Here is a 144,179-nt window from a genome sequence, read left to right as displayed (position 1 = left end):
TTCGTTAATTCCCAGACAAACGCCTGGGGGTCTTTTTTGACAATGGTCTTTACTATCTTGCCATCCAAGTTGGCTACGTAAATGGACAGAAATGTGCGTGAAATAAGGGCGACTGAGTGGACACCCAGCAGTCCGAATTCTCTGCAGAAGATCCGCGGGAAAAGGATGCGCAGCAGCCGAGTTAGGCGCTCCAGGAACTCACGGTTCACAGCGGGAGAGCGTCGTTTCTTTCCCTGTCTCTCCGTCACTTCCAGCGGCCCTCCGTTCGCGCAAGGCTGGGCAGTCCTCCCTTTAAGTCTTTCAGAAATATACGGATAAAGTTTCTTTACCCCATAAGCGGCGACGGTGAGGAAAACCGCTTTCCTCACTGCGGAAGGCCTCTTGAGTTGAGAATGTAGTTGAGAATAGACCACAGACATTTTTTGTCGCGTCCCCGGTGGCGCCGAGTTAAGAGACGAAAGTCTCCGGTGTGTTGCAGTGCATACTAATTAAAACCCTGTCACTTAGATCAACTCTAAAGCATCTAATCAAGTTACACGCTACCCAAGATAGATTAGATGCGATTTTATGTTCACTTTGTCGCAAATCGAGGCGTATACCAAGTGCAAGACAGGATAGATAGCTATCTAGCAAGTTAATGGTCTAACTTTTACGCAGCTCAGTAATTTCAAGAAAATGTAACGCAAGCTAGTTTTACGAGCACGTAGCTAAGTTAGCTAGCAAGGCTAAAGATGAGAGCTAAACATTTAACGCTACAGCGCCAACTAGCTAGCGAGTTAGCTGTGCGTGTACAAGATATTCATCGAAAGATTTAAGTATCATTCGCCACTACAGATATACGGAGACGTCCATACGTGTTCACTCGTACTTACAGCCGAATCAACTAACGTTAGGTGAAGTTACCACAAACGCCAGTGAATGTAGCTACTCCGGCTACCTAGCCAGCTAGGCTAATGAACGGAAACAACTTCCTCAGGATAAGAGTTGTGTATTAGGTTAACTACCTCTCATCGTTTCCTGACATGTTGCTCTAAGCCGACAGCTGCGCTTTCGACAGAGAGCGTTGAAGTATGATTGGCTATAATAACTGTGTGCGGCACCAGTCTTCCTTCTGGGTCCCATGGCTGAGATACCAGTATCTTCGACTGAATCCAGTTAGTGCCCAGTAGAATAAGGAGGACGCACTGCCCACCGGACACGAAGTTTCTCATTAGTCCGTAAATCCACTGACCAGTGGGCTAGTTGGTCACGCTGTGCTGAAGCACACGTCTGCATTGGACAAAACTTTATTAAATAATAAAAACAAATCGTGTACAGTCTTGTTCCAGACACTTACGAATATTGCAAACTGAAGTATACAGTCAAAATTTATATTTTTAGAAGATTTAGTCTTCAAAAAGTGAATGAAATTGCTTAGGGTTGTTTCCCTTCGTTAACCAAGACATGATTCTACAATGAAAATGTAAAATAATCCAAAGCATGGTAACAACAGTAAATCATTTGTACCACAAATCATTTGTGGCGATAAAGTTTACAAAACATTTATTTTACCTTGAGCTTTCTGAATATTTAACCTTGATGATTTCAGTTCAAAATAAAATACATGTGCTATACCTACCTTTGAGCAACATTAAGCATTTCATCTCAAGGCCAACAAATGTAGGCATGAATGATGCAGGAGTAACAATACAACAGTTGTCTTTCCTTTTTTATATATAAAATTGTTGCCTAAAGTTCACTAAGCAAAGTAAACATTCAGTGACCTTCTCAGAGGCCACTTGTGCTGCATTTTACTTAGAAAAATGGTTCGTCTTCCGTCTGTGTTGCTACCCATGCAGCTGTGCTGTTGATTTTGTGGTGGATAAAAGTATCCTCCACATCAGAGCAGTTTTCAGTCTGGTCCTGAGACAAGCATGGCAGCCTTTGGTGACGAGGTTTGAGCTGGGCACCCATCCAACCAAGGGGAAGCTCCTGATTGCTTAAGTAGTAACACTCTTTAGCATCGTCTTTGACAAATGCAGGCTTGATAAGGATTTATACTGAGTAGGCCCATCACATGGCAAGACACTACTGAATCAGCTGAAATGATGAGATTCGTAAGGAGAGATCCATAGGCTATTGTCAGAAATAGACAGTTGGCAAGTACCCGCATGCATTTGAATAAGAGAGTTAAAATTATAAAACAGCAATAACGGTATATAAAAAAAATAAGAATAGAACATAATACACTAATTTGGATTAGCCAGCAATCCTGACTTTTTTTTTCTTTTCTTTTTTTTTTGCAGTGTTCCAGTCTTAACCTTTAAAGAAAATGCAATCCAGGTGTGAGAAAACAGACACGTGGCACTACACTCAATGTGATTTTAACATTACAGCTAAAGCTAAATAAGGTATTTTCCACTTCCTATTACTGCTAGGCACGATGGTTAACTGTTGGCATCCTGATTTAATTATACCATAGTGTCAAAGTGTCACATAGTATTTAATAAATAACATTATAATGGTTCTCCTTTGATTGATAAATTATTTCAAACTAATTATGAACCCAAAGGCAAATAATGGCATTTGGTGTTCAATAACCTTGGTAAATGACGATTTTCAGCAGTGACTATTGAAAACGTAGACGGAAATTAGCAACAAAACTCCCGCCATATAGTGACCTTGGCAGCATGCTTTTGAATCTGACTGTGATGTGGTGTTGCTTTGTTACAGGGCATCTTCGCTGAACGATGGAGCTCCTCCTAGTGGTCACTGTCATGCCTAACACATGGAATTGTTGGCTCTTTGAGTAATTATATGATTATAACGAACAACAGTCATTTGACAGCACCTGTGGTGGTTTCCACTAGCAAAGTTATGCCAAAGAAGTACCTTGCGTGTAACTGCATCGATATTCAGAAAATAATTGTTGCTCATTGCAAACGTTTCGTGATGTTCCCAAAAACAGTTTCTAGCTGTTGGATTTTTTTTTTTCAAGCTATATGTAATACTATTTAGCACTACTCATGCCGTCAACAAGGGAAGTAGCAGTGCATGGCGCCGCTGTTTTGGGGTACGCAGGGCTGAGCGTCGAGCCTTTAAGTGCGACACTGAATGCACACCGTCTGCACTGCCCTGCGATGCTACAGCAGCTGTCTGAGAAAAGCTTTGGCTTTTTTTCTTCAGAAAAGAAAAAAAGTTTAGCGTTTATAGCCACTTTTGTTCATTTTTAGAGACAATTTCTTACCAATTTCTTATTACTCTAATCTGTATCACAAAATATTAAGAACTTAATTCATACATCAGAGACTATCTATTCTGTCTAAACATAGTCATCTTGATTGTAATTTGCATAGAAATCTCCCTTTTATGTACAAAGTGTTATTGAAAAGATCCTGACTGATTAAAAGAGTATCCAAGTTGTGACTTTATGCTGGATTTTGAGACTGTAGCAGAAACCCTGAAGCTTAATACTGACTTAGCAAGAATACCAAGAATCAACAAATGAAACATGTCAAATCAAAGTGATGTGAGTACAGTCACTGAAATCAGGTGTACAGTACACATTTTAAACAGAAGCGTTCTACCTTTTTCATGAACAAACAAAATTGCAGCGCATCCAACAAAATTATTTGTAGATTCTTAAAAACGAAACATGGACCTCTTGGACGATACCAAACAGCGAAGCTAAGAGTGTGTTCATTATCTGTTGTCTGTCTCAAATTTTTGAGAATGCTATGTTTACATCAGAGCTGCTGGGCTTGGCGACAGCTGTTCATGTAGTCTACACATGTAGTCGTGTCTGTGTGTGTGTGTGTGTTAGACCAGTGTGCCTGGGCTCGGTCTGTCATTATTTGTATCTTTAAGTGTCAAGTCCTGCATTTTGGGAGGAAATGCCTCTTGATATTGACAGAGATCCGTGGACCTATAGAAAAAAAATTGAAGAAGTAAAAATTACACTGCTGTTTTCTGAGAAAGAAATAATTTTTAGTGAAAAGTAACTTTCGATCTTTAGTCCACTTTGGACTGAACTGTAAGTGTATGAAATATGTCGGGGTTGAAGGAGCTTCTCCTCTACTCACCGCCCGTGTGGGGGATGTCCGTGGAAGGTAGCGGACTGTGGCAGGTGGGGGTATGCTGCGTCGCTCTGGAACGACTGTGACTGGTGCTTAAGTGGCGGGTGGGCGTGCGAGACATGCAGCAAGGCTGTGGTGCGTCTGCGCTGTGACGGCGCCCCCTCCTGGCCTTTTCCTGCGCCTCCAGCCTGCCCCAGGGCGTTGCGGAGGTACCAGTCCCGCAGGCCTTCCAGCGCCAGGGCCTTGTGCAGGCTGCGTGTGGGATCATCCGGCGTGCAGTCGGCGCTGCGTGGGTGCGTGGGCCTGTTGGCGGGCTGGAACTGCCCTGGAGGCTGGTCCGGGTGCCCCACTGCCACAGGCGAGAACAGGGCAGAGTCCTGCTGGTGTGGCTGGAGGGGAACAAACGGTCCGCAGGATTTGGTACGGCTGACTTTGACCCGCCGGGGCTCGCCTGGTTTCCCGCGCAGCATCAGCGGGCTGTAGGCCGGGGCGCCTGAGCCCAGGAGCAGCGTCTGCGGCTGGTGGAAGCCATTCACGTAGGGCGGCGGGGCGGCAGGGGGCCCCTCGGGCCAGGGCCGGGCCTTCAGGCCAGCCTGAGACTGCAGTCTGTGCTGCTGCTGCTGCTGGGCTTGCATCTTCTGCTGCTTCCCCCACACATAGTCCAGCAAGATCTCATTGTAGCCCCCGCCCGTTACCCCGCCTCCGCCAGGGCCGCGGCCGCCCGACACGGAGCGCATGCGTGCCACCTCCACGTGCCCGTTCGCCTGCTGCTCGGGGCTGCCTCGCTGGGGCGGCCTCACGCGCCCGTCTGGCAGCGCCTCGGAGCTCTTGCTCGGCCCGTTCCGGACGACTGGGCCTGACCTTTGACCTCCTTCGTCCACGCCGGTGTCCGCGCTGCGGTCCAGCAAGGCCTCGGAGCTGTTGCTGCGGCGTGCCTGGACGCTGTAGGGGCAGCTGCCCTGCTTGTACGAGCCTGGCGCAGAACCCTCCTGAGACGGGACGGGCGCCTGCTGGGACGCCTCTGGATTGTCTGACCACTGCTTCACTGCTGCAGCACCGCTGGAGGATTCTGACCTGGTGAATGTCAACATTACATCATCAGCTAAGGTCAAATGGCTATCTCCAGGCAAAACCTGGTTTATATTGGCATTATTAAATTTCTACATGTCATTTTTACATGTCACTTTGACATGCAGTCAACAAATTACTTTTGTAAGTCGCTAAATGTAAATATGTAAACCACTGTCGTGGTTTTGTCAACATAGCTGGTGCTAACCTGCAAGCCGTGCTGCGTGGCCATGTGCTAAAGACCTGTTTTATCAATGAAATCTAGTGCAGTTAAGACAAGTGAAACATGCAGCTTTATCTAATGGCAGGTAATGATCTTTTCATCTGTGTAACAGCAGCGATTCCGACTACGCGTCAGTGATGTCCTGTAGTGGGAGTAATAAAGGCTCGATATGCACTGGGATTTCATGCCCATTTAAGACTCCACTTTGTCTAAAAGGCCCAGTGGAGTCTCTGCTGAGGCCTGTGGGACACAATACACTGTTCTGTGTGTGTAATTGAATTGAGTAGCAAATAAAGAGCTGTAAGGATGACGACTAAATGTAAGCATCACATCCATTAGTGCCTCACATGTTCAGTTTAGATGAGCCGCTCAATGAAAACATTTTCGCCTTTATCATTTCTAGTCTTTGTTCATTGTCCAACTCATCATCCAAAGCCACTCAACTCTACAAGGCGCAGGGGAGACAAAGAAACCACAACCATTTGGGTTATTAGCCTAAACTGTAGAAAACTGACAGTCTCCTCTATTTACTTTATTCAAAGCCTTTTTCATTAGCTCAGTATCATCTTTTTGGTGTGATTTTAAGCGATTCAACTTTACTAAACTTATTTTTAAAATGTTAGAAATGCTGCTGCTAGTCCGTAAGTCGGTGTGAGCTCTGAGCCTGCGAGGTGTGAGGAGTGATGTGTACCTAACGTGTACCACAGCTCGCCCGTTCCGGGTCATCATGGGTGTGGCAGGGACGCTTCTGCCCTCAGGATTGGACGTGCTCCGTGGGAGAGAGCGATTTGGACTGGAAAAGGAATGTGGGGTTTGCGTCATGAGTAACGCTGTGCAAGTGTCAGAAAGAGAGAGAGAGAGAGAGAGAGAGAGAGAGAGTACATACCTGGCTGAGCTAGCCACCGAGTTACGTCGCGCTCTCATCTCATAATAGATTTCGACGGGAGAGAGCTTACGACAGAACCTGCTGTCTGGGCTCCCCAGGACCAGCTGGGAACGAGAGGGGGACACATCTTCAGAGGCTTCTTCTAAAAGAGAGGAAGACAAAGAGAGGAGAAAGAGCCGGAGAGAGTGACGGTCAGTGTTGGGAATACTAGTACTAACACGCTACAGCTCTCTCGGACCTCTTCACCTGTACAGTCGCTGGCAGGTGTGTTGCAGTGAAGGAGAGTGAGGGCTCTTAAGGCCTGGAGTTGGCCATCCCTGCAGTAGCTTATCTCCAACCTACAATTTGCCTCCATAAATCATCTGCATTTATCAACCATTTCCCTCACCATCACCATAACTTACCGTCTACACAAATCTCTACTACACTCCCATAGCTTACCATTCTCTTGACTGGTGGAGTCTGACATGGAGCTGCTCTCGGACTTCACTGTGTTGTCTGTAAACACAGCAACAGCAAAGCTTAAAATACATTTCAAGCCCGTAGATCAATAAAAGTAAAGCCCATAGATCAGTACCTTTTCTGCTATTAATGAAGACAGCGTTGCTTTCATGTAGTGGTGTGTATGTGTCTCTCTCTCTCTGTGTGTGTGTTTGTGTGTGGACGCAGGAAGCTGCTAACAGCATCACAGCAGCAATAATGAAAGGAAGCAGTCTGGTTACTCAGCACATCCTCCGCTTGTCTAAGGTGGACCCTTTTTCTTTCTAAATTCATTTCACACACACACAAACACACGCTCACACAAGCACACACACACACACTCCCCCTACCTGTCCAAGGTATAAGTGTCCATTTTACAGTTAATTTTGACCTTCCTCCCTCTAGCTGTCTCTCACTCACTTTCCTTCTTCATTCCCTTCCTTCATTTCTCTGGCTCGCACACACGCACACACATTCCAGAAATAGATATCGTAGCTTTCTGACCTAGTTGGCCAAGTTTATCCGGTTTGTGTAAAGTGTTGGGTATCTCCAATTACCAGTTGTTCCAATTGTTGTTTAGTATTTACAAGCTAAGCAAAGGTAGTAAAAGAAAGACGGTTTGGTTACGAAGGCATGATGTTTTGGTTATGCGACCTTGGGAATGAGAAAGGTGCTAAATAAACTGAACTTATGACTATTATTATTACTACTATAATTATTGGTTAATCAATGTGATGAACTGAATCAACTCTTAAGGCTATGCTGTTGCCTTTAGTCTGTGGCATTAGCCTGTGCGAGTTGCAAATTACTGTGAGTTGGTCACTGCTGGATAACTGTTTGTTTTTTGTTTTTTTTTACTTTGCCATGTTAACATTGTTTAGTTCATTTTATGCTGTAAACCTCACCAGTGTGACATCCTCTGTGGACTGTCCTTTTGCCATGAGACGGAAGTTGCTCTGCATCTGTGTGCCTGCGGAGGGCGCCACTGAACAGAGTCTTCTTCAGTTTGCGCTGAGATGCTTCGTCCTCCTGCATCACAAAGAACATAAGTGATCAGTACTTGGAAGAAAATAAATGTTGACAAGGAAGATGTGCAAACATCTCATTAGAGCCGCACTACCCACCAGGATGGTTAGAAATCCACTTGCCTCGGTTTTGTAATTGTGCTTGGAACCGCTGCGGACCAACCCGACTTTACGCCGCACGTGGGGGGGGTTTTCACCTGCCTCCAGAGGAAACTCACTTGGTATCTTTCCTGTGAGTTCCTGTAGTATTAAAAAACAAACAAACAAATGCATACAATGTAACATTTCCTATAACATGCGGGATGAATAATGCAGCCAGGTTTTGGCTTTAAGAATCCATGTGGATTTTGAGGTAACACCAAACAGGCAGGTGAGGAGTGTTGCATAGGAAAGGTGAGTATTAGTATGGACATGGCGATCGCAGCACTTGTGTGAAGCCATCCGGCCCCATACAGCGCAGGCGTTAGTCAGAAACAGCGGGCCACAGCACAAGAGAGCATATGAGTGGCCAATCACTCCAGGGTTCACCAGTGTGGTAATGAGGTGTGTGTGTGTGTGTGTGTGTGTGTGTGTGTGTGGTGTATGCGTATGTGCTTGGGTGAGTATGAGAATATATTTACCAAATGTTCCCATAATGATGAGAGGACATTCGGTGTGTGTGTGTGTGTGTGTGTGTGTGTGTGTGTGTGTGTGTGTGTGTGTGTGTGCGTGCATGCATGTGACTCACAGCTTCCTGCAGACACACATGTTTTAGCTCAGCCAGACGGGTGCTGAGTAGAGCCTGAAGGCTCCTACGTCTCTCCTGCAGCTCCACCATCCGTTCAGCTGCATGTTTACTGTCCATGGAACTCTGCAGCTCTACAAACACACACACACACACACACACACACACACACACACACACACTTATCAGATGAGCACATACACAATTACATCAAAAACATGTTACAAAGACAATGAATAAACACTCACCAGGCCTAAAGATCAGGTGACCTTTGACTTCCATGTCATGTGTCTCCTGTCTGATCGTGGGTTCACCTGTACAGAGAGGGAAAGTTTTCTCCAAATCACGCACATGCCAATTAGCAAACCTGAAAACATCTACAAGCTTTTGTTAGTTACACAGTTATACAAAACTGCATGCATTTCTGAAACGATTTAGACTCCATCCCTTCCATCTCCACCCACACCCACCACCTCACCTTCCAGCTGCGGTCATATGAGCTGCAGTGTGTGGGCCTGCACAACCGCTATCACTGGGCTGCAGTACTCCAGTCCACCTGAGGGAGGAGCCACTGTGCTGCTGGTGCTTGATGCTCTGCAAACTTGACACGCTGCAAGAAGCACACAACGAAACCCAGTGTCCAGTGAGCAGCGGACTCACAGCCAGCACACACTCATAGGGGCCTTGATTGAAAGACTGCTTCTGAAGTGAGACTGGCAGGTGAATAAGCAGCCCTACAAAGTTAACCCGATTCATCAGTGATAGCCCTTAAAAGACCACAACTAGGCTAACGGCTCACCCATAGCATCAAAATAAGGTCTTCGAGCCTGGCCAGGTGCAGTGGTGAGGCTGAGCTCGAAGCAGCATTTCAGGAGAGTAGAAATGCAGCCCGTAGGGTTTAACCAGATAAAGTCATGATACTAAAAGGCTGAAAACACTGGTATTTCATGTATTCACCAATGTGGAGGACTTTCTCTCTCTCTCGCTCTCTCTCTCTCATATATATATATATATATATATATATATATATATATATATATATATATGAGAGAGAGAGAGAGATTCCACAGATAAGGGTAGTCTTAATAGCAGATATAGAATGTTGCAACTACAATACATTTGCATGTTTTACTTTCAACGACTGGATTATTCACAAGTTTGCCATCAGTAATTAATGGGAATTTTTTTTCAGCCAAAACTTGCAGAGGATGCGCATAGACTAGAAAATGTAAACAAAACCAAAAAGGTTTAGTAAGTATTGTTAATATATTTTATATATTTAATATATTTTATTATTATTATGAAAAGTTATATTTTGTACAATGCTTTAGTGCACCGAAGAACTGCACTCTAGACACACTGGGGATGTCATGCTCTTTTTCTGCATATTAAATATGATCAACAGTGTTAAGAGTTAAGCTTAGAGGGGCCTAGAGATATCTGTGGTTGTCCCACTTTTGCGGGGTCCTGCACTCCTAACCCATGCGAGTGTGGAGGGCTGTCTGTCTGTATGTGTGCATGTCTGTATGTATGCATGCATGTGTACACGCATAGATTTACTGCAGCAAAAGATGAAGAGATTGAGAAATGAAGAGATGCAGTTGCGGTGACGTATACAAGGACAGGACACGGAGCGCTTACGCCGAGAGCCTCCTCTGCCCCCCTGCCCCACCGCTCTGTGGGAACTGCAGACAGGAACTGGAGCTCCAGGAAAAAGCTCATAAAGGAGGAAATGCCCGAAGGAAGCAGAACTGGGAGGCTCCGAATGACCGACACAAACAAAAAAGAAAGACCCTACAAGCAGTCCTTTCACTGGGCAGAAATCCATCCATCTCTCCAAAATGCAAAGCCATGTGCAACAGTGAGAGTATCTGAAAACACAAAGCTGTGGTTTTGAGTCTTCATCTAAAAAAAAAACCCCATATAACCGCCTCCCATAAACAACGTCTCCTGCAGACGCCACAGGCACCACAGTTCCCTTCTGTTTCCCACTGCAGTGGCCGACGACTAGCTCACAACGCTGCCCAACACTGTGGTTTGCCCTATACAGTTATTATGTCTGGAGTATGTGGATGCAGGAACCTTGGGAGAGTGTACAGCAGCCTCCGTTGGTCTGAAGGCATCAGGATTAAGCGTCTTCAAAAAATGTTGCTTTACTGTCAACATACAGTGGCATGGTGGGTAAGGTTGGCTGATAAACCAAAGAGGAATATTGGTGATCAGAAATGTAAAAATGTGGGTTGTGCAAAAAAGCAAATTCACCTAACAGGAACAACATGCATGTACTCCCCCCCCCACACACACACAGACAACCATCATATATACAGAAGAGTCACATAAATGTGGGTCAGAAGTGGTCCACCTGAAGTGCTAAACACAGATAAATACAGGATTCATGTCCATCTTAGTTTTCTTAGTGTAGAATTTCAAGGAACGGAGTCCCACTGTGGCATGCTGGCATGGGTCCATCACTATGAAAACATTATACACTGGAGCCACAAACAAAGAGATTACAGAATCACTGACAATGTATATGTGCATGGGGGAAGGTATTTTGTGGGGACCGAATGTCCGAATTCTTTTTACAAAAATGTGGATTTTATTTAAAATATATAAATAAAAGCAATAATTTGATTTCTGATTGGCTTACTGAGTTTATGGTTTAGATGTAGGCCTTGTTTAGCACTGTAGTAGCATTATTTAGCCATAGTGAGAAGTTAATGGATATGTTTGAGACTGTGTGTGTGTGTGTGTGTGTGTGTGTGCGCGTGCTCAAAATGAAGCAAATGTCGAGACAAATGGTCTGTTGTCCTGAGTAGGCATACCAGCATTCCGGCACCTTCTCCAAGTCATGTCGGAGCCTGCGTTATTGTTTCTGTACAGATGTTCAGCCTGTCGATCATTCATTCTCTCTCTCTGTTTCTCCTTCTCCTCTTTCTCTCTCCCTTTGCATTTTTGCCTGTATCTCTCTCTCCCATACGTTCTCTTTTTATGTCTCTCATTCTCTTGCTCTCTCCGTCTCTCTCTTCTTAAGCTCAGCAGGATTTTAGGTTCTTGCTACCTCAGCCTCAGTTTTTCACCCAACATCAACGTCGGAGCCTGAAACACAACTGCGACGTTCTTGCTGCACGCCTCCAGACTGAAGGCCTCCCTTGGCCAGTGTGGACTCCTGGGAGAGGATTTCACTTTGAAATCGCTCCTTCTTGCACAAAACACCAACGCTAGAACTCAGCAAATTTCTGCTCCCAGAACCCCCAGCAACTTCTCTGATCAGAACAAGGGCTGACAGATCCCACCATATACACACACGCGCACACACACACACACACACACACACACACCACTGTTCTCAGCCTCCGGTAATTAATCCAGCAATAACGAGAAAGTGTGGACACAGCTGTGTTTCCACACGGCTGCCCTGGGCAGACCCATGGGTCTCAGGCATAACCACAGAACAGACCCACTCTGACACTAACCCGATATACGACTAGCACAGGTCACGCTTGAACATACTTGGCCACGTTAATGCCGTCTTGCCTTATGTGACAACAGCACAGGAGGAAGAAGGGTTAAGTTCCAGTCCTAGGGATGAGGGTACAAATATGCGGAGCAGCGTGGAACTACACCCATATCTAGTGTAAACGATAAAGAAATTACATGCCAGATTATTACATTTAAACGATCATCGTTAAGAGACTCTCGTGAAATGAGACTGACTAACAAGAAACGACAAACATGAAATGAGATTGAGTAAACTGCCTTTTGTTTCAGCAGTGAAGGTTTCTAACAAGCGTGAGTGTCGTCATGGGTTGTGGCGTGGAAACACTCTCCAGATGCACCGCCTCTTCCTGACAAGGCGCACAGCGTGCACCATTTCTCCCACATTCAGTTACACAAACATCTCATGAATGAACCTAAAAGGATTAAGTCCAATAAATATATTCGGCCTGAAACACTGAGACTTTGGTGCGCACGCTGGTAATTGGCCTACACAGGACTACAAACAAAGGCAGACCACTTAAAGTTTGACGCGTTCAGCATGATAACCAAATGCCATTATGGTGCAACAATCCATGTACACTTATATATGAAGGTCAGTGATTGTGTGTGTGTGTGTGTGTGTGTGTTCTCCTTCAAGTTTTTCATATCTCTTCAAGTTTAGTGGTCTTCCTTTTGTCCTTTTTGAAAAAAAGATTTCTATAAAATATTAGAACACTGACCCAGGATCAGAGCCTGCTTTCCAGACAGCTATATTATTTTAGCTGAAACCCAAGTTGATTTGGTCCAAGACACTGAAAAGACACCACGAAACATGTAGTTACCTGTTTGCCTGCTGCCCAAAAATAGTACAGTCATTATATTATAAATGGGAAAATATAGGCCTGACCCTGTCCTATTCACTCTGAGCATGGAGATTCTCTGTTGTATGTACAAAATCAAAATCACCAGTGCTGATCCAGTATCTATAGATCTAAACTGGTCTTCAGTGTACAAGTTTTTTGTTCTAAATAGACTATGTAATTACCACACACTCACACATACATATCTATGCAAACTGTCTTGTCTCTTAGTGTGTAACTGAGTAAAAGCAGAGGGTAGGTCTTGCCTAAAGGGTGAGACCACCCAAAACTGGTAACACTAACAATACAGAGCAGTGAAAGTGTATCATTAGCATTTGTGGTTACCTTCATTATTAGCCACTGTAGTATGTATGGGCAAAGCTCTCCATTAATGGTAAGTGAAGTATTTCTGATGTTCACACTTTCATTGCTTTCAAATGTTCCTGGGGGGACTAGGAGTGGTTTTCAAAACCAAAAAAATAATGAGAAAATGGCAAAAAGGAGGCACTACACCATAACCGCGTGAGGGGGGAGGTCAAGTCCCGGTGTTTGTTCATCCCTCACGTAATGCCATGTTGCTGAAAGGTGATCCTCCCCTTTGAAAAGCTCTCAGCTTTTGATCCAATCAGATCAGACAGCCGCGTTCTGAGTGACAAATGGAGCGTGGGCCTAACAGCCAGCAACACTCTCAGCACATGCAGCCTGGCTACAGCTGACTGGTTTTTGGTGGAGAGCAAATGGGTTCTGAACGCATCTCTCCAGGCACGCTTGACCCCTCCCCTCCTGGCTCCAGCAAAGCTGCAGGAGGCCTGACAGGCATCCCACAGGACTTGGGGGGGGGGGGGGGGGGGGTACGCAAGCTCACGCATTCACGCTCTCTGCCACACCACTCACTCTTTCTGCTCTCCTGCTCCACCCCTGTGGCAGGACCCCAGGACAACCACGGCCCGGCCCTCAATAGGAGCCTCTCACAGCCCTGTGCCCCCCCCGCAGGGCAGGTGGAGGGCCCATTTCCTTTGACTGGCAGGAACAACGGCTCCAGCAGAGAGAGGGGCAAGTGGCAGCAGACAGCAGATGGCTGCAACATATGCATCTGCTCCGGACCAACTATCCACACGCAACGCTGAAGATTTTCACTTTTAAAGCACATTTAATTATTACTGTTATAAGCTCTTTATAATTCAGCTTCTAATGCGAAGCGGATGATCGACCAAAACATCGCCACGAGCCACAAATCATAAATATATTCAAAATGTTTTCTGTTCTGCACAGTTATGCACACCAAGCAACTCAATCCATTTGAAGCTTGTGTAGGACACGTAAACTAACAGTCCACCCAAAAATGCCATCTGTGCTAATGAATAAAATTGATATCAGTTGAAAATCATATCAGATCTGAAATCAGATCATGCTAACTATTAAGTCACAAGTTCTCAGTACCTGACAGTCACATTTGCAGTTCACATTAGCAGTGACCACTATGAGGGCCAGCCCTGACTTGTCACCTCTCACAAACACAGACATCAGCACATCACCCAATGGATTTCACAACAATGGACATAACAACTAAGGCTTTGTAAATGCAGATGCTGGTAAAAGCTGGGACAGACGTTCACAAACAAGGGCACTTAAAGGAAACCCAGGCTGGATGGCAGCCCTGCCCAGAGCACAATAAGCTCTACTGGGTCACTTTGGCTTCGGTGAGAGGCTACAGCCCGATAGTCCCAAAGGGACGGCGTTCGTAATGCAGCTCGAACACCTCACGCAGAAACACAAAGTGGACGGTGTGCTGTATATCACAGCTTCTGTTACAAGACTGTAAACAACTCTAAATACAATCAGGGCAAACTGAAGTGGGCCGCATCTACAATAATGTATCAGACGCCATGATAAGGAGGATGACAGGTCTAACGCTAAGGACGCTCGGCACCAAAATAAACACAGGAAGACAGCAGGAGAGCACAGTGAATGCTTGTGGTTGACCACAGTGAACATAGCGCAGGTGAGGGCCCAAATTTCCTGTGACAGCTGTGTTTTGTTTGGGACAAACGCAAGGACATGGAGAAACATGTCTGGTCATGGTTCTACTATTAAATACTCATCATAACGGCTAAGGACATGTTTATATAGCCTCTAAATGATCTGTAAATTTTAAACGTTTCACAGCTTTTAAGCAAATTCATATTGTGTTCTCATCAAATATGCAAATACTCTGATGGGGAGGAAAATAAAAACACCAACAGCTGAACAAAAATGTTGCTGAGTTGACAGAAGGCATCATATCATGATTTATTAAAAAACAATATTATGAAATATTTAAAGATTTCTACTGATTTCCATTCAGGTTTTCTTGGCAACAAATTTAAAGCTGGCATAAATTGGATAGAAAGACCAAGTATGTTACTAAGGGCAGTCAGTTACTAAGATATCTGAGAATATGCAAAACTTCGGTTTCTAATCATTTCTACCTTCGGAACGTTTCATGTTACAAAGATTAATCTTAAACAAAACTTTATGTTCACTGAAATAAACACTTTTGGCCTTGTTCAGAGTCCTGGGATGTACAACACATTTGTTTCATCAGATGAGCTCTCCGTTTAGATCATAGACATCCCACTGGAAATGGAGCATGACGCAGAGTAAGGTTCAGAATGAGGTACATTCAGCTGCCCCTTGTGGTGTGAGCATAAAAAAGAACCTTAACTGATATTAGATCACCATTCCTACAATGACACAGACATAGACATTGGACACCCCAGGTTAACCTCTGAATATAATCAGACTCCTCTTGTTGAGTGGACGGACTGAAGGATCAACATGCTTTGGTCATTTATCTCTCACTATTCGCCGCTTCTCTTTATGTGCCTAGTCAGCTGGTGGTTAGGAAGTGGAGCCATGCGCGGGGTAAACATAAGTAATCACCTGCACATCTGGTGGGCACATGCCGCATATGCTCCACCACCGCCCCTTTCTGGAGAAAAAGAACGTCACGGCCTTCCTCAGCGCAGCGTGTTTCAGCTAACCGCAAAACAGACACTGCACAACTCCCGCTCCTGTGTTCCGGTCAAAACAGCAACACTGCCAAGCAACATCAAATACATGTTCCAAGATGATGGTGGGCAGGGTTATATATTAAGGAGATGTTCTACAAGAAAGAGAAGAACTGCCCACTAAAGATGATTTTTAGATGGCTATTTTAAATATGTGCCTTACGTGTGCGCTTTCAGCTGTGGCCCATTGTACTTCTAGAAGGGCGCTGGTGTGGTTTATTGTTCATGCTACTGCAAAGTTCATGTTTTAAACCATTTCCTGAGAGACTCAGCATTGTGTTTAGATATATGCACCAACAGGGGCCTTGTGACGGCTCCTATGTGTCCCAAATAAATAACTTAAATAAAAGACTGCTGGGGGGTTTGGAAATCTATATCATTGAAAGGTGTGTGCAAAGACCTTGTGGAGAGAGCAGGAGCTGCTTTAAATCATCGCCTATCCCGAGCAGTGTGCAAGGCTCTTTTACAGCCGGCTGATGGGGATTTACAGCTCTTCTGCAGAGGCTTTGAAGTCTCTGCAGCACTCTGAGCATTACGGCAATGACCCGGGCAGGTAGAGCGCGAAGACGCCAGTGAGAGTGAACCCGGTGAGCAGAGCAGCGGGTTGCATGGAAACTGCATGGCAAAAGAAAAGAGAACTGGTGGGAGTGGCCCAGAGATCATAACACAGTTATGGATGGGACAATGTAAACAATGAAGTCATGTGTATTAAAAATGTAAATGTCTATCGAAAAAAGGAAAAAAAAAAAAAAAAAAAAAAAAAGTTATGGCCCTTTGAAGAAAAACAAAAAAACAGAAAAAAGAGGAAAGATTGGAAGAGTGTGTGGAGCGAGGTAAAGGCGGGTTGAGCTGCTTGATTCTAAAGAGAGAGGTGCCGAAGCTTTAGAACAAAGGGAACGGGCTCAAAGGGGAAAAAAAAAAAAAAACACCACTCAGTACAGAGCAGCTGGATTCATACATATTCAAATGTGAACCCCATTTGAATATTTAAAGCCATTGGGACAAATTCTGTGCGTGTGTGCATGTGTATAATGGGGGCTGGGGGAGGTGGGTGCGTTAAGGAGGCTCTCTGATCACTGCTCCACCACAACAGCCCGATTCCCCCAAAACAACTGGATCACTTCGGAAATAGACGATCTCTACAGTAGCTATACAACAGTGTAGGTGGTTTAGGTGGCGCAGCTGTTGAATGTGCCAGCAGCGGTGCCTCCGGCCTGGGCGGAAGTGCAGCCATCAGCTATATATAGCAGCTTACACCCAGTTCAGGGCTTCAGCCTGCCCGACCAAATAAAACACACCTGCAAATTATTTTTTTGAATTGCAGTTTATGATGAAAAACATTCTATATTTTCAAAAACACCCTCAGTATTGAAGAGCAGACATTGCTAGGATCAATATACTATCGGTTCTGTCTTAGTCACAAGAACACATATGCAGACATTTCATAACTTGTTATCTGAAACCCTTTATACGGTTGTTAAATACCACCTAGTCACCATCTTTGTTATATGTTGTTGCTCTAGGATTCATCATCCCTCCACTGCACAGCTTTTGTGTTTTCACTGCTTTAACGCATCTGATTCAGCTAAAGGAGGATTTGATTATTAGTTAATGATGTCTCAAGAGTGAGAGGGTGCAAAGAAAATCCTAAATCAGTGCGGTGAACCCTTCAAGACTGGAACTCAGGAAACACGACAAATCAGCACTGCTTGCTCTTTCAGCTTTATTATCCATCTTTACTTCAGTGTTATGTTCTCTGTATTTTTTTGTGTCTACCCCCCCCCCCCCCCACACTCTGACATACTTGATCCATCTTATGGGACTGACGTTTAGCCGATGAGTTTGATCACATGCACAGTATAGCGGGGTTGTCAGACGCTACCATCCTCACCATTGCCGCCCTATTGACCAACACCCGCTTGGCACCTACTCGTACCCTGCAGCTCTCCACTAGGACTGTCATACACCAGTTTGTATATCCCTCTGATTGCTACTGGACTTTCTGTGAATACTCCTGCTTCCTATGCCACCGTTGTAGTTTGCCGTGTTGTATCATGGCTGTACCGTCGTGAAACATGATATGGACTCACTCTGGCAAAAATGTATCTGTAAGAAACAAAATACTTTCATTTCACTGCTGGTGTACTGAATATCCAGGAATGAGGGAACAAACACAAAACTTCCTAATCATAGGAAAATCAATAGGGCACAGACAGCCGCAAACTGATACAACCACACCTGATTACAAACGTGCGTACCACAATCCTCAAGTTGTCAGCGGTGACAGTCAGGACACCACATCTGAGAAAGCCTGCTCAAGTGTGTCCTATTGGCTGAACGAAGGCTGAACAGCTATTACACCACATGGGTGGAATTTCATTAAACCATTCAGTTGTCTTAGTGGAGAACACATGCTTGCTTAATCCCAAACCATCAGGAATGCTAGCTATGTTTGTCATGTATAATGGCCACACCACAGTAGAGCAGCTGATTACAAGTAGAACGGCTTCAATGCCCACTTCTGTTTTGTAACGCTCGTTAGGAAGTGGTGTTCTTGGTGTGGTTCACAACACTCAGAGCACCACACCACTGGACAAGTTAGGATGTCCACAAATAGGGAGGGGCACCCCTGGGGTCGAAGGTTATTGGTTAATACATGTAGAAAGCAAGTGCTTGGATTTAAGGAAACACCCCTGTGTTCTCAGACTATATTGTGACTCTAGACAGTGTCAAAGAAGCTGATTCCAGACGTTTGTTAAAGAAAAGGCACCCATCTAGGGTCACCATGCTGCTAATGCGTTCATTAACTTGATAACATGATAAACCCTCATTAAGCTTCTCTTTACACTCTTTGCGAGTGAGCTGGACTTGGCTGCATGCCCCAGGAGAGAGGCCCGTCTCTAGGTAGCTCCCTAAATACTCCAATAATCTCCTTCTCACTAGGCAACAATGCACTCCACTAACAACTGGACAGTCCAAGCACACACACCATGGAGCCAACACATAATTTTTGTTAACTACGAGCCATTGTTGTCTTTTCAAAGCGGGAAATGAAAGCCGTAAGACAGACTCCACTACTGAAATAAAAAGGCTGTGTGTTTGAGTTAAGATGTAATAAAAGATGTAATAAGAGGGAAAAACAAAGATAGCTACATGAACTGGCCAAATAAACCATGCAGCCCCAGAACAGGAGATTATTGAGAATGTGCTAAATCAGTAAGTAAATCCAGTTTTTCCTGCAAAAGTCAGAGATTAAAGACTCTAAATCTCTCCAGACCAAAGGTAATCAGCTGCTCAATTATCATACGAAGTGGACAATCTCTGAGTCATGCACTTCATGTATTCATGCTGTAGAATTCTTCAAAGTTTCCCTCCAACAAAGTGAGCCAAGCAGAGCTTTGGTGTGAAAATCCTCACCCCAATACTCCGAGCAAATACCACTATAAGACAGGTAAGAGGGCCAATGTGGTGTTCACTGAACTCCATGCATTTTCAGTGTGCAAAATACTTTTTAAAGATAAAATATTTTGCTACACAAAACTAAGCTAACACCTTCAACAGTGGTTACAGATATTGCACCTTATATTAGAGTGACTTAAATGGGTTATGATCAGGTTTTAAAAGCAATAGTAAGCATTGCTGATTGATCTGTTGCATGCAAAAGAAAAAAGGATCATGTAATTCTCTCAGTGGTAAAGTTTCACATTTTCTCTGCCCTGATTTACCAAACGCCTGCAACCTGCGTGAGAATTTGACATTATATCGGTTTCACTGGTTGTTGCTGACCCATCCGCCCAACGACGTGGGTTGCATACAAGAGCACAGAAATTTTTTAAAAAAAAGGAAAGCACGGTCGTGTTTTCAGCCAATCCGGGCGTGGAAAGAGGCAGTCTGGCATCCTGAAGGAGGAGGACTTTGTACAGATGCATCCGCAGCTTGTGGCTAGACAAACAGAACTGCGGGTCATAAAAGCTCCTACGCCGAGACACCACGAGCGAGAGTACATCTTCTGGCATCATTCTATGTAAACAACAAATGGCTTTTAATAAGCCAGTTCGTGTTTCAAAAATATGCCAGGTTCTTAAGTTGTCCGGAACGACAGACTGAGTTAGGTTTAAACGAAAAGCCTGAGTCAGAGCTGAAAACTCAGGTACAGATCAGTTTGTTGAAATGAACAGGTCACAGAAAAATTTAAGCAACTGATCACGAGGCTGACCATTTTTTCTGTATAACGTTGAAATGAACTGCTTGTACAATTCCGAAGGCGAGGAACCCACTTAGTCAATGGCTAGTTTACATAAACCTAGTGATCTTTCCGTGTATGCAAGTTAATTCAAACAATTGCCCCACATTTGTCTTGTGAGAGGTATGGCATTGCATGTAGCCTACACACGATGCTGATTTTAGAAGAAAAAAATAGATTCAAACTTAGTTTCAATATCTTACAGTCTATGGAAATTCCAAACCAATGATAACTGCAAAATCATGAGTGCTTTAACTACAAGTCTGGTTATTTTGGGGATTGTATTTCACTCTTACCTTGTCACTACATTAAAGCCCCGTGGTCTGTCATGGTCTCTTGTTTATAAGAGTTTATTCAAGCTGCGATGCAGGAAGGCTATTCCTGCTGCATGCATCAATTCCTTTGAAATTCCGTAGCTCAGGTAACGTATAAAATGCATCGCCCGGGTCTGCGTTACTGAAATAAACTCCGGTGCAAAGCAAAACTAAAATGATTCTAATATACTGAGTAGCCCTCTCTAAGCACCCCTCGGAAACGCTCAACCTCACTTCTGAACCCAGGTCGAGAGAAGCCAACGAACGCACTTTTCTGGACGAAACCAACTGATGCGCGCACAGAGGGGTGGGCCATGTACCGCTACAGGTCACGATAACGCAAAACATGCGTTTCTTTGTTTTTATACCCATCTAAATACCCATCTAAAAGATTTATGACGTAGCACGATTACCATGGTTTGTGTGCCATTTAATATTCGCAGCGTTACGCAAACCGTGTGAGCCAAAGGGATTTGGTCGCGTTTGTTTATGTGCAGAACGCGTGTTCCTTCCCCACTGCTAAAACGTCTGGAGCCAAGTTTCCTGAAAGTGTTCCTGTGTTACTGCAAAGCTGGGATTGGAAACCATGTCTATTACTCGCTCCAACTTTCATTATCTTAAAGCTGCCACCCTTCTCGGCCTACTATTTACAAAACAAGTTTTAAAAAACCAAACAAAACAAGCCTAGCTGGGGGGGTTCAATTAAGGAACGACGGTGACTTGTATAGCGTTTTCACAAAATATTAAGATCCTGTCCTCTTCATATGCTTAGAAACCTAACATTAATCTTTCTGTGTTGGTGAAAACTAAGAACTTGTTTCGTTGCCTTGCGCTACCTGAGAGGCTGAAGGACTGCAGGCTGATTTGCAAACCAAAGCGCGCGAGCACAGCCTGTAACTGCGCGTGCCTATTCACATGTTAAGACCGTCATTGAAGTGGACACCAGAGCGGTAGTCCCGCGTGCTCCAGGTATTGAGTACATTTAAACGCAGAATGGTTGGATTCTGCGCTCTCCGTGTTACCACGCCCACCTGGCTTTGTTCAGAGGACGTTCTCAAATATCTTGACCACAAACATATTTTAAACGTGAGCCCTACTGTAGAATACGTGAAATCCAACCATATCATCACTGAAAGACTCAATCCTGAAGACTCATCAATTAGTCATATCTTGTCAAAGGAAAAATCACAGACCTAATTTGTTATCTTTTCTATGAAATTAATGTGCACTGACCATTTTCAGTGTAAGTTATTAGGTCTTTCTGGTAAGTAACCAGAAGTCGAGAGTTCGGGCTTAACCATGTGGGAGTTTTAAAAATGTGGGAGGAAAAGCCTGCTTTGCAGTCTCTAATGAATCACTTGGACATGTTTTTTTTTATCCATTTATACCACAGTACAGCTATATGATTAAATAGGAAATAATGTCCAATTGCCTGTGACTTGTGTCCTCTTGGTCAGCAAGGCTGGTGTTTAGACTGCTACAGAGTCACTGAAGGGTTTGTCATCTGGGATTTGCATCAGAGAGGAGAGCTGCAGTTTAATTTGAGCATGTGGATTTGAATGGAGGGAAGTTCAGCTGGAGAACAGAAGAGGGTGCATCTCCTGCTCTTCCTGGAATTCTCCACAATCCTGGAAGAACATGCGAGAGAGAGAGAGAGAGAGAGAGAGAGAGAGAGAGAGAGAGAAAGAAAGAATGAGAGAGAGAGAGAGAGATGAAAGAATGGGGGAGAAGGTTAGAAAGGGAGAGGGGGGAGTGTTCCCTGCTGTGTCTGGGCTCCACTATTCACCCATCAATCACAATACACATCACAGTGCAATGCTGGTCTCCCTTACCTAAACAATCCTGCACCTCTCACAACAAAGCTCATATATCCGACTTTGCAGTTGTTCAATTCAAGCAACCTCAGTGACACAATAAAAGCAGCATAATGTCAATTACTTAACAAAGCACAACAAATGTTTTCAGAGAATATGGGGATTCTCTGAATGCTCTGTGGCACATCTTTTAGGCAAGAGATATAGTATATCTCTTAGAGATGCATGTAAGATCTATAAGATATCAGGTTCATAGTGCCACAAAATGCTTATTTTGCAGTAACGTTTGTCCCTAAGAACTTAACCTTGTGACTGGTCATTCAACTGACAGAACAAAACCTTGCTGTTAATTTTCCCAAAAACTTGACTCGTCTTCTTGCGCAGAATAATTTCCTTAGGTGTTAAGGAAAATGAATTTTAGATGCTGAAAATGGCAGCACTCTTAACTTTAAGGCACTCAGCTAATTGGTAAGGTATTGTTTTGCATTTTAAATTACATCAGCATGTTTGTATGGATCTTCATAAGAAAGGGATGCATTTTGAAGCAATTGTATGAAAAGTTGGGCATAAATGTATGAAAATGTTATTTTGCTGTAATGCTTGCTAGCTAAATTATTATTGAAGTTACATTTACCTGATGCTTTTATCAAAAGTGACTTATAATTATGACTGAGTACAACTTGAGCAATTGAGAGTTAAGGGCCTTGGTCAGGGGCCCAACAGTGGCAACTTGGCAGTGGTGGGGCTTGAACCAGCAACCTTCCAATTACAAGTACCTTAGCCACTGAGCATTAGGCATCATAGTACCTAATGAAATGTCAGTTCTAAAAATGTTTTGGGTGATTGATTACAGTTGGAATGTTTGGAAAATTGTTTACATTTATTAATGATTTTTTTGCCAAACTTGCCCTTTGTTAGACAGTAGGATAAAGGAAGGGTTAGAAATAGGATGAACCAAGGTGACTGGGAGAGACAAGTGGACTGGTTTGGGTGATTTTCCCATCTGCTTAACAAATTGTCACATAAACCACAATCTACTCCCTCTCCTTTCTCACAGGTGTTTAGAATTAGCCAAGGCCACAAATGTTACTCGGAAGGAGTGACCCTACCCCTAACCCCTCATTTGCCCCTGAAAACCACAAACTAAGAGAAGACTGATCATTCTCTCTGTCTCAGCCTGTTCTTTGTGGGTGCTTGAGGTCAGCTCCACATGTGAGCATTGAAAGCCGGCTACATACATCCCATCACCAAATAACTGCGACCTAAGTGAGATTTTAGCAGTTTGGGAATATTCTTCAGTACTGGCAGAAGATGAAACAAAAGTAGTTTCTAAGACAAATCTGTGCTGTAGGCCCAAACTGTGCAGTATAAATGTAATACCTAGAACCATAATTATGTATAATGGACTTTAATTATTCATATAGTATTACAGTCGTTTTTTGGGGGCAAGAATTGCATACCTGGAACAGCACTTATGGTATTCTTACTGTCTGTTTCTTGAACTGAAACAAAGTCACACTACAATGTGTACATTTTGTAATGGTGTCCAACATTTTTAGGACTTAAGACAATAGCTTGGTAACTGCCAACAGCACAAAGAAAGGAAGAACAAATCTCCTAAACATGGTGGGAGGGAGTTCACAGGCTAACAGCTGATTCTGACACACTTAAGGCTGTGCCTTTCATATACTGCCAGTTGGCTGGAAGTCTGACTGTAATCCACTGAAGAACGCTCACCATGCCAGAGCCGCCCCCCTCTCTTCTGATAATCCATGGCTTGTTCAGGCTCGCAGGGAGGGGAGCAGAGGACTCATGTGGTCACACCATGCTGACAGGCACTTGCATCTCCTAATGCCGTTTCGCTTACTGACCTGGACATTTTTGTCAGTGTGTTAGCATCTGGTCCTGCAGAGACAGGGTACAGTTGTCTTAAATGGGGTGGATCCAGAGCCTTCCAACAAGCAACCAGTCTTCAAATTTTAATGCATGTGCATTAGAGGATTTCATTAACGCACATTTCATTAAGCCTTTAAAATAACGGTTAATGGCTGGAATCCAACAGCTGAGACATTTAAGCTTTCCACCAGCCTTGCACCATCTGATGTCATCCTTGTTTTAACATAGATAGTTCCAATCATGAAGGGCTTGGTAATTGGTTGACAAGTTGAATCAGGTGTGTCTGGACTGGAAAAAACAGTGAAGCCCGGGCGTTGATCACACAATTGGAAGTATCCTAAATGAATACAGTTATAGGATCAGAAGTAACTGATTCTTGGTCCTAGCTATTCTCAAAGCCAGTTGTTATCATTATGGCTTGTACCAAGTACTAAATTTGGTCAATGAGAGTGAGTGGACTGATGAGTAGACCAGGACACAAGGTGCCAGAATGTCAAGTGTCGGAGTTGTATTTCCTCCCAGCAGGACTCTGTTCTCCACACAGGATAACAGGCAAGCCCATAGTCATCCGAACAGCTTTCACCAAAGCTTCCTCCACTTCCTTCTAAGTCCCAAGCTGGTGGGTGTTGTTCGTTTATTCATACATACTCAGAGTGCACCTGAACAGCATTCGATCAATGGAACAAAGTACACTTGGAGTGCACACGTACAGAAGATTGGAGAACAAACAATGACTAATGACTGCCCTTTCTGCTACAGCATGCTCCAGCTAGAGTTGACGCTGTGGAAATGCAGTTCAACCAAAAATCTGGAACTAACAGCATGTGAAACCTGGCATTGGAAGCTAGTGTGATGTCATGCTAACTGCCAATATTAGCTTTCATTCATAGTGCATTCATAGGCAGATCAGTGAAGAGTATCAGAGGACTGTTTTAAAGTGTAGGGTGGAGTGTTATATGGATCCTAATTTCTATGATATACGTTAGTCAGTAAAGCACATAGTAAAATACAGTAAAATTAAATTAGCACATAAGGACTGCTTATGAGAGTAGGTGATTACACAATCCACTGGACTCCACCAAGAAAAACACAAACGTATTATTTCAATACTTCATTCCTTAAACCAAGTTTTAAAAGGAAAAGCGAAGTTAAGGCAGCTGTCTCCTAACAGTGGACATGCAATGAGCTGGGCTCGCGGATGCCCAGTCTGAGCAATCCTACGCAGGCACTGTTATTAAATGAGTTTGTGCGTGTTTTTACTTAGCATAAATTGACATAAGGATTACTGCATGATTTAGTGGGGGAGTGTCTCTATTCTCACACTCTGGATTGAAGGAAAAAAGCAAGATTTGACAATTCAAACCTGCTTGTCTGATTTGACCATGGCTGTTTTGTTTTTTTTACAGGACGCGAACAAGCACTCAAAAATAATTTAGATGCGTTTTCTCTTTATCTGCCTCTGTATGTGTTCCCTGTGATTAAGACACAGAAATAAATGATTAAAGAATGGTTTGACCTTGCTCAAAAGGGTTATCCCGCCCTTAAACTATGTCTAAAAATATATTTTCTTCTTCTTGTTAGGATTCTTCTCTCTTATTACATTTTGGTTTTAAACACTTTTTGTTTAAGGAATCACAGATGTTGGTATATCTTTCTGTGTTCTCTTAGTGAACTCAACACGTGTTTTTACTGTTGAATAGCCAGTTCGTTAAATGGGGGGAGCTGTCAGGGGTGCAGTGAATGCTTAAATGATGTTTCATGTAATAGAGATGGGCTTTTTATTGTCCCATAGGGAAATGTGCCTTTTCCACAGACAGTCCCATTGCCATAAACAGGCAATCATACTAATACAACTATCAACTATTTCAATACAGACATCTCATCCAGTTCACACTTACATTGCTCAGTAAGTACAATTCCCCCACATTTGCACTCTGTAGTGTCCCCCTGCCTTGATGCTATGGGCGTCTGCTGGTTTAAGCGTGAAGTATTCCCATCAGGAGTCTGGTCAGGACTTGGCGTAGACTCGCTAGCCACACTTCAAACAGACTGCACTCTCGCCTGGGCGTCTGATTTCTCTGAGCTTAAGCAGTGCTCACTTACCCGTTCTTCATCTCCAGACTAAAAACACGAAAAGATCTACAGCAGTCTCATCGACAGTCACATAACAAGAAAACAGTTTGATGTTTGGATCAAACTAACAAATAACTAAAATGGAATTTCACTGTCATGCGAACTTTTGCTGGTAAGACATTAAAGAGCATGATTATGATATAAATATCTTTAGAACACTACTTTGATGAAGAGTGGTAAAACCAGCCCTTTAATCAAAGGCTGTGTGTATGTGTGTTTTTGAGGGGCTACACAGCTGCAGCAGATGAAGGGAGTGGATCTGAGAGATAGCCTACAAAAAAATAACCCAAACACTCTTCAGCTTGTCAGGACCTGTATGTCTCTACCATCAGACCTGTGTAAGAGCAGGGTCCAGGGCCCAGCGGATAGTGGGAGTGGAGACGTTTCACATTCACGGTAGCAATTACGTAGGATTTAGCCAAGCAAACGCAGACGTTTCCATAGGATATAAACTGCTTTCTAAAATTGAAGTTTCAAAGTAATTACAGTCTTAAGTCTTTAATCTGAGCATCCATGACCAATTAATGTAATGCTTGTGTCAAACCTTTTTCTTGATTTATTTAACAAAATGCTCAGAAACTTCTCTGGAGTCTATGACTCTGCTAAGGCAGTGACAGAAGCATATTGTATACATCTGAACTTCAGCTGAGGTGAGGGAGGACCTGGTTGTTTAAGACCATGCCAAAAATGAAATGAACACGTATACTGCTTAACTCACTGTTGGGGGGGGGGGGGGGGGGGTTCACCCCAGCAGTATCTCACCTGATCCTACTTGTTTAATCAGATCGTCTTGGTCCACAAAAAATATTGATTAGCAGTATTTGCTGGACTGCTGCTTAGTTTGCCTTCAAAAACATGCTGCCACACCATATTTATGTAGAGAAGATTGACTTCACCTGCCTTAACTGGTCTCCAGTGTATTGTGTGCAGATTTCCAGTGTACACTGGGAATGCTAATTTGTGGTGATTTTGCTATGCAGTCTGGGCTAAGTGACCTGAAATAACTCTGGAGCAGCCTATTTAAATCAGGGGTGCCCACAACCAGTCCTGAGATCTAGAGCTCTCCTCTGTTTTGTTCCAAACCCTGAACTAACGCGCCTACCACCAATATTGCAATGATAAGTCTTTATTAAATGCATCAGATGTGTTAAATTAGGTTGGTAGAGTGGCCCTGGCACACCAGATTTAAATAATGTTGTAGGTTCTACTGCAAATCAGTGACATTCATTGGCTTGTTAGTGCACCTATATATAAGTTTAATATACTGTGTGTGTGTGTGTGTGCATGTATATTTTATATATATATATATATATATATATATATATATATATATATATATATATATATGTGTGTGTGTGTGTGTATGAGAGAGAAAGAGAGCCTGTCTGTCCTTGTTCACTGTGTCTTTTCTTGTATAAGTTCGATCCAGTTTTGACAAGTTTGCCTGTCTTTTTTTAAAATTTGGATTTCTTCTAAAAGTAAAAAACCTGCCATGATTTTGCACCTCCCAGATGATTTCTTAAATTAATTCTACCTGCTGGCTTGAGCTAATTATCCAGGTGGCTGCAAAAAAATCCTTCTGGGATTTGCCTAAAATGTACCTCTCTGTTTGGCTCTGTTCGAAATAATCTATTACATACTATACACTCAGTATGTACTGGATACTGGTCCCTATAGTAGTAAGCAGCATAGTATCCAGTATGTGACAACCACAAACTATGCAACGAGGTCACGTGAACGTATGAAGGGTCCTCCCACTTGGGAAAGATTTTCTGCCACAGTTGCATGACTGGATGCACTACACCATGAAGACAGCTCTGGTTGCGTACCGGAATATTTGTCAGAAGTATTACGTCATCCTGGTATCTTTTGCATACTGGAAACAATTTTTTGGTCGCATACTGCATACTGATTTGGGGCCCGATCAGTATGTGAGTACTATGTAGTAGGATATTTCGAACACAGCCCCTGCCTCCAACCCATGGCATGGCAAAACAATGCAGAGTGCTGGATTTGTTCTCTGCATTTGCAAGCTACCGTCGCTAATTTGTTACAATCAGTGCAGTTTAAATTCCCATTATACAGTGAGGCATTTATTAGAAGCCCCAGGATCAGTCTGATAAATCACTCTGTTGATTAAAACCATTATGAACTGTGCACCAAAGCTGACCCCAGAATAGTCCATGAGGTCAGACAGAAGCACTCCTCCATCTCATGCTGGCATGTTTTAAAGTGCAGGGAGGTTCTGAAGCTCACCTGGTATCAGCAGCTGAATGTGTCTATTGCATTATCACAGTACTCCTCAAATAGTCATCAGGCCCTTCACTAATAAAACCAGGAGTTTAGACAGAGAGCCCATAAGTGAAGCCACTCCTGCTTCTACTGACTTGGGGCCCATTGTGTTGCAAGTCAAGCTATTCTTGATTCCATGCTAATAGCAGACAATGATATGAAATAACAGTCATGCTATCTGTGATTCCATCAGTGGTCCATACTAGAGAGATTAGAATTTGTAAAGTTGTGATGCAGGACCCATACTTGCAATGAATGAAAATGAAATGGTTCTTCTTACAGTTTGCTGCAGTCCAATAAGTGGAGGGGTGTGTGGTTTGGCAAGAAACAGAAAAGGTGCAGGGCACTAATGCAGTAGAGACAAAAAGTGGAGTGGAGTGGAGTGGAGGCGAGGACAATGCAGGGTGATGGAGGGTGAAGGGAAGAGGAGGGGTTGCTAGTGGACAGAGAGGAAACGGGGCACAGGGAACACCACCTGCCTGACACCAGTTTGCAACGTCACTCCTGTCCAATGTGTGCGGTAGGCGTGATTATTTCAACATGGGGGACATTACTGCAATGAAGAGACAGATGGAACAATGGCCTGCCTCTCATCTGAAACAGCTAATGACTACTTAATGACCATGTCTGTTTCCCATAAGAGGGATAAAACATCGATCTCTCTCATTAATTAAAGTTTAAAAATCTTGAGCAGCATGGGAACGGTTGGGTGTTGTGCCTAATGGAGCTTCTTCCTCTCTAAACCTTTGTGGAGGAGGACATTAACCTGGATCCACTAAGAGCAAAACCATACTAATGCATCTAAGATTTGGCAACCAAAGGAAATACTGCTTGCTCTGTAGAGCACGTTTCAAAAGCCAGAACACACATTATTCTACTCTTCAGGCAATTGTCAAGGCCTTGTTGTGTTGAGTCAGGTGTGGTAGGGCAGGAAACTGAAAAGTACCATGTGGTCATGTGAGACAGCAGTTTGACATGTGATATGTAATGTGTAAGCTATGTGATGATGAATAGCTATGGTTTACATAAGTATTTGCTTTTTCTGAAACCAAACTGAAGCTTGGGCCAGTCTTAGGGCAGGATCAGACTTGCATTGTTAATATGGCTTGGTGCATCCGATCATCACTGGCTGCATTACATGTCGTCTCTGTATGCCCTCAGGACAGCTCTTGGCCACATAGAAATCCATTTTAAAAAGCCAGACATCAAAGTGGTCTGGTTTGCAGTGCTATCAGATATCATAAAACTGGCGAAAATTCAGATGTTTCAAGCAACATCTTTCATTTACCCCAACCCTGCTGACATGTTTCCTAATGGTCTCCCAGCAGCAGTGGTAAATAATGCAATATCAGCATAAACCAGACCCCTATACTGTGCTCTCCTTAACAGTGCCATGTCTTTTCAAGGTCTACTTGAAAAAAAAATAGAACAAAAAAATTGTATAAAATAAATGTGATTTCATAAAGAGTTCACATACAAAGGTTATGGGTGGACACATCAAATCTATCTGGCCTGAAATCCAGTAGCACTTCTGATTACTGAAGAAGCATTGAAAAAGTGTAACCCTGGCTATGGGCCCATAGATGAATTAAACTGCACTGTGGATCCTCCACTTCAACAATCCTTTTCATTCTGTAGTGACTAAGAAAATAGAAAATCCACAGAAAACCCTCCTAACTAAAAAACAGGTTTAGGCAGCTCAGTGAGTGTCAGCTAAACTTGAAGTGCAACAGCGCCCTCTTTGGCAGAGAAGAGGCAGTACAACCTTGAACTTCAGCACTTTTTTCAGAGAGGTGCAATGAAACACAGAGCAGTTTCATATTTAAAAATAGTCCACCACCTGCTTTTTTTTTCTCTCACCAGAATGTAAAGTATTATGAACACAAACTGTCTTTGGTCATTGCAAAATACATAATTTGTCCATGACATGTGAAAAATAGAAAATAGATGAGCATAGTGTATGCTCTAATTTGGCTGAAATCATAAAAACAGCATAAAACACTGAATAAGGACAGACATCTCAGTGATTGTGTTGTTCCCACCGGAGGAATAATAACACAGCCATTTACACACAGTGTCTGCTATCAGCCTGTTTTCCCACTTGCACAGATAAAAAGAAACATCACCTTTTACAAGTTCAAGGCCTAGGCCAAATGGCACTTCAGCATTAAGTTTGCGTTAGCACACTTCACTACAAACTGGACCCCAGGGAGGAACAAGGGCAAACCCTGTGACTTAACACTACTGGCGAAGCTACTTTGAAAACCTAGTTAGCTAAGCTACCGGTTCATCTTCAGTGGAGCAGCCATTAAGCTATAGCAAAGCTAGCATAAGAATAAAAGCAGTTAATTACAAAAAACCTACTTAAATGTGTTTTGGAGCCATGTAATTAAAATTGTTCATTATTGCCTTTTGGCTGCTGTTGAGTATTGCTTAAATATGATAGCTTATCTCAGACTGTTCACTTAAACTGATGACAGCCCTCTGAAACATAACAGCTTCCCAGCAATATTAACATCAATAATAGACAGTCAGCTAATTTAAAATGGGATGGATGTATAATGGCATCTAGCTCAGTGGTTAATGAAAAAAAAACCCCTCTACAACCTGCTGAAATGTAACAGTTTAGTTATTATGTACTTCAGCTACTCCATGTCAGTGATGCTACACAGGCTTGGCTTATCTCTGTGGATGCGCAGGGGCCGGCTGCCAGCCTTCTCGTTGCACTTGACTCACTTTCCGTCATGCGGAGTGTTTTCCTGCCTGTACCAGGCTGCCTGCTCTCTATGCCACTGCACTGCTTTCTGTAGGGCTTTTCTTACCCTGCTACAGGCAACCCACCCCCCACCCCACCACCCAACACCAATCGCATTCTCCGGTTATGCTGCGAACACTACTGCCTGGGGAAAAGCGACGGCGAATGAACAAACCTCTTTGCCATGCATATGCTGGAATGTTCTGTCCTCTGATCTTCACCCCCACCTACCTGACTCTGTCTGATTGGCTCTCTTTCTCCCCAGTCTCCCTTATATTTTGGCTCTGACTCTTTCAGTCTCTCCCCGTCTTCCCGCCTTTCTCCTCTAATCTCTCTCCTCCATCACTCCCTCTTGCTTCCTCGCAGTCTCGCTATATGTGTGCTTGCAGTGTGACCTACATTTTTCTGCCTGAGTGAAGCCCAGAGATCTGTCACAGTTCAGCTTCTCCTCAGCGACAACAGTGAGTGAGCGCAAACACCACACACACCAAGTGGGGAAGAGAGAGAGGCAGTAGAGGGAGTGAAAACGAGGGAAGAGTGACAGAGAGAGAGAAAAGGATAGAGAAAGAGGGATGGGAAAGAGAGAGGGAGCAAGAGGAGAAGGGCGTAGAAAAAAGAAGACAGTCGACTGGCGAAAGCCAACCGCTGCATGGCAACAACGCTGAAAATCCCCTACTAAAAATACTGGCATATCGCAGGCTGGCAGTTCTGACTGCGCAGCCAATAACCTTTCACCCCTAGGGCGCTGGCAGTGGGGGGGGGGGGGGGTCTAGTTGTCGTGGTGGTGCTGGGGTGACTGACTCAGACCCAGATGTCTGATCTGAAGCCCCGAGGTCACACCATTGTTCCCCAAGACGACAACCGACCGCGCTCAGCAACTGCGCCGTAACCACGCAGTGGTCCACAAACTTACGAGCCATGCGGGCGAACAACAGGAAGCTCTTCAGAGTGGCTCTTTTATAGCGTCCCCTAGAGAGGAGACACGTTGCCTTTGATGCCCACAGGCCTCGGCTTGGCAGACATACTTCAGCCATTGGTCACACCTCATGCCTGCGCCTGTCCGAGCAGCCTCCTCCATTCACTTCACTCCGCTAATCTCTTTGAAGATCACAGGTCGTTCCAGCCCTCAGTTTCAAGCTTTGTACTGAGACTAACCTGAATCAGTCAAAGCCCTGTGTGCCCTTCAGTCGGGACATCACTCTACAGGGGATGGTTTATGAGCAACTGAAATGGCAGAAGCAATATGATTGTACTCACACAGCACAGTCTCCACGGCAGCCAATTAGCTTTGATTGTCATTTAAACCAGTATTAAGAGTGTAGCATAAATTGCATAATCATTCAAGATTATATACAGTGTGCATACTGAGCACTAACCTTATTAGAAATGCTTTGTAATTGTACAGCTGTGTTTGTTGTCCATCCGTATGGACTATTCACTGCTGTTGCCCGAACACCCCCAGTGCACCAGTGACATTCATGCAGGTTACATCTTCTGCACTATCGGTGCCTGTTACACCCATATTAGCACACCTGCTACCATGACAATGGCACTGCTGTGTTAAAAATGATCTCCCACCCACATAACGTGTGGTCAGCAGTGATCCTGTGGACTGAATCTTACCAGTGATGCATGGGCTAGGCCAGGGTGACTCACGAACAGCGCATGCCAACAGATTGGCTACAGTCTGTAACTGCACACCTACGAAATGCTCCCAACAGAAGTAAGCAAGTCTAGGTAAAGGTAAGTGCTTCTAATTAAGGGAGCTGTGAGACAGCTTCTCCAGAGATTATATACACAGTGCTTAGCTCTCTTAGTGCTGTACACTGTTCCAGGTAGAAAACATTTTGGCCATGGGGAAAGCCCCTAGAAGCCTGTAATTTGGCAGCAATCCCTGCAAAACTATATTTAAGATAGTTCTCACATCAAAAGATGCATGCTATTTTATACATCTTAATTTATCCTTATGCCAAAAGATGTTTGAATGCTCTGTTCCTCCTGGCACACGTCCCTGTCTCTGCACCCGATGGCTTGCACGGCACCGTGATGTGATGCGGAAGAAGGACGGCGTTTAAGAACCGATCTGCTGCTGTGGACTACAACGACATGGACACAAAGCTGGACACAGTGTGGATAGGAGTCGAGTCCAATGTTGAGTGTGGAAAAATATATGCAGTACCAAAGCGAGACGAGTGATGTGATAGGAACGCAAAGGGGTATGTATTGGCTTTTGTAAGGTAGTGAAAATATTTGGTTAACCACATTCATAATCTTGAGTGATTTATGGTGTTCCTTCCTCGCCAGATCACCCCAGAGGCTCTGTTTCAATAACAGACAGACACTCTGACTTTTACTGCTGTTGGATCCCATGCACCAGACAAAGCATGGCCTATGGACGCTTTTTCTTCAGGTTTTTCAGGACTTGGAGATACAGACTTTGGAATACAGACTTCTCCACAGGACTTAGTAAATACAGCAGGGTCTCCTCTGGCTCCCCCCCCCCCCTTCCCCCAAGTGCAAAACATTCATTCTCTTATCCAGGCGACACAAACAGTATGCAGCCTCTGTTACAGAGCTTCAGTCAACAACAGGAAAAGATATATGGGCTTATCAAAAAACATAAAGCTACTATAGAATTACTGTATATATCACAGAACCTCATGGTTCACCACATCTCCATAAAAACGTTTTGGAATTTGTCTTTACTGGGCCCTGCATCTTATTTATCAAGAGGATAAATAAACAACACTGGTGCTTTATCACCCCATAAATATTCACATTAAACGATATACTTCATCTAAGAGACAAAACTATTATTTCTAGGTACATTCCGCCAAACGGATGTAGATAACTTCTTTTGTGCCTCACTGCAATCCTTCCATAAGCACCATCACTATAATGTTGGCATTTGGCTTCAGAATGTTCCAGAAAAAGTCAAATGAACCTTCTGGATGAGAAAGAACATTTTAAAGACTTGACATATACGAGATACACAGATATGGTGCAGTCCAGTGTTTAGGTTTGTCAGTGTGTGGTGGGAAACAGCTTGCCACATTGTTGCCTGTCTCTTTGGCTGATTTTATTCCTTAAAGGCCCTGGCAACCCTGGAGACCTTACAGTTATTAGAGAGGCATTAGCGGAGGGCCCCTGAGGCAGAGAGTGTTGACCCAACTATGTCATTGACACACATGCCAACACGCAGGCGTCCTGCGGCACTGACAGCACGCACACACACACCGAGGCCACAACACACACACACTCTTATCTTTGTGACACCTACTGTGTCAGTTCATGTTGGCGACATCTTGCCCGCCTCCTATATGGCATGTGTTCCAGCACTGCAGATGGTTAAAGATGGGGTGGTGGCTGGGATTTACACATTTAAAAAGCAGCAAGAGATGATGATAAATCAGTGACATGAATCACCAGTATTCATCTCCAAAGCTGTTCTTGCTTAGCTGTTCCGAAAGCATTTTTTCCCCAGAAGTTCACCCAGGGCCTGGCAGTCGTTACGTTCTGAAAAATGGGACAGGCAAACGCAAAGTCCAAGTGTAATCACAATAACGCCTGTATGTTCTCAGGTGATAAACTTTAAGTCCTTGCGCACGGTCTTGACGCTGAGGCTCCTGGGAGATTCGCAGAGCCAGGAATGCCGTGGCTTCACACTCCGCTACGTTGCTTTGCTCTCAGGGAAAGGAGCAGAGTGTGCATCATGCTCATAGCAACCCAGATTCCCCCCCCGTGAACATCCTGCCCATTCAACGGCGGACAGAAAGAGCAGGCTAGAGAGCGAGGGCATAGAGAAGACTTTGATTTAGACTCGGCGTAAAATATTCACTCAGCCTTCCGTTGCACACGGCGAGCTGCCTTGAATGTTTAATTGGAAATCAGAGGCAAAAGGCTGCCCTAATTATACCCAGCCATACACACACTCACTCTTTCACACTCCTCTTTCCCTCACACCCCTCCTTTCTTCACTCCCTCCAGCCTTCCTTTTCTCTCCATCCCTCTCCATCTCTGTCCCGCTGCTTCCGCTCCCCTCTCCGTCCATTCCCATGTGGGCTAATAAAAAATGGGACCATCTCTGTCTGCAGTCAGCCTGCGCTCCCAATGAGCCCGTATCTGAACTAAGGCCGCATGACACGGACGATGGCCAACATGCGAAAAGTCGCCCCGTGCATTGCACAGTCAGCAGGAACAGGCGTGATTAGCTACTGCACAACACCTGAGGAAAAGATCTGTTTTATCATTCAGTTTATCTGCATATCACGTTTTGTGATGCCACAGAAGCCAAAACAGCAAGTTACAGTGAACAAGTGATGTTCGATAGAGCCTCAGTTAACCAAAAACAAGGGACTTTCAGCAAAAGCGGCTATATTATTAGCGGCCTACTACCACTTACACACACACACACACACACACACACACTATATATATATATATATATATATATATATATATATATATATATATATATATATATATATATATCTCCACCCAACCACTTTATATTGTCCTATGACACAGGAACAGCACAGCTAAAAAAGGAACACTTGAAGGCCTTCAAATAGCCGTTACCTATCTATTAGATCGCAATAAGGGTAGCGCTCCCTCTCCCTAAAATCACGAGCGGTTCCACATGTGCTTTGCGCTAAATGTTGGAAAGGCTGGGTTAGTAGTGACAGCTCTTCTTTAAGAATTATAGTTGGGCCCCTTTTTACCTTAGAAACAGTCCGACCCAGTTCTTAGAGAACTGCTGAAGAACTCACCTTCTCTCTCTCTCTCTCTCTCTCTCTCTCTCTCTCTCTCTCTCTCTCTCTCTCTCTCTCAGTAATCCCATGATTGCACTCTAAATTATGATGTGTAAAGAGTATAATAAGCACCTCTTTCAGTTATAACAGTACATTTCCCTTAGACAGAGATTAGGAGAGAGAGAGAGAGAGAGAGAGAGAGAGAGAGAGAGAGAGAGAGAGAGAGAACTAAGCTACGTTCAAATCTCAAGATAAGAAAAAGTGTTTACAAAAATTAAAGCTTTGCAGGACACAAACACAAGAAAGCAAGAACTGTGGGAAACAACTGACAACAAACTGCTGATGCATCCTACAATTGTTAATCTGACAGTGAAGATAAAAATAACACAATGTAAAACACCACTGATGCAAAACGCCATTGAAAACTCATTCATTGAATTTGGGAAAGATCAATATAAAACGGCTTTGTGATAGCCGAATCGTTAGGTGGGTCTGACAACCAGAAGGCCGCTCCCGATTATACACAAACAATTTGGCGTGTCTGACAACTAACGATCAATTTTCTTTCGCGAGCAACAGCGTCCTTAAGTTCTTTACGAAACTGGGTGATAAATGCGTGCGTGTGTTTCCACACCACGCAGTAGTTCTTGTGTGGGAAAAAACAAAAATACAAAACACAAAACACTGTAATATGGACATTTGTTGACTGATCTGAAACAGCATTAATGGTGAACTTCATTTTGCGGTGCAGTGTTGACAGGGCAGGAACACGCCCAGAAAAGCGGAAAATGCATCCCGGAGAATCGCTTTTAACAAACATACATTTCCTTTACGAAACATTTAAAGGTCTAATCACCAATCAGATATTAGCGACTGGAAGACAACCGTAAAAGTGCACGCAAACAAGAGAGCGAGACCGGGCTTTTGCGCTTTTACTGTACCTGTATTCTGCGTTTATTACTGAGGCGAAGATACCGCACACAGAATCTCGATGTCTCCACGCTCCTGGCGCCAAGATGAATATAGCTACTGTCTTTGGTCGTTTCTTATTGCTTGCTCATACAAAAGAACGGGCTCCTGAGATAATGACAACAAAGCTTCAAATGTTCACTTTAAATCCATTGCTGAACTGAGGAATCAGGCATAAAATACAGTCCTTCTTGATAGTTTCTTATGCAATTCTATTTTTTATCCATGAGACAGGTAAACGAATTCATGTAGATATTTTCTCTCTTTATACTCACAAAACAATAAAAACCTTCCGACACGTGGGTTCTACTGCACATGACAAGCACAAATAAAAATGCTGGGTCGTTAAATCAATATGAAATGCGTTGCTGGTCCCCGCGAGCGCAGCCTATGCAGACCATGTGCAGGACAAACCAGAGCGAGGGCGTGCGCCCCAGCGTTTCCAAAACACAGGCGACTGACGGCAACTGAACAGTTTAGCTCCCCAACAAAAATGCATGTTATCGTTCTTTTTTCCCCTCGGCGGATGTTGGACTCGACGCTCTAATTCACGTGTTCTTTCAGCATCTCAAACCATTGTCTACCAGTTCAGCCCAATGTTCTGTGATGCAGACTTTCGCTGGCACCAGTGCTACTAACTGTACTAACCTACCGTCGTCGGTTCATTCATCATGCCCTGTCCGTGTTTACACAATAAGCGCCACGGATTTAATCAGGACAGCCCCCGACAACCCCTTCAAACAACACACACAAAGATATGTTGAAGTCGTTGACTGCATAACCAAAGCAGTCCAATCTCTTCGGGAGACTGTAGTCTATTCTCGCACCTTCGGTTATAAACCCGTACACTGCCGTGCTGTACGAATACCTGGCAGTAGGACAGGTGCGACCTTATCATGTTCCCATACTACAATCAAGAGCAAGTGGCTTGAGCTCCGTTTCATTTATGTTCATGGGAAAATCGCGGCCACAACACAGAAACATATGCGTCATCTTACAAACTTGCCCTGTAAATAATTACAGTAAAATCGGGCAAGTGTGAAGTCAGTTAAAAATAAATAAAAATGAGAAAAAAACAACGCAATATTACCCCCCCCCCGCCCCCCAAAAAGCAATACAATATTTATTTGCCCACAACTCCTTCAGAGTCCGAAGATGATTTCCTTACATGCAGAATATGACGTGTATGTACAACCCCACTGACTATCCCTTAACTGAAGGCTGATGCAATGATGCCTCATCTCCAGCATCAAGTCGGTAAAAACAGCAGCCGTAATCCGTGTGGATTATCGCAAAGAAGAAATGGCAGTGTGCGCCCTATTGTGGACGTGGGGGTTGACGATGGTAAAGGTAATTTTGTTTTTTTATTGACGCCCCTTGTGATATCTTTTTGTGGGGCCCAAAATCCCTTACAGCACCATTGCTAGCATGTTTGCCTAATCACTTGCCAAAACACTTACTGGGGTAAAGAGTAGTTACGTGGAGACAAAGCAAATGCAGGTTTCCTTTCTGCCTCAGAACATGTGAAACCATGTGGTGTAAGGTCCTAGGCACCCAAGGAATACATCATGGCCTTTTAATTTATTAGATGTAAATAAAGTAACTAATTAATTTGAGCAACATTTCTCTGATGTGTTCATGGCAATCTTGTAGAAAACTGAGAAACTAGTCATTTTGTATAAAAATACAGCTCTGCTTTCTTTTAGTAAGAAAGTTAGATTTCTGCTCACTGGCCCCTTTAAAATTCATTTTAGTAGCCCAGCAATTGTTAAAGGAGCAAATGTACTGGCCATTCGAGGACATCTTCCACACATAAGATCATATTAATGCCCTTAAATAATATTTTAAAGGAACAAATTATAGCTACAATTAAACAAACATGTTTCTATATTCATGAGGTTCAGTTTAGGCTGCTTACCACTCACAAGATGCACAAGTCACAGCCTCTCGTGACCGCTAATACCACGGCTATAATGTACAGCACATGTTGCGAAGAGAAACCGCCTTCCAGTGGACTACATTGGGACTGGAAAGCTTTGGGATACTGTAATGTTTTAGAAACTCGAGAATTAAGTAAGCCTGCCACAAACGAGTCACAAAAAACGGAAACTTAAACAAAATGATTTAATGCATTTTGCAACCCTTCATAGAAATTAATTTATACCATGTTCCTAAAACTTTGGCAGCGGCAGTAGAGTGACAAGTAACACACACCAAGCCACGGGACATTCACAAAGAGGTGTTTCCAAATGACAACATTTATGCCTCAACACCTTTCTACATACTTTTAAATTAATTTCTGAATATATAATTTCAGAAATTAATTTCACGTTTTGTGATACACATCTTATTCGTACTTGTTTTGAAACAAGTTATTATTTATTATCTAAATAAAAATGGACAACACACTCAACCCAGACAACAGCCACCCCACCCCATTCATAAATGCCCAACTGAAGCCCATAAAACCAGGGCAGCAGTTTAAAAGATGGGCATCACCAGGACCAACCAAGGCCATCTAAGGCCCGGCATACCCAACATATCCCTCAGACAAGCCTTCAACAGCAGCAGTGAGACACTTACACCTACAGTCTTGTAGCATGAATGAATGAAAGCCATTTCAGACCTTCCGAAAGCAAGATGCTTCAGCTGTGACTTGTGTCATGTGACAGGAATATTTATAAACTATGCAGATTTCATCAGGGGAGGCCTCTGACTGCCATGCTGGACCCTGACATTAGACCTTAGCCCTTAGACAGTCACCTCTCACAGCACACTGGCACAGCTCAGTGCTTCCCCTGCTCTCATTGATTTAACTGTATTCACGAATGACTTAGCCACAAGTTTATCATTTGAATTTGGTTGTGTATTGATAAAGCATGAAATCTACAAGTCGGGGTGACTGTCCAGTTACTGCGCCTTACTCTGAGATCGCATGTTCAGAATCAGATTTTCAGGAACCCCCACAAAACAGGCCTAATATTTCCTCTGGTCCACCTTACAACACGCCAACACACACCAACACACCTTGGCAAGACAAGAGCTTTGCTGGCCTCAGTATACTTCATGTGTATTAGGTGGAGGACAGAACAGACAGCTGGGGGCTGAGAACTCCATTTCTAGATAATGCAATGACCTGGATTAAACCATAAAAGCACATTCAAACTGCACGTGTGCAGTAGCAGGGATTAGACATAATTGCACAGTAGTGTGACTCTCCTGCACAGCGGCTCCCCATCCCTGAACTACACAGTTAGAGTAACAGCAAATTGAGTTAGAATAACAGTAAATCAGGTGCTTGTTAGTGAAACACTGTAGTTGTATAGTTCTGGTTAATAAAGCAAAAATCCTTTCCAGATTTTTGCACCAACCAGCTGCCTTTTTTTGATAGTTGTAGTAGTAACAGTAAGCTACAGGTGATTGCCCTTGTGTTATGAATTAAGAAGCTAAACATTTACATTACATTGCAATATGAGCCAAAGTAAATGATTTTAAAGATACCATATAGAACCTCAGTCTTCCGAGGGAAAAATATGCCCTAGTGAGCAGCACAGTAGTCCCTGAAAACTGTGTAGTTGTGTGTAAAATCATCACCAAGCACTGATAAATCTAGTTTGACAATTTTCAACCTTCAGCAGGGCTTTTTGAACATGTAAGGCTCAGACTAATAGCACTCCCTGCTGGACAGAGGCTGTGCTGGACTGTTCTAACTAGCACTGACAAAACCAAAGAGGTTATGGTAGCATAACATTAAAAAGAGAACAGATGGTAAGGTATGCATGCTTAGTCAATTCCTACAGATAACAGTAGGCCATTTGTTTCATGTATACTGGCTGGAAAGAATGTAATGGTAATGGGAACCTATTCGCAATGGTGAGAGCAATGTAATACAAACCTGGATTCTGTATTATAGCAATTTGCTTTCAAATACCTTTACTAATAAAGCTCACATGAATGGAAAAGCAGTATTCCAAATATCCCACAGCAAATCTGGAAAATGTAGATCATTAAATTGATAAGATCAATGCACCGATCCAAGACACACGACCTGCTATTTTTAAAAAGCCCCTTGTAAAAACAAGCTTATGTGCAGCAAAGAGATCGGGAGAGTAGGAATGACGACAGATGTCATCAACGGTTGAAAGGGAAGGAGGGTCCAACAGAGCTGCCAAGAGGTAGTTGGGTTCTATCCCAGTGCTCTCTCTGCACATCCGAGAGCACACGAGAAAGAACAAAAGAAGAGGCAGCCGTTGGGGCGTAGACGAGAAATGTACGACAAGGCTGGGGGATCAGTCCTTGCTGGAGATCCGTGGGCCCGGCGAAGGTGCGTGTTGCTGCAGAGTTCCGTACACAGGGGAACGCACCATCAGAGACACAGGAGCAGGTCCAGGCTTTTCTGAAGAGACAGGTACATCAAACCAAATCTGGACAGCACCACTACACAGTTCACTGTACTGAAGAGGGGATGCACTCCTTTTCTCCCACTGTTAAAAGAAAATAAGTTAAAAAAAACCCCTAAATCTGATGACTGCTCAGGAAGCTCCTGGGGAAGCCGCTGGACTCAAGGCTTATGAGCTCGACTATTGAGAAATGAACATTTATCCCCCTGGAGCTCTTACTGGTAGGAGAGATAAGTTTCAGAAGGGGACAAAACTTCATAAAATCTTTGCGACCTGGAGTTTTGGCTCAGTTTACACTTAACCGCCAGCCACTGTGTTGTGAGTCTGTGACGTTTGGCTCTGCGCTGGCTCACATGTTCTCATTGTGAGCTATTAAGCAGTGGTCTACTATTAAAGTACGCTGCTGGCAGGTTGGATCTGCCTATATCCTGATCTAACCTGTACTCGGATGCAACCCGTAGCCGGCCAGCACGGGGCTGCCAGCAACAGCTGCGCTGGATGGGCTCAGTCCTCTGTGGGTGGCTGGCATTTCGCACAGTGTTCGTCGTCCTGCGGGATGAGCAGTGCACAGAGGGCAGCGCGTGTGCAGAGCACGGGCCCACGTGCCGGGCACGACTCGAAGCTCTGGCAGCCCTGACACACGGCCATCCTTTCCAAGTCGAGCAGCAGCGCTACCACCTGCTCAACAGTGGTGAGGCGCGGCGGGTGGCCCTCGTAGACGACGTGCGTGGGAAGCAGCGGCTGGCTCTGTACGCTGATCTGGTAGAAGAAGCCCGCCTCGATCTGGAGCACCGTGTCGGCCATGGGTGAGATTTTGGAGCACTGGAAGAGCTGCAGGAGGGGGCCCTTGGCCATCACGCCCACCCAGTGGGCAGGCAGCACAGTGGAGCGCAGGGCACGGAGCAGGTCCAGCAGACCCTGGTCCTGCGCAGACTCGCTCTCTGCACTGTCCGCCAGGCTATAAGTCTGCGCAATCTGTAGGAAGGACGACAGCCAAAAGGGCAGTTAGGACGTACAAAAATAAAACTGAAACAGCCATTTAATCTCCCTTTTCACAACATTCACATCAGACCCGACACAAGCAGGTTCAGAGAGAAGGAGCTCACCACAGGCATGGTTTCCGGAGGCTCTGGGTCAGGCCGGGGCTCCGGGGCCGGCCCTGGATCCTGCTCCCGGGCCGGGAGAAGCTGTGGTACAGACGTCTCCATGCTGATCAGCTCCAGCCCGCTCCTGCTCAGCACCTCGCTGAGCTGCAGGGGGCCGCTGGCGCTCAGGACGTCAGAGGTCGGCCGGGGGCCCGCCCTACCTGGCACGTCACTGAGCTGCAGTGAGCCGCTGCTGGTTAGCCTTATAGTGCCCAGCACCTGAGAACCCTCAGACAGGCCCGCCATAGTGTAAAACAGTTCCTGTATCACACAGACACACACGTTTGAAGTTTAAAGCCTGTGTCATTCAAAAACTGCAGAGTGGCTGACAAACGGTTGGTGCTGTGATGTGAGGTGAAGGAACTGACCTGGGGTCTTGGCTGAGAGAGCACCATGCCGTTCTGGTCTCCGATGGTCTCCAACACAGTCACAGCACCATTCTACATCAGATAACACATAGCAACACAGTTTACAGACAAATATCACAGCTTACAGAATAAACACTTTACGGTTCTCCAGCTTCAATCAGCACTGCAAACAAACATAGCACAGCTGTAAATTGTACATACCTATCACTTGTGTTAAATGAATGAGTTGTTATTGTTAAATTCTATCACCTTATAGTAACTGCATTACAAGTTGAAGGGCAGAGTATTTGTTCCTATCAAAAACAGTTGGGAATTGAAATATTAAAAATATAGGGGAAAAAAAAAAAGTAATTCAATGCAAAAAACAGTCAGTCCACCTTTCATTAATGAGACTCAAACCTTTTATTTTTCCAACACTTTGCATGTCCACCCTTATTTTTGATGACAGGCTCGGTCCTTCTCAGCATGGAGGACAGCAGTGTTGCACACATTTCTGGAGAGATGCTCTTCCATTCTTCAGAGTCCAAGCTCTTTGCTGGACAGCTTGTATTAGTCTACCTATCTGTTTAAAACAGCCCCAAAATGTTCCTATTGGACTCCAGCTGAGCAACATGCTCGGTCATCTCAACACGTTTCGCACTCGCGCGGTCCCATAATCACACTCCGATCTCTGCGCTTCACTTTGGGGACTACGCATTCATTGAGGAAGTCCGTGCCAAATCCGCGCCGAGCATGCCAGACCCCACCGGAGACGAACCAATTTAGCTCGGTCTCATGTGACCAGAGAACGCGCTCCAGAGCTTCATCCGGATTCTTTAGTGCTCTTTAGCAGCGAACAGCAAACAAAGTTTTCTTTCCCCTCGGACACAGCCCATCAGATGCGCGGAAAGGTGTGTTGAATGGGGGATATATGAAATTTGACGTGTTTATTTAAATTTTGTTCAACGTGATAATATGTTGCATGGTTCCAGGATGCGCTTAGCTTACGCAAAGGTGTCGAATCTTTGGAAGGAGCACGTTCGCCGCTATTTGTATTTTAGCGAAAGTAGTAATGAAAACTACCACAGTGTTGTATACCTTATTTCTTAAACTTCAAATGACGAGTTTTGGTTCTTACAAATACTGTTTCGAGAAGGCTTCTCTCCGTAGATGACCATAAATGCGCGATCATGGAACAGACTGAAGTTCTGCTGTAAGTTAATATAAAGTGCGTGAAGTCGTCGTTTACTTTTTAAAACCACTCCGTCGAGGCCACTCACTATACTCACAATATTAATACCATTCATTTTTGGAGTTTTGGTGGAAACAAAAAAAAGTGTTTTCCTCACTTTCGCTCGGCATTGCTGCTTGACTGGGCTTCCGGGTGGAGGGAAAGTGTCATTTAACAATGTTTTCCACAGATTCCTACAGCCCTGTTTAAACCAGTTCTACACGCAATTTGTTTTAAAAAATGTACATTTTTAAAATGTACAGTTACTGCAGCGTGTAAGACACTGCAGCCCCGCCCATTTCCTGCACTAACGCCATCCACAGGTTATAATTGTAATTCAATGCAAAAAAGTCAGTCCAACGTCCATGGAATTAGGCTAATTGTTAATTACAGGTGAACTAAATTTTGTGCGTCAATGATCATAGGTGTGTTCACCCATGATGAGTTGATCATTTTGTTGCCTGTGTTTTTGGTGCCTGTATTTTGAATATAGTCTTATTAAAGTATTTGACTGTTCATAAGAGAAAATGCCTTAAAAGTCAACTTAGAAGTAATGCAATTATTGTGAGATGATACAATTTTGAATCTTTTGACATTTAAGTGATATCGTACATAGTGGTTTGTTTTTTTTTGTTTTTTTTTGTATGGAGCTTGCAGGAGTCCAACCTGAGCACTGAGAGAGTAGCTGTTAGAGTAGAGTCCCTCTGACTCAAAAAATCCCTTGCTCCCATCCTCACACACCATAAAGGCCTGTGGGAAGAGGAATGGGGTAGTCAGCATAACCTACAACAGCCTAAACCATCTAAACTTGCATACAGAAAGAGAGAGAGAGAAAAAGAACGAGAGGGTGAAGAAGAGCGAGAGGGTGAGAACGAGAGAATCTTTTTGGAAATCCAATAATCAAATACAAATCACAAGGACAAAAATGCACTCCTAATTCCCTTTTTTTAATATCACTCCTCTTTTGACATTTCATTTCACAAACAGAAGGGCTCATCACCTGCTCTAGGTCACCTGGTCCTTCATCCTCAATCTCAGGCTCCACCATCTCTTCATTGTCCTCGTGGCCGAAGCTGTACCTCCACTTCCTGACTGAACTCTGCGGTTCACCTGTCCTCTGGTGCATGTCTTCATCCTCATCGTCATCTTCATCGTCCGTGAAGTCACCGTCCCATGAACGCCACTTGATTGCACGCTTTCCAGGGGGCCTCCCACGTTTCCGGAATATCCGAGGTGAGTCCTTAACCGTGTCCGCGAGTGTAACCTGCCGGCCGTGTCTGTTCTAACGCGTGAGGGAGAAGGATACCCTAGGTGAGGACTCAAACAAGCACTCTTTTGCACTGTGTGGATGTCAGTGTGTATGGGGGTCAGTTTATTACATATGCACTCTGTGTAAAATATATGCTGAGCACTGCAGTTGAATTTCTCCTCATGACTCAATAAAATGCATTTAGTGCCTTATTATACATTTTAGTCTCTTATTAATTACATTTTTATATGCCTGAATTACACACTGAATATTTGAGTCAGTGCATTTTATCCTTCCTTTAACTGAATTATCAGTATTTTTCCTTTGTCTAAGCTCTTTTTGTCCTGGTCTGTATAACGAACCAAATAACGAACAGATAACCCCTGTCTTCCCCATTTATTCCACACAACCTCTCATGGGACCCTTAAGTCGTGGCTTGCTATACTGAGATATCACTAGCATTTTATGAACACAACTTTATCACACTTGAAGGCAGTGACAATTCTCAGATTACTTCATACACGTCAAGTCTCTACAAGTCCAGCCATCAGGAGTTTGAATCCTGACAAGGATCTGAAATAATTTCACCCAATGATTCCTTAAGCCAGAAGATGAGGACCAGGTTGCATTCTGGAGACGTGCTCGAACTTGCGCAGCCGGGCACGAGACGAGGTGTACCTGATGCCGAGACTGGAACTGGCATTGGCGCATACGACACTTCTGACGCTTCTTGTTGCGGCCGCCAAATTTGGGCTTGTCCATGCAGAAGTCGCACTCGCCACAGTCGTTATCCTGCAGACAGGCCTTGCACTGACCACACATCCGCCTGTTTCGCCTCTTTGGTCCCGACTAGCCGCAGGGAGGTAGAAAGAGAAAAGGTGTGAGGGGGGGGGGGGAACGTTTCTCCACGGTGTGTGGTGTGGGTCTTTTTTTTAAATAGTAAATTATAATAGTAAACAGTGTTGTAATACACTTTGCAAAATTTTGACATTTTCATGGTATGGGCCAAAGATTAAAAGCCAGGAATCATTTCCTGTTATCAAAACCAAACATACTGGTAATTGACACAGCCATGAAAACCAATAGAAAAAGACAAGAGATCTGGTGAAAGTCTACTGCAATATTTGATTCACCTCGTCATCATCGCCGGCGTCTGGCGCATAGTCATCGTGGTCGCTGTCCTGCGGCACTGCCTGCTTTACCAAAACAGAGCAAACATAATGTTTATTACCTTAATTTGAATTGCACACATCACACATTAAAATACTGCCAATATGACATCATGACCGCTGCTGTAGATTGTTTGTGGTCCGCTCACACTGACATGCCAATTAACTTGGCTTAGGAAGCCACCTATTTCATGTCAACTATACTTAAAGTGTTTAAGTGGGCCTAGAGCAGTATTTCACATCCCAGTCTCACTTTCTTAAATGCCTTAAATGTGAACTGCTTGGACATCATTCTGAGAGACTTCTAGAGGACATGCATAACAATAAAACAGGCACAATAATGAGCAGTCTTTCCATCCTATATCCTTTCATAAAGGTTTCTTTGGGATAATAAACACACAGTTTCTGGCTATGACACACAAATGTATAGTGATGATGATGATGACATAAAAGACAGTATTGAGCATATATTTTAATAATATTTCATAATAATTTGTTTTAGCATTTACTTATACTACAAGTACATGAGTCTGTAACTAAATTAATTCTTTTCTTTTATACTCACGGAAGAATGGTGTTTTTTCCCTAGGGGAGATATCTTCTTTTTCTGAAAAACAGAGTTCTGTCAACCATTTGTTTATCAATGTGTCTTTAAAAAAAAAAAAAAAAAAAAAAGAGTCAGAATGACATTTCAGAAAATACATTACCAGGGGGTCCTCCATTCTTGTTTTCCCAAGAACCCATTTATCTTGCCCCACCTAAAAAGACATACACATATTTTTTTTTTAATCAAATCATAGTCACTAGTTTCCCCTTCCCCATACCACTTCTTTTCCTTACACACAACCAAACGCCCTCCTGTACCATCCAGGTACGCCATCCCTATACACACACACAGCCCATTTTTGCGTTTACACACTTTGCAATCACCGTTTGCGATTCCCTTGCTAACCTAACCCTCTATGCAGATGCCTGCTCCTCTTGGCTCTTGACCATGACACCAGTGAGCGGGGCTCACTGACCCTGCTGCCTCGCCTAGCCTCATGCAAGCCCTTACTGGACAAGCTGCAATACTGCCAAACTAATGTGAAATACCTGGGTTTCCGTCCTCACAGAAGTGCATGCATAGCGACTGTGCGGATATTATTACAATTTTTAAATGTCCCTCATCAAAAAAAAGCTCTTTGGGTGTCTACCTGCTCATAAGTCCCTATGCTCTGTTTAAGGATCAGTTTTCCTATTTTCCTTAACTCTGTCCCTCTGGTCCCACCGTCTGTCCGCTCTTTCTCGGGGCCCTGGGGCATGTTTCTCAGAATGAGGCACACAGAGTCAGAGATGCCGAGAAGCACGCACACTTTATTCAGAGATACATGAAAATATATAGATGGCAAAGCAGATCAATAAGCAGAAATGTGTTAATAACATAACAGGTGCAACATGTTCAAACATGATGTTCAGACATGATATGATATGCGGTGTCTAGAATGAGATGGCCATCTATCACCAACGCCAGACCATTTGATATAGCCTTGCACCTATCTAAAAGGTAAACAACATAGGACAGCATGGCATGAGATCGAATAAAGTTATAGCACTACTGTTTCAAGGATAGACTGTTTAAAGAAAAGGGAGTTGCATTGTAGAGAATTCTAATGCTCAGTATGCAGAAATGACCTCCTGAGCAGACTGAAGTGACATCCGAGCTGATGTCAGCTTTCTCTGCCCTGAAATCTCCTTTCTGTTCTGCTCCTGCATTAGGCTTGCCCAATTACAGCCTGCCCGTTCACGTCTACGCATGCGGGCATGACAGGGCCGTGGTGGCGGTTTTGGCGGAGGAGCAAGGTGGAGGTTACAGACCTGTGGCGCTCCTATCGAAAACTTTAGATAATGCGGCACAAGGCCTTCCTGTGTGTTTATACGCAGCGACTGATGCTGCTGTTTTGGTACAGAACACTGAGAAAACAGTGCTTTTGCATCATTTCACACGGCATACTAGTCATTAGGTCACCACAATGTTAAATACATCAGCCACACAACACAGGACAGCTATGAAAACATTCTGCCATCCACTAGTAACTTGCCCATTAAACCCTAGGCATGATTTAGTATCCGCTCGGAGCATGGATCATATGTCTTTGATGATGGCTCATGCTCCAAAATGCAATTGTCTCCGTGAGGCAAGGATAAGACATTTTTTGAATCACAGCACTGTAATAAAGGCACAGACACGTTGATCAGATGTCCACAAGGCTGACTTGCTCTGCCTAAATCTCACGCATCATTTTCACGGTCTGTCTCATGGTGCAAAAAGTGGGGGTATATAGAGAACACTGAAAGGTGTTTTTGCATTATACACATACGAGAAACATCGAATCTGGTCCTAGATGTGTTTAATTTGCACACAAAATAATATGGCAGTAAAAACAGCTAAACATGACACAGACCCACATCCTGAGACTTTTCAGTCTTTGCAAATGGATTTCACACACTTGCCAATGCGCTGGCCATTCAAATTAATTTTGGTAATTATTGATCAATTTGCAAAATGTCCTGCGTCATTCCTGTGTGACAAGGAGAACGCAAAAACATCAGTAAGAATGACAAAAATGTGGTGGTTCGGCAGACTTGGCAATACTGAGGAGCATCAACCTTTAAGTTCACTACTAAACACCATGAAATCCCTGGTGACTAGGACCTACAACTCCATGATCAGCCAAGCCCATCCATGGAAAGCCGACCGAAAACATGTCTTTTACGTTCTTCTCAGAAATAATAACAACAGCTTGTTTGTTTTATCTACTCTCTCCAGGAGAGAAATCCGTTACACCTAAGGTGGGCAAGTCAGGAATGTATGCCCACAAGTCTCCGGTTTTTACCTGGCCCTATAGGAACTGTATTCTCCATTATTATTCTGACAGAGTAAAAAAGGGCAATGTAAGAATAAACTTCTTGTTAATACAAAATCCCTCTGTTGGTCTATTATAAAGATGATATTTGTTTCATGCATGGACTGTCCATGTCCCCCCAATCTGATGAATCATCAAAAACTGGAAAATGTGAAGAATGTGTAACTCATGGCCCACCTGAAGCAGACTGCTTTAAAAAGGTACAATGAGTCAAGATTCAAGAAACTCCACTTCTAGCGGTTAAGTAGGTGAACACCAAAATGCTTATTTTTTACTCTTTGGATCCACTGTCCATTCCTGCCTCTGAACACAAAGCATGCCTCTAAGATTTATGGTTGCCTCTAAGATTTATGGTTGCCTCTAAGATTTATGGTTGCCTCTAAGATTTATGGTTGCCTCTAATACATGGCGCTCCCTTGGTAAAAAAAAAACAAAAACAAAACAAAACAACAAAAAAACAACATTGTATACAGGTCCAGAAAAAAAATAAGAGACCACTACAAAATGATCAGTTTCTCTAGTTTTACAATCGATGGGCAAGTGTTTGACCAGGCTGAGCAGTTTTGTTTTATTCTATAAACTACTGGAAACATTTCTTCCAAATTCCAGATTAAAAATATTGTATTTTAGAGCATGTTTTTTATGAAAATGACTAATGGTTAAAATGACAAAAAGTTACAGAAATTTCAGACAAATAATGCAAAGAAAACAAGCTCATATTCATTTATAAACAACACAGTACTAATATTTAAACTTAGGATGAGTCAAAAAATCAAAGTCAAGAGATGAGTATTTGGTGGAATAACCCTGGTTTTTAATCACAGCTTTCATGCGTCTTGGCATGCTTTCCACCAGTCTTTCACATTGCTGTTGAGTAACTTTACGCCACTCCTGGCACAGAAATTCCAGGAGCTCGGCTTTGTTTGATGGCTTGTGACCATCCATCTTCCTCTTGATCACATTCCAAAGGTTTTCAATGGGGTTCAGGTCTGGTGATTGGGCTGGCCATGATGGGGTCTTGATCTTGTGGTCCTTCATACACAGTTTGATTGACCTGGCTGTGTGACATGGAGCATTGTCCTGTTGAATAAAACAATCATCAGAGTTGGGGAACATTGTCAGAGCAGAAGGAAGCAAGTTTTCTTTCAGCACAGTTTTGTAAGTGGCTCATTCATGTGTCCTTCACAAAGACAAATCTGCCCAAGTCCGGCCTTGCTGAAACACCCACAGATCATCTCTGATCCTGCACCAAATTTCACAGTGGGTGTGAGAAACTCTGGCTTGTAGGCCTCTTCAGGTCTCCATCAAACCATTACCCAGCCAGCTGTTGGACAAATCTGAAAATTGCACTCATTAGAGAAGATGACCTTACTTAAGTCCTCTGCGGTCCAATCCTTATGGTCTTTCCCAAACTTCAGTCTGGCTCTTCTTTGCTTCTCATTAATGAAGGGCTTTTTTTTCTAGCTTTGCACGACTTCAGCTCTGCCTCCAGAAGCCTGTTTCAAACCGTCCTCACTGTGCAACTCACCCCAGCTGCTGCATGCCATTCTTTTGGTAGGTCAATTGACATCATCTTACGGTTGTTAAGTGACATTCGAATGAGGTGGCGATCATCGCGGTCAGCAGAGAGTTGTTTTTCGACCTCTGCCAGACTGTAGCTGTTGTTGTCCCAGGTGTTTTCTGCTTTACCTTGTTATGAACTGCAGTTTTTGTCATTTTCAAAATGGAAGAAACCTGACGTTCACTATATTCCTCTGCCAGTAAAGCTACAATTGAACCTTTTCTTTTCAACTCTTTTGGCATGGTCTGTAGCTGTATTTTGACTACACTTACTTTTTGGGTAGTCCTAGCGCGGCTTTTCCCATCCAGTTGGTTCTATAACAAGAGTGATGATAGCAGCAGTAGTTTTTATTCTGTTGCTTGTTAGAATAGGATTTTGTTAAGGTGATCACCTATTCAGCATCTCATTAAGCAGAATGAGGTGTATCTGTGAAGGAATTCAACAAACACTTGAATGGAGTGGCTGCTGTACATGTGGAGATGCTGCTTCAGGAAAAAATTGGGAGTGGTCTCTTCTTTTTTTTCCACAGCTGTGTGTATGTTTTTTTTTTTTTGCAAGAAGCTTATTGTCACTTCTAATGCATTGTGTGGATGTGATGGTGTTAGCATTTTACAACGATATGCTGCGTTGCCCACTACAAACTTCTTGATAGTTAAATTCTAAACCTATAAACACTTGGCTCATAAATTAATTTGGCTCATAATTTGCTGCTGTGTATAGTTGAGTGTTTTCGTTGTCCAATATTACTTTTAAATACATTTGTAAGAGCTCATCGGTCACTGCCTATATTAGCTTGCTAGTTAGCATTGGATTCTACCATAATTTATCAAGACAGTGCTGTTGGTGTTAACCAGATATTAGTCTCAATTATGTTTTTAAGACAGCCTTTGAGTGCTACCAATCCAGGTACGCACAAGTCCTGACCGATAAATTTTATTTTCGTCGTCATCGTAATATGAACAAGCATAATCAACACTGCAAAAGATGTGATGAATAAGAACTTTTTACGGTAGCTACCCTCAAACTGCCAAGTTGTCTTCCACACCATTTTTATTTAATTTCAAGACAAATTTGAAATAGATTTTTTAAATTTCTTTATTCAGTTTGTTCAGTGAGTATATTAGCAGCGTACCTGTTAAAGCAAAAAGACATACACATTTTGTTTATAGCGCAGTAGTTAAGGTACTTGACTTGGAATCAGAAGGTTGCTGGTAAAAACCCCAGCACTGCCAAGTTTCCACTGTTGGGCCCCTGAGCAAGGCCCTTAACCCTCAATTACTCAAGTTGTACTCAGTCATAACTGTAAGTTGCTTTGGATAAAAGCATCAGCTATATGCCATAAATGTAAATGTGTTGCAAGTCATATAATCGTAGTGTTGAACAATGTTATTTCACATTCTTCATATGGTGCAGACCTTGCACACACCTTGCACACGTATGTCCTACACAAAGAAGGCCCTACTTATCAAACTCAAACACCATCAAAATGACATGTTGCATCATAACTGGAACTTCTTCAGTGGAAGAAATAAAGGGAAAACATCTCTACCCAAATACAACAGCTACTGCATTCGAGGCATAATGGTCAGAATGCAAAGGGTATTCAGGAATGCCAGTGTAGAAGCCCACCCATGGATAAGGGAAAAGACAAGGCTGGTAATTTTTGTAAGGACCTCAAGAGCTTCCTCTTGGGTCATTTTTCCATGATCTCACCCCTCAAGTTTCTCCTATAAGTCTTGAATTTCATCTTAACGCCCCTTGAGTTCCTTCAAGCCCTCTCTAGGGCCCCCCTGGCTCTCTCCTTTTGCTTCATCCCTTTCCTTATTCTGCTCTCCCTTTTAGTTGGGAAAGCCAATTTTTTCTTCTACTTTAGTTTTCCTTTTGCTCTACCGTTTTGAGCAGGTCTACCCATTTCCCCCTTCACAGTTCTTTTCATCGAGTACTTTTGTGGCAGGCTGATAAAGCACCGGCTCAATAACCTTGGGAGTGGTGGTACTAACTCCACCTTGGGTCTTTTGGTTTTCTATTTTCTGATAGAGGGAATTGAACTACAACAAGGCTGTAAACAGACCTGGAAAACATCTACAAGCACCTGGATATTCTCCAGTCACACTGGAATCTTGCTTTAAAAATGAGGACAGCAGCATCCAAGTACATCCATAGGTTAAAGCTGGTCCTCAGTAGCTAGTTGAATGGGAATAATATGATAAGTCAAACATGAATGCCCTGCCAGACATTTGAAACCCAGCAAGCAACATAAGGTAACTAAGAGTAGAGTTGGAAGCTGCTGACATCAAGACCAGAAAACTCCACACAATGAATGGCGCACTCCATCCAAGATCCATGTATGCCAGGGAGAAGGGGCTCACAAAGTCTAAAATCCAATGTCCAGAATGAGACACAAAATATAGATGAATATACCCAAGCAATGGTCTCCCAAGGGTGAGCTGATGGAGCGCCTCAGACAGATGGGAGACATGGTTACCATGAAAGCATAGGAGGTGACATGGCAAGATGAGCCGCTCCATAGAATGTATGTACCACAGACAGAGATGGCTGACATGGGACAATCCTACCAATTGCTGGAAAATGCAGCACTGAAGGACAGCACAGAGGTACTAATCAGAGCACAACATCTAGCACCAAGTCAACCAAAGAAGGTGTACATCACACCAAACCCAAGATGCAACCTTAGCGAAGGAACCTCAGAGACAATCCAGTGCACAGTAACCGGATGCAAGTTGCTGGCAGGGAACACACACTGAGAGACACAACCAAAAGGCAGAGACTGGTGAAGAACAGCAAGACCAAGATCCTGTGAGGCCCCCAGATCCAGGTAGATTGCAAGTAGTGGTGAACCAACCAGACATCATGAATTTAGATAAGATGCAGACATGCATGCGCACACACAAAATATTTCAACCTTAATTTCAAAGCAGTAGTTTGTTTGTTTAAGTACAATTTAAAAACAGTGCTTAAATTCTTGTTTTTTTCTGGCCCAGAAATCAAAGGAAGCAAACCCAGATAAATGCCTCTAAAGTCACAACTCTAATAAAACATAGTCTAAAATTAAATGATGTTAGGGTTTTACATTTACATTTAAATGTCTAAGCATAGATGCAGCAGTTCAAGAAGTAGGCTGCACAGCCTATGCCCCATTTGGCAGGGGACCTTAACCAGAGTGACTTACAGAAGAACTTTGTAGTCTCCATCAAACACACATCCTCATGAGAGCATAAATAGGTCAATGTCAAGAATACCATTAGCCTAAAGCCCTGGCTAGAGTGGGAAAGAATACAGTTAAAAAGGTGGGGGAGGGGGTTTGTGCACATTTGCATTTTTATGTGATTAGTGAGTCAGTGAAGAGTTGAGTCTTCAGTCTTCATTTGAACCCAGCCATTATCTCAGCTGTCCAGATATCCAGGGGAAGTTGATTCCACTCTTCCCCAGAGAAAACGTTTGATTCATGACTTCTTTGTATCCTGAGGGCAGGTGGTTCAAGTAAAGTGTGTTGGAGAACAGGGTTTGATTAGTGTTTTTAGGTATGCGGGAGCTTTGCCAGTTTTGGCTTTGTGGGCAAATGTCAGTCTACTAAATTTGATGTGAGCCATACAGGCAGCCAGTGGAGGAACACATCATGGGACTGACATGAGAACTTCAGGAGACTGAACACAAGCCATGCAGCTGGATTCTGGATGAGTTTCAGGGGTCTAACTGCACAAAGGGGAAGACCTTTTCCAGATGTTGTTCAGCAGAAATCTGCACAAACTGAGTCAATTTAGTAATATGAGAAAAGAATGACGGTTATCCAGAATTACCCTAAGGTTTTAACTCAGTAAAGTTGAAAATTGAGAAGTGGGAGAACATACAGAGAACTAATTTCCACAATATTTTAAACTATAGCTAGTGGCTTTAGGCTACATAGCTCACTGAGTGAGTTCCTTAAGTGCAGTCTTTCAGCTGTAGAAATAATCAACTGAGAAGAGTCCAAGGGGAAACCCCATAATAACCACTTTAACTCAGAAACCTCTCAGAGACAAAAAGGTGATCACATCACAATCACTCCAACCTCTCCCATACTACAGCACACAAGATATCATATTGGTGTGTTAGAATGATGTCTCAAGAAGAAGAACTCTAGAATGAAGGCTTTTGAATGGGTGCCCTAAAGCTAAAATAAACCATTTCTACGGGTGCACTGCCAATATGTTAACTTCCTTCATCTGTACCAAGTTGTGCAGTGCTGCATCAAAACAATACATGGACAGTCAAGCAACTTCAGTTTACCCTCAATCCTTTGGATAACAGCCTCGGCTCACAAATCTCTACAGCCCTAGTGCATGAAAAAAAAAAAACGGAGTCACACCTGTCCCGAGTGGCTAAGGGTGCAGTAAGTATGTACGGCAAAAGTACGGCAAAGTGGAGCAGAGAGCAGCACAGAACCAAGGACAGCAGAAGGGCAGGGTGGCCTGTGTGCCGACACAGCGAAAAGCAGCTACACCAGCCTCAGCTCAGTCGGGCTCTCGGCTTTACATAACAGGGTTTAAATGAGCTGAAAGGAGTCTAAAATAGGACAGAAACAGTGGACAGAAAAGGGAGTAAAAACAGAAATCAAAGCACTCACCTTCCGGAACACAATATGAGGAGAAGGCCTCTTTTTTTCTGCTGGGGGGGAGGGGGGTGGGGGAAAGGGGGGGAATAGTCAAACTTTACATCCAAGTCTGAATACTTTATAAATGTCCATCTGTAAAAATAAGAAAATCAATGCATAATAGCATAATATAAGGTAAGTAACATTAACATACGTCTGCACTTGGGACATAGCAAATCTTGCCCGTTTCCCATTCCTGGATACTCACAACCACAGTTTGCACAACCACTGGAAGAAAAAAAAAAAAAAATCCCAAAATTTTACAGAAATTTCATTCAAAACCTGAGTTTAAATTGAATACTGAAATAATGCAGACTGGTCTATTGAAGTGGTTTCAAGATGAAACCAAGAACATTTATTACACTTGTTAAATGAAAGACGTTCATGAAAGGCATCAGAGGTTTGTAAATGAATACCTTACAGTTTAGTCTATACTATATATTGGGAGGTTTCTAGAATGCTCTTCCCCATTCACACTAGTTCCTTTGCCAGCCTTAGAATGGCACTGTTTGCTGTGGTCAGTGTGCTTTGGGTGTTACTCACTCGAGAGGGGGAAGGTCATGGTGCTGGATTTCTCTGTTGATTGTTGTTTCAGGGTCCAGAGCTAGCTGGGTTCTTGGGGGCAGAGGGAAGTTTGGGGAGTGTTTTCCTTCACTCTGGCCAAACAGGTGTATGGGTGTTTCACTGTCTGGTGTCCGGAGGGGGCTGACAGGGGTCAAGGATGACTGGAGCCAGGACTGAGGCAGCGATGTGATCTCCCCTTTTCCAGAAGTGGTAACGAGGCTGAGAGCTTGGGGCGAGAAGCTGCCCAGCCGTAGAGAGGGCGAGCGGCTGGCTTGCTGTGCGTCAGCACTTTGGGGGCTGGCCAGCGAAACGCGGGTGAGTTCTGGAGGGCTTCCGAAAGACTGGTTTGGGGGAAGAGAAGCTTCAGCAGCCACCGGTAGGTTCGGGGTGAGCTGGGGCCTCTGGGGGGTCGACACCTTGTTGCAAGGCGCTGCTGGGGGGGTGGGGGTTAACCGGTCAGGGGTGCGGGTCGTGTCCGGGTCTGGTGTGGCAGTTCTGGAGGACGAGAGGCTGGAACGTGCCCCATCTTCAGGGGCATCAGTCCTCCGGCGCTGGAGAAACACAGGACAAAAGAATGCACAACCATTACACACAGAGCAAAACACACAAGCATATTCCCTGGACTTGGGCCTAGTCTGGACCTAAACCTGAAACATAGAAGTATGCATAAGCTTCTGTACTAGTTTCTATTAATGGCTCAATTAAGATCTGGAGGAGGAGGAGGAGGAGGAGGAAGAAGAAAATAAAATCTCAGAAGTCGCTTGCAAAAAGATTTCGCAGTTACCTAGAGAACTCAGCATAAATGTCAACAAAAGAAGAACTATTGGATAATACCTATTTTTAGCTCAAATTGTTCACTGAGAAATATGAAATACTTACAAGAATTTCAAATTTAACATGTATGCAGGTCAACTACTGCAGAAGAAGCCTGCCTGCTTCCACAGGCCCTGAAGGGGCACATTGCAGATTTGACAGTTCTCTCTATTTTATTAATGAAACATGGACAGCATATAAGAACTTTGATAACATACAGTTTAAAAATACAATGATGTTTATTTTATAAATTGGTCAAATTGTATTCCTGGTAAAAAACAAACAAACAAACGAACAAAACAAACAAAAAACCCAAATTATACCTTTGTTGTGACAACGCTATCCACAAACGTTCCTTGTCTGTAGTCAAAGTGAGTCAGATCGATCATCACATGTTTGGCAAGTTCAATCTTACTCCTGAAACGGTGTCCCTTTGGACTGCAAAAGTTCAGGAGAGATGAGATACTTCGGTAAAGGAACAAGAGCACTACAGTAGAAACGTCAGAATAACTTCAAACTAATTACGGGAATTGGTGTTTGCTGTGCATGCAGTGCCTGCACCAACTAAGCACCGGCCTGCTTGATGCTTCGGGAACCAGAAAGGGTTTGTTCTACCTCTTGTAGTATGTGTCTATTTTGCCCATGGTGGAGCCGGAGCGCCGAAAGACCTCCTTCCGCTTCCAGCCTTGACCCAGATCCGGGCAGTCCAACCAGTTCCGTTCCCAGTCCTCATGCTGCTGCCTTCGCCGCCGCCTGTCAAGACACAAGTAACACAGGACAGTCAAGCTGAGGCTGGACACCCCGCGAGAGCGCCCGCTGGCGTGCGGATCTGAACTGCGTCCAGTAGAAGAGGAAAAGGTCTGGCCTGGTTCAAGAGTGGAGTTAGCTTTAAAAATAAGGAAGAAATGGCTTCTTGGCACATAAACAACAATTCCTACTGCCAATGCCTCTTTTTACAGAACATAAGGAACCATTACAATGTCCCTGACATCTTACGAATTTCCCAAGCCAGACACACATTCTGCCTGTATATGAAGTGTGTGTATACAATGAAAAGTATAAATGCACATAAAAAGTCAAAATACATACAATGAATCATGAGTCCTTCTGCCACTTCGTTCACTGCTCCGGTCACTCTCCACACCTTCCTCGCCCTCCTCCTCATAGTCTTCCTCCAATGGTTCCAGCCAATTGCGCGGCGGCTCATCCAGAGCAGCGGCGTCTGCCGTGTTTGGGAGCACGTCACCCTGTAGCACGGGCGTAGCCTCGTCTTGCTCTCCCACACTCCGCCCCTTTGAGTCCTCCGCCATATCTCCCATTACTATCAAAAGCCAGAGGATCTGGATTCATCCGAGGGGCATGGAACACAGGAGGGGTTCACATGCTTTGAGCCGCAGGGGCTTTTACACCATGAGAAGCGCTGGTGCACCGTTCATTTCAAACTGCTGAGAAAAATCAACAAGTCCCATGAAGCGGGTCTGAGTAGACTGCCACCCGATCTTTTCCAAACTAAGATATATTCCTTTATTATTTTTAAAAAAAATATTAAACTTGATAAAATGCATTGAGAAAATATAAATGTGTTTCATTAAATGGTATGACATTTGTTGGGACATTTAAATTATTAATGCAGTTGCAAAGATCAGAGGACTTCTGCTGGTTAGTAATCAGTGTAACAACCATTAATCCACTATTGCACACAAGGCCTGGATTGATCTAATATAAATAAATAAGCCATGAGGACCTTTACCAGCTAGCAATAATATAATTGCCAATTCATCAGAATCATTTGAATAATTGGAGAAATTAAGCTGTTAGTATTCCATTTTTAAAATTATTTAAAGAAACGATAACTACAAAACACCAATACATAACATTTCCAAAAATAATCTTATACATTTCCCATCAAATATAATTGTTTAAATCTATTGTTCAATCTAAGATAGGAAGTGATTGGCAGTTTTTAAAACTTAAATTTTTTTCAAGAGGTCCATTTCGATGACCAGCTAGCACAGCACGCTCGAGTAGAACGTGATGGAGACTATTTAGACGCAGGAGGGGGGAGGGGCAATAAAACCGAGTGGTTGCCATAGTAACGGTATTCCAGCAAGCTGAGCAGAGATGGGTGGGGAGACCAATAGAAACGGCTCCATCTCGATATCTGCAATGCAGCGCCATAACTACAGCAATGCACCGAGGCAGCCAAACATGGGAAAAAGATTCGATTAATTAAAAACAGTGATAGAGGACTGTGCATTCCTGCATGTGAACCACAGAACAGATAAATTACATATACACATACCCTATTAACGTGGGGGGAAACATAGCCTAAAAAGTAAAAACTAGCCTAATCAGTAAACGAATGAATGGTCACCCAATGAGGAGTAGCATGCAAAATTAGCATCACGGCATAGCTTGCATCTGTGCTTGAGTACAACATTTCTAATTGTTCAAATGTGAACATTAAGCAGAACAACTGGCGTAAAAAGGCCAAAAGCCCAGCTAGACTACAGCAGACCTTAATCAAGAATATGCTTATGCAGGCTAACAGGATATTGGTCTAACATTTCTATAAGCCAAATAGTGACAAGCAAAGTATGTTATTCATTCTTTATTCATATCAGTTATATTTAGGGTGACAAAATGTTTACTGTGGAATGACGAACCCTTTTTGCAAACTGTAATCATGTGGCACACAACTGCTTTAGTCTCCTTGCAATGCGAGTACATTTGTACTTACAGTGGGATTAGAACTCACGACCTGCTGTTCACTAACTAAACAACAAGGCTAGAACATATGAGAAAGGGGCTACTAGAACTAGATATTAAGACTGTAAATAGACCAGTATGCATCAACCTCTGGATTTCAGGATTGTAGACTCAAATGCTAATAACCAGAAGTAAAACCATGCTACCATGTTTTATGAAGTTCTTAAGAGAACCAGTACATCCCAGACCAAGACTAAGAATTCTCAACACATGATACAAACACCTACATGCATGTGGCTGACATTTGGGTGTTAAGATGGTACATGTTTATCAGACACAGTGGTTTTGCCATTGTTTGTTTGTTTTTACATATGCACTGCTATAAGAGAGGACCACCAAAAACAGTACTTAAAACTCACTACTGAGGACTAGAGGATGTCTAACACAAATTGAGCATGATAACGTATGGGCTATAGAATTTAGGTGCCTGATGGGTTTATGGTCAAGAAACTAAATATTAAGTTATCCAAGGAACAATAATGCTGATGGTATGGAGTGACACACTGACTTCAGACCAAAGATACTTTTCTGTTTTCTGCAGTGGTGACAACATTGGCAGGTACTTCCTGTCTGGTGAGTGTTAAGCCACGCAGGCAGTTACATGATGACTGTGAAGTTAAAAAGGCCATTATCCCCTGAAACATTTCAAGAGAAATGTGATACATTTCAGCCTTACATGTGGTGTGACAAGTCCTCCTCAAAATCACAATTTACCCAGCAGACATCAAGACATTTTATTTATAAGTGACAGTCTGCTTTAACATAAAATGCATTTAAATTATCTTTTTCTAAACATATTGCCCACTGTATCACCACTCAAGGAAACTGTTTACCAAACCCCATTCTCTCTCTGTCTATGACAACTGCAAAGGCAACTAGAAGTAATAAAGTAATTTATTTCTCAAATCCCTGCTTAAACCTCGACTTCCTGACAGTGCCTTTGCAGAGCTTTTCCCACTATTTTGAATGTTCCTGAAATCTTATTTTTACATATTGTAATCATTGTTGAAGTCTGATTATTATTTTGGTCTGCCTGTGAGACTATCTGTGCCTGCAAGCTGTTTTTCAGAGGAGCAAAGGCCATAGTTGTAGCTATCACGTTCACCTCTTTAAGTAGTTTTACCTCTTTCTAGAGATTCTGCATGTCTCATTGAATTCACGTATTGTTGACAGTTATATACTTGGTAACGCGAAGGTTATACGGGTAAAGAATAAATTGCCTAGCGCATAATGCAAATTTAAGTATTGCGTTTACCAACGAGATTAAGAGTTATTTGTTTTTATTACAAATGATTAGTACAACTGTAGGGTAATAAATGTATGTTCTGCATGTCATACCCCCGAGAGTGAGGTACAAATCAAGACCTCACCCGGGCCCGTTAAAGCAACAAATACTCCTCTGAGCAACGTGCAATCTCTTCCATACACTAGACAGCAAAACACACGATCCACCACATTGTGCTGCGAGTTTCACAGATGTCATTATGGTAACGTCTGGTCACACACATTAATTGCCATTTCTAGCGTTTGCTTTGGAAAACATAATTGTGCCTAGAAATGCGATGACTTGTGAACAGGCACCTAGCTAACGCTAGCTAACTAGTTGATTTGCTAAGCAAGGGGTGACTTGAAGAGTCATAAACTTTAAGCATTGGTGCATGTCCGCCAAAAGACGATCAGGGTCCTTAGCTACCTTTTTACTGCATCTTCACAACAAAGTAATACTAAACTGGAAGCTGACACAAAAATAACGGGAAAAAAACAAACAGACCAAAACTGCTTCTTACGAACTGCCGTCTAGCTCAACGCTGAAATATTGTGCCGATTTGCTAACAAAGGCCTAAAAAGTAAAAACACGGGGTGGGAAATGTTCTTGGTAAAACAATAAAACAACAACAACAACAACAACAACAACAACAAAGTCTGGCATCACCACGCGCGCACACTGCATTTGCAAAGATGTGCAGCAAATGACTCTTAGGAGTAAAAGCTCAGATTCTTCGATACGGGCAGTGTGCAAAGTTGGGCACAAAAGCCTCTTCTGCTTGGCTTTGATCCGCTTGTGTTCGGGCTGCCCCCATCCGTGCTGAACCTCCCCCACCGCTCGTAACTCTCGCCACTATTTCCCTCTGAAATAGCGTCAAGTCGTTCGACGCGGTCTGCGAACAACAGCAAACGCTCGCGAGGAAAAACGCGTCCGTTTTCGTTCCCTGCGATCATCCTCGCTGGAGTTTTGTTTTTGTTTTTCGTTGCATATGCACGTGCATTTGCACTTTTGAAAAAACAAACCGTGCAACAAAATGTTTTGATGCTGAGAAAGATTCGCTGAAAATGACGAGAAAGCACGCTTACCCGATCATGCCTCGTGCCGTCGTTTTCGCCGTTCCTCCGCGTCTCGTCGCGCCTTCGCTTAGCGACACTTTTCGCGTTCTACTGAGCATGTGCAAGCACGAGCGTCGTAGGAAGTTGAATAGCAACATTTAGGCCAATTTACAATATATAAGAAACGTAACTGCCTCAGCTGATAGCTGGTAACTTTGAGTGCTGGATTATGGCCAATGGCCAATGCTAAATTCAATGCTTCAAACTACTCTGGTGAAAAGTTAGTCTATACGAATAAAAATAAGCATGTTACCAGCAACGGATACTCGGAAAAGTAACGTATTTAAATCAGTACATAACAGTACCTTTGTACTTGATCGGCATTATCAAGACGAATGTGGCATATTACTGTGAAATATTTACAATTATTTTCTTCGTAATTGCCTTATCTAGTTACGATCAGCTATAAATGATTTACGGCATTATTCACATCAGTTGGGGTACATGTTTCGTTTTTTTTTAATTTGTAACCAATTTTTTCCACAACCCTTTAGCCATACCTAGTTTTGGGAAGTGTCACAAACCATGCTGTAACAGCTCAACTTTTCAAACAAATCGACAGAGGAATCGGCTGTGTGACTCCGTAGAAGTTGGGGGGGGGGGTCCTAATCACTGTGTGCTGACTTAGAATCGACTCTTATGATCATGTGGAGAAGAAAAATCTACACTGTTATAACAGTGATGCAAAAACAAATTAGACACAAAAGCAATCAGACCAACTGCTGGCGGGCATACGATAAACTTTTATTTCAAAGTACGAGATATCTTTGTTGCTATGGCACGAAGTTACATGAGATAGATGGACGGTCATTGTTCTCCGACCACTACCAGAGATAAGTACGTTAAAATTTTTAAAACCGTAGCAAACTATAATAAGATGAGTTGATGTGGATGTAGAAATACACCGTCACAATCAGTGTGGACGCACGCAGTAAGATTTCATAGTCCGTGATGCACCAATAATAGCTCGGCAAACATTACGCTTTCAGAACATCATCCTACGTGTCTCCTGTAGAAAAAACGCAGTATTAAAACAAAAATCAAAGTTTTTTAACCACTTAATTGAATTACTTGATGTTTAAAAACGTAGCAGAACCTTAAAAAAGGCCAAGGAGACCTTCCTGGCTATCTGTCCTTGCCGCTACGCAGGTCCGTAGAATGCGGGTCATGCTGAATAGTCTGATGCAGCATGAGCGCGAGGAGCCCCGCGCGATTCGTCATGGCCGTTCTGACGTTTCGCTCCTGTTCGAACAACTCGTCCAACTTGTACCACTAGGGGGCACAAAACGCAACATGGAATCGGATTAATGAGTAAAGTGGCTGTGCTTGTGCAAGAGTCTGTTGCAACCAATTCTATAACTAACTTTCAGGAGTTTGTGTGATCCAGAATTTTTCATTACAATTTTAAATGGTATTGTTACATATTTCCTGAGACCATTATTTCATTGTAAATATAACTTTTGATTATGTCCAATTAAACCCTGTGAACGGATGCGAGATATAATGGAAATGGAGCAAAATATTTAAAGATAAATAATACATAAACAATTATATGAATATATAAATGATAATATTAATATATAAATGATAATGCATGAGTGATTATTAGTCTCCTGTAAATCTGCAATTTTCTCAAGCTGCATTCACAGACCTCTGAAGTCTAAGCCGAGTCTCACTATAAGGCAGGCACCTCTTCATGTGTCTCTGCACTTAAAGTGGCTTTTTCTTCTATAATTGTAGAAGAATTCTCATACAGTCCCCCATTACGTTCCACATGATCTCATTGCTATCTTCTATGAGTGGTTGATCTCTACAAAAGTACATACATTATTAGGTATACTTTCTCTGCAGCTATGCCTAGTGAGCTGCCATACATTTCACAAAGTCAACTGTAATCTGTAATCCATCACTGCAGGCACCACTATGGTCCTCTGAGTGTAAATGAATCTTGTACCCTGTGTGGACAGTCAGCCTTTACTGTCCTTATTCAGTAGCAACTTTGTTTTGATTAAAGGGCTGGTATTACATACTTACACAAATATCTCCTGTCCCTTTTTAAAATGTATTTATTTTAAACAGATTTCGAGAAAGGGGCCACTGAACATGGCATAAATGTACAGAAAACAAGTTAGCATCAGCCAAACAACATACAACTAGCCAAATAAACGATTGGCAGACTACAAGCAGGCCTGGAGAGTAGGGATACCTAGTATTTGCAGAGTAAGCAGCAGGTGCAGCAGCACACTCACCACACGCACGCGCTCCAGGTCCACCTCTGCCCTGCGCAGCTTCTCCCAGCAGTAGTGTTTGTTGCACTTGCGCTTTGACACTCGGCAGTACTCCCCCGTGGGCTCAAAGACGTCGCGCACCAGTGGACACCCGCACACCTCGTCCGCCGGTACCTGCATCCACAGTGGTATTGTGTTAGGAAGTTGTGACTATGGTACAAACCCTTGCTGATAAGAGCTTTGTTGAGTTACTAAAGGGATGTGTAGGGCCACCTTGGGATCTCGGGAGTGCTCGGGACAGAGAACTTGAAGCCTCTTACAGTAAGTTTTGCTTTGAGGATTGTACACATCACAGAACAGCCGTGTTGCACTGCAAAAAAAAAAAAAAAAAGATCCTCAACAAATCTCTTAGTTCATTTTGTTATAGTAAAAACGTTATCAATACATTATTGATAAAGTTACATGATCAATGTTGCTTTAACCTGAAGAAATGTAACACTGTTACCAAGCTAATAAAGTTCACTTACCCATCTATTCGTGTGGGATACATAGAACCAAAAGATGTCTGACTCTCATACTGTTGCCATGGAAAACAAAGACAAGCGATTCACAATCAGAATTTAAGAAGTTAGTTTTGAAGACATTTTCACTATACACAATATTAGTATTTAGTCTTTCAGAGGTTTGCTAAAAATGCACCATCAAAACAGTAATGATTTTAAAAGTAATAACATAGTGGGCTAACAGTCAATCATCTACTTATTAATAGAAATACTATGGAGTTTCATTTTTAGTATGACACCACTGGTTGTTCTTTACACGCTATTATTGGTATAAATCTCTCATATTATCAAACGCTATAGAAGAGTGTCCTTATATCATTTTCACAATAGTAACAGCATAATTATTATGTTCTCCATCTTTATGCTGTTCACATTTTTTTTTTAGAATAGTATTGTAATGTTCACAAGTAATATACAAAGAATAGGAATGCTGGACAACAACACAACTCACCTTAGCATAACATCTCTCCATATGGCGCAGTGCCACCTTAGGGTTGACTGGGTGACTGCAGGACACACAGAAAATCTGGAGGTCTGTGTCATCATCTCCCTCGTTGACCTGCAGGGGCCAAGAGTCCAAACGATCAGGGCAGAGTAATGCATCTACAGATGCTATGACACCATACCATAAGATGATGCATTTGTGATGCCCATAAACTAATCAGAATACAGTAGCATGTGTCTGATGTCCTACTGGTCTCTGCACCCCAGACCTGCCTACAGGAAACAGGCCATTCCTTCAGGCCTATACATCGATCAATCTGTAATTATGGCTGCCAAAGTGATGCGCACTGACCTCTTCATCATGCTGCACGACCTGCTGCTTTGCTTTAGCAATGATGCCCTCCAGCTCGTGAAAGCGCTTCTCCATGTCGGTGAGCCTCAAGCGGGCCAGCTGCTGCTCTCGACGGATGCGTTCTAGAAGCTTCTTTCCCTGCTCCTCAGCAATACAGGGGCTCTGCTGCCACTGCTGGATGCGTTGGGGGAGGATCTCATAGATCCGGCTGAGGGGCAAGACAAAGAATCTGTTAAAACTTTGGCTAGCTATTATGACAGTGTTATAATGCACTTATTATAACGCATAGATATTGGTTGGCTGTGGCTTACTTGGCGGCGAGTTTCATGCCGCAGTCGTCAGAGCAGTACTTGGAGTTAGGCCGTGCTGCCTCCACGCAGCTCGGCCCGAGACACTGCCTGGTGCCACCACTGTCTCGAGGCTCAGTCCTCTCACTGTGCCTTACCTTGTCCCGATGCTTTTGTTTCGGCTTGTGTTTGCGGGACTTATTCTCCTCTTTCTGATAAAATGTAACAGGAGTAAATCAGACTCTGAAATGCTCTGGTTAACAGCCAAAAAGGCAACGGGGCTAGTGTGGTGCGTCACTATCAAAGGAGCAGCTCCACCCAAAAATTTTAAATGGCTAATAAAGAGTACGAATTTGTAGCCACAAACTTTCCATTTAACCACCAATATGCACCGATCTTGTTTGCAATATTCTAATTCACAATAATTACTTTTCATTCATTAAGCATGGCTGAAATTTCTGTGAATACTTCCTGGGATTCTAAAAGTGATTCGTTTCTCCAATTTGTCGATTACCAACTGCTGTTATGCGCTATCTGTAGATTTGTAGATAGTGGATACGATGGTGTTTAAATTATTGTGGGTAATTAACCTTTTTCTCTGAGCGCTTTTCCCTCCTCTTCACATGTTTCACCTTCACTGCTCTTTTTCGCATGGCAGGATCAAGGTATGGACCATCATCCTCATCACTGTTCCAGCCCTTAAGAGACCACACCCAGAACCCCACACACAATTCCTACTGAAGGCTGTAATCCTAAAGTTTGGCAAAATTGTAATCAGTATGTCTGGAATATCACGGTAAGTGGTGCTCTGTAAAAGGTGCTCTCTCTCTCTCTCTCTCTCTCTGTGTATATATATATATATATATATATATATATATATATATATATATATATATATATATATATATATAGATAGACAGATAGACAGATGGATAGACAGATAGACAGATAGATAGATAGATAGACAGATAGATAGATAGACAGACACACACACACACACACACACACTGCATAACCAAGAAAATGTGGGGTAAAATCTTCTGGCAACAAAACACAAAATGAGTTTTTAAATGCATGGAGGGTTAGCAGCACCTACGCCTGCGGCGTGTTGTTAGTGTGTGAGCAGGCTGTGCATTGCATACGTGGTCTCCGTATCTGCCAGCACGGTATTGCTGGTACAGCTCCAGTTCATTCTCGCTGTAGTCGTCTGACAGGCCGCCATCTTCATGGAGCAGCTCCACGTCTTTATATGTGGAATATTCATCCTCCTTCACACGCAGCATTTTCTGTAGCACAGACCAACACAAGTTCTCTCCCCAGCCGCACCTCGCAAAAACTCCGGAGATGGACTGGACCGGACAGCAAGGACATCCTGCCATGTAGCTATCATTACAGATTGAACCCATTTTTCAGTAATAGTCCTCGGAACCTTGGAATCTGGTTAGCTAACATCCTTGTCTGACATTCATATATCCTATTTTTTTTAAATAAAATATGATATAGCAGAAGCTCAGACTGGTCTGGTCTTTATGTACATTTTCTCTTTGATTGCCAAAGTGACACATCGGACAGATTTCCATATATGGAGGTTGTAAAGTTTGTTTTCTTCACATAACATATGGCACATCTGTAAAACTATTTTTTTTTTTACTGTGATGGATAAACCTGAAGTCTTATAAAAGCTCAGGGCTGGTGTTTTATCCTGTCATTAGCCTTTTATTGGCAGATGACAGAACTGATTAATTACTTGACACAGTGAAATCTGACACCATTATGGGAAAATCAACACTGACCACTAAAAAACAGCGAGGTGCACAGACTCACCCGGGCGCGTACTTCACACTGCCTGAGCCGACACTTTTGTCTGATCTTGTTGGGCCCGCCGAACTTCTTCATGTCTTTACAGAAGTCACACTGTGCGCAATCCTCTGTCCGTCTGCAGGGCTCGCACTCCCCACACATGCGTGCTGAGCGCTTAATCTGCACACAAAGTATTCCCGAACATCACAACTGCTTCACACATGTCCACATTCACAGTGAAGGTTTAGGTGTGGCTGCAATTTTCATCTGCACCGTTTACCCGTGAGCCGCGCCGACGATCAACTTTAAAATCTGGCGTGCCGTGGTCAAGTTGCTTCTCCATTCCGTCTGACTCAATTTCTTTCTCCCGACTCTTCCTGGGACGATATTTGATCTCTAAAGAGTCGTCTTTATCTAGAGCGGCAGATTGTGCAAGCTTTGTGAAGAACATGCCTCATCCAAAAAAGGAAAAAATCCTATGTTGATTATTGTAATAGGTAAGAACTGAAAACAAGATTCACTAACAGATACTCACTGCGACATTTCTCACAATACCACACTCTAATTGATTTTGCCATTTTTTCTGATATATTAATGCAGTCGCCATGAAACCACTCATTGCAGCTGTCACAACCACTGTATGAAAAGAGAGTACTTTAGTCTAGACCTATTATTCACACATGGTATTTTAGTTTTGCTATGCTGTTAACTTTGGTTGTTAGAATAGTTTTAGCTATGCAAGACCAGTTCTTGTTAAATTAAGATAGAAACAAAACGTTAAGACTGCATTCCTTGAATTCCTTACATCATGAAGCAATTGATATCTGGTTTACGACAAATACAATAAACCGGTGCATTTTCTCGGGTCAGACTCATCTCTGGTCCGGAAGGTTGGTCTGACACCTCACTATCCTAGTGGAGAGAGAGAAAGGTTACAGACAATTCCAGAACAACAGAGTAATGAAAATGATATTTAGACGAATGTTAGAGCTAGCTGTTTAACAATAATTAATTTCTAAAACGGATTCTTATCTTACTTGCTGCAGGCTAGCAGCCATCACACAGCATACACTGAGACCTTAGTTTACAGTCGATAAGATGCAACTGTCGAAACCCAACAGGCTACAGCAACAAATACCTACCATGTTTTGTTTATTAAGGGACTAGACAAAGGCCAAAATAACCCGCTGAGCAGACGCGAAGGACGGAATTTTTGAGAAGCCTAGAATTAACAGTAGATTAAAAAACAGGTTGATGTCTAACCATCGCAGGTTCCCTATTGTGTTTACACAACACATCACTATGAAAAATCCAACTCCTTCCGCTTCCTGTAGGTTTTTCCTTCGATACCTATGGTCTAGAAACAATCACCAACACTGCCACCTACTGGATACTTATTAGTCCATCATGCATTATCGTTTTCAGGGCATAATGTACAAATGTACACTTGGATCATTTTAGCAAGTGTGATCGATTCAAGGGGAGCATGTCTGCCTGGAGTGTTTATTCTTCATCACACTGGAGCTGTTTTGTTATGCGACTACATTTGAACAGTAGACTACGATGTGTTCTTTGGGCTTCTGCTGGCTTGTTTATTAAAATCGTATTAAAAGCTAAAAATAAATAGATAATGAATTTTCAGAAATTGGGTCATTCGCTCCTTGAAAATCAGCAGCAAATCAGTGACGTCCTCTCAGAAATCTGAACGAGCCGTTAAATAACAAAACAACTGTCTAACTTTAATACTGATTTTTTAGAATCTTCTTGTTTAACCTAAACTATTTACATTCTTACAATACAACAGGTAAATAAATAAATGACACTTTAAGTTAATTTATATTACATTTATTTTCTGTCATTTAACATTAAAAACAAACAAACAAACTACGGTTTCGGTTGAAGATGTCTATAGTGCCACATGAGTTTATTACTTTAAAAATATCCGAAATATTGTCTAGCAGGTAAATAAAAAATGTTGGTCTTCCTTCCTTCCTTATACTTGTGTGATGTTTTTGTTAATTTACAGTTACCGTTACTGTTCAGTAGAGACTTATGCAAGATTGTTTTTTACCCAGCTGTCAAAAATAGGCCTATTATTATTGTCCTATAATATAAACTATGTTTGCCTTTTTCAATTAAGGAACTAATGTTTAAATGTTTGAAGAGACAAAAAAAAAAACGTCTTTGTTAATACTAAGCCAAAGACGACTAGTTTAAAACGGACCAGTCGCGTGTGGATGTTTCTGTAGGTTCCCTGATGAGAAGGAAGGAAAACGCGCACGAGCTGCCGCCTGTCTGCTCAGAGACTATTCGAAGACTAGCAGAGAGTTACTGGCTGCGCACAGCGCGAAGTCCCCATATAAAATCATCTAACAGTTACTTTCGGCATCAAACAAAACTGAATCTCCTGGAATCTAAGACTGGCTCTGTTCACGTCAAGGTCAGTGTTTAATGTTTTAATCTAGTTGTTACTGTCAGTAGTTGATAACGAAAATAGATTGTTTGTCACAACAATTAAAAATTACCGTCTACATTTAAAGAAACGTAGCCGTAATGTGAATAAAAACTGCACTCATTACTGGTTCCAAACATTAGGGAAAACCAAAAGGTTTCTGACAAAGTTGTTATTTTTTATTGAGTTGGCGGTTGGGTATAGCGCAATAAAGTGTCTCCAACAGTATTGTAAATGCGCCATTTAGAAGCCTTCACTGATGTTTTATGCCTACATATCACACTTTCACTTAGACGATTGAACACAACTTTTTCACTCTTCTTTCATTCTGAAGTTAAACGTTTTTAGATATATAACAGCAACATAATGCAGGAACAAAAATCAAACTTCCAATGTTTGGGATTATAAATAGATCTTAAACCTTTACAATGTTTTTAAATAAAGACTACACTGGTGTGTGTGTGTGTGTGTGTGTGTGTGTGTGTGCATGTGTGTGTGCGTGTACGTGTGTGTGTGTCTGTGTGTCTGTGTGTGTGTGTGTATGTGTGTGTTGTGTGTGTGTGTGTGTGTGTGTGAGTGTGTGTGTGTGTGTGTGTGTGTGTGTGCATGTGCGTGTGCGTGTACGTGTGTGTGTGTCTGTGTGTCTGTGTGTGTGTGTATGTGTGTGTTGTGTGTGTGTGTGTGTGCATGTGTGTGTGCGTGTACGTGTGTGTGTGTCTGTGTGTCTGTGTGTGTGTATGTGTGTGTTGTGTGTGTGTGTGTGTGTGTGTGTGTGAGTATGTGTGTGTGTGTGTGTGTGTGTGTGTGTGTGCATGTGTGTGTGCGTGTACGTCTGTGTGTGTCTGTGTGTGTGTGTGCGTGTGTGTGTGTGTGTGTGTGTGTGTGTGAGTGTGTGTGTGTGTGTGTGTGTGTGTGTGTGTGTGTTATCACATTAACTTTATTTTGGAATATGTGAATGTCTCCTTATTGTGAAAACAAGAACCCCACGACCTCCAGTTATGAGATGCTCTGCTTGGTACAATAACCCACAATAGTTCCTGTCAGAAAGGGTAAGATTTGGGCTTTTGGAATTACTCAGCACGTCCACTTTAACATTGTCTCCACGGTTACAAATCCTCAGATGCATCAATAACGTTAATTAACATGTAGAATGTGAACAGATATCTTCCAAACTTGTTTTCTTTGAAGATAATCACTATGTGTATTAAACATGGTATATTGTAAGAGTTATTACAATTATTTAAATTGTCCTGCGATCATTTAGCATGACGTGATATGTTCCTGTTCACTGTTCCTAGCAGACACTCCAAAATAACTGTCTTGTGTCTTGTAACTGAGAGAACATGAGTCAAATAACTAGATAAAAACATAAGTTATCTCTGTCAAAAAGTATCACATTGACCTTGTTTTTCTCTAAATATTCTGAACACACCAAACATGTCTTATACTCAAGTCCAATATATATTGTCTAAAGACTGTAATTACCAGCCACATCAGAAGCACTGTTCCATAGGACTAACTAGATCAGAATGAATGGTTCTTTGAAATTGTTGCTATTACAGCTTTCCTCAAATGCTTGAATACTGAGCACTCTGAATAGTTTAGCTTTTCCCTGCTTTAAACTGTCTTGTTCAAGTTGTCGTTAGTTACTAATTGAACTAAGTTTTGCATGCTCTGAGGGTGGGAACAGTCCCCGGTAAACCATTTCATCTTCTTCTGCTTGTCTCATCAGAGATATTCACAGGTGTCTCATAAGGAGACAGAAGCCATGGAAGTCCAACATCAGGACGGCAGACTGGACAGTGGCAATGAGCAGCCAAAAAACTGTGAAAACTGCAGTAAGCATGTCACCAAAGCAGAGGACACTGCTGAGACAGGAGACGTTACAGGTGAAGCCAGGCTGTGCTTTAGTATTTAATGCAAATGAAAACTCAGTAAAATGTAATTGGTTAGCAATTAAATAATTTACTTTCATTCAGTGTAAGCCTGTTAACCGGTTGTTTAATCACGAGTTAAACTCTGAATACATGTCACAAGTGAATGTAATCCGCACTGCTACATTGCATTTCACTATGCGGTGCTTTCAAGGGGTTAAAACTAAATTCTACGCACATCATTGCTTTCTTCATATGACAACATGATCCTAACTGTATTTCCATCAAGTGTGTGCAGAAATCATGCCACACAATGCCACACCCCTCTGCTGAGCTCAGGAGATGTGGTTGTAATCAATTTTGGAGGGTGATGTTTCCCTTGAGGATTTGCTGATCCCAGAATTGAACTTTGATAGACTCCAAAAAAGCAAAGATGCTTGGATGAGTGATTTTCCAGGGCGTCCTAACATTCACAGCCACTTAGGTAGGACTGGAACCAAATTAGAACAGAGCTGCAGTCATGTAGTGGACGATGTCATATCTTGCTGCGAGCTGTATCAAAAGAGGCGCTCGAATCTAAAAGAACAAGTTTAGGTTAGATGGGTATAGTAGAGATCAATTAAATGCACTCTGAATCATCCTCAGGTCATTAAGACTTTCTATGCGGTGATGACTTCCTCTCCTAATGGGTCTTTTGTGATAACAGATCAGTGCTTTTTAGTTTGGCACATTTCAAACATCTAGCTAATCAAATAATATTTCTCTATTGCATTTATTGTTTTTTTCTTCAATGTCATGGTTGATTTATGATCTGGCACTGAATCTGATACTGGATTTAAGTAGGTGAGATTTATTTTCTGTTTGTTCAAAGTTCAAAGTTCAAAGAGGCTTTATTGTCATTTTAGCTATATACAAGTACACAACAAAAACCAGACAATGTTCCTCCAGGACCTTGGTGCAACACAAAACAACTGTGCAACAGACAATATGCTACACTATTGCAAACAATCCAATATAGTGCAAAACATTAAATAAACAATAATAAATACAGGACAGGACAAATACAAAATGAATAGACAGTGCAATTATTTAGTCCAGTACACAGTACTGGGAATATGTAAAGTGAGTTGTGCATAGAAGTCAGTGACATGCTACACTGAACATAGCAGTCACCGGTAGCAGCCAGAACAGTTCAGAGTACAGCGCTGGTTTAGTACAGTACTCTAGCAGCAAGTAGGATAATGTGCAAGACTGCAACAGGAGTGCATAGTTTATTTGTGTGAAGTTTGACTTCAGCACTAGTCAGGTGCAAAACAATGTGTGAGTGTGTGGGGTCACATTATATTGTATTTATTGTATTCACATAAATCATTTCTAGATATAAACATTAAATTGTTAGTAAATTCAGAACAAGTACAATATTTAGTTAATTATGTAGTAAATGATTGAAAAAAGAGTTGTAGTTCCTAAATATGAATATCGTGCACCATGACAAATTAATCTCAGTTATACAACTGTAAAAGGGAACGGCGTATTCTTTTCTTTTTTGATTGGCAGATCCTCACTCAGCAGAGATTCCATGTTCCCATGGAGTAGACCACAGAGGAAGTGATGAGTCTTTGACAGACACTGTTATCACAAATGAGGATGCTTTACTGCTGCCTGACCACGTCCCAGGGATCACCCACAAAACTGGAAAAGGTAACAGTATTTAGGTAACAAGAGCATTCAAACAGATCGTACATGTCACGTTGCAACATGTTGGTGCATTTTCACACTTAGATTTTGACCTTGAGAATAGAAGCTCATAAACTGTGACTGAAGTGCTATGTGTTCATTTTTATTTTTATTTTAACATATTAATTAAATACATTTTTTTTTAATTTTAAGATTTCTTAAAAACAAATGACAAAGCATTTTTTCCCCTCCAATCTCTTTTTTCTTTAGTTTTTAATAGTAGTAGTACATAGTTTTGGTAAATTACTAGCAATGTACTGGATTTATAATTCAGGCTATTTCACAGCTATCTAATGTAGCATCATTACTGTTGCATTTCACTCAGAAAATGGCTTATACAGTTACCTACTTTAAACCATTTTAAGACACCAGTGAAAAAAATTGGTCATGGGACCTTTTTCACTAGGAAGAAAAAATCTATCTTTATTAAAAATAATTAAATACATTTGAATGAATGTGGGATGAGTGTGAGAGAGAAAGGTTCCAGCCCTTCTCCTCCCCTTTTTTATGAATATGCATGTGGAAGTCCCAAAACTACATTCTTTATGTATGCAAATTGGGTGAAATGTTGTATATCTGACTGCATATATGACTGAGAGAGCTTTTTACCTCAATTTCAGAATCTCCTGGGCACCTCAGTGGCCCCAGTCCCCAGGACTCAGGGACCAATGGATCATCGGCAATCTGCACACCCCCCACTGGCTCTACAGGTCAAAGGGCATCTGACTCTGTGCACCTACCCAAGTGCAACGAGCACAGCCAGTCCTGCAATAACCATCTACCGTCCACCGCAAAAAGCCAGAGTTTGAAAACCAATGCCAGACAGATACAGGAAGCGGCAGAAGGTGGTGAGGAGATAAATATAATCATATAACCTCTGGAAAATGACTTTACATGCGTACAAAAGGGCAAAGTTGGGTTTTCACGGTTTAGGCCCTGCATGGGCTTGCATAGGCTTTTAAGAATGGGGAATAATTGAAAAAAGAGTTGAGCTCATAGCCCCCAGCAGTGGAACTGGGATTTTCCCCTCTCTGTTCTGAGACTCCGCCCTTTATTGGTCATATCGTGTGTTTGATCAGTGGCCCTCCAAACAGGACTAGTAGGCTAGACTCAAGTATCAGTGTGTTTAAACATTTAGAAAGAGACCCACCCGTACAGGAAGGCAGCAGTAAATATTCGCAGGCCTTATCTTTCGCCTGCACCGGTCCAGACCTGGGGCTTTATCTGTGTGCCTCATGCACCCTGGCACTCTGGTGTCTGGTGATGGTGTCTGTTGGACAAAACATTTACCATGTGGCATTCACCATTTGTCTTGTGAATGTGTGTTTGTGTGTGTGTGTGTGTGTGTGTGTGTGTGTGTTGGTGTGTGTCAATCTGAAACATCCAAACTTTGTGCTAATGCCATGGACTCTGAAAACAAGTCATTATAAAATGGTGGAAGCTTAATTAGATGCTTTAGGGAAACTGGACTCAGTTATGCATGTCAGAAAGAACTATGGTGTGAGCCAATAATACATTCGTACCATTGACTCAATTCCGAAATGTTAAAAGAGAATTTGTATGGGTGTGCCTGTATGTGTGTGTGTAATATGTGTTTGTTGTGTTGTATTTGTGTGCGTTTGTGTGTGCACGTGTAATATGGGTCTGTTGTGTTGTCTCTGTGTTTGGGTGTGTGTAGCTATAATATGGGTGTGTTGTATTGTGTGTGTGTGTGTGTGTGTGTGTGTTTCCAGACTGCTGTGTGCACTGCGTCCTGGCCTGTCTCTTCTGCGAGGTGCTGTCACTCTGCTCGGCGCTGGCCCAGTGCCTCGCTTGTGGTCTGGAGTGCAATGCTCTGTGCTGCTGTGCGGAGGCGGGCGGGGGCCTGACATGCTGCTCCTCCGAGGACCCCTGCTCCACCTTGCTGGACTGCGCCATCCTGGAGGACTGCTGCCAGTCCTCCGACTGCCTGGAGATGTGCCTAGACTGCTGCTCCATCTGCTTCCCTGCTTAGAAATCCATGCATCCAATGGCACGGGAGAGAGCTACTGATGGCAAGCATGCCTGAACACTTAATGTAGGTCAAAGATTCCAGGATGTGTCATAATTCCATGATGCTGAAATTCCATCGCCGCTGGTATTTATTCCCTAGGCTAGGGAGAGGTTAGTGGCAAACATCAAGCTGTGATTGTTCGATATAAAAAGAGCCTGAATTTAAATGCCACGAACATTTTAAATGATTGAATCCAGTTAAGTACCAGAAGTATTCTGTCATTTGACCAATGGGTGGGTAGCTTTGTGCTTACTGTATTTAGAAAGTTCATATTCATATCTGTGTAATGTGACGGGTATGATTATTTGACACTCACGGTTATCTCTAACATGTCTAATTGTGCCTGTTTTGTCATTCGATTAGGTTTTAATTTTTGTTTTGTTTGATTCTTTCTTCTTTAAGAGTTGAGCACATTTGCACTTGACAACCACAGAGTCACAGTTCACCCCTCTGATCACTGCAGGGGCAGCTCCAGCAAACTCTGGCTGTAATCTGATTTATTTGAGACTTTTGAGCATTTGTTGTACAGTGACCCCCACTTTTTAGGCTTTGGAATTTATCATAATCCAAAGCAAATAAGAATTCAATAACAGAATGTATCTAGACCACTGCCACATGCTAGACCATTGCTCTACTTCCATACCAGATACTGGATTTAGCATATGAACTGCCTATTGTGATCTGTAATGGTATCGGGACACTAGAAGTAACCTGTCATGGGACTGCATTAGTTTATAACTTCTGAGTCAATATGAGTCGTTTTTGTTTTTTGGGGTTTTTTTTTGTATTTAGCATGAAAGAATTAAAGAGCCATTGGTTTTCATAAGCATGTCTTACTCTTGTTCCATACGTTTTGAGTTTAGTCTTGGACTAGAACACTTGTCTTCACCTCTGTCATTCTCTTTTCATCTTTGCATTTAGGTTTTTGCTCGTGGGTGTGAATGTCTGTGTTTGAGATTTGGCAACTATTTCACTGCTATACAGACATGAAGCCATTACCCCAGGCCTGGACGTAAGGACGTACTCATAAACTCTGTGTGTGTGTGTGTGTGTGTGTGTGTGTGTGTGTGTGTGTGTGCACTACTCCCGGCTGTAGCTAATGTGTCAGGAAGCCTGATGAGTCCAACCCTGAAACTGATGCAAAAATAACTGCCCTGGGTGACCATATCAAATGGCTGCATATTCCTCTGGGCCTGTAGAATTTCACAGTCTTCCTCCAGCCAGCTGCGCCCTGAGGCTGGCCGCGTGTGTGTACAGTGGGCCCTGCAGACAAAGGCTGCTGGAAGGGGAGTATTAAAACTTCAGCTGACGAGATCCAACCCAAAACAATGTCTTGTTTAAGAAGTTTTCTGAAAAAAAGGAAACAAAGCCATGGGTTCAACTCTGTCAACTTTTAATTAAAGGGCCGCTCTGTGGTCTGGGCAGTGACAGAGGAAGGACCCTGCCACTCTGTCCACCTTTCTCACGCTCCACCTTTCTCATGCGAGGCTGTCCCCACCTGCTGCGCCAGGCCATAGAGCCCAGCTCTGGGGTTGTGACCTCCTCGGGCTGTGACCTCTAAAACACTTGGTAGAATGACTGGTTCGGGAAGAAGCCATGACTCATATGAAGGCATTCTCCCAGCACAGAAGCAGCAGACATGTGATTCGAGAGTACAGGCAAGCCATAAAAATTCTCTGAAGTCAGGCTGTTACTCCCCAAAAGGGCAATGTGTGCTACAGATGTTGCACTTGGCAATTGCCTTGGCTCCAAACCACTATCTATACCAAATACCACCATGGTATCCATTGTCATTCATATGCATGACTAGTGTAAGTTCTGGTGGGGTAAATGGCATCAGTGTAAACCAGTGGGAGCATGCTTCTACTGTGCACGAGGTTCCTGCCAGGGATGGGCAGAAGGGCAATGTTTAGAGCAGAGGCGTGCCAGACAGGAAGGAGAGGAAGTGACTGAGATGACAGTGGGGTAACAGGAAATCCCCAGCAGGACCCAGGCAGGACCCCTGCAACACCCCGAGTCGTGCCTGCCTTTTTTTTTTTTTTTGCTCACTGCACTTCAAAGCACCAATGCTGTCAGGAAGCAACTTTTCTAGAATGTCATAGACAGCCCTACCCCACATATCGCACACAGCTGCGAGCCAGGCCTGAATTACTGCAGCACTGCTTCTAAATTCATAATCAAAACTTATTTTTTTATTACAGAAAAATATATCATTAATTTATTTTTTAGGGGGATGCTGATTCAGACACACTGAATTTGGATCTTACTGCAGGGAGTATAGTCAGGTTACATGGAGACCACTTGCTGGCATTAGTAAGGGCTGAAGGACTACTGGCATCCAAAATCAATTCAGTTTGGGGCTCTGCTCTTGCCAGTTCCAGTCTTGACTGTGGTTCCAGAGGACCACAGTAGTGCATGGTGTTCTCCTCTATCTTCAGGTCATCAGTTAGCTCTTAGGCCTTTCCTGAGTAGAAGCAGGTGTGCAGGACTATGGAAAAACACACAATTGTGCAATTTGTGCAGGATGCAGACGTTGTCTGGACTGGAGCTGGATACTGCTGGTTCTTATAATGATTTGGTTACAAAGGTAATAAACTACTGCTTTCCATTATGGAACTGAGCAGAATACTGACCGAGCAGAACTGCTCGCCCTTGCGGAGAAAAACAAGCCTGACACATTTCTTCATGGCTGAGGAAGACCGCAGCAACCAAGCTCAGAAATAACCTGCACCACCAACCTAGTACATACTCTGGCTGAAAGACCAGCCCTCTTCACAGACCACTTAGCATAAGCAGGTGTTTCCTTTCCTCTTGTGAAAGGTTAACTTGAGGAGCACAAAATTATTACTGAGATGAATGACAGGTTTTGCTTCAGCCAAAAGAATCAACTGTAATTCAGTCTCAGGAGTTAAACTAGGGTTATAATAAGAACAAGTTAACTTCAACTGTTTCTTTGTCCTTATTAGACTGACAGTAGACAACTTGCCAAAATAAGTTAATATGTAATATTACCTATGACATCTAATTTTAAATAAGCACAGACATGCTTTCTGAAAAGAGAATTTTTTCTCTTTTCCACATGATTAACAATCAAATTGTGTACACAAGCAGAATTGTGTGACTAGTTCCTTTGTAATACTGGTAATCAAAACCATTTTATTCTGCTCCAAAGAGATTTCGAGCCCTGTGGGACTTGATAAACACCTGTCTACACACGCCGCCAACAACACAGAAGTGCGGACTCCTCCCGGTTTAAACTAGGTTAGCGCTAAAGTGGAACGCCTTCTTCTACCAAACAGGTCGTATGCCCCTCCAAAGCTCTAGAGTGAGTTGCTGTGAGCTGAGGCTGTAGTAAAAGCAGCAGGGCACTGCAGGTGGGCATTACTGCCGGGCCAAAACCAACAGTGTTGTTACCGTGGAAAGGGGGCTCCAGAAGAAATGGCAACAGGTTTTTATGGCAGGGAGGTGGAGACATGAAATAACAACAATAATGTATCCTAGTGGCTGAAGGGAATGAAAACACATGTGTACATGTGACCCCTGGAAGTCATATTGACTGCACATATTGACTGCTCTCTCGCCTTCTTTCTCTCCTTCACACACACACACCCACATACACCATTACTCAGTCATTCATTTACTCATTCATACACTTGGAATATAAAGCCTTCTTATTAGTTAGCAGATGCCCCATTTTACAGTTAGCAGCCACTTCAGTGAGTACGCCTAGGTGCATTTTAAAGATACAGACTTGCCCATCTGATGCCATGCATGACCATCCTATACCCCTTTTATCACTGTTCATTTTCTGACCACATTGCCACTATGGACCGGATATTATGCTGTCAAAGAATTGCTTTATATATTTATGATCACTGGTGCATTCTATAAAATGGATGCAAATGTACATATTAGAGTGTTTATCAGTATTTGGTAGGTTTCTCCATTGGTTTTTTTAATGGAAATGGAAATGCTTCCTTCACTGCTATCCACAGACAAGTCTCTGTGGTAACATCCAAACTCACAAATGTAGTGTGCAGCTCTGAGCTTTGGTTTTTTATTTGACTTATAACATCCCAGTTTCTCCCAGCTTTCTTTGTGTGATAGATGCTGAACCTTGAACTCTGAACTCCTAGATCTGATATGGCCCCATATCTGCTTTAATCTGATAAGCCATTTTAAACCTATCAGACTGACCAAATGGATCTTCCATTTGCCACTCTCTCTGTACTTTGTTAGGATCCTTACACTCCCCTGTTCACTGTCTCTGTCTCTCTCTCTCAATAGATAGACAGATAGGTTTCTACTCATACAATGCCAGAAGCGCTTTGCTCACATGGCTGGAGAAGGCAAACTGTGTACTATGCTTTACTACATTTTTCTATATCAATATGTATATTTGGAGAATTTACACATTTACAGGTCACACAAAGATTACATTTTATTTTAAACATTTATACATTTCACTAAGTAGATAAAAGTAAAAAAAAAAAAAAAAAACGAAGGTAAACATTAAAGTTATTCAAATTGGAGTAATGGTGTTGCTTGTCAAAGGTGGAGTCATGGGATAACACAACACATCATTTAAGATACCAACAAATAAAAGATTAGCATACAGAGAAAAATATGCTCAGCAGATGGACAATTCCCTTCCCTTTAGACATACATATTGGACTACTGCAGAAAATGCTGAGCTCAAATGCAGAAAGCCAACCTGAACATAGCTCTTCCATTCTCTTCCAATAATCATATATCTAAATGTCTACTATACAATTTAATCTGTTGGATAAGACAATAATGTAGGTTTTAATATGTTTCTGAACATAAATTGCACATCATATCACGTATTACAAAAAATATATATAAAAGCTAACTTATTGCTGTCTAAAAAGGCGTATTTGGGTAAAATGTTTACAAAAATGGCACTAAAAGAAAAATTTATACATACATACATACTCATACACACATATATTTGCGAACCTGAACATGACAGTAATTCCATATTTTGAAAAGCAAATGGGTAGGCACCTCTGACATTCTAGTATATCACAGCAGTGTCATTATGTGGCTACTTACCTGCTATGACTATTCATTTCTGCATAGCGAAGACGAAAACCTTTCTACAGTGCTAGGGAAAACATTTACATAGCATAAGCAAACCGTGACTTCTCATGTCCCACAAGCCACTGACATTGCATAGACTTAAAAAATTATGCATACTAAATCATTTTCATTTCATCTAAGAGGTTCCTTCATTTGACCACAGCTATTTCATGGCTTTTTGGAGGAAGGCATTTATATCTTTGAAATTTTCACTGTGAAGGTAAAATGAAAATCTCTTTACCTGCAGAGCACTTAAACTCTGTTACTTTTGGGCACAATTAATATTTAATATTTAAAAAAAATAGATTTGAGTAAATATCTGAAAATATATTTTGCATGTATCCTCACATTCAAGCTATTACAACGCACTCCAGTGGATATCTACGGCAACTGCAGAAACAAGGCAACATCTACAAATAACTTTCTACATATGCAGTGGTGGCTGCTATGTTCACTGCCATGCACCTGTATTTACTGGCGTTCCACATCACATATCGCATACAGGTACACGTAAGCACATAGCATACACAATACAAGCAGCACCTTCAACATGAGTGACAAGCAGGTTCAACTTCCTTCGTTAAACCTCACAGGTCCTCAACAGTAAATCTGTTTGACTTGCTTTTACATCAATGGAACATAAAAACTCTCAACAGCAAATACAACTGGAGCACATATCAACCACGAAAGAGATCACCCACCAACATAGTCATCTCAAAGTGAATGGAATGGTCTGTGGATGCCCGAGAAACAAAGAGTTTGGGTCACGTTTTAAAAGGACGTTGCAAAAGGACGTTGGGTCACGTTGCAAAAGTCTTAGTGAACTCAGGAAAACAAAAAGTCTTTTTTAAGGTCCGTAGGCTACCCACACTGCACTCAGATGTATGGCTCTGCTCTTGGGGTGTAGCTCGTTTTGTTTGTGTGTCTCCTCCACTATGAAACAGATGATCCTTAACTGGAACATCTGGCTCACAAACAGGACGTACTGAACATGATCTAGCAGTTTTGCAATCGCAGACGAAACCTGACCTGCTGACTTGGCAGGACGAACCCAGGATGCAATATACAAACCATCCTTTGAAGCAGTAAGGGTGAGGCAGCGTGCAGGAAGGCAAAACAAAGCACAGCAGTTGTTTCAGCAGTTGTAGGCTTTCTAATACACTGTCAGTGTGAAAGGAATATTCCATCAGTAAACCCGAAACCATTTTTGTCAGTGCCTATGGGAGGTCATTTTAACACATCTATAACTCTAAAACCAAGCATTTGACAAATTAACTCTAAAACTATTTAAAATGTTTAGTGCTGGACCATTCCTGTAATGTAAGCCAGACATGGCTGTTAGATTAGGGTTCAATATGTGTGTGTATAATGAGCTGATTCATTAGGTCACCTCAGGTTCCATAAAAACACAAACAGGGCTGGAGGGTGGCAAAGTTCAGGCCAAGCAAAGGAGTAAAATATGAGAAATGACGCATAGGAAAGCAAGTGTGTCTAAAGCACTCATGTCTCTGTCGAATACACTGCTTTATATAGAAAGAGTAATCACAGAATAAACTAGAAAGACTAGTCATTCTTTCTAGAAATGTAATTGATGTAAAATATTTTGCATTCTGCAAAAAAAGGAACTGTTAAAAGGATTAACGTAACCATTTTTAACAGGAACAGAACAGAATCAGAGATGTTAGAAGCCAGTGGGTATGGAAATAATCTATGCCTTTTAAACAGAACAACATAAAACTCGCTTTAATAAAGGCCACTACCGTCTACTTTAGGTATGAGGGCTTGGCTGGGCAGGGGTCATTTCCAGAAAGAGCAGGAAATTAAAGATAATTTGCACAGGACACCTGATTTTCTACCAGTTCAGATTTCCTGAGGGACATTTACACGTGTGCCCTGACAGGATCATTGTCTCCTTATATAAACATACACATATGCAGGCACGCTCACAACCACACACTCAGCAAAATTCACACAAATGCATAAACACTTACACATAGTGAAAGAACCTGTGCACACAAGCGAACAACAAAATACTACATCACAAGAATACAGCAGTACTATCCCTTTCAATTATGATGAGCTACATGATCCAAGGGAAGACTAAAATGTCACAGCTGGCATTTTGAAAATCTGTCCTCAACAAATGTTATTAGGTTTTTTGTCTTGTTTTGGCTTCACTGAAACAATGAGACTCATTTGAGCATCTCTGACCCAATATTCTTCCACACACACCACCAAATACAGACTGCAGGATAACATGCCATACTTGTTTGTTTGGAAAGTCTTTAGATTAACTTGATATTATGAACATTATAAAATAACTTGTTAAAACCAGTGGTATTTGTGTTTGTTAAAGAGTACTGTGTCAGTTTGTCTGCAACTACATAGTGCCTATTTCAGCTTCTATAACACAGTTTCAATAAACACACAAAATCATTAAATCAGGTTGCTTATTCTGATCCCTAATTGTAAAATTTATCATATGTACATCTATTGGCATCATACATTCTTTAAAAACAATGCAGCTTATCTCATCAATAGCCTATTACTCTGCTCTTGCAAGCAGTTGTTGCACCTCTGACTGTTGGAGGTAAAGGCTATGGAGTGCACGCCTTGGTTATCTCAGCAGGGATCTGTATGCCATGCTGTGTGTAGGCCTTTTACAGTAATGCAGTTACAAACAACTGACGTTGTGACGCACTTCCTGCTGTTGGCTGGTATGTGAGGTGCATGGGCAGGTATGAAGACGTCGTCGGGCTGCCTGCTGGCTCTGTGTTGCAGTGACACAGTCCTTCAGGCCGAATTCAACGTCAAAAATGTGTCCGTCACAAGTCCTCCTCCATGCTAAAACTGCTTCTGCGACTGCTGGTCTTAGAGGCCCCAGGGGAGACAGAGGACAACAGCGGGTCGGCACCCCCTACTGGCGACAGAGCACCACCATCGTCCATCAGAATGTCCCCTAGGCCCATGTCTCCCATCAAGGCGGGGCCAAACATGGAGGAGGCAGGGTCATCCAGCTCGCCGAAGGTTAGAGTTCCGAGGTCGAGCGGGATGGTCATGGCCTCTCCCACGGGCGAGGCCGAAGGCGGAGGGGAGAGTAGAGTGGAGATGGTGGTCTGGTTGAGCCCTTGTCCACCCAGGGTGAGGAAGGTTTTGGAGAGGGGCTCTGTGCTGGACTCCAGAGGAGTGGGTTCCTGCCGCGGCTGCTGCTGCTGCTGGTGCCTGTTTGTGGGGTCAGAACCCTGGGAGGAAGCGATGCCATGGACACGAGCCTGCATCTCCAACTCCTGATCCGAATGAACCAGAGAGAAAACAGAAGGAAATTAAAAAGCACGAAAAACATGCCCAGGGGTTAAACTGAATCACAGCCATAACACAAGAGCTGCCTCACTGGCGAGGACACATGTGGTGCACACACGTTTTGGCCATTATTTTTGTTTGTTCCTTAACTCTTAGGAGACAGAGCCACTAAAGTAACTGCCTACACACAGTTGGAGAAATTCTGCTGCACCATAGAGTAACTCCTACGCATGACACAGAAGCAGACAAAGGAGCCTAAAGGACTGCAGAAATTATTATAATTTTTTGGCACAAAGTTTTCTCTCACATACTTCGATTACTTGTTTGTGGCCTTGTTTGTGGCCTACTTTTCATGATTAATAAACATGATTTAAATCTGTACTCATGGATCTCTCTCCAGTCTGTCTAATTCAAGGAACAAAGCCCAGGGTGAACAACGAAAACATTCTCAGATGAATTCCATACATTCTTATCCAATTTCCACTCACAGATTATGTCATTACTGGTGTCTAAATGAACAGTTGACGTGAATGAAAGGCCAATTTGCCATCCTGGCTCCTAGGTGAGGGGAGGGTAGAATGTAGAACCAGGCCCTTGATGGTTGTGATTTAAATACCCATGTTTCCTAACATAAACTGTCTATAAGTAATAACAAAATCCAGGATAAAATTTTAGACATCTGGGACAGAATACCTCTTTTTCTAGAGATTTTCCACAAACATACAGAGCTTAAGTACACCATCCCAATATCTGGACTGGCTGAGTCTGCCTGAGTGCTGCAGGCTCATGCACAGTGCGGTAGGAGCCTATAAAGGGCCGGAGGGGTGGGGCACACCTGGATGCGGAGGAGTAGGCTGTGGTTGGTCAGTTCCAGCTTCTTCTGCCTGAGCTCCATTTCCTTGGCTCTCTGCTGCTCCTTCTGCAGCTTGCGGATGTAGTCCACCGAGGCCTTCAGGATGGTGCCCTTGTTCCAGCGCATCTCACTGTCTCCACAGCAAACGGGAAAAGTGTAAGAGGCATGGTTATGTGCATGTGCGCGCGCACACACACACACACACACACACACACACACACACACACACGTGTGCGTGCGAACAAAATGTGCACCATTACTCTAATATAATAAGCAGCAAGTATTGCTAAATCATAGAGACTACTGAATCATATGAATTACTATAAATTGTAAACCTTATACAACCAATTCTGAAAACAGCAAAATATAATTAATACTGACGGGTCACAGGACTTTGGAACAAGCTCTCCCAGTTCTTTAATGCGGTCATTGATGTTGAATCTTCTTCGTCGCTCAACTATGGAGAGTTAAACGTATTTAGTAACAGTACAGCCATTATTGCCATCTCAAAATACAAAATGTTCTATTTCTGTAAGTGATGTTTCAGTTTTGCTGAAAGCTGATGCCTCTCTTTATGTTACAATGTGACTTACAACTGGAAAAACTCAACAGAATATCAGATTTTACATGTAAAATGAACATATAAAATGTGTAAAACTGTATAAAATATAAAAGGCATGCACTTCAGAAGTCCTTCACTGGCAAGGTTAATTTATTGCTGATGCCCAACAATTATTTCAGTAAAACATGTAAAAGTTATGAAATCCATAGAATTCCATCTACTTAGACCCAATACCTATCCCCTGTCTTCAGTAATCCCTTGCCCCTTGAAGCTGACTTACAAGGGGTAGTGGCTGAAATCTTCCCCTACATAAAAGGTACAATCCTTTAAGTACCTGATATGCCATCATAGTCGTGGACTGCTTTAACATACAGTTTTGAGTTTTTGATGGACATTTCTAATATGCCATCATCAGCTGTGGGGATCTTGAGCAGGCTATAGGAATCCTTTGCTGTTGTCTGCAGTTTACAACTTCAACTTATCACATCAATCGGTCCCCAAATAAAAAAGTACACTGCTTCATTAGCAGTGCTCTGCAGGCAACCCTGCCAGTCTACACTGATCTGCAGTGATATTAGAGGAGCGGTAACATTTAGCAACCCCACTGTTGGACTTGTTTTACTTGCGTTTTGGGTGCCATATGCCTGCAAAGGAGGGTTGCACCATGAAAATATTTAAAAATGCAGGACTGTCATACACAAATCAGCAACAGACTAACATTAGACCAAGATAAAAAAATGGCTATCCTAATCTCTATTAATGGAGATAATGCTTATATTTGTGGCTTTCTTTGGTTGCTTGTGCAACCATTTTGCTGGTGATTCAGAAGGCATTGTGAGAAATTTCTCATAACAGTCCATTTGGGGTGTGTCTCTGAAAAAAACCTCAGTTTGGAGAGCCATGTGGTCCAAACACTTCACCCAACCCCTTTATCCTAACAAAAATCAGGACACCCTACACCTGGGCAAGATCACACAGAACAGAGGGGTAGGGCTAAGAGGTAGGGCCAAGGGGTGAGATAGGAATGGGCCTGTTACCTGTATACAATCATAAGCATATGTGTAATGAAATTAATTTAGTGTGTTCAGTGTCCAGGTCAATATTCACAAGAATGTGGGGCGTGGAAGAATCCACCACGGAAACAGTGAGCAAATCCTAGTAAAACTTACTAAGGTTGTGGTTGTCCTTTTTCTGCCGTTCCTTAATGAGAGCTTTAGCCTCAGCATCTGGAAAACAGCATTAAAAGGTACTACTATTTAATTAATAACAGACAACATGAAATAGAATACAACAGAATATAGAAAGACTGTTCCCAAATACCTTACTGTACTCTACAAACATGACTAAATATGTGACAAAGGACTGACATCACACACTTTATTTACTATGTTAGGAAATTTCAGAACACCACTACCACTACCTGAACTATTAAATTCACCTTTTCCACTAGAGGTTAAAGATTACTAATCAATGTATCAACTCCATAGTCTGCAATGTGATTTTGTTGATTCAATATACATGCATTGATCCATATTGTGAAACTACACAGACAATAGGAAGAGCAAATTTACTGATATAGCACTTTTCATACACAGTGGCCAATTCAAATGCTTCACATAAAATTATTAAATAACAAGCTTAAAACATCTAGAGATGCATCACCTCAGGAATGTTTTGCAAAAAGAAACATTACATAGATTAATAAATATATGGATTAAAATTGAAAATGTAAATTAAATACATCTTAAATAAAACAAAATACCAATGGAGTGTCAAAATGAAAAATCCAAAGCTAGGAACTAAAAGCAAAAATTAAAGTGCTGAAAGAGTTCAAATTAAAAATGTAGTGTCAAGATAAAAAAGATGACAATAAAGACAGTAATTAAGAATTAAAATTATTAAAATGACATTGTAGCTTTGAAAATGAAAAGTTAAAAGTGCAGTGTTATACAAGGGCACAAGAAATTCAAATTGGGCTTTAAAAAACGTCATTTGATGAAGGTTAATCCAACATTTGGCAGCCCAGTAACTAAAAGTTTGGTTCTCATGTTTGGCTTATTAGCTGACCAGTTGCAAACCGATCTGAGAGGCCTATTGGATTACTATAAATTGTAAACAAAGTAATCCAAATAATTATACAACTAGCTCAAAGATATTTTTGGGCCATTTAGTGATTTATATACATGTTGAGATAAATGCGTGTGTGATAAAATCAGTTCTGTACTAAATGGTTAACCAGTGTAGGTTTTCAAGAGCTGGGGTTATGAGGTCTATTCTCTTTGTTCTGGTAAGCATGCTAGCAGGTGCATTTTGAGTAAGATTAAACTGTTTAATTGTGGTATTTGGAAGGCAGGTCTAAATACCACTGTATGAATCAGTTTTTTAACATCCTGCTTAGACATGAAATGTCTAAGCAGTCATATCCTGCTTACACACTAAAACCTTGCTATGTTCTATAGATGGTAAAAAGCTGACTTGACACTGATTTGATGTGAACGCTGATGTTCAGATCTCAATCCATTATTATGCAAAGGATTTCTCACTTGGTTTCCAGTCATCAGGGCTCTGGTGTCAAGATGAGTAATGACCTCAGGTCTGTGCCCTTTACCGCTAAATATAATCACCTGTGTCTTTTCTTTGTTTAGTTGTGGAAAGCGTCCTCTCATCCAGTTGTTTACTAGCCTTCGCACTGTTACGTGATCAACAAAACCGTAGCCATTTGAGTCCCATAAATCTGTGCGACATCTGCATAGCAATGAAAAGCTATTTTGTGATTTTGAAGGATTTGTCCTAGTTAAAGCATATTCTGATTGAACAGGTTCAGTGCACTGAACAGCATGAATACAGCTCTCACTCCATAACACAGAGGTTCATCATCACTGCCACAGAGCAACACACTCCTAGAGTTCACTAAAGCAGTGAAACTGGGAAGTAGAAACAGCGGGAACCACGTGAAAGGAACATACTGAGGCTGACCACTCAGACTGACTCAGTCAAACGTAACGGAGGGGTGTTGTGCAGAAATAAGGAAAAGGGGGATGAGCGTGAGACAGTGAAGACAGGAAGAGGGGGAGAGAGGAAGGACAAGGAAGTGACTGAGGTACCTGTCAGTTCTCTTTTGACGTTGTGCAAGTTTGCAGGACAGGAATTGCTGACTGTGATGGTCGGAGCTGCCATCCCAGCACTGCTGTACACATCCAGGATATTTTCCTGAGACTGGCAGCTGAACCCACCAATAGCAGAACGTTAAAACAGGACCACCCCCACCACTTTATCTCATAACCACGTCCCAACCCCCCCAGTGGCACAGCGTGGTTGCCATGTGGACCCCATACAATAACTGAACCATACTGGAACATCTGAAGTTTCCCTCACACACAATCGAGCTCAGCAGACCCTGGGAGCATCACTCTGGCCTGTGTATGGTCATTGACTAATAACACCAAAAACTAGCCAATACAAAAGGTAAGTAAAATGGTCTCTCTCTTTCCCTGCCAGTCTTCCCATCTGAAGGCATCTTTGGCGGAAGTCAGATTGCTGCTTGGAAGTGAAAGAGTGTTGGCATTCGCTGGGAGTGAGGAACCCCTCCTTGTGCACAGTCCTCCTGGACTCATCTTCTCCATTGCTCTCATGTGCTACACAGCTGAGAACATGAGCTAACTCTTTTGCTCACATTTACTCCTATAGCTCCTTCTGTGCTAACAAAAATAAAACATACAATACAAAGACTGCCTGATAAAATGCCTGTATAATTGATTTGGTCATGATTTACATCAATTATTCATTGTAAGTTAATAGTATCTATTTCGTTTCTCTGTGTACATTGTATGTGGTCTGAGATGGCAATAAAGCTGACTTGATTATATTAATCTCCCTCCAGGCCACTGTGCATAATAACATCATCTTAAAAACTGGATTTAAAGCCTGCTGCATTTCTGAACAGCTACAACTTGAGGTTTTGCCAACACTAGTGCTACTAAAAACAAATAGAAGTGTATGGCCATGTGCTGCACTGTTGACTGGAAATCAGTCTTGGCATTCGTCTTGGCATAGAGACATTGGAAGAACTCATAACTATTCACCCACAGTAATAGATCTTTAAAAAAAACAAAACCTAAAATATAACGGATACAGTGACAGATTTGGCACTCTGCACAAAACTACTAGAATACTACTTTACCACTGTTAATTTCTAGTAAGACGGAAAGTGTGATGTCTAAAATAATATTAATTCATAACTTTTAAATACTATTGTATTTGGTATTATAAATTAATATTATTGATTATTAGTATCTGATAAGTTAAGTTTTCATTGTTGTGTTATTTTAAGCTTCTTGCTGTACTCTGACACAAATATGACATAAATGTATTATTCAATAAGGTTTAATCATAACCATAACAAAGCAGATCAGGTTGGAACTTCTGGTTTAAAGATTTTTAGGGAACACTGAGATATGAAAACAGCCTATATAAAAAATCTGTGGCATTTTTACTTCCCCAATAGCATCCTCTTTCTCTCCAAAACCAGAGCTTTGTGCACGCTCCAAAACCAGAGCTTTGTTAGCCATGTGCACTCTTACACTAACAATTTACAATAATACACATGATCTACAACAGTAAAGCAAATCAATCAACATCACAACATCCCACTGAACAGTAAACAATTGATATCAGTGATAGATGAGCTTGCAAAGAACAAATCTAGAAACAACAAACATCCTTCATAAATGCTGGAACAATCATCTGGTTTTAATTCATAAAATCAAGCAAGACAAAATTCAAAATCTGCCCAGTTTACCTCAGTTTTAATTCTTTTCTTTTCATTCTCCGGCACTAAAACCAGAATCCTCATCTTCTCCTAACAACAGCACACACTTCTTCCTCTTTCTCGGACAGTTAAAAAAAAAGAACGTTGAGAATGGGGAAATATCTTTCAAAGGGCAAAAAAAAAAAACCCTCCCACTGTTAGCTATCAGCTTAACACACACAGACAGAACTCCCTCTCACTGGCCACTCAGTACTGTGTGTGTGTGTGTTTTCTGACCCCCTCCCTCTTTAGCCCAGTGCATGTTCCCCACCCAGCACTACCCATTGGTAGCCATGTGTCAGAAGTGCATGTTGGTCTCCAGATCAGCAGTGGACTCCAGCAACTCTTGCAAAAATTCAACTACTCTGAGCCAAAAACAGAGAAAGAAATCCAGAAAAAATCCACCAACAAAAAAATCCCAAAACCTTGGTAGCTGAAACGATGAGGCACAAGTCCTCTGAGACCAGCCCTGCTGAAGGAATTCGAACTGCAGTGACGACCAGTGCTGCCTGTACTACACAGGAAGTGAAACTGTCTGGAATATCAAACAACTTTCAATAATCAGCGGGCAATTTTTCACAAACAAAAGTATAACGTTATGCTTAAAAATTCATATAAAAAAAAAAATCATAAAATGAAGAATTAAATTAATTAACAACATAGAAAATAGAATTACGCAAAAACAACAAAGTCTGGTTAAGACGAATTAAGAGTGCAATGCCAAAAAAAAGCGATGAGAGAAGCTTAGTGGAATTCATTAAGAAACTAGGCAGCATCTTTGCTCCATCTTTAATGTGACAGTAAGCAAAACAAACCAATTGCAATAAAGAAGAGTAAGATCTGCAGCGATTCAGACCACTGCCACCAGTGATACTCTAAGATCTGTGACTTTTACCCACTCTGCTTGCGAAATCAATGATAAGAGAAGTTAAATGGCTGACAGTAGAAAGGTCCCAGACTAAGCTCAGGCTCCAGCCACCAACACATACTCCTTGGGTATTACCGGGAACAGGGAGACATACCGTGCTGGGAAGCTGCAGGCCAGAGTCGATCAGCGTCGTCACAAATTCATCGTTCAGGCTGGACTCCAGGCTGATGATGTCATCGATGACATCTTCGATCTTAATCGAGAAACAAAATCAATTTGAAAAGTGCAGACAAAGAGGATAAAAAAAGTACAGCCTTTGCTAGGTCTTTACAACATGAATGTGTCTGAGTATTTCTGTGCTGAATCATAAGGTAGAAGTCTTTTTAAAAATTTGGAAAAACCTGACACAGATTCATAATGTTATTAGTGACATAACCAGCACATCCATGAGACACGGCAGCAGTCAAGCCCATGCATTTTAAACAGCAACAAAATCCCCTTTATAGCCTGCTGAAGGCAGGTATGATGGCAATCGTTACGAGATAAAAACACACTGGACCTCAGACAGTGTGCACTTCATAATGTGGCAGCCTGGCAGGTCGGGCCAGCAACCCACGCGAGCTTGGCTGAAGTAGTCTGTGCAGTTTAAGAGTGATTAGAGAGGAGTCCCACATGTCTTGCAGCTATGATAGCCAAGCCCACAGTGTGTGCTATGTGTGCAGGGGCCCATTGAGCCACTGGTGTGATATTTACCAGCACAATGCTGTACTAAACAGCAAGCGCAGGAGAGGGCTTGGCCCACTTGACGAGGACCTGACAAAGCATGCTATTGTATTTACAGAGGGAACTGACCACACTTAAAAAGGATCAGGACACACTGCCGAGGTAAACACCCTAGTTTTAAAGCATTAAATATTACACACGTCTACAAAGCTCACTGGACTTCCTTGAGCATTGCGATACAGTACCATTGAACACAGTTAGTTGTGAAATCTTCATGCACGCCATGCAGCTTTTTGGCAAGCAGATTTCTGTATTTCTTACTTCATATCCAGTTAAACCTGCTGTAGACTACCTCAGATTGGAGGGGGTGTTATTTTTAAGGAACTTCCAAGTTTGAACATCAGCATTTTGCCATTTCACATGCAAGTCCTTTTCCACAGCAACGTATTATTAGTGGTTTCACAAATAAGTAACCAGTTCACTGGACTTCAGCTAATGAACTGGACCCAGTTCACAATGGGGTCCTATGAAAATATCACCTCTAATCCATAACTAATCTCCAAATGGCATTTGTCGTGTGCCACCACTGGGAAATAAAGGCACCCATAAACTCAAAGGTCTCTAAAAAGATAGCTCTGAATTCCTGTACAGTCAATCGCACAACCTGTTTTTCATAGTTTAGATGTGTTTGTGTTTCTGCGTCATTCACGTTAAATGTTAGCGCTGCCACTCTGCTTTTTGGCCACACAGTGGGCGTAACCACAGTGACTCCCACCAATTATGATGTGATGTGTTTACACTCTATTGGGGCTGTAGTTCTATACTGGCTGTCTATTTATTGATTTATTTGCCATTGTACAATTAACATGACTGAAATATCAGCTATTTAGTCACATTTCACACTAGATAAAATTACCTATTCCCCTCAGCCTTATTCTTCTTAGAAGCAGATAAATGTTTTTTTTTTATTTAAAGTGAACAAGCACAGGATATGGTTAGAAAAATATACAAATATTATATATAAAATATATATATATAAAAATTCTTGTGTTAGTTATAAATACAGTCAAAACTTACTCAGTGCCTAAAAATACACTGCTTTACCATGATTACAAACAGTAAAACACACAGCTTTGTGTCTACTTTACGATCCTTTTTTAATTTCAGCTTTGTAAAAACTGCACTACTTTTACTTTGCACTACAATTTCAAATAATGGAATCACATTTCAAAAAATTACTTAATTAAAATGACATCATAATTTTATACTGTAATTTAAAAGTATCTTCTAAATATAATATGATGCATGAAACATAATGAAACATAATAGAGATATTATGAAACATAATAGAGAAGACATTTTATGTCTTCAAAATGCAGGGCATTGACCATGAGCCTAAATTACATTTCAAGGACTTCTAATATGAAGGGCATATCTTTTGGACACTATGAATGACTACCTGCCCATTAACACTTGTGTAACAATTGCTAAGTAACCAATGGTGCTGTGGCAAAACTAGGCTTGCCTAGTCTTATTTTGATTACTCACTTAATTATGTTAATTATGCAGTGAATGAATCCACACCATTATATTAAGGATAAGGGTGATCTAGAACAAAAATACATGCAGTAGAGAATCCAAGCCAACTGTGCTAACCAAAAAAATCATCAGTATTCTTATTTTTAATTGTTCTGTTGCAAGGCTTTCTGGTCAATGAACCAACACCCTTCCGAGATTACAAAGGTGTTGAAATAGTGAAATTCCAGCTACAGTCCAGTAGCCCATGATGGATCGGGCCTTACCTCCTCTTTGTTTGGGCCAAGGCTGAGTACAGCCAAGGGGCTGCTTGGAGTGCTGTTGGTGGCCGGCGCCAGCTCGGGGGCGGAGCCTGACTGAGGTGAGGAAGATGTGGCCAGCGTCTGGTTGGCCACCTTGTTGCCAAGCGTGTGGGAGAGGTACTGTTTCACCTGCTGTCTCTGAGCCTGCTGGATGTGGTACTTAGTAGGGTTCTCCAGGTGAGTCTGAACCTGTCGAGAGAGAAACAGAGCATGAGCACATCTTCTGTTTGTGTGTGTTGTAAAGATACATCTTCATTGCTGATCAGTAATTCATGTATATTTATAACAGGGTAATCAAGCCTGCACTGAAAACAGAGGCTCTTCTGTTTTACAAAAATAAATAGGTGTAACATAAGATGTAGCTATAACACTCCAGTAACCACAACTGTGGATCAATGAACTATTCTTTTAAACACCATTTAAAATCAGGCCTAAAGAAAATCAAGGTTTAGTGCAGCATTTCCGTACATGCCACACTAAGATAATGTGGAGATGTTGCCGGAAATGCCAGGAAATATACTAAAAACTGATCTGTCTGTGCTTTTCCACTGTGTAGCAGTGCAAGAGTCACTGCTAAATACCTCCCCAACTCTGCTCCTACCTTCAGCACCTCCACAGGGACCTGTGTGGGTGTGGGGCGAGCAGAAGGCAGGGTGGAGGAGACGGAGATGGCAGGTGAAATGTCGGTGGAGCGTAGCAGGGCACTGGAGGCCTGCTGTTGGGCTTCTCTCCGTTCTTGGTCCTGCGCCTGCTGCCTCATCAGGTCCTGCCTCATCAACACCCGCGACGTCATTGCCGAGGCGCCCGGGCTCGCCACAGACACAGCAGGGGCAACTGAGTCACTAGGAAGGGGGCAGAAGGGGAAATCATCTTCAGGATATGGGCAGGACCCCCAGCCACCCCTGCCCTGATAATAATAATCCTATTATTACTAAGCGGTTTCAAAAACACTGGGTGAAACCAAGCCGTAGGTTATAATTATGCAGCATCTTAAACTTCTAATGTAGGGCCAGTTTACATCTGTCAATATAAGGGTATTATAACTCTATTCACTGTACATCCCAGAGCAGAATTCTTACTCCAAGAAGTATAATAAATGTAGACCTATTGGTCCCATTTTTAAATGGGTGACCCAGGGCTTTTTATGTTATAAAGCATCAATGGGTTTGTTAAAGGCACTATATAAATCTAAATTATTGTTGTCATTATAAAAGTAGCCTAACTACCACAGACAAACCAACCATGGAAACAATGGGCAGAGATAACAAGTAAAGAAATGGAAACATAAGTAAAGCCGTGTTCCAACCGCATGGTATGCCACTGTCTAATCCATCATCTGAGAACACCTCTACTTACTCTAGTGGCTCACAGCTACTCAAAGTTTATGCTCAACTACAGAGTAATTATATAATGAGACACTGTAGAAGAGAATACTCATCATTATAAATGGACCACTAACCACACATTATAATTTACCTCTTGGCTATGAATTTAATATTACTAATAGTTGGGGGAAAAAAAAAATCACTTAGTATCTGATCAAATCAGTGTGTGTGTATATACTGGTAAACAAATGGTGAAAGCTATTAAATAAATCCTGCAGAAACAACAACAAAGCTAAGATGGTTGACATGGCTTCAGGCTAGTATTTCCCACAAAAGTACCTAACACCTCTTCCCAGCATGTCCAAAATTTCTGCTGAGTCACTGTGGGAACTCCCAGAACAGAGTCTCTCTTTCTCTCTCTCTCTCTCTCTCTCTCCGCATAGAGGGCCAAAGGGCAGTGTGCCACACAGATCGCAGCTGCAAGGCTGTGAGAGAGTTCAACCCGTGCACTCTGACTCCTCTCCTGACCCCTCCCCTGACTGTGCAACCCTGCAATCAATCTGGTTTAGTCAAAGGTTGGGTTTTACAGAACGGTATCCAGGAAAAAGAGCCCCGTGCAGTCCATGCCAGCGCAGGGCTGCTTCAGGAGCCCACAAAGACAGAAGAGACAAACAGCCTAGTTCTGAGTCCCTGGAAAGTATGCACTGAGACATAGAGAAATTCAGAGGTAAAGACCTCGCCATTTCACTGCTGATCTATACCAGCAGTACCATCTATACCATCTATAACAACAACAATGATGCACATTCATTACTTGATAGGGGTGCAAGGGTGAAAAATGAAGCTGAATCCACTGTTCACAGCCACTCATCTAAAGACACCATGAGTAACGGGCTTTCAAGTCCTTCTCTGAATAAACACTACAAATGAAAAACAAACATCTGATTATCTTGAGTGCAACAATCTGTTATGCCAAAGAGAGTGAGGATGTTCCCATCCTTTTAAGTAGGTCTGGAATGTAGGTGGACCTTGACACGTTGGTTCAGTTAGAGTAGATTACTGGGTAATCTGGTTACGGGTGAGTATATCTGAATTTGAGGTAAGAAGGTATGGTTCAATGAGATTTGGTAAAGCTGAACATTTTATAAAAAAATAAACAAACATGATTGTTTTTGAGTTAAACTGATACTGCAACCGTTAGGCTGCACAAGCACCAGTGCATAGATTTACCAGTATGTTCAGAGTAGATGCCAAGCAAATTTCTGTAACAACTCACAACAGAAATATCAAACAGCAAAAAGCAGTTTAAAATTAGAAATGCTTGATTGTGATGCACTAAATCAATACATAAAATGCATTAGTCGCATTTTAATTATGACCTGATCTGAAGTGCTGGCATGTATCTGAACTCACCTGATTGTGATGGGCTGACTCTTCAGCTGATAGAAAGTTTCTGAATCAGATTCGAGGATGCTGTCCACTTCGATGTCAGCAACGATTCCGGATTCTGGTAATAGGGGCTCCACACTGAGGGCATAAGAACATAACTAGACTGAAGTATAAGAATGGAACTAAGCTAGAATAGAAGATAACTAAGGTAACAGAATGTAAAGGTGGCTCCAAAGCAACAAACATCTCTCAGTAATGGACAAGCCCACTGTGAGACCAGCTCACCAGGAAATGTAGTTGGGGTGACTGAGAAGGTCATTAGTGTGGTAGACCACAATGCTGGATTCAAGGACTAGGGAATCTCTTTGAACTCAACTTAAAGCATTGCTGAGCTACTCTGGCTTCAGCCCAGACATGTTGAGATGTCACCTTGTCCTATCTGAATGGATGCTGGTGGTCAACATCATGCCCTCCCCCAAACTGCAGAGCTGGATTTCTTTCTCCCTGCACTGATCATATATTTGATTGACAGCTGTGAAGAATTTCTCCAGAGATTAGAACAAGTGTTTTGACTTTAACCTGCCGACTATACCTGTAATTGATCCAATAAGTGTCACCAAACCCACCACTACTGCACCAGTACCACTTCCACAGTAAACAGCGGCCCACCCCTCCAAACATATTACAATGACAAATTCATAGGTAGAGGACGCGGAACAAAAACATTTAGGCTATCTAACCGTTTAGAATGGCACAAATGTACTATTCTATAGGATAGGAAAATGGTTGCTTGATCATATTTTAAAAGAGCAAGGGAGCCATGCTTTATATTTTCTGCTGTGTGTGCGACACTTAGGAAAATGATTAAAAGTCCGTTGCTCCTGGTCTGCCCTACTCTATAATGCGTGCGCCGCCCGAGCGTCAACACAGACTCAGGGCCAAGGTGCTCACTTCACCAACACAGCATTACAAATGTCAACAAAACCAACCTTCACATCCGATCGGTATGAAGATGTAGGGCCCCGCAACGAATTTCCGGTAAATACACAAAACATGCGTATAAACTCCAGCCGCGTTAACGATGTACGAGAATGTGGGTTATCCAAGTGATGGAAAATAAACGTCATTCCAGTTCCGGTTATCCGACGGCAAATCTGCAATTATCAGTTGAATTAACAATGGAGAAGGTAATGTGTCAATGTTAAACTGTTTCTAAAACGCCAGCTACGAAGTAAAGCGTAGCTCTCTCCGCCGAGATTTGGTTATAGTCCAGGGACAAATCGTGCCATGATGGGACGTGCTCAGCTAACATTCCAGTAGCCTACCCAGTTCCTCCTGACGAGATGATAAAACAAATCTCATCGCAACTTACACAATACTGGATGTCAAAAGTGTAAAAAGTTCAAATAAAAAGGCTTCCCTCGATCCTGGAAAGTCCGCTTCTAATCGTCTGAGTTACGCACGACCAAGCAGCGCTCGGTATTTACGCCAAAATAGGAAGCTGTTTCAAAAGCATAACATACCGCTCTCACCGCCAGGGGGAGCACCTGCACCACTTCATGCACACTGGAGGCAAAAACATATTTCTCTACATGCGATAAATGGCGATTTCATCGCAACTTCAGTGTAACGAATATATGTGAAACTCAGATCACATAAAAAACTAAGCCTTTTATAAGATAAATAAGAAAGCCTTTTAAGATATTTGTCAATTATTTTACTGACAGCTGAAGAAACCTTTGAGTTAGAAAGTAGTTCTTATAGTAAATAAAACCCCCCATCCTTAACTGAATCTTCACGTACATTAACAGAAAAATCACAACAAAATTAGTTTACCTATACTATACTACTATACTAATAATCACCTATAACAATGTATTAATGGTATTACCAGGTTATACCAGTTATTTGTAGTAATTCTGACAATTGAACATTATTGAAACTACAGTCGCAAAAAAAAAAAAAAAAAATTATTTCAGTGTCATTTTAAAACGTAGACGTAAACAGCCCAATCATTTAGAAGAGCTAGTGGCTAATATTAAAATCCTGGCAAATATATGGTGGAGTAATGATTGTGTTGAACAACTACAGGATGTATGTTAAGAGAACATAATAAGTAAAAAGTTCAACATAAGCATAAGGCAAATTTAGAGCACAAAACAAGATAAGAGTTCATGCGAGGACTATCAGTCAATGTATCTGTCTAAAATATAAATAGTATAAGATATTTTTTCTAGCCTGCACTGCTTGTCAGTTGTTTTCTTTCTTGCCACATATGTATCTGCCATATTTCCTGAGGAACAAAAAAATAAAAAACCCACAAAACTCACTGGACTCAGCAATTCTTCATGTTCTATTCATTTAAAATACGGAGCTCACTGGAAACAAAGGTGTGAAACTTGCAGAGTCATTTCCTGTGAAATCTAAGTTCAGGATGGAGGCAATAAAATTGGGCCTGTGAGCTCAACAAGGCTCACATTTCAGCAAAAGACAGTCGTGCTCTCTGGAACACCTCATTAGTTTTGATTCCAAGAATTGAAAGTCTGCAGTTTTGACTTTCAAAAGATCTGCAGCACACTGCTCACAGCTAGATGGCAGAGTGTGTATTTTAAACATTATTTTCACAAGTTAATATAACTTCCACACAACCAGACTGTCAGATGGGACATCTCATATTTCAGATGCTCAACATTTCAAAGACCAAATTTAATTTTGAAAAGAATAGGAACCTCTAATGAGAGAGAATATTTTCGGGGTGCTTCATACTTTAAGCCTAGAAGATAGGACTTTGGGATATCAATAGGAAGGTTGTGGGTTAGAATCCAGGCTCTGCCATGCAGCCACTTTGGGCCCTTGAGCAAGGCCCTTAACCCTTTCGGCTCCAGGAGCACAGTATAATGGCTGACACTGCACTCTGACCCCAGCCCACAAAGAAGCTGGGATATGTGAAGAGAAGCATTTAATTGTACTATACACGTGTATATGTATATATGACAAAATAAAGGTATTTCAACCGACCTAGATTTACATTTACAGAATTTAGCAAACACTCTTATCCAGAGCGACTTACAAAAGTCATAGATCATAATCAAATTATATTACTAGGATTTCGCGTTAATTAAACACTACTATTCATTTTATAAACAACACTTCTGCCTTCCCAAAACAAGCAAGACTATCACAACAAATCGTTGTTTCCACAGCGACTAGCAAACACACTAACTATAGGCTCAGGCTAAAATCTGGTAGATATTTGAAGATTTACCACCCTATGTTTGCTGACTTAAAATGGCTTTACATCAACAGTATTTGTGGTCTATAATCATCCCAATTATATGTCTTAATGACGAGCACAAACATGTTGCTTGTCTGCCTGTGAAAAGTGAAAGTACTGTTCAAGAATCAGCATCACTCCAATCATACTCAGAGAAAAGGAAAAAGTTATTTTAAATCAGCACTTAAATCCTGTGCCTTGCACAAACCACATTTATTTTTCCAGTAAAGAAGCGCTTACTCTGCATTCTTCTGGATGACTTACCAATGGATCACAGAGGAATAACTTGCAAGTACTGCAAATTAGTCAGATGAGGCAGTGTGACAAGCATCAGATCAACAACCAGGTCAATTGCTCTCTTATGCCCTGAGAAACATTCTGAAATTACAGGTCTTAAAATGGGTGCAGGTGCACAAGCCTATATCTAGAAATGCCTTAATCAAGACTTCAGAGCTGCTGTACACATGTCTAATGTTATTTACAAGAAGTCAGTTCACTTTTGAACTGTGTTGCAAGCAGCCAAACAACAAAGTCTGGGATTATCTTCAACTGTTCAAAAGATACATTCCAGTCTTTGTTGTCATATGGCCTATCTATGGGCCCAAATCTCCAAGTCAATAAGGAAAATCAAGTTTCATATCATAACAGTAAACAGATTGATCAACTAAGCAAATGAAATCAGTCTAAATGTTATCTTACAGCTGTATTCAGCCATTGTGTAACATTTTAAGTACAATGTTTATACAATGTTACTGCCTGCCCTTGATTTTCTGTATAGAGACGAGAGCAAATAGTTGAAGATGCAACGAAGGTGAATACAATATATGCAACGTCAGACAGCGCAGCTCGTAAACATGAAGTCTGTAAATAACACAGTGGTTCGTAGACTCACCTGATGAGATTAACGGATTCAGCCGTGGAATCAAGAATCACGAAGACCGTCTGCTGTTGTTCGTGAGGTAGCACTATCTGACCGATGCTCTTCTGTGGAAATGAAGACTGCAAAATTCCCTTTCCTTCTCCGTGCTCCTGTTTTGTTACAGACACGCCAGACATTTCTCCACAGACTCGGCAGCAGATATTTGCTGTCAAACTATCTCGCTAGCTACCCAGCTAAAGTAGGTTAATTAAGATGCCCGAATAAAACCAAAAATATTTCACATGTAGGACAGTTCGCTGGCCCTCTAGTTTGGTAATATGATTTCAATAGCCAGCTAGCTAGTTGCGTAAAGCCTTAACTAAAAAAAATCCACTGGTAATGGACACGGTCGAATTGCGAAATCTCAACAGCTATGTCACCGCTATCGGTGTGAAACAAGGTATTATTTTGTATACTGATGGCGACACACCATTATCTTCGCTAACTCCCTTTAGTTGCCAGTAAAGCTCCGCGTACAGTAGCTATCTTTGCCTCTTAAGAGTTAGTTCAGATGACTCAGTCTAGTAACCTAAAGCATCCAGAGGTGGGGAACAACCGCAGGCGCTCTGGACCGGGAAAACCCCGAAATGACGGCGCTTCGAGACGACTGAGCTGCAGAGGTTGGACCGACACAGGAGTGGACCAATGGCCGTGCTCTACGGGCGGGCTATATATTTTCCTTTCCAATAGCACGGCGAGCGAAAATTCTTGTTTACTTGTAACATTAGACGGCCCGACTCTGAAATAATTTTTAGCAATTTCATCATCGTTCTGATAGACATCATAGATCACTATTATTTCGTTAAATGGGTAAAGATACATTTTTTAACGACTATAACCGAAACCTTAAGCACCGTATTTAAAATGATTGGCTTTAAATTCCTATAAATTTATGTAGGTGATAAAAAATAATTTTAACTTCTAATGTAACAGTAAACCGCGTTCACATGATCTTTCGTCGGGTTTTAACATCAAGTGTGGTTTATCACACATTTTATTTAGTCTTATATTTTTGTTCATAAGAGATTTAACAAAGGTAATAGACAAAACACATAGCATTTTGTAATCTGAAGTGAATTTTGACACTCAAGTCTTTCTTTTATTACTTTAATTCATAAACAATTTCATGATCTTGCACAGATTTCATTGGATCATTAACATACAATGGTACCCAGTGGCCTGCCACTAATATAATTAATGATAGTAATTAGAATAGTACTTGTAATAACAGTAATAGTCATCATGTGTACAGCAAATCTATACAGATTCAATGTAGATGGAAACAAAGAAAATTATTCTGTTTGGCATACTTAGGAAATGAATGACTGATTTGCATAATGCAACAGTGTTTATGATAATTTCTTGTCAGATTTTTGTTTGTTTCTTTAAATAGGTTAACATAGTGACATTTTTTAATACTTCCTTTTTGGGGTTATCTGGCAGTTTTCTCCTGTTTTCTTGGAGGCAGCTTTAACACTGGTATGATAAAAGAAGCAATACTCCCATACGCCGTATAATACTGCCATACTCATTCAGTAATGATGCCAGACTTCAGTAAGGTTTTCAGGTGTTGGCACATGTTTAAGATCACCATTTATTACGAACCGCAAACAAGCCTGTCCATGCTCAACCATCATTCAAATCCAACCTCATTACACTCACACATTTATCCGGGCCAATTATCTGTGTTCAGACAGGCAGGATGTTAGCAATTAATCCACTAGGGAAAAAAAAAAAAAACAATTTAAATCCGAGGCCAATTTATCTTAAGAATGATTGAGCACTGAATGGAATGCAAAGTGACTGTGATGTTATTAGAACTGTCTGGAAACATTAGGAAAGAGATCAAACAAAAACATTAGAGATGAGATAAAACAAAAACATCAGGGGAGTGATCTAACAAACAAAAACAAACCAAAAAAAAACCGCATCAGTTTAGATCCACCCATCTTTGGTCCAACAAAGACAAGACAAGACTTTAATCCTAAGTCCATGTGCAGTTGAGTACCTAGGAAGCACTGTCACTTGATTTTATATGGTTCAGTATTTCCATATCTGTATGTCTGTGTAAAATAATTAAGATACCTTCTATTTGGAGTATAAAAACATGTAGATTAACAGCAATATTGCCAGATAACCCTACAAGCCAGAACAATACTAAAAGGATATGTCCACCTACAGCACTGCTTTCTTTAAAAGCTTTGCCTACAATACCTTGGTAAGGCATTATGCAAGAAAGCTTAATTGTCCTGTCGTAGCAATGGGTGATTTATAAATACTTGCTCAGCAAAGCTGCTCCTGTGATTATGCATCACTTTCACATCAATTTCATTGTGCAACAGCAATAAAGGAATCCATCAAACTGGAAGGAGTGCTCAACTGAAACAGTTGTTCAGAAGTACTGAAATGTTACATATTCTGACGTCTTTTGTTAAAATATGCAAAACAGTGCAATCACAAAGATATGCCTGTTAAAATAGACTACATAGGAATCCCCTAAGGCATACTGTAAAGTTTAATCTTGTGTCCTGACACATCAAATTATATTTTAGTGCTTAATAATACCAGCACAGCTTAGAGGAGGAGTTTGTAGACCAGGAATGACAAAACTATACTGTGATAATGCTCGATTTTCAGTATTTACAAAATCAAAATTCATGCACCAGTTCAAAATATTTTGTAAAATACAGGATATAAGGAACTAATTGAGGATGGCTGTAATTCTCTGCACATCCTTCATAATTTCAATATCTTGTATTTTTGGTCTGCACTGCACACAGTCATTCTTGCTCATCAGCTGTCAAAGCAAGAACTGTAAGAAAAGAAGTTCTTAAAGTAAAAAAAAGACAATAAATATATGTGGTAAAAACATGATAACAGACCAACGCAACACACAAAATAATAGATATTTCCTGAAGTATACTTTGTCAAAAAGAAAAAAATTGAATAAAGTCTAATGTAGAAATGTAGTTTGATATGGCATAATGAAGATGAAAAAAAAACAAAAACAGGTAAACAAAACCATGCTTTCCAACAACAGGCAAAGAAAAACACGCGTTTTTGTGAGGATGCTGATAGTTGGCATGAGTGAAGGAGTGGCAGGCTCAACTGAAGACTAGACAATGATAAATATGCACCATGAACACACCCACACACACACACACCCACACACCAACCCACTCAATCCTCCCCAGACAAGCATACACATATCACTCTTTAAATGACCGTTTAAATGTCCATTCCATAGTGATTCAATCTTTTCAGCCCTACCCTTATCATTTAATTGCTCATTTCTCTTACATCTTTGTCCAGAGTGACAACAAAAGCTGAGCAGGCAACAACGAGGTCACTTGAACCGTGAAACACAACCGGACTGGCCGTGCTTCACTTTGAATCAGGCCCTTTCGACCACAGAGTGCAAGGTCAAAAACCAACGTCCAACAAAAACAGTCACAGAGGTTCCGCGTGAGTGACCTGGAGATCACACTGGGCCCATTTTTAAAAAACGATTTAATGAGGAGGGGAAAAAATTAAATTCTATTTTAAAACACTGCGTACCGACGTTTTGATAAAATTGGTGAAAAAAAAGAAGTTGGCTTTTGATAGTCTCCACAGGATTCTCTGACTTCCATCAAAACAGCACATAATGAAGGGAACACCAAGCTTGTCCGTAAAACCTGACCCACAAAACTGGGTTCTGAGGAATAAATTATATTTACAAATGCAGTTGTCTTTTAACCTTCTACCACTTTCATACACAAATACAACACTGTTTAAAACGCTTAATATTGTCATCAAAACCTTTACCATGTTTAATTTATATATACTCTCGATTTTCTTATCAAAAACCCCCTTCTCAGTAATGCAGAGCTATCACAGATGTTAGAATGATAAAAACTGGCCCAATACACAAATACCCTTGTTACATCTCTCACTCACTCTCTCTATATAAAGTCTCCCAATATCCAGTCTTGTTAAACAACAGTCTCCGTGTATACAACTTACAAGCACAACTGAACAGTCTCTTATTTTCTAAAGAGAAGCAGGAGACTTGCTCACACATGCGGTCACATATATCTAGAGCCCTATGATTTGATTCGGTCATTTTCTGTTGTACTACTTTGTGCTACATTATACGAGACACTCCTTTTGTTTATCTGCATGAGGTCGAATAAGAAAATCATGTAGCTTTAGGCTGCAATACAGTAAACTTCCACAGAGTGGCGGAAGTGAGCTAGTCTGATGGAAACGTTGCTTGTGGAAGCTGCCTGTTTTACATATGCTAATGTGTAACCAAGTTCTATAGTTTGCATTGCTTGGGAGAAACTGATCACAAATGGGTAAAAGGTCACCTTGACAAACTTCAGAGGCACAAGATTTGTGATTCTGGCAAAACCCTTCAAAAAAATTTTCATTCTACATGCATCCCATATTTAAGAGAACTCCCCAATTCCAGAATCTCATTGGTGTATTCCCACTATTATTAAATGCTGTAATCTTAGGACAAAGAAACTAGAATTCCATACTATTGTTTAATCTATTTTGGGGTGAAACTGGGCTTCTTGATTATGTGTGCAGCCTGTTTACTCTCTAAGAAACCTTACCTCTCTAAGAAACTCTTACAGCAAATTTAAGCATAGCCAGCCCTTCTTACCACTGGCTTTGCAATACTGAACTCGATAGCGGTATTGATACTGATTTGCCTAATCATGCTGTGAAACCCACTGGCTTTCTCCTCAAACAACATGTACAACTTTACAAGCATTGAAAACCCTGTCAAGAAAATCACTCATTTAGAACAACAAAGCCATGGCCGGCAGAACGAGTGGATCTATCTAACACTGAAGTCACTAGCTGCAGATGTGAAGCATGGCAACTGTATCTGACATGTCCTTGGATACGCAACGTGTAGAGGAGCACACTCACAGAAGATGAGCAATACACAGAGAAACGTACCTGTAGATATATCATGCAACTTACAACTAGAACAATTTTGTGTAAAAGTGAGTGTGTGTGTGTGTGTGTGTGTGTGTGTGTGTGTGAGTGTGTGTGTAGGGGTGCTTGTGTGCAGATAGTGTCCTTGCAGTCAAATTTGAACAGTTTATGTGTGCAAAAAGATATATTTATCAACCAGTCATGTGCTTTCTCCTAGAGAGGTTGGCTCCTCCCCCTCTTCTTCCAGGGCCTCAGAGATTGAGCCATGGGCTTGTAGCTCCTCCCCTTTTCCAGCTCTCGAGAGGACCTCCATCCAGCGTCGCTGTAGCTCCTCACTGTCCGCGCTGAAGTAAACGGTCAGGTGACTCTGGCTCATTTTGAAGGCGTTGCGACGCTCAAGACGGTCACATGACTCAGGCAGGGAGACTTCAAAGCCAATGAGGGGAATACTACGCTGGGCCTTCACATCCTGTTAATTCACACCACAAAGACGGAGGGAGAGAGAAGGGCAGAGTAAGACAGGACAGGAGAGAAAGAGAAAGAAGGAATACACAGGACCAAAGGATAAAGGGAATCCACACAACAGGAGAGAGGGAGGCAAGGGTGAGAAATGTTCCCTCTGTATTAACTAATGGCTCAGGTGCCTTCTCACCTGGGGAGCACCATAAATGTATAGCACCAGGGGTTCATTTTCAGGGACGACGCACCACGCCTTCTGCCAGCCCCGCCCACTGCTCTTTTCCATGTGATGCAGGAAGCTACAGAGTACACTGTTCTCAGCTGCCACAGAGGCCTGTTTCTGTATGAGAAAAATTAAAATAAACAAACTTTATATAATAACAATTTTCCGGTACTGGATGTCATTCATGTATGCAATATTGAGCAAATATACAAATTGATACAACTGTATATTGAGTTACTATATACTGCTATGAGTGACAGCATCTCTCATCATAAGGCTAAGAGTGACAGTATTAAGAACTGCAAAAGAGACTGAAGCTCATTTTGAATCAGAAGCGGAAATGTGGTCTTACTTCTAGAATGGAACGTCTCCGTTGAGTACTATTGGTCAGGCTGGCCGGAGAGGGCGGGACCCCCACCAGCATTGTGTAACAGTCTATACATACACGGTTTGCCCGATTGTTATCGTACAACAACCGTGCACGGAACTCCGAGCATTTCCCACACACCACCTGGAAACAAAACGGCTTACATCAGCCTCGTCCTGCTGCTACATGTGCTCTCTCTGTAGGGTACTGAAAACATGTTTTATGTGTCACTTCAAATCTTGGCATAATGACCAAAGATTTCTCCAACAAACACAAACACTCTAATTTTGGCTCACAGCATTCAATGTTGAGAAACAAAGGTCAAACCACACGAACAAACAGGAACGGACAAACCTAAAGACATTCAAAATAATTCCAAAAAGATGTGTTCACCCAACACCAGTGGATTGCCACTGGTGTGTTGTGACCTGGGTTACTATGGTAATAGCAGCTGTGTTATGGTGCGTATGTGTGTACTGCACCACTCACGTGTCCACATGCTTTACAGTGGTGGCGTCTCTTGGTGATGGAATTGAACGGCTCCTGACATTTCATACACAGTGTCACCTCTTTTTCCCGGATTGGAGTGGGTGCGCGTTTCCCGAGTTCCGTGCAGTTCTGAAATGGCAAGGGAGGGAGGGGTCATGCATACGCCCTGCATGACAGGGCATGACACACTACTGAACACAGGTACGCGGAGATCAGGGGAGCAGGAGGGGTCTAACCAGCCAGCTGGGAGGTGTGCAGTCCTCTTCCCGCACCGAGCTGTTCAGCATCCGGAATGTCTCAACAGTCTGCTCGTGCTTCTGGATAGTAGCCTGGATTGCCTAATAAACGCATGGGGGGGAAGGGAATGTAAGGGGATACAAGAGAAAGGAAAAACGGACAGTCAGAGAGACAGAGAGGAATCAAAACATAAGTGTGAAGATACGTGGAGAACAAGAAGAGGAAAGAACACACAAAAGAAGTAAATTCAATAAAATGGCAGGACCAGCAGGACAAGCTTACCTGAATCCAGTCTTTCTTTTCCTCTTCAGTCCTAGGAAGAAGGAAAAGACTCACATGACATTTCTGTTATGTCCAAATATAACTGTAAAATATAATAAATCCTTTGCAGCATATGCAAAAACTCAATTTTCTCTTGCTTTCGGCAAAACCAATGCTGTGACACTTCACAGCACCCATTAAGGGCTGTTTGCCTGTCCCTGAAAACTGAAATACTGGTTGTATAATGAAGAATGTCACCTTATTTTAGCAGGCTTAGCAAACAATCTGCACCTCTGTACGTTTGACATATTTTACTTTTTTGTACACATTTTTTACTTTGTTTCCACAATTTAACAGTTCCATGCCCTAAAAGAAACCTATGAACCTAAAAAATACACTACTTCAGTTACGCAGATAAGCAAAGCAGCCTAAAGAATCACGCTTTTTCTGTAAAAAGAAATATGCCACTACAACAAACACTTCACATTTTCACAACTTCTCTACTAGTAGACATAATATCAAGTCACACAGCCCACATGTAGACTGGCAAGAAAAATGAAAGAAAAAAAAAAGTGTTTACTTTCTCAATTAAAGGAATAATTTACTCAGAAATGGTAGCTAAAGTTGCAAGCTAACTAATGGGCATACTAAAAGGATCAGTTATCATCGGCCAAATTAAATAAAGCTGGCTGCTCCTGATCTAGTCTGAAGTGCTTTAAAACAGTTCCAACACCTTCTTAGACATGAGAATTTGTTCATTCATTTCTTCATTAATTTATTCATTTGTTTGAATATTTGTTTGAATACAAAACATTCATTTGTTCATTTGTTAAACTCACCTGGCCTGCAGTTCGAGTGAGCGCTGTTTTCCCGACACTAGAAACGTCCGTGGGACATTCATGCTGCTTGCTTCCTTTAGCTGTTAAGTACAGAGGCAAATTAGCACTTTTTGGCAGTGACAATTAAAATGATGAATACAAAATAAGGAAATAATATTTCAAGCTATTCTTGTTACAGCAAGGTGCAGAAGATGACAGACCTCCATTCCGTCGACATCAATCCTCGCCCGCACTCCAAATTTCTGTCCAATCAGTCTCAGTTTGGGGACGCAGTACAGTAACCTGTCATTAAACTTCAGCAGGAAGTGGAGTTTTACACACACACACACACACACACACACACACACACACACACACACACACACACACATGCACACACAGATAGACTTAGAAAATAAAATAAAAAATATATATTTTGAAATTCTGTCAGCACAAGTACCTCACCAGTATAAGGTATCTGTCCTGGGAAGTTCCATTCTTGGCAGACAGTTTTAGGATGTGTCCCTCCTTGATGAGCTCGTTAGTCGGGTTAACAATGTCCTCCTCTCCTCCGAGCAACTCATACACCTTTAGTAACTTTCTCATGCGCTCCTGAAGGACAGACAGACAGACATACAGACGCACACACACACACACACACACACACACAAGTAAACATGCACATAAACAGGCTGGCACATAAAATACAGCTTGTTGAGAGAAGTCACTGGTTCAAACTTGACATGGCTGACTCAGGTCAGTCACACACAGCTAAGCTTTTCTCTCCCATGACAGAGACCATGAAAGCAGAAACAGTTAGCAATTAGCAGTTCTAAATGACAGACTTAAGACATGCTCGTGCTCATGGAAAAGGCAACTGTTCCTAATTAGAAGGCAGCACAGCTAAGAGGCAGTATGGGATTTTGTCACAAGCCCTGAGCAGTCTTCACTGGGGCCTGAGGCAGGATGGTGCATAACAAGAGGATGGTGTGGTATCTCAGCAGCTCCGTCAGTTCAGGGTTTAACTCATCACTTGCGTACAGCAGCTGCGCATGCACAGGGTTTCAAGTCTCATGAGAAGACCCACTCACCATTTTTCTGATCGCAGCATTGGAATGTTCTGCTGCTGTGGCAATCAGCTCCAAAGATTCTAGTGGACAGAAATCAAAGAAAGATTGTTTTGACTGGCATGGGAGATACTGTAGCATACAGCATGAAGATAGTGCTATTGTCATGCTAATCCACGAGTAGGATTTATGGGTGAATCGTTCTGACCCGGAAGAAAACCTCAAACTTTAGATACGTTTTCTTATACTTAATCTGAATATTCTACATTTAGCATGCCTAATAGTTTAGGCGATATTTATTTGGACTAGTAAACCGCTGTCCATCAGGGGAAATAAGGCACTCCCGACCACAAAAGGGTCCTGGGCACTAGCAGGTAAAATGTCAGCACCTGTAAACTTATTGGTCAGAAAATGGCTTCTTACCACTGAACTATAATGTTAGATATTACTGCTCAGCACTTTTTACCCCCCACCTTCAGCACAGCAAAGGCAGAGCTCACTGTCTCCACGTATCACACACACTCACACTCACTCTGTGCGTCTTTAGAGTCGTCAGCATCCTCGGGCAGGCGGTGCAGATAGTCCTTTAACAGGAGCTCGTAGCGCGGAATCCGCTGCACGGGCTCCAGCATGTGGTGCTGGAGGGTGAGGTTACCACACATCTCCTGTTTCTGCCACACACACACACACACAGACAGGAGCATGGATGCCAACGCAGCTGAAAATTCAGTATTTTTTTTGAAACAGAAAAATCAGTATTGTTAAATTTGTATAAAGTATTTACATCACAATCCCCTAGTTATGAAAAGCCCCGAGTATAAATCTTCCCTGGCTGAAATCCTTGTGCTTCATTTTACCCTAATAAAACCTCTTAGGTTTTTCTTCACTCGTTTTTACCTTTAGTGCTTTAATAAAACAGGTTTCGTTTTATCCATCTTACTTTTACTGTTGTCACCGCTACAGTCTCTCAACTCAAGCACTTGTTTATTTTCATCATGCTGTCCCAGCAATGTAAGCAGGAATTAGATGATGATTGAAACCTGCTACATAACTTAAGCTGTAAATGCCAAAACAGATGACAGGATAAACGCAGGACAGGTGGGTAAGCCTGATAAAGGGTGTCTAGACACTGGCACCTGTCAAAACGTGACTTACCTGTATCCCAAGTGCACTTTGCTTGTGCCAAGGATGTAAAATAAGCAAGGTGTCATCCAATTAACACTAGATACATCTGCGACCGAGGTGGGCAAGAAATACTTTGTTTTTCACACATCTGCCAAAAGTGGAAGTCTTACTCATCTCAGCCCAGCATAGAGAGCACCGCCTCCACTGACTGATTGACACAAACCCTCCCATATCCTTGTTGTCCACCCACACACAAAAGGCGTGTTCCTCTGCTGGTGCGGGCTCGAAGCCAACTCATGCAGGAAGACCATTCACAAAAATCCCCAGGACTGGCGGATTTTTAAGCATGTTTACAGTGTGGAGCTACTTGCTTCCAGGCCCTCTAACACATGCAGGATTTGCGAAGACTAATGCCAAACTGTGTGCGTTCCAGTTCTCTGCTTACAATGTGTAATGTTGGCCTGCATCAAACAAATGTCACAGGTGTAAATCTTGCTGTTATTTTGCCCCGGGACTACAGCACAGTACTCAAAACCACGACACAAATACAGCTTTGTGTATGGAGAGCCTGAGGTTCTCTTTTTTTCCTTTTTGGCACTGACTGGGGCTCATATAACTCCTCATATTCAGAATAACCATTACAGAAGCTAAAATGAAAACGACAGGGTAGGTGCAGTCTTGCCATACCTGAATATCATGAATGATGGCTTTAAACTGCGAGGAGCGTTCCATCCAGGTGTTTACCAGCTCCATGGCCGTGTCAAAGTTCTTCACATACTCGCCGTACATCTTCAGGAAGGGAGCAAGCTTTTGCAGGATGTCACCTATCCTCGGGTTCGCTTCCCTAAGGGCAAAGGACAAATGTCAAGGTACAGCTGCCTGTCAAGCCGAGAACACTCATCCCACCTGTATCCCAGCTCTGCATATTTTTATCTACAAAGGAATGTACTGAGCTGCACACTGTGATCTCTCCGTGTTCTAGGATGGGGCGGTTATGTGAGAATGTGTACATTTTGGTTGAGAAGAGGAAACTACTAGGGCCTGAAGCAGATGTTCATCCTGAGATAGTACTGTTAGGATACAGAGATGATCGTCCTGAGATAGTACTGTTAGGATACAGATACAGCTGTCCTGAGACTGTAGTGTTAGGATACAGAGACAGTCGTCCTGAGACTGTAGTGTTAGGATACAGAAACAGCCGTCCTGAGACTGTAGTGTTAGGATACAGAGACAGCCGTCCTGAGACTGTAGACCCCCGAGACCCCCATATCTCCCTTAACTTCCCCCTCCCCACCCACCGCCCCAGTCCCACCCACCACTCTTCCATGCGTTTCTCCAGCGCTGGCAGCAGGAACTGCTGGTGGAAGCAGTAGATGGAGCAGATGTTGGAGAAGATGCCCATGACCACCTCGCAGGGGAAGGAGCCACGCACCCGGGCCTCCTCCATGAGCCGCCCACAGAACACCTGGTCGAGGAGGTGAAGCCTGGACACGTAGGCCTTCTCTGTATGGAGGAGCTCATTGGCGATGTTAAATACTCGCTGCTGGACTGACAGCTGTAAAGACAATGAAACACACATGTACACACACACACACATTCCTGTTGGGTCTTGCCAGTCTGCAGCCTTCAGCATTGACGAGCACTAAACTGCCCATCTGAGTGTAGGGAAAGCTCTGTCTCGTCCGAGAAGGCTGACATTCTTTTACTCTGCATTTGTAAGAAGGCTATCGAAGCTTCACCTTAAAATGTCACATTATTTTTGGTGATTTTGGAGATTTACTAGAAGGTTACACACAAATTCCAAATTAAAATAAGAATAAAATTCTTCCCAAAATTGCCAGTGCCTAATTGATTATTTGTAAATTCCCAAACTGAGTGCACCCAGACACACCATAGCTCACCTCAACAGAGTCCTGTCTGTCTGCTTTAGGCAGAGGCTGCAGAGCCATGGGGTTCATCTCACTTTCATCGCCACTCCCCTCCTCCAAGTCACTGTCACCCTCCGAGTCCCCGCCCCCTTCCGAGTCCCCGCCCCCCTCAGCTGCCACCATCACACCATCTCCTGCTGGACCTTCCACACAGCCGCACGAGGAAGAAGATGAGAGGCGAGGAAGGGTGACGGCCGAGCTGCACGGGCATGCCTCCCGCTCATGCCCAACTCGCTCCTCGTCTGTGGCGAAGCACAGCTCCTCGCTGTGGGAGGGTGAGCTAATGCTGTCAATGCCGCTGTCCCTATTGGCCAGCTTGACGTCCGTCTGCACCGGGGGGAGGGATAGCCGTTCAGAGGGGACATCCGATTGGTTGAGGTCCCTTACCTCGATGGAGTCAAGCAATCTATCAGAAGCACCGTAACCGGACTCTGTGGAGAGGCGCTTCTCGGAGGAGCAGGAGGTACCCGACTGGGTCTCATGCTCCTCTCGTGCCTCCTCCACCTCCTCCTCCACCTCCTCTTGTTGCTCCTGCTCGGCCTTAGCTAGCGGAGCATCCAGGGTCCCCTGGAGGGTGGTGCAGGGCAGGACGGTCCCCGTGGATGGCGGGATAAAAGCCCCCACAGTTGATTGTGGTTCGGGGACCCGTGGAAGACACATCACTCCACCAGTGATGTCAGGCACCACTATGATTTGCTCCCTAAAAATAAAACAAAATAACAGAAATTGGAATTTTTGGACATATTCCTGTATTATATTAAATACATTACTTTGTGGTATCAGCTTTATTTATTAATATTAATTAATTAATTGAAATCGTATCATATTGTATTTTACTATTATTTATTAACGGTATATATATATATATATATATATATATATATATATATATATATATATATATATATATATATATATGGTAAACAACTACAGTACATTAAACAGCTAAACTTTGTGAAAGTCACTGATGTGGTGAGACCTCTCTCTGTCCCCCACCTCTCAAATCTCTCGATGAGCGAAAGGACACATGTTGGGGAGGAGCTTCCCTCAGCTCGTGGCAGTGTGGTCCGTGATTGGCGAGGGTCGGCAGGGAGTGGCCGAGATGGGGGTGGTGGGAGTGGCTTTTCTGGTGGGCGGGGTCTGCGGGTGTTCGGTTGCTGTAGGTGTGGTGGTTTTGGGGGCACTGAGCAACACAGAATCAATACCGCAATCGTTATTGCTTGGCCATGTTAAGTGACATGTGAACATATCCCAGTGAGGCACCCAGAGTGCCTCTTGGGTCCTCTTTTATATTACAAGCTTTTAATAATACTATAATATAATCTGACATATATCATAATTAGAAGCTGTGGTGCCACAGTTTAAAGTTCCTGTGGCGCTTATCCTAAAGCCCCAACACTAATCTACAACATCCAGAAACCATACTCAGAAACTCTTTGATAAGACATATCAGGTGTGTTAAATTAGGGTGGATACATAGCAGTGTAATGGTATTCAGGTACTTTGTTCATGAGATCACCTGTCACATTTCAAAAATCAAATCCAGAATTTTCTGCATTTTTGATGTTAACATTCGTTAATCCACCAAGCAAAATCCACCAGCCTACATCCACCTGCATCTTTTCTTAACATACAAAGTGCTGAGATGGACACCTTGTGGCTTGGGGCCAGGTAAGGGTGGGCGTGTCTTAGGCGGCAGAGGGAGCGGGTCTTGAGGCCCATTCTCACTCGTGCCATTGCAGTGCTGGGGCCCCAGGGGCCCAGGATCAGAACAGAGGCGCTGAGGGGTCTCGTGGTCTCCTGGGCAGGGGCCTGGCTCCAGGGACAGACTCTTAGTCAGGAGCCGAGGACTGGACGCGGACGGGCCTGCAATAGAAACAGAGCGAGAGAGTTGAGAGACAGAGGGAGAAAGAAAGACAGAGAGCAAGCAATTAATACAATTTTTACAGATATCCATATTTTTGTATCAAATGTCTAATATGTATATAATTTATGGTAATAAGGAAGGGACATTTTTAGCTTGCTTTTGAACAGATTAGTGACCAAGGCCTATAATTATTATCATGCTGCACTCTCTTTCTCTCTTTCTTTTTGTCATAATCATGAACACTACATCACCGTCTGGTTACAGTGTGTGAACACAGCAGGAAAAACTATGAGGCAAAAAGGAGTTATGATTGCACATTCCTGACTGCTGTGACTTGACTTTAGGCTGTGGTGAGAGAGCAGCAGATGAAAGAAGCACCACTATTCAAACGCAAATCCAAGCACCGAGTCCAGGCTGGATTAAAAACATTAATAAAAGGGCTCCTGATGGCTCTAAGAGGGTGAATAAGGCAAAAGCCCCTTTTACACTAGAAACACTTCAGCCTGATTTTAACATTTGAGTTGTAGACATTAACAGTAACAGTCTGGTGTAGTTTCAGAGAGAAACAAAAAACAGGAAATCCATACACAGTATAATTACGCCTGTTCCCATGTCATCTTTTAATCCAGTTTAAACTTTACTTTTAGATGCTCTTGAACTGCATCCAGTGGTCCAGTAATTGTACAGTTTGAATTGGTTATGTACAGGGGTGGAACTCTGTTACAGGAGGACCAGGGCATTGCACTTTAGTGCCCTACGCTAACACATCAGTTAATCTAATATAGGCCTCATAAAAAAGCTGAGTTGTTGCGCATATGTTGTCAGGGAAAACACTAGACTCTGCAGTGATGTGGCCCTCAAGAATTAGAGTCTAACACCTTTGGTCCAGACAACAAGAACTATGGCACACTGCTCCCATACAATGATGCCAGCTGTGTTATGTTCACCTGATAACATGTTAGTCAACACATGTCACTGCCCTCATGTAATTAGAGGATTTAGAGAACAGTCTGGTTAAAGAAAATGCCCTTACCCCAAATTCAGTCCGTCAGCTGAGATGTTTGTTTTCTAAATTTTGCTTATTTAGTTTTGCACTGGAGCTACAAAGCTCACATATCTAACAGGTCCAGAAGGTTTATTCATAGCACTAAGCATTGTGAAAACTGCATGCTGATATCAGCACATGCCTGCCTCACACCAGGTCTGTTAAACAATCTCAAAAACATGTGCTTATGTAGTTTCTGACACCATATGACATACTGCTATCTATTAAAATGACAAAAAAGGAAACCTTGACTGTCTTGACTAATCCGGGATAAGGAGAAAATTGTGGAAATTAGATTTTTCAGGTAACTATTCCTTTATTCTTGCAAAAAAGGATAAACAAGTTTTTAAATTCTTTAAAAAAACAAAATCTATAAAAAAATTATGTATAATACAAACTGCTTCCATGTTGCAATCTCATTACTCATGTGTGTTTGTTCCATAAAGATGTCAGCACTGTGATAATTTATCTGCAGTTGGCTACGTTAATATAGAGTATAGACAGAGTTAGTCGAGTAGACAGTAATCAAATTGCCTTGCTTGGCCTTTAAAAGCTTAATAGGAATGTTTTGAGAATTAGTGGAGAGATTGTCACTGTCTGGATCTGAATCGGATTATGTAGGTTAGTGTGTTAAGAATGCCAGACTGAAGTGTCTACATGCTGGTTTATGATTTGCCCATTTAGCAGTTCCATCAGTCCCTAAATGCCCAGGATTGCAAGCAGGTGCTGTAAGCCTCCCCCTTTATGCAACAGTGCCACAAACATGAAAACGTTGAACAAGCAATGCTGTCCACAGGGGCCGGAAAGGCCGTGTAAACACGTGTCCAAAATAAAAGGCTTCCTTTGATATTGAAATGAGCAAGCTTGTGCTTGTTTTGTTTTGGTTTGTTTTTTGTTAAACAAATCTCGTGGGGAATTTCTTAAAGTGGCATGTCCAGGTCAGATGGTGGGCAGTGCCAGCTGTGTGGCTTGAGTGATGTTGCCGTTTTAAAAAACAGGAAGAACCTGGCTTACATTCATAACGCAAAGCTAATTGGTTCCATATGATGACACTCATATCCATTGGGGCAGGCGTGGGGCTGGAATGACTTCCACATGGTGCGTTAAAATGGCTTAAAGGAGCGGAAAGACAAGCTGGAGGCTGGTCACAGACTTGACTGATCATCTATAGTTGCGTTTGTTTTGTTTTTATTTTCTACTTCAGAAACTTCCTCTGAAATACTTCAAAAACGTTTTCACAAATACGCAAGCATACAAAAATTACACAGACATTTGACCTGAAAGTCCATTTTAGGTGAGACATGAAATTTCCACTGCTGAGGTTGCACTTTTCAAAAGCAATGCAGAAGGCCATGCATCTAAAACATAATGGGCAATCCTATTAAGTAAAACTAAACAGAAATAATTACGAAGTACATACATTATGGGAATTTCCTAATTTCATCAAATAAGAAATGAACCATTAGCTCACATAGTCAAACGCTAATCATGTGGCATGGACAGAACGACTAAAATGCACACTTATTTCCATAATCATTAAGTCGCAACCCCCCATCCCAGTTACCAGTCATTCAGACATTTAAACAGATAAACAAACTCCCTTCCCTCTTCCCATTTGTCATCATTCTTTCAAAAGATTCCAATGAAAGCTACACATATGTTCAGTAATCCTGCATCACGCACACACACACTACATGCGAGACAGTTATAAGACACTGCTTAAACTTCCGGATCCAGCAGACAGGTCTAAAGATAGCTTTACTTCTACCACTACTACTAATATTACAGCACCTCTTTGCTCTTCACAGATTTATGCCTTTCTTAAGATGAGACCACGAAAACCGATGGCTTGGGCTCCTGTGACTGAAATCCTAATGGGTCACAGCTAGTCAAAAAAATTAACTCCATGTCTGTTCACTGCATTGAAGCCCCAGGCAGGGATTTCAGTTCAATAAGCTGATCGTCTGAAGACCCGCGGCAAGTTTTTGGATGCTTGTAGCACTCAACACAAGACCCAAGACTTTAGGGCATAATGGCCCACGGGGAAGACAGATGCTTCCTGGCTGGGTAAGGCAGGCTTAGCAGGGGGAGAGCAAGACGGAGCTGCTGTTTTGGGACAGACAGACTCTGCCTCCTGCTGGGCGTGATCACTGTTTAGGATGGACAGCTGCCTCCAGACAGGTCATGTCCCATCTTAAACTAGATAGCTCTCCAGGAGGATGAATTCCTAATTTCTGCAGTGCATGCGTGGTCTATTTCCCATCTCTGCACTGGAGAAATAACTGGATAGATTTTGGTTAAAGTAGTTTTATAAACATTGACTCTTGTTTTTTTTTTTTAAAGACAGTATAGTTATACCCACAAGTATAACATTAAGGCCCAACATTTTACATAATGGTATTCCACTTAAATGCTGAAATCCTTGGATGTGGTTAACAGATTGGCCTGAAAGCTTTACAAATTCACACTGGAAATCCATCGCCATTGAATGCAGGTGCTCTGCAATATGTTAAAGAGCTGAGCGCTGTGGAGGATAAAATCTGTAGGAAAGGGATGTGCTCCAAGGGCACTAGACACTGAGCACGTATCCAGAGATGGACACACACACACACACACTTCCCTGAATACAGATCACACTGCAGTGTAAAGAAGTGGGCGTTTAACTTTAAGAGAATCCCAGTTTAGGACACACAATTGGCCCATGCTCCCCCCAAAGACCTGTGGGTGAAAAGCCCTTTAGGGTGAGCTGTGCATGCCGGCTGGCTGCATGATGGAGATGGATGTGTAGCTGGCTAAGCAGAGGGCAGATTCATTTTTTACCACCGCAGCAGAGAGCACCTCCCACTGGGCAGGGCCATTTGTCCTGGTGATCGGCCTATATACAGGTCCGATCCAAACTGTGAAAGCAAAACTCTGCACTTCACTGTGATGTATTCTGCATTTTTGCAGAGGCAAGGCCACTGGTTTCCACAGCTTGTTCAATAACGACCACGCATGGTGAGAATATGGACCTGTAACCCCATGTGGAGGACCAACTTTGGGTTTATTTCTCTGCAATGCCACCCCTCAAACCTAGATGAGGGGGCTATGTTCAGATACTTGAAGTTATCTTGAAGTTACATTGGCAGTAATGCAAACATACAGACATTTGAAAAGTCCAAAACACAAATAGAAAACAGATAAAGATTACCAAACTGTATCTTGTGTTTTTCCGCTTATATTTTGTCTGTTCCCTGAGCATGTGATCTGAAATGCAGGAGGTCTGTTTGATGCTATCTGTGATTCTATGGATCTATTTGGGCTTTCTCTTAATGCACAGACCAATACAGTCAAGACCCTTCTGCCCTGCCAGTTGCTTATAAATCAATAAGCCATTCAAACTGTCAGCCTTCTGCTGACCAAAACAGCCATCTTATCTGACTTAATATGAATATTTCATGAATCCTGGGTAGCTCAATTGAGAGACTGAATCAAGAGACCAAAGCTTCTTTACTAGATCCAGTTATATGGTAAAAGGTATCTGCAATATAGCCATAATTGCTGCAGCATGAGAAACTTGCATCTTCTGAAACAGCTATTTAACTTTTCCAGAGAGAAGAAATACTTGTTTTCCATGTTGCATTTGACACATCACAAAACTTGTTCAGAAATGTTTATAGCCATTAAATCGCCAGAGGGCAGAAAAGGGTGCAGTGATTTCCGATTTCCGAACAACAGTGCAGACAGGAGGCTTTTGTGGTAGCACTACGGAAAAAACACTTGAGCAGAGACAGAGGGTGTTTGACAATATCTAGTCAGCAGTGAGCTGAGAAACATGTTGAAAATTCTGAACCATGGACTATTTTTGTCCTGGCCTCATTACAGACTACAATGACAGGACAGTCGACACACGGCCAGCATGTGAGCCCTCTCTCATACGACACTCACACTCAACCTGACATGACATGAAAGATGATGGTGCACCACAGTGAAGACACTCTGTCAACAAATGAACGACCTTTTCGACTTTTTTCTCCTAATAGTGGAGGCTTTTCAAATACCAAACATAGGTTCCACGTTTCAAGTACCAAAAAATACTAAAAAAAACCACCATGGCCACAATAATAGAATTGGGGAAGAAGAACTACTTAAGGCAGTCAACTGCAGTAGCGCTGATATATGACCAAGATGAGATAAATTGCCTATGGCATCTGGGCCGCGGCTGTCTGCAGTAAAAGGGTCAGTATCACACAGAGCATTCTCAGATCGATTACACGGCACGTCATAGATCTGTCATTCACAATAACAGCTATGACACCGTATAACCATGTAATGTTACTGTGACAGGGACTGGCAATGCAACTGACCATCTTTTGGAAAGAAAACTGCAGTTTAGGTAAAGCCAGCAAAGACAGAGTGAAAGCTGAAGTGATTTCCATGATGCAGGAAGTGGGATGTTTGTGGAATGGGTCAATTAAACAGAGTGTGCTCAGAAGAGCTCAAACAGCAGAACTCAAACAGACATCAGATTGAGGAATTAGCAGCAGAGTGGAGAATTCATAATGTTCTCAGACATATCCACCACGTCACTTCATGACACTGGGAGTGTGTACAGTATTAGTATCCTGCAAAACATTTAGCTATTTGAAATCATAGCAGGTTTTTTATATATAAAAAATACTGCAACATGTGCCAAAACTACTAAACCTGATGCCAATAGCAACACTAACACACACATATACACCCTTACACACGCCACCTCCGACACACACACACACACACACACACACACACACACAGACACACACACACACACACACACACCACACAGAGCTATCACTCTTATTCAGTAATAGTAGCATGCAGACCCCACAATGGCAATGGCAGTAGTGCTCTCCACAATAGCATTTCTCTCTTGATTTTTCACTCACTCACACACACACACCTACATATCAGATCCTGGCTGCATCGCTGCCTGCAACCCCGCGTGCAGTATGGAATGCTGCGCCAGTGTGCAAAATGTAGGTGAAGCAGCAGCAACTCTAGAGGCTACTGTAAAGGCAGCCGATCGAATACAAATACGCACAGCGTACGAATCAGACCAGATGTTCTAAGACACATTAATCAAATATACTACGAAACGTGCAAATAGAAAATGGGCAGCGGTGTGGCCAACACATCAGACCTCGCATATTAGATCACTACGATGGAACGTGGGAATGCGGCTACTGATATCAGAAGCAATATTCAAGAACAGCAAATTTACGGAATGCATTTGTAACCTTATTTCGGTTAAACCGATGCACGCAATTCCACACTAAAATGCTAGCTCTATTCTAAATTATATTTCAACTCTAAGCTACCAAATGTTGCAGACGGATTTAGGGTCATGTAGCTAGCTAGCTCATACGTGGTGGAAATTCACGCTAGAAGCGTTTGTATTTGGGCCATTTGTATTGCAGTCATCAATCTATTAATCAAATAACCACATCGATGAGGGAAAAAATAAGTTGAATTCTCTTACCCCGGAGCACACTGGTTTTATCCATGTACATCGCGCAGCAAAACACGAAACCAGTCATTAAAATACAGAACGGGAGACTCTATTCCCCCACACGCCTCAAAAAAACGAAATTAAGAAAAAACGAGCACAATTAAGGCTTTTACAAATAATGCCGGTTCCTATACCACCGGTGTCGAGATTAAAAGGTTAAACAATCAAAAATGAAAGGGACTGCCCTCATGAAACAGCCAGGCAGACCGAGTGCATCTTCAGTAGGTCAAAAACAGCGGTGGTTTTCTCGATGAATAAAATTCAAAATTCTAATCTCGCATGGCTGAGCTTTAACAAAATAAAATTTACAAAATATTTATACTGCTAACATATAATGGCAGTCAAAAAGACGCCAATAACGAAATAAAATGCTTTTTCCTTACGTCCCCCCACCCGCTCTGGCTGCCCTATTAACGCCGACAGCAGCAGCCCACTTTAACATGGGGAATCACATACGAGATGAAACCCCCCCCACCCCCCCCCCCACCCCATGTTCCCGCCCGCTCCTCAAAACAGCGAGCATCTCCCATCCTCATCTCTGTTTCCTTGACAACACATTTAGAGGCTTTAGTTTTGACTACTTGTCGCGGCTGACTCTAGTGCTTATTGATAGAGCTAATATTTACCATTTAGTAAACAAAATAATATCGGTAGTAACAAAGCAGTAACGCTGCAGTAAATGTTTTTTTCAACATAAGAATACCCTGCTGAGTGGAAATGTAACAGTAACAGTCTGAATGTTACAGTGACAGACCAATAATTCAGTGTAATTTTAATCTTAGGTCTAAGGAAGCTTTACTAAACTTGCAGCATCACCATTTGGAACAGGCATCATGCACTAAACAGCAGTGGAAAAACCTTAGAAAATCATATGTAAACACATGCCAAATCATGTGATCATAAGTAAATTCATATGTAAAAAGATGTGATCATATGTAAACTTGCATGTGAAATCATGTGATCATATGCAAACTAATATGCAAATCATGTGTTCATATGTAAACTTAGCAGAGAGTTGGCTGATTAGTAGCCTACTCTAAGATGCTGCAGCATCCTGGCAGTTCAGTAAATGGGCCTGGCTAAACTAAAATACATCTGAAGATGACAAATTTAAAAACAGATGTTTTAATTTATGCATCTCTTGGTACATTCTGTTTACAGGCATTAATAGCAATTCTTGTGTACATGTGTGTCCTTGTGGTGAGACTAAGGGTCAGATCTAGGATGTGTTAGGGTTTTGAAGTCAAGCTACCATTTACCCTTTATTGGGACAACCATCATTCAGTGGGGCAAACCATATTACACATGACTGGTTATAGGCTACAGCCAAAATCAGTTCAGCAACTCTGACATGACCCTGTTAATCTGTTTGCACTGAGGTTTTGAAATGTGCACAAACAGTACTACTAGTGTTAAATGTACCACTGACTCATATTTAAAGGACAACCAATCTTCGGTCAGCTGTTGTCTTTTAAAGCCTAATGAATGTGGTTCTATGGCCAGAGAGAACCTGATATGGGCCACTGATAATGATGACATCCAGTACTGTGAAGCCACTTTGACAAAAAAAAAAAAAAAAAAAAGGTTTAAACACTGTTTACCACCATTTCACAAAAATCTATGTGAAATGATCCTTTGTGGCATGTAAAAGCAGCAGACAGACAAAGGCATATTGTGTTAGAAGTGTGAAAGACGATATGAAATGGAGGCAGTAATGGAGATCTCTGACAGAGGATCTCCAGATAGGCTTCTGGCTCGGTGAAGACATCGTAAGACTGGAGAGAGGAAGGAGAGACTGGTGTCATAGGCGGGCAGAGTACACCTGTCATCCATCCCACAATGTACTGATTACAGTACAGGTCGTCAGTGTCTAGCACATCTCTAACCTGCGCTGCCACTGTGTTCAGTCTGACAAACACTAATAACCTCCAGCAGGGACAGTGACATCAGATTTTGGCCACTGACTCTACACAACTATGTCCTTTCTCTTCCTTCCTCCCGGTCTCACTCCATCGCCCCCTGCTGGGGCCGTAGTACTGCTGCTCCATTTGTCCTTGGCGCAGGTTGAAGGATTTAAATGGAGAGATTTACCCCCCTGATTTCCCTGGGGAGAGGGCCATCTGCCTACTGTCACCCGGCCCACTCCTGCCTCTCTTACACACGCACACGTGCTCATGCTCAGCAACATACAATACGCTACCACTACACAGGCCATTCACTTACGCACACCCACCCACCCACACACACACCCAAACCCACACATATAATCGCCATCCATAAGATATTTTTTATCAGACCTAGCTGTGCATTTCAATTAAATTAAATATATTCTTTAAACGAGAAATATACAAATCTCATGTCACATAACACTATCCAATTCAATATCACTCTGAACCGTAATAAACCAAAGAAAGTTCCAGCCTGGGAGAAGCAAAGTCACATGCAGCTTGCAGTTTTTACTTCTCTGACCACAGACCACAGCTCATCAGTCAACATATCAAAACCCTTTGCGGGTAGGATCTGAGGCAATAGCGAAGGTCTGTAGCTGGGGAGGCCTGATGATCCTTTGTGCCCTGAAAGAGCTGGGTGAGCTGGAGGTTAATGGGGTCGCCCCGCTGAGCCCACAACCCAGCTCCACCCGCCTTTACTGTTCTCTCAACAAACACATGTAATGCCTTGGCGTAATTAACAGCACGCACGTCACACATGGGGACCTGCCATCAGTTTCGTCATCAGCTCAAAAGTGAATGAACTAAATGAGTCTGAAACATTGTTCAGTAACGATCCCTGCATGCAAGATAGCCACAGGAAAAGATGTATACAAATGGGTACCTTATTGAAACAATGCAGTGTTAAATCCTTGATATGACCCGTATTTTTTAAATACCCTTGTCATAAGAGTGCATGCTGAAAGTGAAGAGAAATAGAATTCAGGACTGTGACATGAAAGTAGAGTTTTTCAGGAAAATGATTCATACCCAGTTGCACTGGAAAGGTACAGCAATTCATCAACTACCACCGGTAGTGTGTGTTATACTGTTTCTGAGTCTCTTGAGATAAACTGAAACTTAATCACAGTGCATTAATTTAAATATTAAGTATGTCACTCACAAACATATTTCATTACAAACATCCTTCTCATGAGGGTACACCTGGTAAAAGCATGGATTAGCAGTGCAGAGATGCCATTATTACAGCTGGGAGTCTGAGAAATCTCAGTCCCAGCTGTGGAATGAGTTTCTCATGGCCATAGGACACTGAGAACAAAAAATGATGGCTACGTCCCAGTTGCCATGTGATGTACCAATCACTGGGCATCTACCTGGTATTTGGTGGTGTTTGGTCATCTATGATGGTCTCGGTGATCTGCTTGACCATGCCAGTATATAAAAAATCTGTGATGTCATACGTATCAAAGGTGGCAAGTGCTGAACTTCACCCCTCACAAACCCTGAAGCCATGTGATGAGGGTAATATACTAACCTGAGACCTGGCTCTGTGAGGTATTACAATCGACAATCACCAATTGAACTCTTTGCTTGACAAACCACAAAAACTGCTCCTTATTATGGGATGGGGATAGTTCAAGACAAAGGCTATAAATCTCCAGTAAAACAAACCCAGTAAACTTGGAAGGCCAGTTGTGATTGCTTTAAGAGCAATGCCTTTGGTTACAGTATTATGCATCCACATCAAGGTACATTGGACATGTCATGCACTCTCTTAATAACCTTAAAAGTACTAAGTACTAAGGTGGCTACAAACACGTGGACAACACATTTGGACACTGGAGATCTGAAACAACTGAGGCACCTGTTAAAATGAAGAGGAGCACATTTAGCAGCGCCGTGGCGCTGGTTGCCTCGGAGACTAGCAGTGCTGGTGTGAGTGGTGCCAGACAGAGCACAGCCCTGCACACTAAGCTGTTTGGTTGCTATCATTATCAACTCACTCCCAGAAGACTGCGTTTGTTTCAGTCCTTCTCCTTTCTTTTATTGACACACACACACACACACACACATACACACACGCACGCACACACACACACACACACACACACACACACACACACACACACACACAAAGAAACTCACACAAACACACACACGCACACACACACACACAGAGGGCTGTCTTCTCCTCACCCCCATAAAGACAAGGAAACTTTAGATTTGTAAAGGTATTTGCATTCTCAGCCCAAGGTACTATTAGTGCTACTAATGAATTAAACTTATGGGCCACCAATTAGCAAATTAAGTGAATTAGAGCATTCAAATTGGTGGCTGCTAGGTTTCATTCATTAACAAAAGAATTATATTTAGCTAGATTAATAGTATTAAGGAAGCTCATTCCTTCTATATTTAAAAATAAATTCTTGTCCCATGTTTTTTTTTTTTTTTAAATTAAAATAGAATTCAAAGAACAACTTTAATAGACTTTTTCCTTGAGAGCCAAAAAGAGCTGGTGCAGCATAAAAAAGGAAGTGGTGCTGTTTACTTTGAGAACAAGGCAAAAACATCAAAAGAACCAAGAGAACCCACTGTGTGGCTACAATGGCTAGCTTTATCAGCACTTCCTCTGCTGCATACCAGGGCTTTCACTCTGCTTTAAAGAGACTGAGATAACCATGGCGAGTCTGGACCACTGCACAGCTAACCATCAGCTCCCAGAACAAGACAGAGAGAGAGACTAGAATTCAAGTTCTTTGAAGAAGAGGTTACTGGAAGTTACATTCTTATGTTGCTTGGTGAAGTTGCACTTTGGAATGACTGAAAGGAGAAAAACAGCCCTGTGTAGCAGACCGTAGCCATCGCACTGCTGGGATACTTGATAGCCCTGATCCAGAGTCTTTCCACACATTGCCTTACTTAGAGAGGATTCATATATATATATATATATATATATATATATATATATATATATATATATATATATATATATATATATATATGCGCATTTGTGTGTGTGTGTGTTCTGGAATGGAATGTGGTTGCTTTGTTAGCCTAAGAGAAGGTCGGAATGTTAGTTCAGTGATCTTTGACTTTGTATTTCAGAGCCTGGTATGCCACAGAAGGTCTGAAAGGAACCCAGCTGATGAGGAGGTGCTGGTCTGAGATTCGGGAGGTTCCACTGATGTACCCACGCATCAGAAGCTGATGTTTACCTCGTCCAGGAAACCCGACAGCGACAGACAGCAATTACTGACCGCATTTGAATGAAACCCATTTGTCCAGAATGCTACATGTTAAAGACCTGCAAGCAGTGTAAATGCTAGCTTATCCCATCACTCCTCGGGTGGAATAAAGTGTGGTTAAGGAGTCACGTGTCTTTTTCCTGCCTTCTCTTGTTACATTTTCTGCCATGCAACAGCAAAGGCTGAAGACTCTCCACAATGAAACAAACACACACGCACACACACACACACACACACAATTACTCACTTTACTTACTTTCTCAAGCATAGTAAATGACACTAGTAATTTGAGGGTCCCTCTCTAGGGTAAGCGCTTCCCTTCTCACTTGCTCAAAGAGATAAAAACACTTGAGAATTTGGATGAGGAGGTTAAATTTCTCTCCTGCGGCCTCTCTGGTGATTAAGACTTCTGCTTAGTCTTCCTCACACACACTTTCTCACTCTTCTCTGCCACGTTGTCTGTACTTTTTGATGGCAAGATGGCATTTCCACACACTGACACAGCGACACTCTTTCTCTCCTCTCCTCCTGCTTCTCTCTCCTCTCTTTTCCTCTTTCCACTGTAATTAGTCACATTCTCTCCTCCCTTCTTCGCTTGTCACTGTTCTCCTCTCTCCACTCCTCTCCCTTTCCTACTCTCCTCTATCTGCAGCTGCTGCAAATACTTTTTCATCATGTATGCACGCACACACACACACACACACACACACACACACACACACACACACATCCTAAGTATTAACATAATGTAAAGCCATCATTTCAATTCTAGGTTTTATACAAATAACAATGCTAGCTTTTCAGTGAAAAGTACCTACAGCGTTTCTCGGTGTAGTCTACAAAAGTTCCATCTCCTCTGTCTCACCTTGACTGCTTCAGGTAATACATTTGCATATCCCTATTTAAAAGTAGAAAGACAGGACAGGTTTTTTGGGGTTTTTTTTAAAAACAAAGTAAAAAAAAAAAAAAAAAGACAGACAGAAGGGAGAGAGAAGCCGGAAGAAGAAGAGGAAGAAGAAGATGATGAAGACAGAAGAAAGGAAGAAAAGCAGAATGTGACAGAACAGCCATTAAACTCAATCCTTACACAGTGTCACGCTGTTCGCAGCTAACCCACACACTCCCGGCGTACCTGCTAAAGATCCGCTGGGCTGCCGACACGGTGATTAATCACCCTCTCTCCAGGCTAGCAGGCAGAATGCGATACCATCACACACTTACTGTTACCTTTATTTGACTAAGGGAGTGCACGCTGGGGACTATCTCTAAAGTATGACCCAAGGCTGTTTTGGGGGGTTGGGCAGATTGAGGTTACTGAGGAACCAGAAAATTTGGATTGAAGGTTAAAGCTTTGTTCAAGAACATAATTGACTTGTACAGCCTTTGCAGAACCTTGCATTTCTGTCTTTCTGAACCTAAAAAGGAAAAGAAATCTGCAAATTCACTCATCTCCAGCAGCTTGCCTTACCAACGCAGCTGAGCACATGGCAAGGTAGCCCACTTAAAAGAAGAAGCAATAAACATAAAATTCCAAAGCTTTTATTTTTGTGGAAAAACCACCACACTATGAGGAAGTTATTTTTGTCCTTGCCCATCTGAAGTTCCGCTCAGAGTCCTAACTCAGGTTCTACTTGATAATCAAAAAGATAGAAAAAGGAAAACAATAATAAAGTTCTGTGTTACAGATCTGTGGTTCCACCCACTGGAATTCCATTTCTGTGGGTTCTACCGGCTCCTTTGTGACATCACTACCCTGCTCTTTGTCCCACTCTGAGGGTTGAGCCCCGGCTGAACCTCTGCGCGTACTATTTATACCAGCAGCTGGTGGGACTGTGACTGGAATTGCTGTCAGCCGTCCACGATAGCTACGTTCCCTCACTAGCATTAACTCTGAATGCACCATCCCCCTCTGCTGAAAGCAGCTGCACAGTATTGCAGTGTGCATTGCAGTTGCTATTCAGGTTTGAATCCTAGATTTGCCACATACAGTCTGGAGGTGGATGCTTCAATTAACTTTTTTTTTCTACGGCTGCATGGTTGTATCCTACTTTATGACATATAACACCAAACTAGTTGAGCTGCCTTCTCCAGTTATGTTGATATGAATGAAATGTTGATCTGCTCTGATGTCTCTGAGCCATATGGAAGTGGCATATTGTGGTATTTATATCAGAAAGTCTGAGATATTGATTTAATTAATAAATCAACTGGAACAATAGAACTTCATCAATGCGTTTTTTTCACCTTGCTGACTGCTTCACACTTTGTTTCCAGGGCTGAATTTCACTGAAACTTCTCGGTGCTTCCATCAGGCTTTCTAAGCTATCTTACCTTACCTGTAGCATCCATAATACATTACACTGTACACTGTGCTTAAAGACAGGTGCAACAATCCTTAATAGAGGCAATCTATGAATGCTGAGAGGAATATATCTTAACTGTCCCAATAGTGCACTGAGTTGATTAAATTATCCCACACCTTTCACCTCATGTTGTGTTCATTTCCAGCACATAATTTAAGTGACTGATACACTGTAGGAGTTAATCAAAACAACAAACAGCCAAGAGACAACAATTAGTGCAATTCTACAATGTTTTAGAGAAACGGTACAATTAATTCTCCTCAATACATGATGCGATTGCTCCATTGATTTATGTTTATTTTCCCACTGATCATAAATCATACGTTTCCACAGTAATGAAGTATAAACAATAAATGAATATTATGCAGGGCTTCTAAAACAATGCACTAAAATGGAAATTGCAACGAGCTGAACTCATTATGACCAAATCTCTGTATTTTTAACAGGGTAGGGTGTCTTCACATGGGGTTAAAGTACAGAGGAGAAAGGAATATTATTTTCACACCAGAAACCATATTTATCTGAGTTCAAACGCAATTATAGGTGTAACAGACTCAATTCATTGTAATACAATACAACACAATACAATACAGGTTTTTGGGCATCAAAATCTAAACAAAAAAACTGAAACTGAAAAAGTACTGAAACAGTACTTTTGGCAACTATATGACATCTGAAAGGAAAAGAAATCTAGCTCCTTACTTGAAAGGACAATGGGTAATTTATTCATGTGTCCTATAAATTCATGAAAACACTACAAACTATTTATCCTACAGCTCTAAAAGGTTTTCACACCATTATGCAATGACCAAAGAGCTACAACCACAAAACGTATTTCTTTCTTTCTCTCTCTCTCTCTCTCTCTCTCTCTCTCTCTCTCTCTCTCTCTCTCTCTCTCTCTCTCTCTCTCTCTCTCTCTCTCTCTCACACACACACACACACACACACACACACACACACACACACAAACACCACACATGCATGCACAGAATAGAAATGGCAACTTCTATGTAATCTAATCTCTCAGCCAGATGTCTTTTATATGACTATGGGGGCGTTTATATACTCCTTAAAGGGCATGTCTACAGAACTGAAGGCACAGTTCCGGCTCCACTGGTCAAGAAGCTGAGGTCAGCCTGACCTTGTCCTGGCTGAGGAATCCAGCAACTGTTTCAAATTTTCATTTTGTCAATAACGTTGTCAAAGAACAGGTGGTTCCAGATTTCCTTCAGTAGAGCTGAGAGCGGAAAAAGGAAAAGTCAAAATTTAATCTTAATACAGAGCTTCAGCCAATGTCTCACTGGCTGGATGACTGCATTTATTATCTTGCAACTACTGACATTGAATACAGCCTGATTCAGCATCTGATGTTTGGCATCAATGTAGTGTCACAGCCATACAGCAAACACACTGGGGTAAGCCAACCCCTATACCATCAAAGCTAATGTTCCTCACTGCCTGCCCTGTATAGAAATATGTACAAAAGAGATTAATAGGATAAGAGTGTGGTTCTGTCTTGCACAGTGGGACCCTCAAAAGTAAGACATAGTTTGATACATCCGCGCTCATTCCTGCCCTATATATGGACACACAGACTGGTTCTCTGGGTACACCAGCACGCCACAGCTCTCCAGAAGGCCTGAATTACTCACACAAGTGTTATTCTCCTCACACAGCCAAGCTGAGCAGTGCGACAGACTTCCTGCTCATCCAAGACATAACTGGCTGTGGACCAATGAGCTCCTTGGAGTTTCCAAGCTGGCATAAGAACTACACATTAAGACACTCGGAGTGAGCGGCCCTTTAAATGTGGTTGAATGAGCCCTGCTTTTCTTGGGGTGAAGTCAGTCATGATCTCCTTCGGAGGAGGAGATAAGCATAGTTTACAGATGGCAGAGGTCCTGTGAAAGCCGTGTGACAGTGAGAAGAGGAGTTGTGGGCTCAGTGGAAGGCAGGCAGTGTAACAGCGACACACACCCATCCAGTGCGAAATGGATCCAAGATTTTGGACTAGATTACAGATCCACCAAAAATCCAGCACACTTCAATGTGGTACAGCCAGATTCCTTCACCCAAAATGTAGCCAGAAGAAGGGAAAGCATACGAAGATCTTAACCACTGCAAACTATTTCTACAATTGCTAAGCATGTTACTGTTATCAATCTCATACTAACCTCCCCTGCCAACTAGGGAGAAACAGAAAGGTGTGCACCTCAGATGAAACTGAAGAGCCTGTCTGCAGCAGGTGAGAGGGTCAAGGGATGGTTGTGCTATTTCTGGGCTACAATTTATCAAAACTCTCACAGAACCACCGATCATATGTGACTAGTCAGTCCATGCACTCAGTGTGCACAACGACCTAAACTGTCATCACACAATTAGTCAATAAAATGTAATGAGAGATGCCTGGATGTAATGCACCAGCCACACAGCCAAACAAAATGGATTAATATCAGCCTGTCGTGATTGACTAGATAAGAAGGCTAAAACCACAAGACTGGTTAATATATAATTAAATGTAGCCTTAGACTGTAAACATGTCTTATATACACACACACAGTCTCTTAATCAATAGGCTATAATTTATACAGCCAATTTAAAGAAAAGCCCTGCATGCAGGAAATGGCTCCTTCTTCCTCTCCAGCTCACAATACATTGGAGCAGAGCGCCTGCTCACATCGTGACAGGTAACAGTGTGTCCGCTGGTCACAACGGTCGCACCAGACACATGCTCCATTCTCCAGAGTTTAATTGGATTTCACAGCGCAGTGTTTGAACAAATAGCCCAAACTGACAGACGATGAAAGAAACACACACACACACACACACACACACACACACACACACACACACAAGTGCAAACATGGCAGCGCTGCACTAACGGAGGGCAAAGAGAAGCGTGCGGGCGCAATACCGTTTTCGTTCTTGCCTTGATTTGTGAGCATAGGCCACGTGAATATTATCGTTAGCATGTTACAAGCGTTTGGACCCCTGATTTGATTTCTAAATTGCATCAATTTCACTTAAGACTTTTTTGAAGACCTTATTTATGTGGCATACAGTGCACGGACCTTTCACGAAACCTTTTAAATTGACATTTTTACTTTCCGGTTATAGACTACCATCTACGTCTGACATCTTTGGCATTTCTTTCATTTGTCCTGATTGACGACCTTCGCTTGGAAGCGCATGGGCCGGACCATAAACGCAACTATCGAACTCATTTGAACGCTCCATTCATACAGCATACCGAATGTCCACTGATTAAATTCGGCAAGGTGTTTTTCATTTTAAATTATCTGTATGGGATTTAAAGCGAGAATGGCAATGAGAAAGGCAATGTTTTTCTCCAGGTAGGACATACCCTGTCTATCTGCGCTGGAGGTTCCTGTCATGTTTAACACCAAGATGTCATATTTGCGCTGCGTAAAACACCAACCTGTGTTAGTGATATACCGCGGGGGTCAAAAGTGCATTCTCTTACACGTTTCTCTCAGTGTCCTTGCACAATGAAATGACGCCGGTTGAACAATCAAACTGAATGACCAGAGGGGTTCCCTCGATTTTTTATTTGCATTATCCAGCAGAAAGACATCGCAAGGACACACACGATGTCATTTATCTCGATCACACCGCTACTTCGCTCAGGAGTCCGTGAACATGTTCTGTTCTCCATGACCAATGTCAAGCATTCGATTCATGCAAATGAATTGAAATGTAAATATCAAGTCTATGTAAGCTTAAAACCAAACCCTGTCTTTGTATCAACATCATTACTTACCTATTCTCCGCAAGGCAGGCTGTGGACTTGGGAAGCCACCGCTTATGTGGTATGAAAACCGCATTGTTTTGAACTGGCTGGAAAAAGAATTGTGTGTCTCCGAGGGCAGCAGCGGTGGAGTAAAGCTGACTAGAGCGCTCCTTGGTCGGTTCAGCTGCATGCCTGTTCGCTGTTAAGCGGGCATAGGATGCAGGATGTGGTTATCTTTCTTTGGGAGGAAAGGCAGGAATATGGCTTTTTATTCCAGCTTCAGCGACAAATTCCACCGAATAGGAATTCAGAGTGCTCCACTTCCAGCTCCAGACACTCCGCCAAGCTGCCTGTCCCAACAGTAGCCACGGGATCGTTGTCGTCTGTCTGTTGTAAACTGGAAGTTGAATGATCCCACAGTGGAACGGTAGCGATCAGACAGTATGCCAGGCAGATTGAGAGGGATGATCCTATCCACGGCCTGCTGAGCGGTATAAAACTCCATCAAAGACTATCTGGAATTAGGGGCAATTTCAGGTCGAAAAACAAGTTAATTACTAAAGCGAATTAACGATTAAAGTGGTTTAAACAATTATTTAATTTAACGTCACACTATATAAAAATTATAATACACATCTAAAGCGCTAATTTCATGAAATAACCTTCGGATTTTGCTAGTTTATAATTCCACAGATTACCGCTAACGGTGCTTCTGGGGTCATCGTGTCGGAAGAAACCCAAAGCCTTTCAAAGAAAAAAGTAACAATTAACACACTAGGAGGCTACTGACATCGCAGGAAAATGATAGATTTCATATCTTAATCCATCTTGTTGTTGGCCGTTTTTATTCAAGAATTATATCGCCGAAAAGTGGAGAAAAGACAGCAAAATGCATTTTAAAAGTTAGGCTTGCGCACGTGACTATAATCGTCTCCATATAACTTGCGTCCAATCGGTCTTTCTCCGTTTCCCGACAAAACGATCCTCAAAATATGCATACTCAGCTGCTTCACTAAAAATCAAAAGAAGATTTTCTCCTTCATGTCCTTGAATTGCTGTCCTCTAAAATAAATTTACCTAAATTATTCCTTAAATGGCTTAACTGTCGCTCCTTAAATCCGTGTACATTTTTCTTACGGTCTTCTCTGGTTGTAGATCCATTGTATGTTAAGAACCTCGGCGGTACCGTCAAATCCAGACTCTTATGAACGTTAAACGCCGACCCCCTCCTCTCCTTCTGGCTCCTTTTTTCACCGCTCCTGTGCGCATTACTTCGTCGACACATGAAACCCAGTCTCAACCCCCTCCTCCGCCATCTCTATTTTTCCCAAAGTCTGTTTCTCATTTGGGTTTTTTTCCCCTTGTCCATGGGGCTTGTGCTTGAAATTTGATGCGAAGAAAAACGTTGAAAGAATTTGAATGTCTTTCTCGTCACTGGAAAACGTCTTCTTTGAAAATAACACTTTTCATTGCATATCCTAATCGAGGGCGATAGTTTATGCTTCTCAAATTAAACATTTAATCTCAATAAAAAAGATGTGTACCAGGAGGGGAATGAGAAGGCTCTAAACATGAGCGCACAAGGTCACGCACTCCACTCCAATCTGATCCAAATTACTCAAATATCTTAAATTGCAGAAAAGTATATATATATATATATATATAAAAACAAAGAATATATGGAGAACTGTAGTTAAAATGTAGAGTGACAAGGATACGAACAAGGATTTTTTTTCAGTAAGTGCTTATATTTTACAAGTATTTACACTTTCAATAAGTACATGAAGCTTTTAAACCATATTATATATATATATATATATAAAAAACTACGAGATGCAGAAAAGGTCAGCTTCTTTGCTGACCAAAACAAACTGAAGTTTTTCCACCAGTTCAGTGAGTGGCAATTAACTACCAATTAAGATGTGCAAGGAATTGTTAACTTTGGATAGGGCAGTCACTGTAGCATCAGCCCTCAATTACCTGACTGTAGCATGTCTACAGCAAAAACACAACTATCTAAGAGGCCCCAGAGGATGATGCTAAAGCCAAGAACTAGTGTAAATACCACAGGCCAAAGGGGTCACTTCCTAATTCCGTGTCTGTTACTGGCTGTACAGAAATGGAACACAGAGCATTATAACACAGCTAAAGTAACTTAAAAATCCTTCTTCCATTTCTTAAAGAATGATGGGAAACAGATTTACCAAACTGAGTTGGTATTTCCTGTAAATGTTTATGTTGAGCTAAATTCATAAGAGCTGAGTAAGTAGCTCCTCTTAACAGCATGTAGTCCATCCCATCACAGAGCTATAAAGGACTTGCCTCTGACTATCCTGCCTTGATATAACTGAATAAGGTCATGGAGGTCAGAGTGAATGTACCCGGTTTGACACTTTGCTGCTAATCCACACAGTTTTGCCTTTGTTATATGTAACAAAGAAACCTACCTAGCCTTGACTACATTTTTTTCTTCTTCTTTTATCTACTTTATCCAAATAGTGTTGTTCAGTACTGGAGTTATAATCTATATAGGCCCCTTTGTGGTTTTCTTGGAAGGTTTTGCAAAGGGTACGAAAAGCAGTGACAGTATTTGACCAGAAGGTGGTGGTCTTGCTGAGGGAGTCCAACAGCCCAAACGGGCCCCTGTGGTATCCATGCAATACCCCCAAAACAAACCAAGTTTGCTCATTAAAGCACCAACATACTCCACCTGGGTTTATATACACATTATGTAGTCCAGACTATTAAAGTTACGTTTATTAGAGTAAGACACAAGAATAACCAATTTAAAACAAAAATAAAGAAAAACAACAACAACCCTAATTATAACAATTTGCAAGGCTCACTTGGCACTCTGTAGCTGTGGTTTCAGACATCAAATGGATAAACCAATACCCACAGACACAAATAGCTTTCAGAGTAATCTGCATCAGTCTCTCTGTCCTTTTGGCACCGGTCCACATAAGGATTTCCTGCTCCTCAGGCTATACCTTGGCTGTAGGGAGCAATTAAACCACATTAGCAAATGAATGTGTTCTAAATAAGATGCACTGTAAAACCAGAAGCAATTTAAAATAGTGTCTTAGTGAATTCCTCAAATGCCTGGACAATAGACAGGGATTTCCAGAATATACAGGCAAATTATTTTAAAACGAGAGTGAAATTAAAGGAGTCTTAAAACTACAATCGATCCACTACAATGATGTGCACGGTGGGAAATGGTTTTGTTTAAAAAAACCAAAAAAACCCCAAAAAACACATTCCTTATAATTAAAGCGCCAACTCTGGATTGACAACCTCTATGCAATGTCTCAGGAACATTCCTATTCATTTCAAATTTTCCCACACCTGCTTCAAGTCAAGAGGAGCTTGATTAGTCATGACTTGAAATCAGGTGCAAGGAAAACATCACTACATTGCAGATTGAAGTTCTAGGAATGACGCTGTGTCCTTGCCATCCATCTTTATCGGGGGGGGGGTATCTAGTTGACGTTCATACCTGGTTATTCTCCACATGTACGCTGTAGACCAGTGTGGAGGGGGGACATCTACCAGAGCCAGCGGAAGGTCTTTCCAAGATATCTGGGGAGCTTGGATCCTCCAGTGGTGGGACAAATCTGTCAATCTGTCTATCTGGCAAACAACTACAAACATGAGTTAACTATATAAAGAGAAAAATCTAATCTGTTATCTGACAAGAAAAAATGGTTTCTTACTGCTGTGAAGAGTAGAAATTGATGGTAAGGTTGCTTCTATGGCACTGGAAGAATGCAAAATAACCAAACTGCTCTCCTCTACCTGATCCCACTTCCTACCAGATAGCTTCTGCCTGGGTTTCCTCCACTCATTTATGGAACCTGAGAGACATTCTGGAAGGCAATTGTACATCAAAATCAGAACATACTCCAAAAACACCTAAGATGCATTTACAAGTATGTATTCCAACACAATCTGTGAAATGGTGTGTGCACTCACTGATGTCTTACCTGCTCTCTGCAATGTTTCCTGGAGATTAGAGTGAGTCTCTTTAAGCTCTCTCAGAATCTCCAGACTCTCTCTGTTAATGTTCCGGAACTGCACAGCAAAGTACACCAGAACAAAGCAGCCAATCAGAACCATGACTTTTCTGAGAAGTCCGACTAATGAGGAAATCTGCTCCTATATGACAACAGTGGCAAACAGTGAGATTACCTTGGACCAAGCATAACGAAGCAAATTTTACACAAGTTGATTCAATACAAGAAATATGAATTCTGGACCTGTGACTGAGTCCACTTATGTTTCCACTAACCCACCATTTGCTGATATCCTGGATTATCACTTTCCATCACCCTTTGACAGATCAACCTCTCCAGGTATATATTCAGGGCCACCAACCCAAACAGAAAAAATCTAAGACAAAACATTAAAAACATTACAGTTTAAATGGACATGCTTTTGCATTACTGTACAATATCAGCATGACAAAAGCAAAAAGCTGACGACTCAGGAATCACAATTAAGAAAATCTTACACAGCAAGGATGGAAGGTTCTAAAACTGCACATCAGCTAACGATGCTTCATATTAGAAAACTGAATCATGTGAATTCTCTCCTTTGAATGCAATAATGCTTCAATATGGGGTCTGGGTGTCAGGGTTATCCCCATTCATAATTATTTATTATTATTATTATTATTATTTATTATTATTCATTTATTTATTTTTTTTAAGACTATAAATGGTTTAACTCCCAATTTAGAGCTTTTGCTAATATAAGCAAGAACAGAAGCTTTCATGCACACGACAGTATCTATATCTTTGGCTGTGACTTGTTTAAATGCCATCAATGTGAGGTCATCAACCTCCAGACCAGTCACAAGCTTTGACGCGAGACCTGATGCCAAGGCAGCAGAGGGAGTGTGCACCGCTTCTGGCCTGGTGTCAAGTCAGCTCCTTGTTCACCTGGCCCCACAGGTGCGCCGTGTGGAGGTGAGCAGGAAGGAGGCGCAAAAACCTAGCGCATTGTAGAACAGAGAGCTCAGGGTGTGAGATTCTGCCATGATGAAGCTCTGGAGGAAAGCCACACGGTTAAAGACTTCCACAAATGCTATTTGCTGCTCCTGCACAGAATGTCTCATCTCAGCAAACACATCCCTCAAACCTGCAAAGAAATACCTTTAATTTAGTGGACAATAACAAGAATATAATAATAAACAATACCAGGAACCAAGCAAGACAACATGACAAATGTTTAAAAAAAAGTTTGCCCACATTTAACATTTTTGCCAACACACATTTAGATGATTTGGTCACAACAGAATATAAAACAAAGTCCTGTAAATGTTCAGGAATAAATCCCTGAACTTAAATTCTTGACAATCAGAAAACAAAACAAGGCTGGGTGTGGAGAGAAAGCAGGAAAAGCCTGACAAATTAAAAACCATTTACTCTCAGAGACTCTACTTTCTAAGAAACCGAAGATACATCAAAAATGCATTTTAACTTTAGGTTAGTGTTGAGTCTAGGTAAGTCAGTGAAAAACAGATCCACGTTTCAATATGAATATGTTCGATTTTACAGTCACTCGGTTTTATGACCTTTTGCAGAGTCCTGCAATGTGTGTTTAAGCTCCTCTCCATTGCGTAAGATGGCTTCCTGAGATTTGAGGGTCATGCTCTGGGCCTCTACTAGATCCTCCGCCATCCGCTGGGTGGACACAAGCCGCTCAGCCACGCTGGCCGAACTCTCTCTGAGTCTGAGACACAGAAGCACTTAGTGCCGTAACACAGATGCTTCCAATTTGCAGAAAATGACTAAAAACGCACATACACATTAGTGAATGTCAGGATGCTCACCTCAAGCACAAACACTATATTGCATTATCTGCTTGGTGTAACATCGTAAATTCAGAACGGTCAAATTAACGTAAGATTATAGCAGACAGACATTGCGTATGCAAATTTACTAAATAATTAAGCTTCTGTCAACCATGCACCACAAAACTGCACCCTCATTAAGAGTGACTGATCAGGTAAATTGAGTCCACTAAAACGCTACACCTAAAAACTGCTTTGTTTCTTGGAAGTACCTGTTGATTGTATTTTCTGCTTGATGCTGCCACCGCTCGCCCTGCAGATAATGACAGATGCTATGGGCATGGGTGAAGAACTCCGTGTAGGCGTTAAACGCAACAGGGTCCATGTTGCGGGTACAGGTTTTAACATCGCTGCCCTCCGGGCACTCTGGAAAACTACGGCCAGACCTACGATGACAAATATTAAACATTGATGTGGGAGAAAGCACAGACGGCATGCTGGTACTTGCTGGAACGATGCTGTTTGGTAGTAGCTTTCACCAGTCTCCTACGCATACAAAACACACTGGAAAAACAATGATGCATGCGTAGGTTGGTAGTGAGAAATTGTGACCTTCTCAGGTGACAGTGAGTGAAGGCCAACGCTATCATGCTTTGCATATCGTCGGAAAACTCTCGGCACCTCGTGTGGATTTTCTCCAGCGCTCGGGACCAACACTCGCCATAGCGTGGCAACGTAGCGAATTCGAGTACCTTTTGTAACTCATCTCGGCCTTTACTTTCTAAACCTTTATCGGCAGACACGATACAAAGAAAGCTGCAACCAACAATGTAAAGTCGTGTAACGGCACACATCTTTAAAGTCACAAAATTAATAAAAGGAATACAAAAATTGTACTGCGTCTACAAAAATAAAATAAAAATAACCTGGACACATCAGTTTCATCTCAGTGCAAAGAAAACTGCCGCGTGCTTTACCACGCCCTATTTTAATTAATTTGACGTTACCGCTTCCACAAAACAAGGATGGGGAACATTTTGTAGGCGTAATTGTGATTGACGCATAAGTGAAAAGCGATTCTAAATGTTTCAAGAGCGATTACGTTTCCCCAATAACCACTACAGTGTTTGGATGATAATCTATTCTACACTGATCGATGTGTTGCTGGGAAAGTCACTCATATCAGATTAAGTTTTAGCTCAAATAAAAATGGCCGTGAATTATATATTGAGATATCCAATTATGAGTTACTTGATTGTCACTGTGAAATTACGAAATTATCTTTCAAAAGCTTTTAGTTAAAATTTTGAATGGCATAAAGTAAATTGTGCTGTGCGCGCGAACCATTTGAGTCAGGTATTCGGGATCAAGCATGCGAGATGACCGTTCAACTTTGTGATGGCAAATGTAACTTGAGTCGGAGATGTTAAGGTTTCTAAATCTCTTACGAAACAAGAATAAGGATGGGAACGGAAAACATAATTAGTATGCGAATTCCAATGCATGTTACAGACAAATAGTCGCACTCAATTTTCAAGTTTATATAATTTCAAGTTTCAAGTTTAAATAATCGCAACTTCAGCGATTATTTTTGTTGGATCTTGAAATTGTAAATGATGACCAAAAGTAAAGCAGAAATTATTGTTCGTGTCCTGTCTCTTACTCTTACTCTTGCTTATTAGCTGATGGTAGGCTGCTGCACTCAGACTTCGCAGAGTCAGACTCCATATATAACCGACAGAACTGTGTAATTGTTCATAGTTGAAAATGTCTGAAAACAGCCCCTAGGTGTTTTGGGAAATATGTCAGGCAGTTTAGAGAATATTCTATGCATATAACAGGCCTACATGCAAAAACAGGTGACTTATACTTTAACCTGACGGTGACCATCAATTCAAGGCGCAACTTTTTTAGTCTATTTTGAGACAAAAAATCAATAATATTTAAAAACAAACGTAAATAAAGGGCGTCTAAAACGGTCCTGGACTGTTATTCTAATGTGCATTGCAGTGTCCCTTACACGGCCTAGACATTCTTCTCTGATGAGTACCTTTCACCAATTCTCGCGAGATGTTCTACTAATAACGGTTTCGTTTTACCTCGTATCTCGCGAGATCTCGTGCAGAAGCGATGGTGTAGAGGGAGTGGGAGAGGGTGAGGGGTAACCACAAAGATGTTGCGTGATTTTTTGGAAATTTATTTATTTAAATAAAAATGGCCGCCGCAGAGAGCGGAGAGGAGAGACTGTAAGTGTGAATTGCTACATTCACATCGCAATGCTGAGGCGGATTCAATTGTTGGGAATTGCGATTCGCTGTTGCGTATTCGTTGTACCATTGTGGAGTGTGGTAAAACGTTAGCTTGCTAGCCCGTTAGCTTCGCTCGCGAAGGCGTTGAGAATACGTCACTTGTATTTCCCCCGCTTTCCCAGATCATGGATGATCATGGCAACACTTTTGTGCGGCAGTTAGCTACTCGCTAGTCCGCTAGTAGTAGGAGGAGGTGTGTTTGTGTCATTTTCTGACGTTACTCAGAACTCTTCTAAAGCTCTGCAAGCTAGCTAATATCATCGAGTGTTTTTTTGTGGGACACTGTAGTGGCTTCATGTTTGTTGTCTGATATTCGAGGTTCTCTTAAGTGTATAAACTCTACATATTTTTTTCTAAGTTATGTTATTGCCGTTAGTGGCTGTCAAAACACCAGCCAGTTAGAAGTTAGCTAGCTAGCATACCTAGTTAGCAAACCAGCTAGTTTTGACGCTACACAGCGGCAGGCTGAAATTAGATTTATTCCAGAAAGCTGTTTAGCTAGCTATCTAATGGAGTTGTCTTAACATAGCCATATCATCTGGTAATCAAAATGACATAAACTCAGAGGTTCACTATTGGATATACAATTACACAGTTGTGGCCTTGTTCTATTTTCTGTTTATGTAGCCAAACACCCAAGTTTGCACATGGATGCAAGTTAGTTAGCTAGCTAGCCAGCTTGCAATCTATTTTTGTTTGTTGTCACTCAGCTTGAATTGCTACTCATTTGACATATAGCTAGCTAACTGGATAGCTAACCTAACTAGATGTATAGAGTGGACATATGCAGAATTGCGTTTTATCTCACTGTTCCTGAAATGTATGCAGCTAACATTTCTGTTTTTGGGAGGATGAGCTTGCGTGTAAATGCACAAGGCACTCCCATGTGAACAGGCTTGTGATTTCAGAGTAATATGGTTGAGCTAGCTTCCGGTTACTAGCTAACGGAGTCAGCGACATAACATTTATACATTTTGTCTCAAAAACCTTTCAGCACATATTCATGATATTATCGCCAGCACACATACCTTGCGTGTTCTTGCATGACTAACATGAAAATTCCTTTCCTAAGGGCAGTAAAGTGGCAGAGGTAGTACTGCCATATGGACATTTTATATGAATAAACTCAGGCTAACATGACCTGTATAATGCAGCATTAATTGCTACTACATCCCTTAACTGTGTGACGACCACATGCATTGACTTTGTTGACAGCATGGTTCTGAAATGAGAGAGAAGCGATATCAGGCAATTTCTCACCGACTGAAATTGTCATACATCACAAACATGGCGAGATATTAAAATGTATACAGATGTGCTCAGTTTCACTATAGTTCTAAACTGTATATTGTACACTACTCTTTAAAAAGTTGTATGCCCCTTGGTTATAAATTGTCTTTAAGACATTCTTCATTTGCGTAAAATAATATTTTTTCATGTGTAAAATAATGTGTTGTATTATGCAATTAATGTAATCCAGTAAAAATAAAATTTTGGGCCTAAACATTGACATTGCATAGCAATTGTGCCATTGATTTTCATAGCTGTTTGTAAAAATGGACTACTGTGTACCAAGCATAGCACTGTTTTCAAAGGTATATTAAAATGTTTTAATGCTACTCTTTTCATTTGCATTGTACTGACACCCAGCCCTATTCCTTGTGAAAACAGCCATGGGTAGTACATATGTGGTATTTGACAACAAATTGTGAGATGATTTATTAAAACTCCATGTGAACAATGTAGATATCACAATGCTTTTCACTTTGTATGTCAGAGTCAGTGAAAATTTAGGCGGGTTTCTGTAACACTTTGACATATCCGCTTTGCTATCTGACACGCATTCTTCAGTGTCGCCTGACCACAAATACGGTTTTCTGCTGTTGGTTGTCTTTGAATACACTTGTTCCAAGGCAGTCAGTGATAACTTGCTACATGAAATGACCCACTTTGTGAAGTGAACCATAACGTTTCTGTAGCTTACTAATGACACAAACAGGAAAGCAGCTTGATTACGTGCCACTCAAGACACAATCACATCACCTTGTTATCAGTATCTGCTTTGATAGTATTTGTAATGTAATAGTTTAGGGCTTCACATTTTCACATTTTAAACATTTATTTAAGTGTCAGTATTATATTTTACTGCTCATTGTAAAAATGAAAGATACTCTTTTCAAATGTATTTATTATTATTTTAAATTTGTGGGTATCCGTTAACACCTGACAATTTTTGTGGGAAGATTTTTGCTAAAGACTAAATGTTCTGAATCTCAAAAATTTGTACTCTCACAAGAAGCTTGTTTTGTGTGTCGCTTAGGAGAGTTGTCACTTGACTGAGAGATTTAGGATTTTAAACAGCATAGTCTATAAATTTACATAAATTCGGTATTATAATATTATATATTTTTCTTCAGATTGCTGTTCTTACATTAAATTTCAGTCTGTGAGAGTAACTCTCATGGGAGCAACTGTGAAAAGATTTCAGTAACTATAACCATTATACTCAAAAACATCACTGTGGAGTTTCACAGTATTAAATCATTAATATCCAGTTTTCCCTGCAATTGTCTGTATGGAAACCTCGTTCAGCCATTTAGAACCTAGTTGTAATAGGCCTATTCTCAGAGCATTTTTGCTACATTTTAAATATTTAAAGAAGGACGTTTGGAGGGGTGGACCTTGCACACATATGGTGACTTTTCTCAGCATAGTATCAGGACATATTGTAGAAAATGTAGCTCTTTTATCTGTAATAAAATGTATGTGATTTGACTTTCACTTATTATAGTTGAAACTATAGCATTTTATAACCAGCTCAAATTGGTATTTAAGTTTTTCTCAATACACAAGTCTGTTTTTATTATCAAATAAGTTGTTTTGTTGAGTAGCATAATGTATAATCTCACACTGACTGCCTTTCAAACACTAACTTCCAAATATAAATCAAATGTTGTAGACATGATAAGGTTTGTGAATGTGGCATCTCAGAAGTATGAGACATTTTGGAGTTGGAGACTTTTTGGAGTGGTAGTTAAAGATGACATGCAGCTTTAGGGGAGCGAGGGTAGCACACCCGTCACTTAGAGCTAGTTCTGTGAGAGGCATTAGACATACTACAGTGAGCAGAAAAAGTGATCATTTCAACATGCTGTGGATAGAAGATGAGATTCTGACACCCTTTTGCATTTTCAGACCAGTGGGTGTACTCAAGGCCAAATATAGCCACTTAGGCAGCTTTGTAACTACTTAGGATTCTTTTTTCTCCTCGATAGCAAAACCACCTAAAACATGAGTGTTGGAGGTACATAGTGCAGTGGTCTTCCCCTCTCTGAACATCTGGGGTATCTTCACACTCTAGGGTGCAGTGGAAGAATGCATTTTACTGTTCCCTGCTGCACTATAATACATTGTCAGTGTTTCTAATTCTCTCAAACAAGGGAAGTTGATTAGAGACTGGAGACGTTTGCACTCAT

General features: G+C 42.0%; 8 protein-coding genes across 22 annotated transcripts in view; 2 read left to right on the top strand and 6 right to left on the bottom strand.

The window, feature by feature from the left end:
* The window catches only part of abcd1 (ATP-binding cassette, sub-family D (ALD), member 1), a 15,456-nt gene extending 12,366 nt beyond the window's left edge, over nt 1–3,090 (bottom strand). For both annotated transcript variants that reach the window (XR_004775548.1, XM_027007587.2), the window contains exon 1: nt 1–3,090. This exon is cut by the window's left edge and continues 493 nt beyond it. Coding sequence is in view for 1 of the 2 variants with exons in the window: in XM_027007587.2 (XP_026863388.1) it covers nt 1–419 (419 nt within the window). In the remaining variant the exon portion in view is untranslated.
* Nucleotides 3,091–3,189: 99 nt separating this feature from the next.
* Nucleotides 3,190–37,632, bottom strand: si:ch211-169p10.1 (coiled-coil domain-containing protein 120). Of its 3 annotated transcripts, none has more exons than XM_027007589.2 (11): nt 36,991–37,632; nt 8,940–9,071; nt 8,710–8,775; nt 8,465–8,595; nt 7,837–7,977; nt 7,618–7,741; nt 6,674–6,730; nt 6,233–6,374; nt 6,038–6,139; nt 4,062–5,129; nt 3,190–3,904 (listed from the first exon to the last, which is right to left on the bottom strand). In XM_027007589.2, the coding sequence occupies exons 3-11, from the start codon at nt 8,741–8,743 to the stop codon at nt 3,799–3,801; spliced, it is 1,905 nt and encodes a 634-aa protein (XP_026863390.2). In that variant the 5' UTR covers nt 8,744–8,775; nt 8,940–9,071; nt 36,991–37,632; the 3' UTR covers nt 3,190–3,798. The 3 variants fall into 3 exon arrangements, with proteins under 3 accessions (XP_026863390.2, XP_026863389.2, XP_026863392.2); XM_027007588.2 differs by lacking the exon at nt 36,991–37,632 and adding an exon at nt 20,391–20,740; XM_027007591.2 differs by lacking the exon at nt 36,991–37,632 and adding an exon at nt 20,391–20,738 and having other exon boundaries at nt 7,861–7,977.
* A 1,496-nt stretch (nt 37,633–39,128) lies between these two features.
* mbd1a (methyl-CpG binding domain protein 1a) lies at nt 39,129–62,247 on the bottom strand. 5 transcript variants are annotated; one of them, XM_035522069.1, is made up of 16 exons: nt 62,176–62,247; nt 58,144–58,496; nt 57,670–57,807; nt 57,378–57,492; nt 56,221–56,792; nt 55,832–55,905; nt 55,651–55,691; nt 47,267–47,317; nt 47,125–47,166; nt 46,524–46,586; nt 46,069–46,239; nt 45,142–45,423; nt 44,808–44,891; nt 42,932–43,003; nt 42,525–42,824; nt 39,129–42,393 (listed from the first exon to the last, which is right to left on the bottom strand). In XM_035522069.1, exons 2-16 carry the CDS (start codon nt 58,371–58,373, stop codon nt 41,923–41,925), a joined length of 2,706 nt encoding a protein of 901 aa, XP_035377962.1. In that variant the 5' UTR covers nt 58,374–58,496; nt 62,176–62,247; the 3' UTR covers nt 39,129–41,922. The 5 variants fall into 5 exon arrangements, with proteins under 5 accessions (XP_035377962.1, XP_035377961.1, XP_035377964.1 ...); XM_035522068.1 differs by having other exon boundaries at nt 58,144–58,499; nt 62,176–62,241; XM_035522071.1 differs by having other exon boundaries at nt 46,524–46,583; nt 58,144–58,499; nt 62,176–62,241.
* Nucleotides 62,248–62,928: 681 nt separating this feature from the next.
* On the bottom strand, nt 62,929–69,199 carry cxxc1a (CXXC finger protein 1a). Of its 2 annotated transcripts, none has more exons than XM_035521779.1 (15): nt 69,022–69,199; nt 68,685–68,791; nt 68,415–68,515; nt 68,160–68,293; nt 67,904–68,059; nt 67,222–67,365; nt 66,670–66,777; nt 66,104–66,291; nt 65,793–66,000; nt 65,448–65,555; nt 64,961–65,010; nt 64,707–64,803; nt 64,455–64,607; nt 63,302–63,477; nt 62,929–63,214 (listed from the first exon to the last, which is right to left on the bottom strand). In XM_035521779.1, exons 1-14 carry the CDS (start codon nt 69,022–69,024, stop codon nt 63,331–63,333), a joined length of 1,704 nt encoding a protein of 567 aa, XP_035377672.1. In that variant the 5' UTR covers nt 69,025–69,199; the 3' UTR covers nt 62,929–63,214; nt 63,302–63,330. The 2 variants fall into 2 exon arrangements, 1 of the variants encoding a protein (XP_035377672.1); XR_004775543.1 differs by lacking the exon at nt 62,929–63,214 and adding an exon at nt 63,857–64,015 and having other exon boundaries at nt 63,406–63,477.
* Nucleotides 69,200–70,158: 959 nt separating this feature from the next.
* zgc:113363 (uncharacterized protein LOC791449 homolog) lies at nt 70,159–76,800 on the top strand. Its single transcript, XM_027007633.2, has 5 exons — nt 70,159–70,319; nt 72,064–72,220; nt 73,763–73,906; nt 74,563–74,790; nt 75,676–76,800. The coding sequence occupies exons 2-5, from the start codon at nt 72,100–72,102 to the stop codon at nt 75,933–75,935; spliced, it is 753 nt and encodes a 250-aa protein (XP_026863434.2). The 5' UTR covers nt 70,159–70,319; nt 72,064–72,099; the 3' UTR covers nt 75,936–76,800.
* Nucleotides 76,801–81,042: 4,242 nt separating this feature from the next.
* Nucleotides 81,043–101,521, bottom strand: tfe3a (transcription factor binding to IGHM enhancer 3a). The gene is made up of 10 exons (XM_035521857.1): nt 100,909–101,521; nt 96,767–96,880; nt 94,630–94,870; nt 93,993–94,217; nt 91,610–91,720; nt 88,897–89,002; nt 86,962–87,018; nt 85,612–85,687; nt 85,213–85,360; nt 81,043–84,364 (listed from the first exon to the last, which is right to left on the bottom strand). The coding sequence occupies exons 1-10, from the start codon at nt 101,070–101,072 to the stop codon at nt 83,903–83,905; spliced, it is 1,704 nt and encodes a 567-aa protein (XP_035377750.1). The 5' UTR covers nt 101,073–101,521; the 3' UTR covers nt 81,043–83,902.
* A 459-nt stretch (nt 101,522–101,980) lies between these two features.
* On the bottom strand, nt 101,981–133,867 carry fgd1 (FYVE, RhoGEF and PH domain containing 1). 7 transcript variants are annotated; one of them, XM_035521994.1, is made up of 19 exons: nt 133,675–133,867; nt 133,296–133,341; nt 132,628–133,112; nt 114,498–114,710; nt 113,841–114,027; nt 112,818–113,544; nt 112,233–112,471; nt 111,604–111,760; nt 110,324–110,462; nt 109,816–109,874; nt 109,190–109,336; nt 108,946–109,038; nt 108,746–108,825; nt 107,928–107,958; nt 107,645–107,746; nt 107,409–107,537; nt 106,905–107,063; nt 106,523–106,669; nt 101,981–106,339 (listed from the first exon to the last, which is right to left on the bottom strand). In XM_035521994.1, exons 3-19 carry the CDS (start codon nt 132,785–132,787, stop codon nt 106,070–106,072), a joined length of 3,039 nt encoding a protein of 1,012 aa, XP_035377887.1. In that variant the 5' UTR covers nt 132,788–133,112; nt 133,296–133,341; nt 133,675–133,867; the 3' UTR covers nt 101,981–106,069. The 7 variants fall into 7 exon arrangements, with proteins under 7 accessions (XP_035377887.1, XP_035377889.1, XP_035377890.1 ...); XM_035521996.1 differs by having other exon boundaries at nt 132,628–133,108; XM_035521997.1 differs by having other exon boundaries at nt 132,628–133,078.
* Nucleotides 133,868–140,562: 6,695 nt separating this feature from the next.
* The window catches only part of mecp2 (methyl CpG binding protein 2), a 12,499-nt gene continuing 8,882 nt past the window's right edge, over nt 140,563–144,179 (top strand). The window contains exon 1 of the mRNA XM_027007677.2: nt 140,563–140,640. Within this exon, the coding sequence (XP_026863478.2) occupies nt 140,609–140,640 (32 nt within the window). The 5' untranslated portion in view covers nt 140,563–140,608. The remainder of the gene's footprint in view (nt 140,641–144,179) is intronic.

Source organism: Electrophorus electricus, chromosome 23 (assembly GCF_013358815.1).
Source record: "Electrophorus electricus isolate fEleEle1 chromosome 23, fEleEle1.pri, whole genome shotgun sequence".
NCBI lineage: Eukaryota > Metazoa > Chordata > Actinopteri > Gymnotiformes > Gymnotidae > Electrophorus > Electrophorus electricus.
This window is presented reverse-complemented; position numbering and strand designations above follow the sequence as displayed.

Coding starts and splice junctions, on each gene's coding strand:
- si:ch211-169p10.1 (XM_027007589.2), bottom strand. CDS start 8,743: ATGGAAGTCAAAGGTCACCTGATCTTTAGGCCTG. Junction 8,596..8,709: donor TCACCTGATCTTTAGGCCTG/GTGAGTGTTTAT, acceptor GTGTGTTTGTAG/AGCTGCAGAGTTCCATGGAC. Junction 7,978..8,464: donor ATGTGTGTCTGCAGGAAGCT/GTGAGTCACATG, acceptor TTAATACTACAG/GAACTCACAGGAAAGATACC.
- mbd1a (XM_035522069.1), bottom strand. CDS start 58,373: ATGGGAGATATGGCGGAGGACTCAAAGGGGCGGAGTGTGGGAGAGCAA. Junction 55,692..55,831: donor GCTATGTCCCAAGTGCAGAC/GTATGTTAATGT, acceptor CCTCCCCCCCAG/CAGAAAAAAAGAGGCCTTCT. Junction 42,394..42,524: donor CTCCGGAAACCATGCCTGTG/GTGAGCTCCTTC, acceptor TCCTTCCTACAG/ATTGCGCAGACTTATAGCCT.
- cxxc1a (XM_035521779.1), bottom strand. Junction 68,516..68,684: donor GATATCAATTGCTTCATGAT/GTAAGGAATTCA, acceptor CTTTTCATACAG/TGGTTGTGACAGCTGCAATG. Junction 64,608..64,706: donor AGCACTCCCGAGATCCCAAG/GTGGCCCTACAC, acceptor CTGTGGATGCAG/GTACCGGCGGACGAGGTGTG.
- zgc:113363 (XM_027007633.2), top strand. CDS start 72,100: ATGGAAGTCCAACATCAGGACGGCAGACTGGACAGTGGCAATGAGCAG. Junction 72,221..73,762: donor TGAGACAGGAGACGTTACAG/GTGAAGCCAGGC, acceptor TTTGATTGGCAG/ATCCTCACTCAGCAGAGATT. Junction 73,907..74,562: donor CACCCACAAAACTGGAAAAG/GTAACAGTATTT, acceptor CCTCAATTTCAG/AATCTCCTGGGCACCTCAGT.
- tfe3a (XM_035521857.1), bottom strand. CDS start 101,072: ATGTCTGGCGTGTCTGTAACAAAACAGGAGCACGGAGAAGGAAAGGGA. Junction 94,218..94,629: donor TCCCTGTGGAGGTGCTGAAG/GTAGGAGCAGAG, acceptor CTCTCTCGACAG/GTTCAGACTCACCTGGAGAA. Junction 84,365..85,212: donor GCCTACTCCTCCGCATCCAG/GTGTGCCCCACC, acceptor CATTCGGATCAG/GAGTTGGAGATGCAGGCTCG.
- fgd1 (XM_035521993.1), bottom strand. CDS start 132,787: ATGCAGCTGAACCGACCAAGGAGCGCTCTAGTCAGCTTTACTCCACCG. Junction 114,711..132,627: donor GCCTGCCTTGCGGAGAATAG/GTAAGTAATGAT, acceptor TTTCTATTGCAG/GCCCGTCCGCGTCCAGTCCT. Junction 108,826..108,945: donor TTGATGTCGACGGAATGGAG/GTCTGTCATCTT, acceptor TGTACTTAACAG/CTAAAGGAAGCAAGCAGCAT.